We start from the raw sequence: 144,179 nt of genomic DNA, 5'->3' as shown, positions 1-144,179 counted from the left end.
GGTCCATTTATTAGACGGTAGACTAGGTTGCGTTGTGATGGGGGACAACTCGTGACGTCATAGAGTTATATTTCCATGGTCCCGCGTTCATGGCATAAGTACCACGCTTTCAGAATGCCATGCAACGGGGCTCAACGAACTCGGCGCTTCTTGTCATAATGCATACGAGAATAAATGGCGAGGAGTAGTTTCCTCGTTTATATTGGACTCCAGGTCAAGCCATCAACATAATCAATAACTACATGCAAGTAAAACTATCATTGCATTTGATTTATGTGTTGATTCTGGATTGCAGTTAATATATCGGTTTAACCGATCAGTATTTTCCCGTGTGAAAAAAAAGATTCAAACCCAAGACATTCAAGAAAATGTATGTATTTTCATTTATACAAAATAAGAATCTAATGAATAAAATGAGTGTTGTGACTTTTTCTGTACACGTGGTATGTGACATGGAACTTGAGACCACAGATAACTCTGACTGTACAGTCAGCATGGAGTCAGCATGCAGTAAGAATACGTGCAACAAGGTCGGATACTGTACCTTGGCTTGTGATTTAGTAGTCGGGCGGTCGGGTAGCCTAGTGGTTAAAGCCTTCGCTCGTCACGCCGAAGACCCGGGTTCGATTCCCGACATGGGTACAATGTGTGAAGCCCATTTCTGGTGTCCCCCGCCGTGATATTGCTGGAATATTGCTAAAACCGGCGTAAAACCATACTCACTCACTCACTCACTGATTTAGTAGTCGATACATGGGTAAATTACTGACACCGACATCTATAAGGGTTTAGAAGGGAAGACTATCCCCAGTGGTCAGTAGAATAACGCTGAGAAGTACCCTTAAGTAAATGCTGAAGAGAAAGTAGGCATATTCATACGTTATACTAATAACTGGTAATTGAATTACGTGACAATAAATCAATGTCTTTCTCAGCTCAATTCTTCCCGGTGTGAGGCAGCTATTTGATGTTCTATCACCTCAACTGAGTGAGGTAACTATCTTAGAAGTTTCATTACCTTCCCCGTGTGAGATAGCTAAGATGTTCTATTACCCTCCCTGCGTGAGATAACTATTTAGATGTTCTATTACCCTCCCTGCGTGAGGCGTGAGATAACTATTTTAGAAGTTTCATTACCTTCCTCGTGTTGAGATAGCTTAGTAGGTGTTCTATTACCCTCCCCGCGTGAGAGGGGGCACGGGTGGCCCAGTCGCCTAAGGCGTGAGATAACTTTTTAGATGTTCTATTACCCCCCCCCCCCCCTCCCCTCACCCCCCACCCCTCCGAGATAACTATTCAGATGTTCTCTTACCCTCCCCGTAGGGGATAACAAATTTAGATGTTCTATTCCCCTCCCTGCGTGTTGTAGCTATTAAGATGTTTCATTACTCTCCCCGCGTGAGATAGCTTTTTTGATGGTCTATTGCCCTCCCCGTGTGAGATAACTAATTAGGTTATCTCTTATAAATTACCATCCCCGTTTGAGATAGCTGTTTAGACGTTCTATAACACTCCCCACGTGAGATAGCTATTTAGATGTTCCATTATCCTCCCCGCGTGAGATAGCTATTTAGATGTTCTATTACCCTCCCTGCGTGAGGCGTGAGATAACTATTTTAGAAGTTTCATTACCTTCCCCGTGTGAGATAGCTAAGATGTTCTATTACCCTCCCTGCGTGAGATAACTATTTAGATGTTCTATTACCCTCCCTGCGTGAGGCGTGAGATAACTATTTTAGAAGTTTCATTACCTTCCTCGTGTTGAGATAGCTTAGTAGGTGTTCTATTACCCTCCCCGCGTGAGAGGGGGCACGGGTGGCCCAGTCGCCTAAGGCGTGAGATAACTTTTTAGATGTTCTATTACCCCCCCCCCCCCCCCCCCCTCCCCTCACCCCCCACCCCTCCGAGATAACTATTCAGATGTTCTCTTACCCTCCCCGTAGGGGATAACAAATTTAGATGTTCTATTCCCCTCCCTGCGTGTTGTAGCTATTAAGATGTTTCATTACTCTCCCCGCGTGAGATAGCTTTTTTGATGGTCTATTGCCCTCCCCGTGTGAGATAACTAATTAGGTTATCTCTTATAAATTACCATCCCCGTTTGAGATAGCTGTTTAGACGTTCTATAACACTCCCCACGTGAGATAGCTATTTAGATGTTCCATTATCCTCCCCGCGTGAGATAGCTATTCAGATGTTCTATTACCCTCCCCACGTGAGATAGCTATTTAGATATGCTAAAAATACGTTAAAAATAGAAAAGCCCAAACCGTTCCACATATCTCGCATAGGTGAGGTCAGAAATACTGCATTGTTGATTTTTTTAATATAATACTATTGTTGAGCAAGATTCAACGTATTACGAGAAATCTCCAACATATTTGTGATAGATAGATTTCTCCTTCACGTCCATATAGAGCTGCTTCTCCCTACCTAAGACATAGCTCAGCCAAACGGGTCTTTCGACACGTGACACGTCTCATTGAGGTATAAATACATTTGATAAATACATTTGATGGAGAGTCTGCGATATACGATATATATCACTGGTGTCGTCTGATATTCGATACAAATCGATGCTGTTTTCAATATACAGCATATATCGCTCTGTCTTCTGATATACCGCATATATCACTGGTGTCTTCGGATATAGGACATATATCACTGGTGTCTTCTATATACGACATATATCACTGGTGTCTTCAGATATAGGACATACATCACTGGTCTTCTATATAAGACATATATCACGAGTGTCATCCATTAACGATATATCACTGGTGTCTCCTAATATATGACATATATCGCTGGTGTCTTCTGCTATATCGGGCTTTACTCCCACATTAAGCTGACACGCCGCGATATAACTGAAATACTGTTAAAAGCGGCGTTAAACCAAACCCACTCACTCACTCACTCTTCTGCTATATGACATATATGACAGCGGTCTTCTGACATATGCAACATTTAATTCAGGGTTTCCGATAAGCGACACATATCCCAGAAATATTCTGATGAATGACACATTTGACAGAGGTTGTACGAGTGACGATTTACATCCAAGGTATCTTCTGATATACAACATATATCATCCAAAACTGGCTCCCACAGGAGATATCGCTTGGATGAGATCAAGCGATATCTACACTGTAGATATCGCTGCAATGAAATTACATCACAATGCTTTGCAGACTATTGTGACGTCACTGGTTACCATGACGTCACAATCAAATGACATCACTAATGGCTCTGCTACTGAAGCTGTTTTCAGTACTTTTTACACTGAAGACACTGCTAATTACTGTCTACAAATTGAAAAAGCCTCGGATTTTTTCCACTTTTATCAACTCGTGTTGATATATTTGATATCAAAAGACACTCGGGTGAGATTCTCCATATATCACATCTGACTGAGGTCTCCTGACACATGATGGATGAGGTATACACAGGACTGGAATCCACTGTTGTGAGACAAATTCGGCTAAAGTCGTTGTGCGACAAATCTAAAGACCCCCAGGCTGCGAATGTGATCTAAAGTTGACTGTCTACATCCAAGTTGTATTTTCGTCTCGCACGCTCGAAAATATCATCGTCATCATCATCATCGTCTAGTTCCAAAGAGTCGAGCGATGGCCGACGTCTGCCGAGATGTGTCGAGCGGCTAATTGGAGTTGTCAGTCTAGATTCGTTCAGCGATAGGTCGTAATCTGCAAAGAAAGACATTGTGCTTTATTGGGGAGTAGGGGCAGCCGAGTTGTTCAATCGTTAGCTCGTCGCGACGAAGACCCGAGTTCGATTCCCAACATGGGTACAATGTATGAACCCTGTTTTTGATGGCCCTGGCCATGATATTTCTGAGCATACTCACTCATTCTCTGTGCTTTATGAAATATAAAACATATACACGCTTTGGTGTGATCGCGTGGAACTATTTGGTGGAAATGAAGACCGGTTTGTTTACAAACCTTAAAATATTAAAAAAAATAATTGTATCAAGATGGATTTGTAAGTTCCATCTTTCAGTTATATACTAAATTGTTTTTTTGTTTTTTTTAACGCTGCCTTCAGCAAAATTCCAGTTATAGGACGATGACAAATTTAACACAAAATATATATTATGGATAACAAATTCTCTATTTAACTGTAATTGCGAAGTTTCGGTATATATCCTTATTTGTTAAGCAAGACAGTCTTGCTTCAAACACTTTATATGACAGTCACCTGTACATAATCGAGTCTGGACTAGACAATTAAGTGATTGACACCATGAGCATCGATGTACGTAACTTGGGTACGATGACGCCTGTTACAATAAGCATCCTCCTTATATTTTAAAATTATATTTCCTATTTCTGAGAACCCTAATGCTCACATAATCATACACAACAGTTGAGAGTCGTCAGATAATTGGCAAAACGTGTTTGAACATAGTAAGTGTCTTTTGGTTTTGAAAGTTTTCAGTTTTGTTACAACGTGAGATCGGTTGGTCCAGTCGCCTTGCCTCCGCATTTCGTTGTGCAGAGTTGCGTCCCTTAGGCAGGCCAGGATTCGAATTCCGATTTACCCAGATTATGCTTCTTGGTTGGCGAACATCATACCCTTGCTCGTGGGTTTCACCAAAGTGATGAACGTCTTAGATCTGCATCCCTTACATTTACCTGATATAACTTAAAAAACGTACAAAGCGGTGATAACCAGAGTCGTTACATTTAATATTTTGGCGAAAACAAGGCGCATGTCGCTGGCAAACTAAGGCTCGTAACCAGGGTAAATCTGAGATTTGATCCACCATCAGCGGATCCTTCTCTTTACTGGGACAGTCACAATCTAAATATGACGATACTCAAGAAACAGTACATACAATCGCACCTCAGCTGCATCAATATTGGAATAATTGACTAGTAGAAGAAGCGACCATAAAATAACTTCACCTTGACACTTATCGCGAATACAATTTCCACCGTGTTGAGAGACCTTACCTTGACTCGGTGCCTGTAATAACTTCTTGGCGTCCCTCACAATGTCCTTGACATCTGTCTTCCTCTCCTTGACTTTCCCTGCAACATCATGTACAATCTAACAGAGGCTCGACATATCCACTATTGTAAATGGTCATGTCTAACACACACTGCCCCTACCTCGAGTTGCCTGACATATCCCCACCCTGAGTTGTATGTCACATGTCACTGGCAGGAGTAGTCTAACATATCCCCACCCTGAGTTGTATGTCACATGTCACTGGCAGGAGCAGTCTGACATATCCCCAATCTGAGTTGTCTGTCACGTGTCACTGGCAGGAGTAGTCTGACATATCCCCACCCTGAGTTGTCTGTCACGTGTCACTGGCAGGAGTAGTCTGACATATCCCCACCCTGAGATGTCTGTCACATGTCACTGGCAGGAGTTGCCTGACATATCCCCACCCTGAGTTGTCTGTCCTATGTCACTGGCAGGAGTTGTCTTACATATCCCCACCCTGAGTTGTCTGTCATATGTCACTGGCAGGAGTAGTCTGACATATCCCCACCCTCAGATATCTGTCACATGTCACCGGCAGGAGCAGTCTGACATATCCCCACCCTGAGTTGTCTGTCACATGTCACTGGCAGGAGTAGTCTGACATATCCCCACCCTGAGTTATCTGTCACATGTCACTGGCAGGAGTAGTCTGACATATCCCCACCCTGAGTTGTCTGTCACATGTCACTGGCAGGAGTAGTCTGACATATCCCCACCCTCAGATATCTGTCACATGTCACTGGCAGGAGTAGTCTGACATATCCCCAATCTGAGTTGTCTGTCACATGTCATTGGCAGGAGCAGTCTGACATATCTCCACCCTGAGTTGTCTGTCACATGTCACCGGCAGGAGTAGTCTGACATATCCCCACTCTGAGTTGTCTGTCACATGTCACTGGCAGGAGTAGTCTGACATATCCCCACCCTGAGTTGTCTGTCACATGTCAATGGCAGGAGCAGTCTGACATATCCCCACCCTGAGTTGTATGTCACTTGTCACTGGCAGGAGTTGCCTGACATATCCCCAATCTGAGTTGTTTGTCACATGTCACTGACAGGAGTTGTCTGACATATCCCCAATCTGAGTTGTCTGTCACATGTCACTGGCAGGAGCAGTCTGACATATCCCCACCCTCAGATGTCTGTCACATGCAGGAGCAGGAGCAGTCTAAAATACCCCCTTCCTGAGTTGACCGACTGATATCCCTCCTTAGTGGTTAAAGCGTTCGCTTGTCACGCCAAATGTCTAGGTTCTATACCTCACATACAATGTTTGAAGCCCATTTCTGGTGTCCCCCGCGCGATTGTGTTGGAATATTGATAAAGCGGCGTCAAACCCAACTCACCCACTCACCCACTGAGTTTTTCCTACTTCATAATGTTCCCACCCTCAAGCATCACGCCACTACCCTGAGTTGTCTTACATGTCTTGTAGGTCGGGTAGCCTAGTGGTTAAAGCGTTCGCTCGTCACGCCGAAGACCCGGGTTCGATTCCCGACATGGGTACAATGTGTGAGGCCCCTTACATGGCATACCCTGTTAATCCATAACAGCGAAGGTTGTTACAGCCCCAGATTTAGAACACAGTCTCCGAGGGCATTACTTACCATCCTTTCCCTTGACCTCCACCGCAACTATGTCGACTCCCTCCATCTTGGGCGTGGTCGCCCGAGGATCCCATGACGGACCCACACTGATGTCGAACATGTTCTTGTACTTCCTCTCATATGCTTTCCTCTTCTTCTTCTTGTCGTACGATGTAATCAGCTCGTCCTTCTTCCTCCTGCTCTTCACGCTCTCTTCGGAATTATCCTCAGGCACATTCAGATCCTCCTCTTCTTCGTCCTTGTCTGGCGCATTCTCCTCCGGAAGTCCGTACAACTTCCGGTTCATCTTCTCGTGCTCTAACACTCGACTCGTGACGTACTGAGACCGGAAGCGACGGCACTGCTGGTCTTTGAACCTTCTCCTCAGATGATGAAGTTGCTTTTGCTGCCGACGTTTAGATTCGACCTTTTTGCGTTCTCTTTCACGAACACTCTGATTATGTATCTTAATCTGGTCCACTTCTACAGTCATTAATTTTTGCAAGAGGTAGGATTTTCTCTTTTTCCTAAACGAATCACTGCCGTAGACAGAGTTAATCTTTTTATATGCATCAGCTTCCCTGAGAGTGAGTACATACTCTTTCTTGTTTCGTGGGGAGATGGTGATTGTGGCTTGGTAAACCTCACCGTACTGGGAGCCGATGCGGCTGATGGTGTCATCACACCTCCTCAACTCCCGCTTCGTGCGTCCGGTGTAGGCTTTGTAGAGTTCATTGGCGTCAGTAAGGGCAGGCTGGTGGGTGTCATCATCCCGTCGTCTACTGGCCACAGGTTTCGGAACTACATAGCTAGGGTTCCAGTCTCTTCTCTCCAGATCAACCCGTCTCTCCCTTGCCTTCATGTCAAGGTAGGGCGACTCTCTTTGTTTCACGGGACAAGTGTTCTCCTTGTCCGAGGCGTGGAACATGTGGTTCAGTGTTTGCTCATTCTTTCTTACGATCTTTTCTCGTTCCTTCGGGACCACTTCAGCAATTACTGGAGGCTGCTTTCTCTCGCTTTTCGCATGGAAGGGGTCAGACTTCTTGTCTGGGGCTTCGCGTTTCTCATTAGGAGAACTTCTGTCATCGCTGGAATAAGAGCAGCGAATTAGAGACGAATACATAACGAACACGCTTATAACGAATTGACGGATATAACGAACTATTTTTTTGGTCCCGCCCATTTGCTGTGTATATTCCGTACATTTGCTTATAACGAACACGCTTATAACGAATTGACGGATATAACGAACTATTTTTTGGTCCCGCCCATTTGCTTTGTATATTCCGTACATTTGCTTATAACGAACACGCTTATAACGAATTGACGGATATAACAAACTATTTTTTGGGTTCCGCCCATTTGCTGTGTTTATTCCGTACATTTGCTTATAACGAACTACGGTTATATCGAATTAAAATTAGTGGTCCCTTTGAGTTCGTTATAACCGTAGTTTACTGTAGTAGTATACCATGCCATGCATGATCAATGACAAACGACAGTGATGAGTCATTGGTCAGGCCTCATTGGATATGTTAAGCTACCTTAAAATGTATGCCAAATTTTATGTTTGGACACAAATACATTCTCGTTGAGACTCAATATCAGGATACATTCAAGGAAGGTATTTAATTAAAATCGTGTTAATTCAGTTACTTGCATGTCACCGGTCGATTGTATAAAGTGTCAACAGCCGAGCCATGAAGATATATCTCAAAATCTTCTAAAATAATACTTGTAGGAAAAGTGATCTTATAGCCAATATAAATACAAATGTCGGCGTCTCGGCGAAGCTGGCAGTGGTGTGGAAGCTATGGATGGCTGCGGTCAGCAATATCACAGCGGTCTGAATCAAATCTGAACCAGGCAAAACAGTGCAAAGTCATCCGCGATCGTTGACACGTGATCAGCCAGATCACTGTGTTAAAACATTATATGATGGTTCACATGACAAACAAGGGATACTGTGGACCTGTTCTTCCTGGAGTGAGTGAGTATGGTTTTACCCCGCTTTTAGCAATATTCCAGCAATATCACGGCGGGGGACACCAGAAATGGGCTTCACACATTGTACCAATGTCGGGAATCGAACCCGGGTCTTCGGCGTGACGAGCGAACGCTTTAACCACTAGGCTACCCGACCGCCCTTCTTCCTGGACCCTCCGGGGGGGCGAGTGAGTGAGTATGGTTTTACGCCGCTTTTTTAGCAATATCCCAGCAATATCACGGCGGGGGACACCAGGATTTGGCTTCACACATTGTACCAATGTCGGGAATCGAACCCGGGTCTTTGGCGTGACGAGCGAACGCTTTAACCACTAAGCTACCCGATCGCCCTTCTTTCTGGACCCTCTACAGGGTAAGGTGAGTGAGTATGGTTTTACGCCGCTTTTTTTAGCAATATCCCAGAAATATCACGGCGGGGGACGCCAGGATTTGGCTTCACACATTGTACCCATGTCGGGAATCGAACCCGGGTCTTCGGCGTGACGAGCGAACGCTTTAACCACTAGGCTACCCGACCGCCCCCAACAGGGTCGAGGGAGGGACAAGGAAAGCAGCGTACCTTCTGAGTTTGGGCTGTTCCGCTCTGGCATTGGCCCATGAGGTAGCAAACTTCTGAGATCTGAAATAGAAACAGGTTATGATCAGCAGATTAAAACGAAACTATCAATTCCTCCGATAAGAAGAATGGCGTAACTGTTGTTGGTAGGAGACACATGTTTTATGAAAGAACAGGCAAGGTTAACACTTACTTCTGAGATTCATGCGCCTTTGTGGAGATCCCGGCATGGTCTGTGTGAACAGATATAAGATTAATTATCACACACCCATGGTCCGTGTCAACATCAAAACGTGTAAATATAACACAAATTAGATTTTAGCAACAGAATCACCACACAATCTACAATACTACACAATCCGGCAAAAATATGGAAATATCACAGGCCCATTGTACCGGTGTTACAGGTGAGACTACACGACCATTGTACCGGTGTTAGAGGTGAGGTTACACGACCACTACCCGGTGTTACAGGTGAGATTACATTACCACTATTCGGTGTTAGAGGTGAGATTACACGACCATTATCCGGTGTTAAGAGGTTAGATTACACGACCCTTATCCGATGTTAGAGGTGAGGTAATACGACTATTATCTGGTGTTAGAGGTCGAAGTTACACGACCATTATCCGGTGTTAGAGGTTACACCTCCACTATCTTGTGTTAGAGGTGAAGTTACACGATCACTATCCGGTGTTAGAGGTGAGGTTACACCACCATTATCTGGTATTAGAGGTGATTGTTACACGATCACTATTCGGTGTTAGAGGTGAGGTTACACGACCATTATCTGGTGTTAAAGGTGAGGTTACACGACCATTTTCCCGTGTTAGTGGTGAGGTTACACCACCATTATCCGGTGTTAGAGGTTACACTACCATTATCCGGTGTTAGAGGTTACACTACCATTATCCGGTGTTAGAGGTTACACTACCATTATCCGGTGTTAGAGGTTACACCTCCACTATCCGGTGTTAGAGGTGAGGTTACGCCACCACCATCCGGTGTTAGAGGTGAGGTTACACCTCCACTATCCGGTGTCAAAGGTGTTAGGGGTTACGCTACCATTAGGTCGGTGTTTGCCGTATGTCTGCTCCCGCTCGGATGTCTTCAGCTTGGCCATCAGGTTGTTGAGTTTAGGGAGAGGAGCCACCGCCTTCTGTCCCTTCCGGGAGGGGGCGGAGTTGGCCAGCCTGGGGGAGTCATCGTCGGCTGTGGGGTAGGAGGGCACGAACATGCAGGGAGTGAAGCTAGGCGTGGCGAGGCAGTCAGTGAACGAGATATCACGCCGTGTAAGTTTTAGTAAAGCCTAAAGTAGACATACTACTTTGGTGTGAGTGAATGAGTATATTTGTACGCAACTTTGGCAATAGTGCAGCAATATCACGGCGGGGATCTCAAATGGGCTTCACACATTGTACCCATGTGGGGAATCGAACCCAGGCCTTCGGCATGACGAGTGAACGCTTTAACCACAAGGCTACCCCACCGGCGTTACGGCTTTAGAAATAAACGCTCAACAGGAATGAGGTGCTGACGAGCCATGTATAACAGTCATGGCGAATCTAGGGTCTGCAGATACTGGCAGCTAAAGGACGTAACTCTGCACACCTTAGACAACCCGGCCGAACACGCAGCAGGGGAAGGAAGTAAGTAGGATACGAGTACACTGCCGGGCAAAAGAAAGTATCCACCATTGTTTCATGGAGGCTAAAAGTGAAACAAGCCAGAAATTGTTATTCGATGGTGATGTATTTGATACAGGTATCGTAGTTGTGTTTCGACAATTATTTTCTGCCTATTAACGTTTTGATAAAGTTTGTAATTTTTTTGTCCAAATACGATTTTGAGGTGAATACTTTCTTGCGCACAGCGGTTTATGTGAGAAACATGGGGGTATTATTTTGGGTAACTGGGTTATCACTACAACAATACAGTACTACACTATGTACAGGTATGTAAGAACGATATTTCATTTACACTCCTTCTAGGACGTATTGTGTACCTTTCGGCTTCCTCGGGGGCAAAGACTGTAGCCGTCTGTTGTGTTTCCTGGGGGCATTCTCGGCCCTCACACGTGACCCGCCTACGCTATGGTAGAACGTCAGTCGGGGTGCAGGCGGAGTTCCCTCCCCTGATAACAGGTGGCCATTTTGTTTCGGTGTCGGGAAGGACTCTGTCGTGACTGGTGCCCGACCTGCTCCATGACCACCACCAGCGATCCTGAAACACAGAGTCTGGATGGTAACTATCAAAAGATGAAATCACGCTAATAAGTGAGGTGAAATGGGTTTTAACGTCGCGTCCAAGAGTATTACACTTATATAGCGACGTGCATGTACGTGTGTGTGTTTGTGTGTCTGCTTGTACTAGTCCGGACTGATGCCGATTTATAGTGCTAGCTCACTGAGATACCATGCCACAGTTTAACATGAATACCCCACCCAGACACAGTATACTGACTCCGAGCCGACCAGTCCTTGTTTTAGCCCCTTAATGCCGAGCGCCAGACAGGGTAACAACAAGTACCATCTTTTAACGTCTTTTGGTATGACGCGGCCGGGGATCGAACCCAGGACCTTCCGCTCTCCGGGCGGACGCTCTACCACTAGACCACGGAGGCGGTCCACACTAATAGAGTTGATGTGACATCGTGTTTAACGTGTATGGCACTCTATGCAGCTACGTACGTGTATGTTTTGTTTGTTTGTTGTTTAACGCCTGACTCAGCAATATTCAAGCTATATGACGACAATCCAGAGATTGACATCATCCGCATCGATCCACGCAATTGGGATACGATGACACGCATCAACCAAGTCAGCGAGGCTGACCACCCAATCCCGTTAGGCGCCTCTTACGACAAGCATAGTCTCCTTTTATGGTAAGCATGGGTTGCTGAAGACCTATTCTACACCGGATCTTCACGGGTCTACATGTATGTGTGTGTGGTGCTAGCCAAACTACATACCACGCCCCAGTTGCCCCAGTTTTAATATGGATACCCCACTCAGACACTGTGTCGTAACTCCGAGCAAACCAGTCCTTGTTTTGTCTCCTTAATGCCGAGCGCCAGGCAGGGTAACAACAAGTACCATCTTTCAAATTATTTTGGAATGACGCGGGCTGGAATCTCATCACCGACGCTCTGTCTGCTAGACCACAAATTCGATACAAACGCTTTGAACGTTTGCATGTGGCATATATTCAAACCTCTATTAACCAGAGCATCTTTCTCATCAAGGACCACAACGCTGTTCGAAGGAGGTGAAATACTGACTTTCAGGAAATCGGGCTAATATTCGAAAATGATGGCAGTCATTTGTACAGACACAATATTTAGTCCAAGATCACCCATCTACCTGTAGAAATGCCATACGTTTAATATTCCTCAACCACACCGTGACCAGAAACGTCATTGTATTTCTGAATCACATTATCAAGTCGCCTAATTAACAAACGGTTGACTTTTGTATTGTGGCGCTGGGAGTAGGCTGCCCTGACTCATGTATTGTCAAGTCATATTACCTTTAGAAACTGAGTCCTGGTAACACAGGCATAAACACATTCCACTCGGGCAAACACATCTCACAGGTAAACACATAGGTGCACACAAGGTCACAAATCATCACATCCTAATCCATCACCACCCTTCAAATTGCTATACAGCAACACTGTTATTGAAAAACATAGCCTTGCTAAACCAACAGTGTTGAGTGAGTGAGTGCGTGAGTGAGTGAGTGAGTGAGTGGGTGATTGGGTGAGTGAGTGAGTGAGTGAGTGAGTGAGTGAGTGAGGGTTAACGTCGCTATTAGCAGTATTCCAGTTATATCACGGCGTGTCAGCTTAATGTGGGAGGAAAGCCAGGAGTGATTCGGGTCTTAGATGTTTACCACTTTGGTGAAATCCAAGAGCACGGGTATGGTGCTGACAAACCTAGATAGGTAATCAGGGCGAACCGGGATTCGAACCCACGATCATAGGTTTCTACCTAGTCCAAGGGACGCAACGCTTCACAGGGAATTGTGGCGCATTAGACGGCTGGGCCACCCGTGCCCCCCACAAGTGTTGAAGTAACACGATATCGACGTGTGTCAACACACATCCACAGTAGGAATTGTTGAAGTCGGAGTGTCCACAGTATAGCGTTAGTATGAGACGCGTGTAATGATACCCCGGTATACAGTCACAGCACGCCTCCTATGTGTAAACCCAGTATTGGAGTCTCATACGTTAATACAGTAGTAGACGTCATGTCTTTGTCCCAGTGTATATAGGGCTACTATTGCGTGTTGGAGACGCCGTGAAGCTCAACTGGTCCGTGGTGAACTAAGCTGTTACACTTAACTTCCAGAAATAATTAAAGTTAAACAACCCCCAGCATAACTCACATTGCGATGTCAGTGGATTCGTTATACCGGGTGCAACGGGATAAATCCCCTTAGAAACAACCGTTACGTTACGTGGGAATCAACGCATGTTTCATGATCATAAGTGTAGAATCCCCACGCTATGAACTCAAATGCTGTTTATACTAAAAAAGTGTATATACCTGTGTCAAGTTCTATCATTCTATATGCATAAAGTTATCCAGTCACTATGTATGATTAGGTAGCATACTTGATAAAGCGTTTGCTCCTTACGCTGCAACGGGTTTGATTCCCTACATTGATACAATGGGTACTGTCAAGTTTTGTATGTGGTTTACCGGACAATATTGCTTTGTGGAATAACATCCTTTCGGCAATTGGAACTCACATATTTCCCTTTAGATACATAACGTTAGCTAGCCATGGTTATGAAGTTATACAACCCTAAGTATTTACATATATAAAGGCACCCGTGAAGATCCGGGTTTGAATAGGTCTTCAGCAATCCGTGCTATTTGTGAGAGGCGACTAACGGGATGGGGCGGTCAGGCTCGCTGACTTGGTTGCTGCATTTCGTCGTATCTCATTTGCGTAGATCGATGCTCATGAGATTAATCACTGGACTGACGATAATTTACAGACCGCCGTCATATAGCTGGACTATTGGTGTGTGCAGCGTTGAACAACAAACATACAAAGAAACAAAACTCATATAAAAATATATTCTGTACCCATTATGTGAAACATAGTCATGGTTTTATGTTTTCGTGTTTGAATGATATAGCCGTCTTCTTAGTGTCGAGCAGAAACTATACTAACCTAATGCGTGCGTGTGTGTGTGCGTGTGTGTGTGCGTGTGTGTGTGTGTGTGTTTATTTGTGTAACACCACACTCAGCAATATTGAAGCCATATAACGGCGGTCTGTAAATACTGAAATCACGAGAAAGTGAGTGAGTGAGTGAGTGAGTGAGGTTTTACGCCGCTTTTAGCAATATTCCAGCAATATCACGGCGGGGGACACCAGAAATGGGCTTCACACATTGTACCCATGTCGGGAATCGAATCCGTGTCTACGGTGTGACGAGTTAACGCTTAAACCACTAGGCTACCCGACCGCCCTAGTCACGAAAGACAATCCAGTGATTGATACTGTAATCAACGATCCGCGCCGCCAGGATACGATGACACACTATCGACCAAGTCACCGATCCAGACCACCCGATCCCTTAATCGCCCCTCACGACCAGAATAGTGTGCTGGGGACCTATTTCAAACAAGAATCTCCACAATGACTATATGAGATGAAGGGAACGTGTAGCCAGAAGAACCGTACACATATATACACACCTGTATTAACTTGTAGGAAGTGACACTGTACAACGTGTGAAACATAATTGACCATCTGTATGTACAAAGTAGGCACAATTTGTGGATAAGAGTGAGTATGGTTTTACGCCGCTTTTAGCAATATTCAAGCAATATCACGGCGGGGGACACCAGAAATGGGCTTCACACATTGTACCCATGTCGGGATTCGAACCCGGGTCTTCGGCGTGACGAGCGAACGCTTTAACCACTAGGCTACCCGACCGCCCCTGTGGATAAGAACTTCTTTATACATGACAACGGATCTACACCGAAACGTTGCCTTTACAGCCTATAAAGAAGTTGTTATCCATACATTGTGTCTACTTTGTCATCCGTCAACTTCGAAGTAATGAATATTCAACAATTGATCTGTATGTATGTTAAATATTGTATAAGGCCATACCATACACACTCACTGTTAAAATACATCAGTCTTGTCTCCTGAGTATTCATTATCTTGAATCTCAGCAAACATAATACCAACATGTTTTTAATACAAGTTGCCTTAAATGAAATCGAGAGTTTTATTGACAAATAAAACAGCCCCTGGCCATGGCAATAATGTAAATACTCCCTCCACTGTCACCGCACAAAACAAACACTACAGGAGGTGCGCGGCGAGTTTACACGCCTGCAGTGACTAGCTGCGATTATTGCACATCTTGTTATAGCGTGTGTTGACAACGCTCTCGTGACGTACAACAGAGAAACACGATATATACAGCTATTCGGAGGCATGTCAAAAGTGAGATTGACGCGCCCAGCTACACTATGGACTGATTCAACTGTATTTGCCCGTTAAACTAATTCCGTGACACACACGAATAAGGTTACTGTGTTGTCTACAATGAAACAATGATCTCAGATCATGCAAATAAGTAGCAACTGTTATATGATCAGAGCAAGTATATCATTCCTCATTAGAACATCAAACCTAGAAAAATCTACATATAGAACATGGCTGAGAAGTGTGTTATCTTTCACTGGTGTATCAGCACATAAAATAATCTGCATATAGAACATGGCTGAGAAGTATGTTATCTTTCACTGGTGTATCAGCACATAGAATAATCTACATATAGAACATGGCTGAGAAGTGTGTTATCTTTCACTGGTGTATCAGCACATAGAATAATCTACATATAGAACATGGCTGAGAAGTGTGTTATCTTTCACTGGTGTATCAGCACATAGAATAATCTACATATAGAACATGGCTGAGAAGTGTGTTATCTCTCACTGGTGTATTAGCACATAGAATAATCTGCATATAGAACATGGCTGAGTAGTATGTTATCTTTCACTGGTGTATCAGCACATAGAATAATCTACATATAGAACATGGCTGAGAAGTATGTTATCTTTAACTAGTGAGTGAGTGAGTGAAGTGTCAACGTCGTATCGGCATTGTTACAGCCCTATAGGTGTATCAGGAAATGGATTATTCTACACATATAACATGAATGAGGAATTTATCATTTGTCGCTAGAGTTTCAGACCATTGATTAACTACACATAGAATATGAGGAGTAGACCATTCTTGACTGGATCGTCAGCACATTGAGAAAGCTATATAACGAACATGAGTCCAAGGTGAATCATTCATCGAGAGCGACCCATGGGGTGAGAGGGGATCCCAGTAAACTGTGCTGGGGGTACGGGGCGACAGGGATGACAAGCACCGTGGCTTGGTTGGTAGTTTGTCATCGTACCCCGACGTCGTGAATCGTTGTTCACAATATCAATCACTGAATTGTCTGCTCCAGACTAGATTATGTAGATTATATTACAATACTTTTCTCTCTTATTACACACTACTTTTTTTCCTGTGTTTTTATTCCTGATTTCATATGAATTTCATATTATGTTAGACTAACATATCGTATATGATTTGTTTACACAATTCTTTTCTCTCCTCATGCATACATACATACATACATACATACATACATACATACATACATACATACATACATACATACATACATACATACATACATACATACATACATACATACATACATACATACATACATACATACATACATACATACATACATACATACATACATACATACATTATAGTTTGACAGTGCTGACAGTCACAGAGCTTGACAGACTGAACTGACAATGAATATAGAGTAAGTGCACACTAGTATCCTTGTAAAACACGTTGTTACGTCGAATTTATGTATGACAGACTATAGACAGACTACAGACGACAGACAGACAGACGACAGACAGACGACAGACATGGGTGACTATCAGACGTGTACAGGTAGCTGAGGTTATCTGTTTAGGAGATTTGAGTGAGAGGGTTCTTGCCACTGGCAAAATAAACGTCGCTGTCGATTTTAAGAATAAGATAAAAGATTCCTTCATGTTAACATCATCACTTAAATAACATACATCGTTGAATCTAGGTACTCAAATGCAGAACATGAAAAGTCCTAGACGAGAAACAGTTACAATATTTTGTATATCAATTCTGATTGGCTATTTAGAGATAGATGGCTCACGTGCTTGCTGTCCGTGCTCTCCGGACAGCGTCCCTGGACTGACCCTCAGAACTGAGATATGTGGACACACTGGACATAGCGACTCACCGACATAAACCAACAGACTCTGTCGCGCCGAGTCGAGCCGACCGAGAAAGTCAATCTGCCAGAGGCAACTTTTTATTCAATATGCATAATCCGCCTCTAAAAACGATCATTGTATTCCATTAGCTGTGCTTATGAGTAAGGAGTTACTGGTGAGTGTTTGTGTAGGAGATTATACCGCTCCATAATGCCTGAAATAACGTCTTAAGGAAGTGGTGGTCACTCCAACCTGATCAGGCCCTGAGAATGCACACACATTCAGTTTTGTTTTGTTTAAAACCAAATCTCACCTCTCACTTTCCAATTTCGTGCTACAATACAGCCATGATCGATATTCATTAAGTATTGTCCGATCTGTTTGCAAGGAATGTGACCAGTGATTGCCTATATTGCAATAATCAACCTAGCTTACACTTTGTATGGTGAGATGGGAAACAGCGCAGAGATATGTATTTGATAAGGTGCGTCATACTCCTATTATATTGCTCCATATTATTAATATAGCTTTCTTATATCTGATGCGATAATGATATATCCTGCCCTAGCATCTCATCCAATCCTGCCTGGCATATTGCTATCAATGACAATATATGCTTTATATAGTTTGACGGTACTGGTAGTGAATATATTGTTTGACAGAACTAGAAGTAAATATTTTGTTTGACAGAACTGGTAGTAAATATATTGTTTGACAGAACTGGTAGTAAATATATTGTTTGACAGTGCTGACAGTGGATATAGTTCGACAGCGCTGACAGTGAATATAGTTTGACAATACTGAAAATGAATATAGTTTGACAATGCTGACAGTGAATAAAGTTTGACAATACTGACAATGAATATAGTTTGACAGTGTTGACAGTGAATATAGTTTGACAGTGTTGACATTGAATATAGCTTGATAATGAATATAGTTTGACAGTGCTGACAGTGAATATAGTTAGACAGTTCTGATAGTGAATATAGTCTGACAATACTGACAGTGAATATAGTTTAACAGTGCTGACAGTGAATATAGTTTGACAGTGCTGACAGTGAATATAGTTTGACAATACTGACAGTGAATATAGTTTGACAATACTGACAGTGAATATAGTTTGACAATGCTGACAGTGAATATAGTTAGACAGTGCTGATAGTGAATATAGTTTGACAGTGCTGATAGTGAATATAGTATGACAGCGCTGACAGTGAATATAGTTTGACAGTGCTGACAGTGAATTTAGGTTGACAATACTGACAGTAAATATAGTTTGACAATGCTGACAGTGAATATAGTTGACAGCGCTGACAGTAAATATAGTTTGACAGTGCTGATAGTGAATATAGTATGACAGCGCTGACAGTGAATACAGTTTGATAATGTTGACAGTAAATATAGTTTGACAGTACTGGCAGTGAATATTGTATGACAATGTTGACAGTGAAAATGTCTTGGTAGCACTAAAAGGGCATTTCGTTTGGTTAATTTACTGTCCGAAAATATATACAGACGTGTTGAAAAGAAAAATATCTTCACGCTGTAAACAGTGAACAACATTGTATTATATTACCCGTACAATGCGTTACATTCTCTGCTTTTGGCAGAGATTTCTTATGAATATGGAAAGTGCTTTATCGCTTTTATATATATACATGTACTGTTTAATTTATAAGAAAATAATAACTATTCTTTTTCTGTTCTTTTCATTGTATTTGTTTTCGGCATCCCACTTAACCCACATCACACTGATCACTCCATTACCAAAATCTGCACAAAAAATAACACGGAAATGTACTTAAAGTGTCGGACTATTCACTCTTGAAGTCAAGAAGGATGGCTAATGACTAAATAGCTCAGTATATGATCTTACATTATACATGGTGGATATCCTAATAACAAACAGTAAATTAATAATCATTTCGAAACAAATGTCTAGTGAGTGAATGAGAAAGGGAGACAACTGCTGACAGGGGATTGCACGATTTTCGTTGTACCCCATGGTGCCCCCATTGTATAAAACCAAATCTCACCTCTCACTTTCCTATTTCGTGCTACAATACAGCCATGATCGACACTCAGTACGTATTGTCCGATCTGTTTGCAAGGAATGTGACCAGTGATTGCCTATATTGCAATAATCAACCTAGCTTACAGTTTGTATGGTGAGATCGGAAATAGCGCTGAGTGATGTATTTGATAAGTTGAGTCATACTCCTATTATATTACTCAATATTATTGATAGAACTTTCTTTTATCTGATATCACCGCGATAATGATATATCCTGCGCTGGCATCTCATCCAATATCATTGATAATATGTGCTTCATATAGTTTGATAGTACTGGTAGTGAAAATATAGTTTGATAGTACTGGTTGTAAATATATTGTTTGATAGTACTGGTAGTAAATATATTGTTTGACAGAACTGGTAGTAAATATATTGTTTGACGGAACTTGTTTGAACTGTTGTTACTTACTCCCTAGGGAGGGGGGAGGTGGGGTGGGGTGGGTAAGGGGGGGGCACGGGTGGCCCAGTCGTCTAAGGCGCCGCGATTCGCTGTGCAGAGTTGCGTCCCTTTGGCACGCCAGAAACCTATGATCCTGGGTTCGAATCCCGGTTCGCTCCGATTATGTTTCTAGGTTTGTCAGCACCATACCCGTTCTCGTGGGTTTCACCGAAGTGGTAAACGTCTGAGACCTGCATCACTTCGGGCTTTCCTCCCACATTAAGCTGACGAGCCGCGTTATAACTGGAATACTGTTAAAAGCGGCGTCAAACCCAACTCACTCACTCACTTACTCCCGTGAAAATTAGTTTAAAGACTTGATCTTGTTTAAATACTAGAAAATATATTTTTGAACGAGTTGAAAGCAGTCTTTGACACATGCTGGCCCGATTTCGTACAGTCTGCCGCAAAAGGCCCTAAGCAGGCGAATGCCCCAAAGAACTCCAGTCTAATTCTCATTCATGTTAACACAACTAATAAGGATAACTTCAATCATGCTCTCTGAATGTGTTTTTCCTTTCGCGTCTCGTAGGTACAAAGGTTTCCCTGTCTCACCTCGCCTTTTGTGTTTCAGCTGTGCAGTCACATGTACAATGGAATAAACAACACATAGAAACACAATAACCAATAAACAAGCGCGGTGGAACTCTAGCTGTACGGTGCTATAACGTGTGTGTACATGATCACAGAGACCCTACTGATAGCCTCAGACTGAGACGTATAAAATACAGACCGTTTCGTTTGTATTTGCTTGTCAAATAACACGTTTACCTTATTGAATCACCTGACAAAGACGTTTTTTCATGAGTAAGATAAACATGTTACTTGGTAAGAAGAGACAGGTAACGACGTCAATCTTTATAACGCGGAAAATTGTTATGAAGTGTAACCACAATTTTTCTATTCATAATATATTTACTTAATTATCTTCATAATCTTATTCTGAAAACAATACTAACGAAATAACATGACATAATATATAAACAGTGTCTGATTAAATGAATACACAAACAGTAAAGACATTTCAACTGCTCGTAAGTGAGTTAGTTTTAAAAGTATTGCAGTTATATCACGGCGTGTCATCTTAATGTGGGAGGAAAGCCCGAAGTGATGCAGGTCTCAGACGTTTACCACTTCGGTGAAACCCACGAGCATGGGTATGGTGCTGACAAACCTAGAAACATAATCGTGGCGAACCGGGAATCGAATCCAGGATCATAAGTTTCTGGCGTGCCCAAGGGACGCAATTCTGCACAGCGAGTCACGGCGCCTTAGACGACTGGGCCACCCGTGGCCCCCAACTGCTTGTAAGAATAGTATACAAGTGATGAAGGAATAATTACAAAAGGGTGGAAGATATATGGTAACATTATCTAGAGTAACTGGGTAAAACATCATCATGGTATATATCCCATAGTATACGCCACTACATTAAATATACCATACCGTACACCACCACATAACATATACCATACCGTACACCACCAAGTTAAGTATACCATACTGGACACCACCATGTTAAATGTTCCCGCACCAGCATGTAAAGTATACCATACTCTCCAGCAACCCATGCTTGCCGTTAAAGGCGACTTTGCTTGTAAGAGGCGACTTATGGGATCGGGAGATCAGGCTCGCTGACTTGGTTGATGCATGTCATCGTATCCCAATTGTGTAGATCGATGTTCATGTTGTCAATCACTGGATTGTCTGGTCCAGACTCAATTATTTACAGACCGCCGTCATATAGCTGGAATATTGCTGACTGTGGCGTTAAACAAAAAAACCCCCACCTCTATGTTAAATGTCCCATACTGTACACCACCATGTTGAATGTCCCATACTGTACACCACCATGTTAAATGCCCCATGCTGTACACCACCATGTTAAATGTCCAATACTGTACACCACCATGTTAAATGTCCCATACTGTACACCACCATGTTAAATATGTCCCATACTGGAAACCGCCATTTTAAATATCCCATACTGTACACCGCCATTTTAAATGTCCCATGCTGTACACCGCCATGTTAAATGTCCAATACTGTACACCATCATGTTAAATGCCCCATACTGTACACCGCCATTTTAAATGTCCCATGCTGTACACCACCATGTTGAATGTCCCATACTTTACACCACCATGTTAAATGCCCCATACTGTACACCACCATGTTAAATGTCCCATACTGTACACCACCATGTTAAATGTCCCATACTGTACACCACCATGTTAAATGTCCAATAATGTACACCACCATGTTAAATGTCCAATACTGTACACCACCATGTTAAATGTCCCATACTGTACACCGCCATGTTAAATGTCCCATACTGTACACCGCCATTTTAAATGTCCCATACTGTACACCGCCATGTTAAATGCCCCATACTCTACGACGCCATGTTAAATGTCCCATACTCTACACCACCATGTTAAATGTCCCATACTGTACACCACCATTTTAAATGCCCCATACTCTACACCACCATGTTAAATGTCCCATACTGTACACCACCATATTAAATGTCCCATACTGTACACCACCATTTTAAATGTCCCATACTGTACACCACCATTTTAAATGTCCCATACTGTACACCGCCATGTTAAATGTCCCATACTATAACCACCATGTTAAATGTCCCATACTGTACACCACCATGTTAAATGCCCCATGCTGTACACCAGTATGTTAAAAGTCCATACTCTACACCACCATGTTAAATGTCCCATACTGTACACCACCATTTTAAATGTCCCATACTGTACACCACCATTTTAAATGTCCCATACTGTACACCACCATTTTAAATGTCCCATACTGTACACCGCCATGTTAAATGTCCCATACTATAACCACCATGTTAAATGTCCCATACTGTACACCACCATGTTAAATGCCCCATGCTGTACACCAGTATGTTAAAAGTCGATACTCTACACCACCATGTTAAATGTCCCATACTGTACACCACCATTTTAAATGTCCCATACTGTACACCACCATGTTAAATGTCCCATACTGTACACCATCATGTTAAATGTCCCATACTGTACACCACCATGTTAAATGTCCCATACTGTACACCGCCATTTTAAATGTCCCATACTGTACACCGCCATGTTAAATGTCCCATACTGTACACCGCCATTTTAAATGTCCCATACTGTACACCACCATTTTAAATGTCCCATACTGTACACCGCCATGTTAAATGTCCCATACTGTAAACACCATGTTAAATTCCCATGCTGTACACCACCATGTTAAATGTCCCATACTGTAAACACCATGTTAAATGTCCCATACTGTACACCGCCATGTTAAATGTCCCATACTGTAAACACCATGTTAAATGTCCCATACTGTACACCGCCATGTTAAATGTCCCATACTGTAAACACCATGTTAAATGTCCCATACTGTAAACACCATGTTAAATGCCCCATGCTGTACACCAGTATGTTAAAAGTCCATACTCTACACCACCATGTTAAATGTCCCACACTGTACACCGCCATTTTAAATGCCACTCACTCAGCACCAAAATGGTTTATCCCTTTTCGCCATCATGCCACATATACCTCACTATACATCACCGTGTTAGACTTCCCATGCTGTACACCGCCATGCTTTTTACCAGACACTGGTATCCAAACATGCAGTATAAACCACACAGTACCCCACCACGCTCTATAAATCCCTGTGCACCACCACGCTTTATAAATCACTGTACACCACCACGCTTTATAAATCACTGTACACCACCACGCTTTATAAATCACTGTACACCACCATGCATTATAAATCACTGTACACCATCGTGCCATATAAACCATAGCGTACACCACCATGCTTTATAAATCACTGTACACCACCACGCTCTATAAATCACTGTACACCACCACGCTTTATAAATCACTGTACACCACCACGCTCTATAAATCACTGTACACCACCACGCTTTCTAAATCACTGTACACCACTACGCTTTCTAAATCACTGTACACCGCCACGCGTTATAAATCACTGTACACAACCACGCTTTATAAATCCCTGTACACCACCACGCTTTATAAATCCCTGTACACCACCACGCTTTATAAATCACTGTACACCACCACGCTTTATAAATCACTGTACACCACCGTTCCCCATACCGTACACTGTGCACGCAAACTTTACACCACCATGTCATATTCCTCATAATGCACACCACCACGTTGAATCAAGCACACTGTACACCACCATGTGTCCCACACTGTACACCACGATATGCCCCACACTGTACACCACCATATGTCCCACACTGTACACCACCATATGTCCCACACTGTACACCACCATATGTCCCACACTGTACACCACCATATGTCCCACACTGTACACCACCATATGTCCCACACTGTACACCACCATATGTCCCACACTGTACCCTACCTGCTGAGCAGATCCCAGGAGACACAACCTCCGTGGTGGTCCAGTAGAGACACATTAGCTTGAACTCTGGTGTCATAATGTAAACATAGTCAGTGATAATATTATATACTGGGCATGGAAGCTGACAACCTTCACCCACGGCGCGTATACTCAGCAATATTCCATATATATGACGGCGGTCTGTAAATAATCGCGTCTGGACCAGACAATCCAGTGATTGATATCATGAGCATCGATCCACGCAATTGGGATCGATGACATGCATCATCCAAGTCAGCAAGTCTGACCACCCGATCCCGTAAGTCCCTCTTACGACAAGCATAGTCGCTTTTTTACGGCAAGCATGGGTTGCTGAAGATAACTATTCTACCCCGGATCTCCACGCATTTGGGATACGATGACATGTATCAACCAAGTCAGCGAGCCTGTCAGTCAGGAGTACGTTACCGAAATTTCTGTAATGTTCTATGTTACGAGAGCACTGTCTTGAACTTTCCAGTGGCTGGGTAGGTTACATATGAGGGGACTGTGGATTGTGTTAGCGTATCTCTCACACATTTGGTCTCTCACGCATTTTCATGACATCGGAACCAGCTTTTCTGTGAGGATCACTCATCATCCCTGATTCCCTGCCTAACCCATCTCGGAAGCTTGACCGCTTGGTGAATATATATCAGTATCACTGACTTTTGCCATCATCACTGTATTTTTGTATTTGATACTGACCACTGCCATCATATTATATATTGTCGGTGGATATTTTACTATCGCCCTTTTGTTTACTGCCATTGTAATTGCTGTGCAGTAATTTCTGTTGATGTGAAAACTTAGTTAATTTTGTAAGACATTTCTTGATTGTATACCACTTGTTGGTTGTTTGTTGGTTTCACACTTAATTCTTCTACGTACAGATTTCTGGGTTAACATATTGTTTCAGTTTGAGAATCGACACGTACATGTAACATAATGATACCGGTTACTTGTGCGTAATCCTTAGTATAATTACTAGTGGACATTGTGGAGTTTTTCAAAGCCAAACAAACGCTAAGAAAAGAAAGATCTAGAGACTAAACACTACAAGTGATGAGGACGTTAAGTAAAAAAGCATCGAATCCGAGAACCGTATTGTCTCTCTACCATCTGAGAACTCACCTTGACCTTCTCTGACCAACCAGATAGGTACCGGAAGTGGGGCCACCATTATCTGTCCCCCTAGGGGGAACTATGTAGGGAAGTGTCAGTGGTTGCGTCATCAGTCTACAACCGTGTTTCAGCTGTCCCGTGTATGATAATTACTATATCGTCATGGACGTATATATAAATGTATCCTCAACCACCCTGCTCGTATGCTCCTCTGGAATGGTACCTGCGATCACGGATGAAGTGAATTCATCATAAGTTCATCACTATATTCATCATAAGAATGCGTGTAAGTATGCGTAAAGTTTATTCCTCCAAAGACCCACAGTCTCATGTCCTGACTGAAATCCTCACACGCTGGCTTGAAAGTTGAACGTCAACGTAAGTTTCTGGCCAAGATACATCCACGATCTATAACTCTACCGCTCCTCAGGTGTGGTACATTCTTGAAGTAACATATCCACCAGGCGGTAACACTAGACAACTTCTTACCCCCAGCTCGCGTGTCCCCACCCCCGGGCGGTCCTCTGACATCCACCAACTGTATGATCCTGGTTGATTGGTAGATAGTATTGAGTTGTGCACGCTCGCTTTTATGCCACACTAAACAGGGTCTTCTTCGTGTTAACGTTCACTTTCACCTGTCTGAACTAGCTGCGTTAATGTACAGGTAAACATGCTACAAAACCCTCGGCCATTATTAGGGGGAACACACCATAGATCTCATGCCAAACTCCCATCAAGACTACGGACAAAACCTCGTGTCACCACTCCGCCTTGAACGCTGTTAAATCCACAATTATTCCATTTCAATGACGTATTCTAAAGAACGTATTTACAATTACATCACAAAAAACGTCGGTCTAACAACATGTCATTTGAAACACTAAAAGCTGTTTATCCTTCAAGGGAAATGTTGGCTTTGCTGTTCGAGGACACGGGTGCTTGTATTGAACCTGTATAGTCTCTAACCCCTGAATCAGCTCAGTGTCCCGTAGCGTTCGCTTGGCAACACCTTGTGAAATGGCTTTAGATCAGTGGTGACACAAAAGACGCTCTAATAATTTGATATGAGCCTAGGTTCGTGAATAGTGATGAAGTGAACCGAATTGTGCAGTGACAATTGCGAGGGTGTTTAATTATGTCGGTGAACACAAGGAACGTGGATCTACCAGTCCATGTGTACAATGACAAGGCGTGATGGACCTCACACATCTTAAGCTGCGTTCACTGGTTGGGGTCTCCAGAATACTGCATACACGTATACTCCACCTGGAGACATGATACTGTGGTAATAACATGGCGTGAAAAGGTCAGGGTTCCATAGATACAATGCGAAATGGTCCACGTTTATTAGATGGAGGTGTTTTACGACCGCCTTGTGGCCCAAGGACATTGTACGGCGATAGAGGGACCTCCGCTGGCACATGAACAGTGATTGGCAAAACTCCTGTCCAGATTAATGTGGACACAATAAGGTACATGCGACATGGTGGGCAGGTTTCTATTTACTAGGAGAGGAATGTGTTTACGATGTTGGAATGTCAGTCTGTACGCGTCAGTCAAACACCTCATTGTTACAGTTAATCATTTTCGGCGAGTCAATCTAACATCACACTGCATGGTTGAGCTAAACATCAAACCGCCTGAGTCAATATAACACCAAACTGCATGAATCAATCAAACATAATTCTGCATTGGTGAGCTACACATAATTCTACATTGGTGAGCTACACATTCTGCATTGGTGAGTTACATTGGTGAGTTACGCATCATTCTGCATTGGTGGGCTGCATTGGTGAGTGACACATTCTGCACTGGTGAGTTACATAAGTGAGTTACGCATCATTCTGCATTGGTGAGTTACACATTCTGCACTGGTGAGTTACATTAGTGAGTTACACATCATTCTGCATTGGTGAGTTACACATTCTGCACTGGTGAGTTACATTAGTGAGTTACACATCATTCTGCATTGGTGAGTTACGCATCATTCTGCATTGGTGAGTTACTCATTCTGCATTGGTGAGTTACATTGGTGAGTTACGCATCATTCTGCATTGGTGAGCCACACATCAAACGTCGTGAGTCAATTCAACATCACAAAATGTGCGGTTGATTATCATAGCCTGAGTGAACCGAAACCAGACGAAATTTCTATCCACCAGCTTTGATTAGAGTCAAACTGTGTTAGATTGAGAGCAGTGAAATAACAACATTGGACATAATGCAACGTCAGAAGGAACAGAAAGCCTGCTTGAGAATGTTGCCCTTGTGCTTGTCTGTATAAACAGAGTAGAGACAGATGCGATGCATTTACTAAAATAAACGTGTTCCTTTAGAGTGAGTGAGTGAGTGAGTATGGTTTTACGCCGCTTTTAGCAATATTCCAGCAATATCACGGCGGGGGACATCAGAAATGGGTTTCACACATTGTACCCATGTCGGGAATCGAACCCGGCTCTTCGGCGTGACGAGCGAACGCTTTAACCACTAGCTAGGCTGTTCCTTTTGAAGTACAAACAATGATATCTGGTATAAATGTATATTTGAATACAGGTAGAATTGTTAAATACAACAAATGGAAGGTACTGAAACACAGAGGTGAGACACTGAGTTGAGGTATTTCAGTTACCATATTTGCATCACACTGCGAGAGTCAATCAAACATGCAAAAAAGTTCGTAAGCTAAACATTAAAGATCAAACAAGGTGAGTCAAACATCACTCTTCTGTCGTGAGCTAAACATCAAACCTCAAAATGAGTCAATCAATCAAACATCACACGACATTGGTTAGCTAAACAAATAACTGCACCCGTCAATCAAAGATGAATCTGCGACAAGATAGAAGACCAATTGGAGATGCACAACCATGATCAAAGATTCATTATTGATGTACGTTATGGTAGATTGACATTCGATATCTAAGTATCCTGGTTCATATCAGAATACCTGTCAGTAGTGAATTAAATTGTTTGGACAAGTTATGTCATACCTTGGCAACACTGATTTTCCAAGCGAACGCGAGAACTGTCTGAATCAATCGAACATCGCCAAGAGTCTGGAGACAATGCAGGTGTGTAGCAAACGTACGCCAGTTATATCACAGCAGGACGTGGTGCTCGTCGTAGACGTTTATAACAATCTCATTAATTTCGGATCTTTACTTCGACGCAATACCTCACTGCGTCCAAATCTGAGACACAGAGGGTCACGTCAGGTGAACTCTGAGCGACCTTTGACTGCCCAGTAAATATATATGAAGGATGTGTGCGTTCTTGGGCAAATCAGATGTCAGCTTTCTAAAACGATTCGACATCATGTGTTTGCCGCCTCGTGTCGGAAATGTCCATGTGTACACCTCACACCTCACACAAAACACATGAACACATATATTCCTACGAAGGAACTCCATTTTTTTTTTATATATATATTTTTTTGGGGGTGTGTGGGTGTGTGTGTGTGTGTGTGGGGGGGGGGGGGGGGGGGGGGGGGGGGCGGCGGTAGTTGTCATGGCGCTCAGAAACGACCTGATATAGTAACTATCCACACCAATATCATGGCGCCGCCTTTTTTTTTCTGATATAGGAACCTGTCGTTTTAGTTCGTTTTCTAGATACAGAAATCATACATGATCAGTTTTAACGAAAATTGAGAAGCCTCGTCAGTGAGTGGCTCATAAAAAAGTTACCTGAAAAGATCATCTACGGAGGTGTCCTCAGACCTTCACGCAATGACATATCGTATGTCGGAGTAAAAGATAATAATAAGATTGAGTTTATAACCACTTCGGGGAACCCTACGGGCACCAGCACGAATGTTGTGCTGACAAACCGAGAAACCTAGGTAACCGGGATTCGAACCAACTCCGCACAGCGAATAGCGGCGCCTTAGTCGACTGGGCCACCCGTGCGACCGCCAGGACGTGACGACATAGAGGAATGTTTGACTCACTACACAAGTAAAATCTAGGAGGTTATGTTAGTCTGACATGACTAGTTTGCCTACACTTGTATTTCAGAGCAGCAACAGCCCAACCGGCAGATTAACCATCCATCAAGTGATTGTTACAACGTTAATAAAATGACACGTAGATTAGACAAATTCTGTGGCTTGGAAATAATGACCCATTTCAGGACCAACGCATGGTGAATGATAATAACACCACCCCTCCCGGCTCCCACCCCCCACCCCACCCAACCCCACCCCCACAGCAACCATTGTAAAAGAGACACTGAACTAGATCATGTTACAACAAGCAGCTTATAAGTAAGGCGGAGACGGTGCCAGCGGAACGACTGTGCGAGTAAGGACTTAACTGCCAATAAAACTCTAAGTGCACCGCTGTAATTTCATACGCGGCACCCTGAGGGTTGGGTAAGTGCAGGGGGGGGGGCAATACCCATCCCACCCAACAGCGTTGACGCGTAAATAAGACATAACTAAATCAATTGGTCATTTTTTCTCAGCACAAAATAATTAATTGACTAAATGTGGATGTTGATGAGTAACAAAATATTTAAATAAATCATTTGGTGATTTTTTGTCAACAAAAATAACAACTGACTGACTGTTTTGCTTCAGGTGAAATTTGTTTCCCGAATGTGAAGCATTTTTATATTTTAAGAAGACCTTTTTTCCCTAAAAAAATTTTCAGCACCTTTTCCACGGAGCTGCATCCCGCTTGAATGTGGAGTCAATATATAAACTACATACATTGGTTCAGTAGTTACACAACGCAGTATGTACATGTACCCCCCCCCCCCCCCCCCCCCCCCGGATACGCATCCCTCCCCTTCCCCTCTCCCCCAGTATCGTCATTGTAAGGGTGTATTGTGTCTGGGGACTGGGTAGGGTGATCTATTATGGATTTACGCCACGGTAGTCACGGCCCCGGGGACATCACACGGAACACCTTTACAACACAATCACAGCACAGCGACGGATCCTAGAAACCTGCTTGTTTTGTTTCATAAACACGTCAACTCTCGCTTCGCCGCGCGAGATTGTTTGAGGTTCCAAGTTGTCCAGAGACAGATAATTTTTCTTATACCTAGGAAAGGTGACTTTCTTTTGAATTCGTATGACATGACATATATAAATATATGTATGTAATGTAAAAATAAACTGCCTGGTAAAAGAATGTTTACACCCATGGTAGGTGAAAATGAAACAAATAAGAAATTGCTAACGGGATCGGGTCGTCAGGCTCGCTGACTTGGTTGATATTCAATTACTGGATTGTCTGGTCCAGACTCGATCATTTACAGACCTATATAGCTGGAATATTGCTGAGTGCGGCGTTAGACAACAAACAAACACCTAGCTACAGCTACCGTCACCGTGACCTTGGGTTGTGTACTCAACTCAACTCAACTATACACTTACTGACTTACGCATCCAACCGAACGCACCACAACTCAACGCCAATCAATTCGAATTTGCAATTTTACTTAGTACTGGTCGGCTCGGAGTCAGTATACTGTGTCTGGGGGTTCATATTCAACCGCGGCATGGTATCTCAGTGGGTTAGCACTATTAAATCGGCATTAGTCCGGACTAGTAAAAGCAGCCAACACACACAAGCACGCACGCACGCACGCAGGCGCGCACACACACACACGCATGCATGCACGTCGCTGTATGAGAGCAATAATCTTGAACGCGACGTTAAACCACATTTCATCTGATCTGACCTGACCTGACCTGAACTGACCTGACCTGAACTGACCGGACCGGACCGGACAATGTGCACTGTACTAACATTGAGGTGTAAATATCATTGTCCTCCACTTGATGGCCTACCTCTTGTCTTGACACCCGGTGTTAAAGCTGCATCGATTCATCCGTTCTCGTCCCCTGTTACTGGTGTTCACAGACCACACCACCTTGTCCGGACACCTACCTACACTAACCGTGTACACAACTAACTTATACTGTCTTGCGTACTGTTTTCCTTACCTTGAAGCCAACCACAAGCTTACCTTCACAACCTTTCACGCAAAACACCAAGAACAAATAAACCAGACGTTTTAATGCCTCATAATGCTTTTTAGCATGCGTTGTGACCACGTATGTCTTTTCACACGATGCTTTGATCGGGAACACTTTGTGTAGAGCTCAGGACAATACTTTGGTGATTAGCTTTGCTCTATGTCGCCATGACACTGGACAGTTCCCGATGGACACTTCAGTTCAAAGACATCATGTACATTTGTTAATGAGTGAGTAGGTTTAACGCCGCTTTTAACAGTATTCCAGTTATATCACGGCGTGTCAGCTTAATGTGGGAGGAAAGTCTGAAGTGATGCAGGTCTTAGACGTTTACCACTTTGGTGAAACCCACGAGCACGGGTATGATTCTGACAAACCTAGAAACATAATCGGGGCGGACCGGGATTCGAACCCACTATCATAGGTTTCTGCCCAAATCGCGCAAGTCTGCCAGCGAACTGCGGAGCCATCCGTGCCCCCATATTTGTTACTGAACTTCCCTATCAGGCCTAGACGATGATCGACACTAACAACCTCTGCTGAACAGTAGTGAGCGAGTATTGTTTAAACATCTCTGAAGCAATATTTCTGCATTATCACAAAGGGGAATATCGACCGCCTCCGTGGTCTAATGGTAGAGCGTCCGCCCAGAGAGCGGAAGGTCCGAGGTTCGATCCCCAGCCGCGTCATACCAAAAGACGTTAAAAGATGATACTCTGTTACCCTGTCTGACGCTCGACATAAAGGGGCTAAAACAAGGAATGGTCAGTCTATCCGTGGTCCTATATACTCCACAACGTACTGATGGAGCTGCTCAACACTTGTGAGTGGATATTGTTTGGCATGGCTCTAAGCACTATTTCCGCATTATCACGGTTGGGAACACTTAGAACCCATGTGGAGAAATGAACATGGAACTTCGGTGTGAAGAACGAGCTCTCTGAAACATGCTCGTCCATCGCCCCTAGCAAAATACACGTATTGTGTTCTACTGATACTACTGGGGTAGGTCAATGTCATTAAAACCAGATCTTAGTTCTCGCTCCCGCTAAATAAAGATCTGAGGACACCCCATAAATAAAGAAGATGTTATCCATAAGTTGTGTCTACTTTGTCATCCATCAACTTCTGAGACATGCCTATCAAACTAAGTATATATTCATTAGGTCTTTGAAATGCATTTCGAGTGCTACACATAAGGAAGAGAATGTATGGATGTTAACTTCTTTATTATGAAGAACACAACGTTTCGGAGTTCATGCTTAATCCTTCATCAGGTGAATGAATGCCATGACTTACTTACTTACTTACTTTGGAGATTTAACGTGCGCTTTCCGACTGATGCGTATTTCGCACACGGGCCCGGCCAGGCCATTTAATGTGTTTCCGAAAGGGGCGAGAGTGGTCTGTGCAACCCAAGAGGGTGCTTTAGGGGCTGCTTATAGAGAATTTGGGAATTTTGAGATTTGGAATAGATGCCGATGGGGTTGGGGAGGAGAACTAAGGGAGCTGGGTATGGTGGATGATTGTTTGTTTATGTGATTTTCATTTGGTAGGTTATTATGGTTTTAGATGCGTTTTATTAGTTCCGTTTTGATTAAGAATACGCCTAAGGCCTTGAAGTTTTCTAGTTTATTTTGTGGGTTTAGTATTGCTTCTAGAGTGAGAGCCTTGTTTAGATTGAGGGTGGTTTGTAATGCGGTTCGATGTGTTAGGTAGTGTGTGCAGTGGATGAGTGCGTGTTCTGGGGTTTCTGGTTGTTTACAGTGTGGGCAGTTACCTGTAGTGTGTTTTTTAAAATTTTTTTAGGTGGTTATTTAGGTTGGTGTGTCCTGTTTGGAGTTAAGTGATTACTCTGTCGATTTTTTTTGATGGATGGAGATGGATGGAGAATTCTTTTGATTTGGCTATTTGAGTTTAGATATAGGTTATGCCATTTTTTGTGATTTTTTGTTTGTTTACACTTTTAATTTCTGATTTTGAGATGGGTAAGTTTAAGCGTATTTCTGGGATTTTGAGGGATAGTTAAGCTGCTGAATGCCATGAGGCAGAGAGGATATATATGTACATGTATGACAACAAAATTAATAAGATAACAAAAGGTGGAAACTAACAAGGGAAGCCAACAGATGATTGGCGCTGAGAGGTGATTAGCAATAGACAATGGAAGCCAACACTTTACAGTAATTTGCGCTGATGGTATGGAAGCCATTCCATTGCCTGTTACCCTGTCTATAATACCTTAGTACTGCCTTCCATGCCATCAGCGCAAATTACTGTAAAGTGTTGCCTTCCATTGTCTATTGCTAATCACCTATCAGCGCCAATCATCCATTGGCTTCCCTTGCCTCTCTGCCTCATGGCATCATTCACCTGATGAAGGAGTAAGCATGTACTCCGAAACCTTGTGTTGCTCATAATAAAGAAGTTGACATCCATAAATTCTCTTCTTATAAATATTCATTATTCAGATATAACAAAATACACATTTAGTTCTGACCAACACAGTACTTACTTGGGACTGTCCTGCATAAACGGCAGATACTTGTCAATGTCCAGATGCAATAAATCTCCCATCATTCCTCTCACCTGCACGAATACCCAGTATATAGTATACACAATATAAATATGTACGTCCCCCCAACGTGGCCATGTGTTATCACGGGTCACTGGCTTTACGCTTTGTTGACACTACATGTTTATATACGTTAATATTTTCTTTGACTCGAAGGATAAATAGTTGTATACCTGTGTCTTTTGTTACGAAGTGGGATAAAGCTGGGAAACCTAACGAAGGGGTATTAATGGAACGCTAACATCTTGAGCAGCGAGGCGCTTAGTTGTCTCAACAAAGACTACTGGGGGTATGGTTTAAAAATATCTGGTTTGAAAACAAAGCTCTTAGAATGTGAGTCTTTAGATCTAAATCTGATGATATTCATTTACACACATTTCTTGAAGTCGATACGTATGATTTATAGGCGAATGAAAATATCTTTGAAAGTTCATGTTTTGGGAAAACAATGTATCCTTATAACTTGCCGGTTAAAGCAGTTGTTTCTTAATCAGGTTAATGTATCCAAGTCAGAATGAATCACTAAAGGTTAATCATGATCATAGCTTAAACCTAACGTCAAATCAACTCAGTCCATATTAACCCGTGTCAAAACGACTCATGTTAACCCCCGTCAGAGCGAGTCAGGGCATTCTAACCCCCGTCAGAGCACGTCAGGGCATTCTAACCCCCGTCAGAGCAAGTCAGTCCATGTTAACCCCCATCAGAGCGAGTCAGGGCATTCTAACCCCCGTCAGAGCATGTCAGTCCATGCTAACCCCCATCAGAGCAAGTCAGGGCATTCTAACCCCCGTCAGAGCAAGTCAGTCCATTTTAACCCCCATCAGAGCAAGTCAGGGCATTCTAACCCCCGTCAGAGCAAGTCAGTCCAGGTTAACCCCCGTCAGAGCAAGTCAGTCCATGTAAACCCCCGTTAGAGCAAGTCAGTACATGTTAACCCCCGTCTGAGCAAGTCAGTCCATTTTAACCCCCATGAGAGCAAGATAGTCCATGTTAACTCCCGTCAGAGCAAGTCAGTCCATTATAACCCCCGTCAGAGCAAGTCAGTCCATGTTATCCCCCGTCAGAGCAAGTCGGTCCATTGTAACCCCCGTCAGTGCAAGTCAGTCCATGTTAACCCCCGTCAGAGCAAGTCAGTCCATGTTAACCCCCGTCAGAGCAAGTCAGGGCATTCTAACCCCCGTCAGAGCAAGTTAGTGCATGTTAACCCCCGTCAGAGCAAGATAGTCCATTGTAACTCCCGTCAGAGCAAGTCAGTCCATTTTAAACCCCGTCAGAGCAAGTCAGTCCATATTATCCCCCGTCAGAGCAAGTCGGTCCATTGTAACCCCCGTCAGTGCAAATCAGTCCATGTTAACTCCCGTCAGAGCAAGTCAGTCCATGTTAACCCCCGTCAGAGCAAGTCAGTCCATGTTAACCCCCGTCAGTGCAAGGCAGTCCATGTTAACCCCGTCAGAGCAAGTCAGTTCATTTTAACCCCCGTCAGAGCAAGTTAGTCCATGTTAACCGCCGTTATAGCAAGTCCGTCCATGTTAACCCCCGTCAGTGCAAGTCACTCCATGTTATTCCCCGTCAGAGCAAGTCAGTCCATGTTAACTCACGTCAGAGCAAGTCAGTCCAGGTTAACCCCCGTCAGAGCACGTCAGTCCATGTTAACCCCCGTCAGAGAAAGTTAGTCCATGTTAACCAATGTCAGTCCATGTTAATCCATGTTATCCTATGTCATGTTAGTGAAGTCATTCAGTGTTAACCCATACCAGAGCAAGCGATTTAGCCATCGTCAGTTTAAATAGGTAAGGTTTAACTCATATCAAGCCAACTGAAACTCGTACAGAATTAAAGCATTGATTAAACAGGAAATGCCACTTCGATGTCATGGTAAAACGCTTCATGCGGTCGAATATCCGAATGATTGTGATTGAACTATGCTTTAAACTATCCGTCGTCGTTTGTGTTTCAACATTGACAATTAGAAGCAACCGTCGAACCGTGTGGGGTGAAGTTAATGGAAAGACGAATGAATATCTGATTTAAATTTTAATACTATATATCTATTTCAGGATACACCGTTTGTTACTAAACTATATATCGACTTAATCGCTATTTTAGTTGAACGTTCTATTATGTATTACATACTTGGAGTTGATTATACTTGTGTTTTCTCCATTGGAAGATGTATTAAATGTAAGAACTACTGATATTTGACCGCCTCCGCGGTGTACTGACCAGAGTCTGTGTGGGGAGCGGAAGGTCGGTGGTTCGATCCCCAGATCGCGTCAAACCAAAAGACGTTAAACGATGGTACTTGTTGTTACTTTGCCTTGCACTATTTCTAAAACTGGCCTCGGTCCTTTCTGGTACAAGCAGCTTTTTTGTTTGAAATAAAAATTAAAGCACCAGAGAGGATTTGGATTTACTTTTGATTACATAATTAATATAGCCTATAATTGTTTAACTGTATACATTTGTAAATTTATCTTTATTAAGTTCGGAAATGGTTATCCCTTACTCTGAAATACACGATGTAACATACGCCATGCTTAACCTAAACACAGGGATGTCTGATCCCAAATGTGGCCTTTACTATATATTTCCTGAGCTTTTTTGGACTAGCATTTGACCCGCCTTTGCATGTGTTTGTGATGGGTGCCACCGATGGGTCAGGATATGTTCATAATATTATGATGTATAACATAAAATATACGCCACGAAGGATATACCATGTAAATACGACATGCAACATATGGTATTTGATACTTGTAGCACACGGCAGTTCACCAACAGTTCGGCGATTCGAGTGGGTAGCTTAAGAAATGTGCTTCACATGTTAGCAGGGTACATTGAAAATAACAGAATGGGTCTCAGCCTATCAGAATTTGAATTCACGTGTAAGGTAGTATGAGTATGTCTATTGCAGCTCACAGCAACTCAAGGAAGCACCTGCTTACAAAGCCCATTATCATATATTTTTTTAATAAAATGACAGGTTGGGATTTTACCCATAAACTGAAATATTTAACCCCGTTATAACAAACAACAAAGCCTTAGCAACCTGTTAATTGCCCGTAATACGCGCTGCTATCTCTACCATCACAATATGACCACGCAGAAGAATACCCACAGGCACTAGCAGTTACACTACACGCGAGTAGTAACACTACACGCGCGCATAGGGCAGTAACTATATGTTTGGAACAGCCCCAAGCTGTGGGGTGTAGCCGTTCAGTGTTATCGGCCGTCAGTCAAGGCGACAGTTCTTTGCTTGTTCATGGTTGAGGAGTGCATATTTCATTGAGCAGTTTCGCTTTCTTATAATTGTTTGATCGACACGATAAAGGTAGAATTAGGACTGCAGTGCAGCCATGGCAACGACTGTTTGTTTGCGTCGCGGACACGTGACTTGTAGAAATGACTAGCGGCTTATGTATTTTACATTTATTGAGTTAGTATATTGTGTCAACAAGCCTGTTGACTTCCTAATGTATGTTCTATTACAGTGGATCTTGCTGTAAAACTATCACGCAGTCTGTATTTGATGTCGACGGTTCCCATGAAATGTAAACATTGGAGCGATGTCGGGTTAAGGGAGCTGGGTTCTGTTCAGGCCCCGGCCGCGTCATACTAAAAGACGTTAAAAGATGGTAGGTGTTGCTACCCTGCCTGGCGCTCAGCATTAAGGGGATAAAGCAAGAGCTGGTTGGCGCTGGGGTAATACAACTTGTCTGTGTGGGGTACCCATGTCAAACTGCGGCATGGTATCTCGGTGGGCTAGCACACGCACACACACGCACGCTCGCACGCACACATTTCAGTCAGTGGGTCAATATGATTTTCACTGTTATACAACATTCTAGCCAAATCACGGTGGAAAAATTCAAAATGTTCTTCCAACAAAGTGGAGATTCGAACCCTGGTCATCAGGCGTTACGAGCGAACTCGTAAGCCCCACCCAATCGCTCGAAACAATTGGGTGCAGCCACATGTCATGATGCTGACGATATCGAAGTCGACGTTGTTCCCCCGATTATGATGATGTTTAAGTACAAGAACCACTGATGCTGCTAGATGTCCTCGCTACAGCAGTATTATCTGTCCCCATTAGAACTGCTTTGACCGCCTCCTTGGTCTAGTGGATAGAGCGTTTGCCCGAATATCAGGTCAGTGGTTCGATCCCCTGGCCGTGTCATACCATATGATGTCAAAAGATGTGATTATACAACGAATTTCATTTTAACTCCTTTCATTCAAAATGTCCCGGAGAGCGGAAGGGCTTGATCCCCGGCCGCGTCATACCAAAAGACGTTAAAAGATGGTACTTGTTGTTACCCTGTCTGGCGCTCGGCATTAAGGGCTAAAACAATGACTGGTCGGGCTCGTCGTCAGTATACTGTGTCTGAGTGGGGTGTCCATGTTAAACTGCGGCATGGAACCATAAATATGGCTTATAAGTGCAATAATCTTGAGAGCGACGTTAAACCCCATTTTAACTATGACGACTGATATAGCAACGGTTACAATTTACACTAAGACGTTGACAACGACGAAGACGAAGGCTACCACAACGACTCACCTGTTGTTGATGAGGATGTTAGGGAGTTTAAAGTCCTCCTGATGATAGGTAGTCTTTTGGCTGAACTTGACGTGCCGGGTCATCTTAACCTCACATCCTTCACAACGCCGGTAACGTCTACAGCACCGACAACATGTGCATCATCGGTAATATCAAATATCCGTCAATAAAATACGTTGTAGCATAGCACAGCTTGTACTCTCTCTATATGTACTGTAACTAATTCAGATGCCTGGATTGTTAGAAAAAAACAAATTCAGCATACAGGATTATATTCACACTGTCTTGGGCACGGCCAGTGACATGCTTCAAAATAGACGCGTTAATGGGAAACTTTGCTTATCAGCCGAGTCAATGATCCATGTTATATAAAGAGTTTTAGATCTGTGGCTGCAGCTGTCATTCAGATCTGGTCTCCGATACCACGCTAGCTGGTTAATACAGCGAAACGTATACTGGCCGTAAGAATGTTTTATGTGAGGGCCTTGTCAATAGCCTAGTGTGCTGTTCTTGTTTTGAAACCTGAACAGCGATCCATGGACACATTGAGTGTCTACTGGCCAGAAATAGGTACAGCGTCTTTAACTACATCATTATACAGGATGGTGGTCTACATGTGCCCCGGAACAGCCCGATATGTGTCCTGTCGGTGTCCAAGAAGTGCTCGTAGAAATTGATACGATTCAGAGGTATCAACATATTCAGATCACAAAGTTGTAGCAGTTGTGTTTTATGTTGCTCTGTAATCCATGCTTAGTCATACACAACACGTATGACGATCTGCTGCGTGGGTTATACTTGGTCTCCTTCCGCTGAAACCAGGTGTAGAAATATCACAACGTTTCAAATACACGTATATCTTCATCAATATTCTCATCCCCAGGGGATGCTTAAACTCAGAACTTCATCAGTTCACAGAATCCTCAAACACCAGGTGTAGTCTATACAGCTAGTAGGACGCGAGTGATCCAGCTAAGGTCGTACAAAGATTCAATGTCAACGTAGCGTCTGTTTCTGCCAAACAGTATGTCAATCCAGAGTTTCATGACCCCTGTCTATATAAGACCTCATGTCCTCACTGTCATGACAAAGGGGACGCTGGGTAATCCCTACTTTATAGAAGTAGAAAGGACAATACTCCTTCTGATCCTTCTAGACGCTGGCAGCTCGGTAAACTAAGAGAAATCTATCACTTCTACTTTTATCATTCTGTTTCATCAAGGTTCCCCACGCGGAGTGTTGTAGTCAGACACGCCATTGCCATTGTGGTGACTTAATTAGGGAATGCAATACCGCGATTCTGCTTGTCATCGATACATACAAAAATGTTAGTAGATAACAATCACAAATCACTTTGTGATCAATAGAATGTATTGAGCTGTCCCAAGAGGTACCCAATAAGCATGTCTGTTATCACATCAATATCAGTGAATCACAATGGTTTACACATTGATGAATGGGGAGAAGTTGGGAGGGTAATAACAGAGCATGAAGAAGACACAGGGGAGCTTTTTGTACAATGCGTGTTTCAGTCTATTACAGAATGTCATAACAAGTGCGCCGAAACTTGCAGACTGGTCAACTCATTTGCTCAATGTTTTAAGGAACATCTTCAGCATGTTCATGTTCAATTTTCCACCAAGCCATCTCAGTGCTAAGGTTATCGTTACATACTCTAGCATTGTTTGTTTGTTGTTTAACGACGCACCCAGCAATATTCCAGTTTTATGACGGCGGTCTGTAAATAATCGAGTCTGGACCAGAAAATCCAGTGATTTCTATCATGAGCATCGATCTACGCAATTGCGATAAGATGGCATGCATCAACCAAGTCCGCGAGCCTGTGTTGCTGAAGACCAACTGTCACATTGACCTTCGACAATTGTGGCGCTGAGGTAGTTTGGTAGAACATGACCAAGTCCAGTTGATGCGCTTCTACTTGCATTTTGTGTTTCTCATGCGTTGATGAGTTAAGATAGTCAATGCTAGCACAATAACGCAATCTGTCTGGTATAATAATGAATTAAAAATTGACGGTAAGTCTATTTATTTTCCAATGGCATCAAGAGGGTAAAGCATATATAAATTACTTCATTCGTGACACAGGGAAATTATATGATTTTGATGAATTTGTACAAAAATACAGTTTGAAGACAGACTTTTTTACCTATCAAGAAGTAAAATTAGCAATAGTCTGGTATTTACAGAATAATAATATAAAACATTGTGTTAAAGTTTGCCAAAGGCCTAAGCTGCCATATAATGCGTAAAAAACAATACAAAAGGAAGCGAAGTAGTTTATGAAGCCCTAATAAATCATACATTTATAAAACATAAGTTTAAACATCAGTAAATGGGAAGATTTTCTTGAAAAACACTATGCAGATGCAGAGTGGAAAAACTTTAACCTAATGACAAAAAGATGTACACAAAGTTCTGAATTAAGATGGTTTCAGTTGAAAGTTATACATATTATTTTTAAGTACTAACAGTTATTTATTTTTAGTATTGAATATGTTGAAGCGTCAGTTTGTTCATTGTGTAATGAACAATTTGAAACAATTTCTCATGTATTATGTAATTGTCACTATGCTGCTGATATATGGACGAAACTCTCAGATTGGCTTGGAAACTATATAGAAGGCAGAGTACATTTTAGTAATGAACACATACTGTTTGGATTTAAAGAGAAGAATAACAATTCACTCAATGCAGTAATTATAGTAACAAATGTATGCCGTACACATTTAATATAAAAAAAACCAAACCATTTTTTTTTCTTATTTAAGAAATACTTCGATATTATGAAATTACAAAATGTATTGCATATTCAAATTGTAATTATGCAAGTTTCCATGCCTTCTGGTCTTCTCTTCATGTGTTATTTAGAAACTCTGTATAACTATCATATGATATCTGATCTGTCCATGCTACAAACATGCCAATAATGTCACAATAAATCCATGAACACTCTATGTATGATATTGAAATGTAAAAGATGATGGAAAATTGAATAAATGTAAAACAAAACCATGCATCAACTAAGTTAGTGAGTCTGACCATGCAATTCCGTTAGTCGCCTCTTACGACAAGCATGGGTTGCTGATCATGAAGATCTATTCTAACCCGGACCACAATTGTTCAGCTCACAGTGGAGATTGTATTTGGTGTTTCCTCCGTGATATTTGTAAATCTTATTCTATTGATCATCCAATCGTGGGTGTTTATTCCATATAAGCAGCAGATAAGTGTTGTTTTGCTGATCCCTGGATGTATTGTTGATCCCTGGATGTTTTGTTGATCTCTCTGTATCCCTGAATGTTTTGTTGATCCCTGGATGTTTTATTGATCTCTCAGTATCCCTGAATGTTTTGTTGATCCCTGAATGTTTTGTTGATCCCTGGATGTTTTGTTGATCTCTATGTAACCCTGAATGTTTTGCTGATCCCTGAATGTTTTGCTGATCCCTGAATGTTTTGCTGATCCCTGAATGTTTTGTTGACCCCTGGATGTTTTGTTGATCTCTATAGGTACCTGAATGTTTTGTTGATCTCTAAGGATCCCTGAATGTTTTGCTGATCCCTGAATGTTTTGTTGATCCCTGAATGTTTTGCTGATCTCTCTGTATCCCTGAATATTTTGTTGATATCTATAGATAGCTGAATGTTTTGTTGATCGCTCAGTGTCCCTGAATGTTTTGCTGATCCCTGAGTGTTTTGTTGATCTCTCTGTATCCCTGAATGTTTTGCTGATCTCTCTGTCTCCCTGAATGTTTTGTTGATCTCTATAGATCCCTTGGTGTTTTGTTGATCCCTGAATGTTTTGATGATCCCTGGATGTTTTGTTGATTACTGAATATTTTGCTGATCTCTTTAGGTCATTGGGTGTTTTGTTGATCCCTGAATGTTTCGTTGATCTCTCTGTTTCCCTGAATATTTTGTTGATATCTATAGATACCTGAATGTTTTGTTGATCGCTCAGTGTCCCTGAATGTTTTGCTGATCCCTGAGTGTTTTGTTGATCTCTCTGTATCCCTGAATGTTTTGTTGATCCCTAAATGTTTTGTTGATCTCTCTGTATCCCTGAATGATTTGTTGATCTCTCAGTACCCTGAATTTTTTGCTGATCCCTGGATGTTGTGTTGTGTTGATCTCTCTGTATCCCTGAATATTTTGTTGATATCTATAGAAAACTGAATGTTTTGTTGATCGCTCAGTGTCCCTGAATGTTTTGCTGATCCCTGAGTGTTTCGTTGATCTCTCTGTATCCCTGAATGTTTTGCTGATCCATGAATGTTTTGCTGATTCCTGGATGTTTTGCTGATCTCTGAATGTTTTGTTGATCCCTGGATGTTTTGTTGATCTCTCTGTATCCCTGAATGTTTTGCTGATCTCTCTGTATCCCTGAATGTTTTGCTGATCTCTCCGTCTCCCTGAATGTTTTGTTGATCTCTATAGATACCTGAATGTTTTGTTGATATCTCAGTATCCCTGAATGTTTTGCTGATCCCTGAATGTTTTGCTGATCCCTGAGTGTTTTGTTGATCTCTCTGTATCCCTGAATGTTTTGCTGATCTCTCCGTCTCCCTGAATGTTTTGTTGATCTCTATAGATACCTGAATGTTTTGTTGATCTCTCAGTATCCCTGAATGTTTTTGCTGATCCCTGAATGTTTTGCTGATTCCTGGATGTTTTGCTGATCCCTGAATGTTTTGTTGATCCCTAAATGTTTTGTTGATTTCTCTGTATCCATGAATGATTTGTTGATCTCTCAGTATCCCTGAATGTTTTGCTGATCCCTGAATGTTTTGTTGATCCCCGGGTGTTTTGTTGATCACTCTGTATTTCTGAATGTTTTGTTGATCTCTCTGTATCCCTGGATGTTTTGCTGATTCCTGAATGTTTTGCTGATCCCTAAATGTTTTGCTGATCCCTGAATGTTTTGTTGATCCCTGGGTGTTTTGTTGGTCTCTCTGTATCCCTGAATGTTTTGTTGATTTCTATATATCCCTGAATGGTTTGTTGATCTCTCTAGATCCCTGGATGTTTTGTTGATCTCTCTGCATAAGATAATATGTAATGCTATTCAATGACATTATAGTTTATTGCACAATATCACAAAAAATATTTGACAGATAAATAAAATAAACAAATCTTGTTTTACACTGGCAAACTTAACTATCCTCCCTTCTTCATTGAGTACACATTAAATCCATAATATTGTCAAAAAAAACACAAAACATTAACAAAGTTACAATGCCAATATTTACCCAGCTCTCAGGATCATCTCCTTGTCGTCTCATAATGGGGAGCGTGACACTGACTAAGTTGGAAGTGAGCAATGTCATCAGGGCTAGGCGCCAAAACTAAATGATATACATTCTCTCTGAGTGCGGCGTTAAACAACAAACGAGCTGTATGACGGCGGTCTGCAAATAATCGAGGTTGGACAAGAAAATCCCGTGATTGACATCATGAGAATCGATCCACGCAAGTGGGATCGATGACATGCATTATCAAAGTCAGAGAACCTGACCACCCGATCCCCTTTGTGCATTATTCTAAAAAAGGGAGCTCAAAAGCTCATACGGATTTTTCTAAACTCGTGTAAGAATTCATGCATAACGCTCTCCCTCGGGGAGATACAAAAATTCTGATACTCATTTTGTAAAATCAGTGTGACACACATGCTCGCATAATAATCTCTATTTTCTTGTCGGGGGTTGTCTGATCACACTCGGTTCCAGAGTGCGGTTAATCGGGTCTACTAAAACTAACCGACCAATAGTTTGACTACCTTATTTGGTTATTAATTTACAAAAAATATAAGATGTTTAATGCCAAACGTGCATTACCAAATAACCAAATCACCAATGTATTAGGATTAGTATTGTTTCCGTATAGGCACTGAATACATGTAGACTTACAGTATATTTTTAGGGGTCGGCGGGGTAGCCTGGTGGTTAAAGCATTTGCTCGTCATAGCGATGGCCCGGGTTCGATTCCACATGGGTACGATGTGTGAGACCCATTTCTGGTGTCACCCGCCGTGATATTGTTGGAATATTGCTAAAAGCGGCGTACACCCATACTCACTTAATCGTTCCCTCACTATAGTAAAAGGCCTGATAATAACACTAGTTAAAACATATTTTATTCACATGAAAAGGATTGCGCACAAGTTATCACAACTTAGATCGCCCTCTCTCATAGCGTTACTTGTATGACATATTTAGACATATTGTATCAAATGAAAAAAAAAAAGAAATAGAAAAAAAGAACGATTAGCCAATAGTATGACTGATCAAATAGCCAATAGTATAACTACTCATATAGCCAATTGTATAACTAGTCAAATAGCCAATAGTATAACTACTCAAATAGCCAATAGTATAACTACTCAAATAGCCAATAGTATAACTACTCAAATACCCAATAGTATAACTACTCAAATAGCCAATAGTATAACTACTCAAATAGCCAATAGTATAACTAGTCAAATAGCCAATAGTATAACTACTCTAATAGCCAATAGTATAACTACTCAAATAGCCAATAGTATAACTAGTCAAATAGCCAATAGTATAACTACTCTAATAGCCAATAGTATAACTAGTCAAATAGCCAATAGTATAACTACTCTAATAGCCAATAGTATAACTAGTCAAATAGCCAATAGTATAACTACTCAAATAGCCAATAGTATAACTACTCAAATAGCCAATAGTATAACTACTCAAATAGCCAATAGTATAACTACTCAAATAGCCAAAAGTATAACTAGTCAAATAGCCAATAGTATAACTACTCAAATAGCCAATAGTATAACTAGTCAAATAGCCAATAGTATAACTACTCAAATAGCCAATAGTATAACTACTCAAATAGCCAATAGTATAACTAGTCCAATAGCCAATAGTATAACTAGTCAAATAGCCAATAGTATAACTAGTCAAATAGCCAATAGTATAACTACTCTAATAGCCAATAGTATAACTAGTCAAATAGCCAATAGTATAACTACTCTAATAGCCAATAGTATAACTAGTCAAATAGCCAATAGTATAACTAGTCAAATAGCCAATAGTATAACTAGTCAAATAGCCAATAGTATAACTACTCTAATAGCCAATAGTATAACTAGTCAAATAGCCAATAGTATAACTACTCTAATAGCCAATAGTATAACTAGTCAAATAGCCAATAGTATAACTACTCAAATAGCCAATAGTATAACTACTCAAATAGCCAATAGTATAACTACTCAAGTAGCCAATAGTATAACTACTCAAATAGCCAATAGTATAACTACTCAAATAGCCAATAGTATAACTACTCAAACAGCCAATAGTATAACTACTCAAATAGCCAATAGTATAACTACTCAAATAGCCAATAGTATAACTACTCAAATAGCCAATTCCCTCCCACTGATTTCCCACTTGAACAAGAAGAGAAATCCCCAGTGAAACCGCTTCTTGTGTTTAATATTCAGGTCCATGCACACACCAAATATCCACACGACAATGGCAAAAGGGATGACTATAAATTTCCAATAGTCAACTTTCTATTTAAGTCGAGCAATGTTCAAGCAGGTAAAGGAATGCAACATCACCTGTTTCATATGATGTGGTACTGAAGGATCAGAATCTGTTGTTTCTACTTTCGGAATCACCACATTCGAGTGATTTCTCTGACTTAAACTACGTAGTGGTTGATACATAATTTCTCAATAATGTTGCATAATGACCTATATTTGCGCAAGTTTTATTCGTATAGCGTTAACGTTCAGCATTGCCAACGAATTCTTGGCCAAGAAACAACTGCAAGAACAATAGCGTGAGTTATCACAAGGTTTCTTTTTATAATAACACACATTCGTCGATGGTTCGAAACTGGCGTTGACCCAAGTCTTCTCCTGGTTTTGTTATGCTGATATTTGCTGGTACATGCCGAGTAGGCACATTCGTGTCCTAAACAAATACGTGAAGTATTGGAACAAAGACATCCACCTAAAAACATCGTCTTCTTAATAAGAGCCCTTATTTATAATTCATGCCCCACTTTGCAATTCGGACTTTGTGCGTTCATCTGATTCATTTGTCCTTGGGTCGCGGATGGTCTAGGCGGTTATAGTTCTAAGAGTTCGGCTTGTTTATTTGTTTTTTTACACGGCAATCAGCAATATTCCAGTTATATGATGGCGGTCTGTAAATAATCGAGTCTGGACAATCCAGTGATTGACACCATGTTCATCGATCCATGCAATTGGGATCAATGACATGTTTCAACCAAGTCAGCGAGCCTGACCACCCGATCCTGTTAGTCGCCTCTTACGACAAGCATATTCGCCTTTTACGGCAAGCATGGGTTGCTGAAGACCTGTCTACCTGGGATCTTCACGGGTCTAGTTCGGAAATTGTTTCTCATGGGTTCGAATGCCAGATTCGCTCAGAGCATATACTTTGGTCTGTTAGCATCATGGTCGTGTATATATACAAATGATCTGACATGGTATAACTGTAATACTGTTCAAAACAACATTAAACATCAAGCACTAACTCACTAACTTCCTTATAACGATATAATATTACACTGAAAATAAATGATTGATTTTTTCAACATAAAATATTTTATTTTACTTTACCTTACTTTACCTTACCTTACAAAGTTAATGGTCAATGACGTTTTGATGAAATTCCATTTTCCCCGCTACAGAGGTGAACTGGAATATATATACCTCGCTGTCATGGCAACAGGAAATTTGCCGATCTCTGCATTCTATGCAATTAAAGCTTCTTACAGCGAAACGCGAGGAATAGGTCTTCAGCAACCCACGCTTGCCGTAAAAGTGGCGACTAACGGGATCGGGTGGTCAGGCTTGCTGACTTGGTTGATGCATGTCATCGATCCCAATTGCGTGGATCGATGATCATGTTGTCAGTCACTTAATTGTCTGGTCCAGACTCGATTATTTAGCGACCGCCGTCATACAGCTGGAATATTGCTGAGAGTGGCTTTAAACATCACACAAACAAGCAAAAGAGCGAAACGGCGTCGTGTTATGTGTCAATTTACGGTAGATAGACGTGAGCATTATCATCTGGCATTATGGCGAGAGATTTCGCATGGTTTCGCACCTTAGTCTCCGCCTGTTTTCAAATTGTTTTAAACCACAAAACAGGATACATTCGTTTGACGTACCTCCTGTGTGGCAGTGTATCCTGAGCCGACAGGATTGGCCACGTAGAAGGTATACCAGTGAGTGAGTGAGTGAGTTGGGTTGAACGCCGCTTTTAACATTATTCCAGTTATATCGGACGTTTACCGCTTCGGTGAAACAAACGAGCACGGGTATGGTGCTGACAAACCTAGAAACGTAATTGGGGCGAACCGGGATTCGAACCCACAATCATAGGTTTCTGGCGTGCCCAAGAGACGCAACTCTGCACAGCGAATCGTGGCGCCTTAGACGACTGGACCACCCGTGCCCCCTAGAGGGTATTTCCAAAATATGTATTTATAAATTGTCAATGCATGAGGATAACCAGTCTAGATTATCCAACGAAACAGAATCTATTTAGCTGAAAGGGCAAAATAGCTGTGGAAATTGTGTGAATGAAAATCAGTGATGACACAAGTGTTCGCGAAAAGGGTAAGCATGTCCTGCCCCAACTCTTCCACCCGCCACTCACACAATTTGCATAAAAAGTAAGTATTTTTTACCTGACGCAAGCAGTACTCCTGCCATGCGACGGCAGCCTGTAAACAAACCAGACAATCAAGTGATTGATGAACCAGAACATTCGGTGACATGATAATGCATTAACGGATTTATTTGAAACTACATTGCAGAGTGAGGTGCTAGATCTTTAAGGTATGAAGGTGTCGGGACAAACGTAACATACAACCTCACAGTCTGCCTCTATTACGTATCTCAATCCTCGTTTAGGGGCGACGGATGGCCCAGTCGTCTAAGGCGCCGCGATTCGCTGCCCAGAGTTGCGTCCCTTGGGCACGCCAGAACCTATGATTGTGGGTTCGAATCCCGAGTGAGTGAGTGAGTATGGTTTTACGCCGCTTTTAGCAATATTCCAGCAATATTACGACTGGGGACACCAGATTGGCTTCACACATTGTACCCATGTCGGGATTCGAACCCGTGTCTTCGGCGTGACGAGTGAACGCTTTAACAACTTGGCTACCCGACCGCCCCCAGTCAAAATTACTTATGTAATTATGAGTTACGTCTGCTGTGTACAAGCGCAGAAATTCTGCTGCTTATAAGTAAAGACATTTTTATTTGTTTTGGGATTGGGGAGTTGGGGTGTGTGGGGTGTGGGGGTTGGGGATTGAGGAGTTGGGGTGGGCAGTTCGAATGTCTCGGGCCGTGACATTCACAGTATTCCCTCCGTGATAAGCCCGCATGGACAGCTTATGGTATACGTTTTGCAAAAATTGTTCAGTATCTATGGACTGTCCAACACATTTCAATGGCGCTTCAGTCAATCTGCGCTATGCCAACACACAAGGATTACGTGGCAGTTGCCTGGGAAACGTGTTTCCCGCCATGGCAAGCCTGCTGTCGGATTCCATGCAAAGAATAAAACGTACACAATTTGTTCATGGAAACAGCGTAGTGTTTCGTCGGAAATACATTCGAAAAAGAAACCCTGTACAAACAAACATCAAGGTAAACCAGATCCGAGCTAGAATTTGTTTTCAGGAACCCATGAACAACAAACAAACAAACAAACAAACAAACAAACATATCTTATCGTCCGATCGGCAGCTCCTACTTCAGTAGCCTGATGAAAGTGTACAGCAATTTGGTGCGCCGTTTGAGCTCAATTTCGTAGAGCCTGGTTCAGGATCAATAGATTCTGTACGCTTGTCGTTGACCAGGAACGCCCTGAGCGAGGCCTGTCGTCAACATTTTGAGTTTCGTGATACCTGTTCCATAGTCTGATAATATCAGTTGTGAAACATTGAAGGCCTTGGCCACTGCACGCTGACTTCTGCCAGTTTCCAGCATGCCGTTAGCCCGTAGACGCTCCGCCAGTTGCAGCCGCCGCTTCACTGGTTCGTACACAAACAACGAATGAAATCAAGTACATCACAACTGTATCACAACTGTATCACAACTGTACAATAAGCAGAATGAAGACGATTGACAGAAATAATGGTCCACGTAATAAAATTGACCTTCCTGGAAGTGTCAAAATCAAGAATGACACTCTACACACGAGCGTGGTGGCTCTGCTTGCGGACGTGCAAACTATGTGTTTAGATGGCATGTTTAAAAGACATAAATGTTCTTGCATAGGATGTTTTTTCGTTAACACTTATCTTTGTTCTTATACTTAGTACTAACCCTTATGTTCCCGATCCCCTACTTTTTGTGAAGAGTATAGACATCAGGCTCTGTTGTATGGAGCCAAAGTTGTAAATAATAGTTAACATTGTGTGCAAAGCGTCTGTGATGTGTTCGAACGGCCTGTGACCTCTTATGTGTTTGAATGAAGATTAATTGAGGAGATCAAACAGGATGGTTATCATCTGATCAAATCAAATGTTTTCAGGATGACAAGCCCCTGCTTGTCAGTCTTTGAACTGATGAAGTAGAAACTTTCACCTCGAAATATAACAAAATGCATGGATACAAAAACGTACGTGCATTTTATCGCAGCAACATTTGATCCTACGGTTAAGGCGACCATATTTTACAAGATCCACTTTGAGAAGAAAATGTTCAAATTAGTGCAGCACTCTGGTGAACGGAAAGCAACATTGCATCAATTTGTCTCTATGCCAACATATACAATTTATTGCGCTGTAAATATTTTGAAAGACAACGCCCATCCAGCACCAGAAAACTGATGCTGAGGAATGGAAACTGAATGATCAATAGTTGGGATCTGAAATGTCTTTGCAGCATACGTGGAATTATATCGTCAATCACATGATGAGTGATGGGACTTAATGTGTCCACAGTGAGTCTGGGATGAAGTGTTGAATGTGATTGTTAGCCATGTTGATAATAAGCGGCATTATATTGATGCAGTGCTGAGAGTATGCGGAGACTAGGGTGTAGCTGTGTTTTGCTTCTTTTATCTCGTAATTGTATTGTCTTGGGGCTGTACATTGGACTGACGCTGAACGGTGTTGTGCTTGAGACGAGGCAGGTGGCAGCAAGACAGTGCAGTTTGTTCTGAACGTTTGGAAAAAATCCCAGTTTAGGACAAGATGCCGAGAACTGCAATAACGTGCGTTGTCTTCATCTGTCTCCTCCCAGGGATGACACATGTTTCAGGTAGGACTCTTTTACTCCTTTGATTTTGCACTTGAACATAAACCGGTTATGTTTGTTTGTTGTTTAACACCGCACTTAGCGATATTCCAGCTATATGACGGCGGTCTGTAAATGATCGTGTCTGGACCAGACAATCCAGTCATTGACACCATGAGTATCGATCCATGCAATTACGATTTACGACAAGCACGGTCGCCTGTCACGGCGAACATGGCTTGATGACCTATTCTTTAAGTTTAAAAGGTTAAAAAGGCATTCGCATTATAAGAGTGCTGATGGGTATCTTAGACATCTTTTCTTTAAAAATAAATAAAGTTGCAATTTTCGGTTCAAATTTACAATATTTCAAACATAGTAGTGGTCATGTGGCTGAAAATTCTTTTTGTCCCCCAGTCTTCATTGAACCAGTTATGGTTTTTTTCACAAAAGTACCCAGGGACAGATTACTTTGTACAAACTGTTGAAGGAATGAGTGATAGTTAAATAGACAAAATCACAGTTCTCTCAATTTTCAATTACATAATAAAACGTCGGTATGCTTTTCTTTGCGTCCCTTGGGCACGCCAGAATCCCGGTTCGCCCCGATTATGTTTCTAGGTTTGTCAGCACCATACCCGTGCTCGACGGTTTGACCGAAGCGGTAAACTGCATCACTTCGGGATTTCCTCCCACATTAAGCGTGTTGCACGTGCACACAGAAGACAAAGTGTGTGCCCTATAGGGGAACTCACAATCACTGATGCATTTCTCGACTGTGGGACAAGTGTCGTCAAACGGGCTGGGTTGCAATGAGACCCGGGCGTGGCAGGCCTAAGAACACGCCTTCTAGACAAGATCGTCTCACTATATCATTAACAAACCCGTGAAGATCCGGGGTAGAATAGGTCTTCAGCAACCCATGCTTGCTGTAAAAGGTGACTATGCTTGTCGTAAAAGGCGACTAACGGTGTCGGGTAGTCAGGCTTGCTAACTTGGTTGATGCATGCCATCGATCCCAATTGCGTGGATCGAAACTCATGATATCAATCACTGGATTGTCTGGTCAAAACTCGATTATGTACAGACCGCCGTCATATAGCTGGAATATTGCTGAGTGCGGCGTAAAACAACAAACCAACCAACCAACATCATTAACATAACGCTGTACATAATGAAAGTCGGTGGTTCGATCCCTTCGCCGCGTTATACCAACAGACGTTGAAGGATGGTATGTGTTACCGTGATCAATCGATCCTGTTCTCTTTCCCTTGTCTTGGGCCGCCCTGAACGGGGTCTATCGTCAACATTTGGGGTTTTTTAGTACCCGAACAGTCTGCTCATCCCGGACTTTGAAACTTTGAAGGAACTGACCACTGAACGCGGACTTCTGCCAATTTCCAACATGCCATTAGCCCGTAGATCGCAAGTTCATACACAAACAACGAATGAAATCAAGTAAATCACAACTGTTTGATAAGCAGAATGAATAAGATTGACAGAAATAATGTTCCACAGAAATAAAATCGACCTTCCTTGAAAGCGTAAAAATCAGGAATGACACTCAACACACGAGCATGGTGCTACTGCGTGCGGAACTATCGGATGTGTTTAGATGTCATGTTTTAAAGTAAAAAAGGTTCTCGTATAGGATGTTTTTTCGTTAACACTTATCTTTGTTCTAATACTTAGTACTAACACTTATGTTCATGATCCCCAACGGTTTGTGAAGAGTATACATCAGGCATTGTTGGATGGAGCCAAGCTTTGAAAAATAATAGTTAACAATGTGTGCAACACGTCTGTGATATGTTCGAACGGCATGTGACCTCTTAAGTGCTTGAATCAATATTGATTCATATCAGACAGGATGGTTAATGGCAAACCCCTGCTTGTCAGTCTGTACAACTGATGAAGTAGAAGCTTTCACTTTTTAATTTAACAAATATGCATGGATACAACAAGGTATATATATGTTATCGATCGCATCCGCGGTGTAGTGGTAGAGTATCCCCCGGGATAGCAGAAGGTTTGATCCTCGCAGCGTCATACCAAAAGACGTTAAAAGATGGTACTTGTTGTTCCTCTGCCTGGCGTTCGGCATTAAGGGGCTAAAACAAGGATCGGTTGGCTCGGCGTCAGTATTCTGTGTCTGAGTGGGATTTTCATGTCAGACTGGGGCATGGTATCTCAGTTGGCTAACACCATCAAATAGGCATTAGTCTGGACTTTTACAAGCTGCCATACACACACGTGCATGCACGTCCCTATATAAGTGCAATAATCTTGGACGCGACATTAAAACCCACCTCACCTCATCGCACATGCATGTTATCACAACAACGTTTGTTCTTAAGGTTAAGGTGAACATAGTTTTCAAGATCCGCTTTGATAAGAAAATGATGAAATTGCTGCAGCACACTGCACTCGTGAACGGAAAACAACAGAGCATCAATAATTTGTCTCTGTGGGGTTCTCACGCGAGGGTGTTTAGGGATGGTAGATATCCTGTATTAGAAATAAACATTGTATTTAGCGAGCCTTGGTGAGAAGGTAAGTGATGTTTCAGTCGTTATGGGACTGTAACCAAAATAGTTCCACCTGAAACCTGTTTCTTATAGTGGCATAACTACATAGAAGCCAAACAACAACTGCCACCACAAATTGTTTAAATTTCTCCTTGCCTGTCGCGGCAATCCATCGGTCTTACCGCTAGAGTAACTGCCCGTTATCAAAGGGAAGCTACCTAACCCTAGTCTACGAGACGTCACGACCGTTGTTGACAGTCGGCCTGTCCTGTCATAACTTTACGAAGTGCACTCTGATGTACACACGACGACAAAACGAAACAAGGTAACAATTCGGACATATTTCAGACAAATCCAACTGTTATAAATAGTGGAAAAGGTTCCAAGCCGCAGAGGTCTACAAGCACAGATATGGCAACTGATCCCACCTGCTAAGGCCTTTGCAAAATTGTTTTCGCAATTTATATCTCTAAAGTGGCCAAAACTTGAAAAATACCTTAGCTACGTCAGAGTAAGACACTGATATTAGACAATATATTAGACTTGATTTGATAATGATAGCAATCATCCCAGTAGTTTGTCCAGATTCCCGACGGTTAATTCTGACTCGATCGCCAAATGGCATGGGCGACGCCATATCTGTTTATAAACACTGAAAGTAGTCCCGACTTGACCTTTGATATTTGCATCTCTAGCCCCTAGAACCCCAACGGATATCAGTATTATCGGTTGTCTTTATCCTGCCGAGAAACCTCCCCATTTTATGATAAAACAATGTAATGCGGTGTACTTTGAAAGACAACGCCCATTCAGCACCACAAAACTGAGTGATCAATAATTGTGATCTTCAGTGTCTTTGCAGCATACATGGAATTATATCGTCAATCACATGATGGCTGATGGGACTTAATGTGTCCACAGTGAGTCTGGGATGAAGTGTTGAATGTGATTGTTAGCCATGTTGATAATAAGCGGCATTATATTGATGCAGTGTTGAGAGTATGCGGAGACTAGGGTGTAGCTATAGCTGTGTTTCCGTTCAATTATCTCGTTAATTGTATTGTCTTGGGGCTTTGCATTCGACTCCAAGCCGAACTGACGCTGAACGGTGTTGTGCTTGAGACGAGGCAGGTAGGAGCAAGACAGTGCAGTTTGTTCTGAACGTTTGGAACTATTCCCAGTTTAGGACAAGATGTCTAGAAGTGCAATAACGTGCGTTGTCTTCATCTGTTTCCTCCCGGGGATGACACATGTTTCAGGTAGGACTCTTTTACTCCTTTGATTTTGCACTTGAACATAAACTAGTTATGACATTAATACTGTACATGTATATTGTTAAAATCCATCTTTGTACTGTCCTTATGGTTCAAGATAACCGAGTTACCCTACATTCACACCAAACACACGTTTTACTCTGATGAACCCATGACTGGTGATCACCATGTTATACACGCGGTGTTTTTCCTGAAACCAAATATCCAACAAATAATGAAAACTGTGTGAGTGACGGGTGCTACCCAAAGGAAAAGAAACTATACCTCTCAGTTGATTCTATCATACGTTTGATTATCAGCTAAAAATATCTTAAGTTAACGATATTGTATAAAAACATGAACTGTACTGGCCCTTTGTCAGCAGTCAAAGAATACATAATTTGATTTAAAACTTTTAAAAGTGAAATGAAAACCATTCGCATAACACAAATGCTGATGGGTATCTTATTTGAGAAAATAAATGATTTTTTCGGTTCAAATAAACAATATTTCAAACATGGTAGGCGTCATGTGCTTGCAAATTTATTTCTTACCCCAGTTTTTTTAACCAATATATTTAGATTCAAAATTCTCAAGCCACAGATTACTTTCCTTTTTTTCAAACTGTAAGAAAAAGAACAATGTTTACTTTTTTTCAAACTGTGAAAAATGAACAATGTTTTATTAGGCCTAATCAAATCTAACAACAGTCAACATTCATTTTCATTTGCATAGAAAAACAAGCCCGCTTGTCGTTTAAAACCGCACTCAGTAATATCCTGGCTATACGACGGCGGCCTTTGAATAATCAAGCCTGGACCAGACAATGCAGTGATTGATATTGTGAGCAACAATTTTTGTCGTTCGGGGTATTATGACATACGATTTACCGAGTCGACATAAATTACCGACAAACAATAAAAAAACGACACCTAGACAAGATCGTCTAATTAAATTAGTTGCACTACAAAATAGAATCGAATCTGCTCCTGTTATCAATAGAGAATTCCTTATAATAACAGGAAGGTGAATTGCAACATCTGCCTATAAAACCGGATCTATGCAGCCCGCCTGAAAGCAAGGCTTCCTGTGAGGAGTGCGACCCCAACAACTTAACATATGCGGCAAAACATGGGGTGAGCTAGGCAACACCACGGCCAGGCTCAGTACCAGTGGCGTTATGCTATGTTTATAGGCAAATCAAGGTTTGTCACCGATTCACAGATGGCAGAAAATGTTTTTGGCGACGTAGCGGCGGTATGCCTGGGCAACAATTCTTGACATTGATCGGTATGGTGGCGGTAGTGTCATGGTGTGGGGCGGTATCACACATGATATGCGAACTGGTTTGGTTATGTGGAATGGGCATATCACTGGACAACGATATGCGAATTTTGCGTACCTTCGTTGTTCCATTTGGCAGAAATTGTGAACTGCAAGATGACAATGCTAGACCACACCAGAGTCAGGTCGTCACCTATAATTTCCGACGAGAACGCATACGGACATTTGACTGGCCCGCTAAGTCCCCTGACATGTCCCCAATATTGGTTGGTTGGTTTGTTGTTTAACGCCGCACTCAGCAATATTCCAGCTATATGCATATGGCGGCGGTCTGTAATTAATCGAGTCTGGACCAGACAACCCAGTGATTAATACCATGAGCATCGACCCACGTAACTGGGATCGATGACATGCATCAACCAAGTCAGCAAGCCTGACCACCCGATCCCGTTAGTCGCCTTTTACGACAAGCATAGTCACCTTTTACGGCAAGCATGGGTTGCTGAAGACCTATTCTACCCCGGAATCTTCACGGGTCACATGTCTCCAATAGAGCGTCCTCGTGTGAAGAGTGTACCCCATAGACCCACACCTTCCAACGTGGCCCGGCTTGAGGCAGATCTTCAGGTGTAATTGTGGAGCAATACCAAGGGCAACCAATTAATCAACAATGTCATCAAGGTGTCGTGCATGTATACCCCAACACGGTGGACACACAGGTATTAATCTACACGCCCGAAATTAATTTTACGTTTATCGTCATCATACCCTCGCCTTCATTTCACCAGTTCCCTTTTGTCGGCGGTGTTGTTAGCCGCCTGGTAAAAGAAACATAGCTAGGGACGAATTCTAAGCTAGAATCCCCTGGGAGGATTGTCTAATCAGTAATTCACTTCACCTTGTGTGAGTGTCAGTATCCATTAGTGCTGCAATTCCCGTAATACTATGTGCAACATAATGGATCCTGAATGTCCGTCCAATGGACACAATAGTTATGTACTTGGAGAATCTAGAGAACATATTTACATCATAAATATGACATATGTCATTTTGTTCACTTGTTTCATCCTTTATGTGAATTTTAGAAGCTGACTTCATGTACACATTATAACATAAAACATGTTAACACAAGGAATAAAACATTGGTTTGAGTTGTAAATATAAACACGAGGGGTGGGGAAAAGCACACGGATCGAAGTCCCAATGGCTATTCCAGACCCTGATGGCTTGCATTTTGTGTTTACAATTGAGAAGTGTTTTATCCAGGTTAAATGTTTTCGAGATGCAAGCCATCTGATTAAGATAGACCAACCCATCGGGATACCTTGTAGTGAGACAATGGAGTAGTCGCGACGTATAACGAAATCGATGACAGGAGTCGAGAGAAATACCACTTAAAGCGTGCAGACAACTGAAGTCAGTGTCATATAATAATAATTTCATACTTCGAAGTTTAGACTGTTTCTCTCATGCTGATTGGCTGAATGGGTAGTAACGTGATCTGATCTTTAGAGTTCACACACCTGTGAACGGACAAAAAAAGTTCACACGATGTGAACAATTTTTTGTGAAATTAATCGTGTGAACTTTTGCCGGAACTAGTTTCCGAGGTTTCCCCGAATTCTCGATCGGTGTTTACGATCAACTCGTTTTTCTGTGTTCTTTTTAATCCCCGCATTTATCAGCAATATAAATAATTTAGTATTTTTGCCTGGTCTTGTAACATTTCATCTGACTTATAAATAAATAAATGCTCTGGTTCTGGTGTTTGATGTCGTCTAGCTGCTACATGAAACAAAATGGATTGTCCTTACGGTGATTTGGATATGGAATGGCTATCTTTTAATACTAATAATGCAAGTAAAGAAAATAAATTCTGTGAAATTACTGAGGTGAACGAAATTGATTTATTGAGCGAAATTGACTTTGATGCCTTGTTTTCGGAAGTGACAGGAATCTAGCAACAATGAAAACAATGTCGTACCCTGCTCAGATTTGGCCGCTGACACAGAGCAAACGCGACTGCTCCTGATCAATTCCAAACTAAAACATGATTCACTATCGCATCGGGAAAATAAATCTAAGATTTGGAGAAACCATAAAACATAAATTAAAAAAAATAAATACTAGTCTGTTTTACCGATTGATCATCGGAGACGAGAAAATATCCGTAGGCGGAATTAGAAATCTACTATTCAGGTTTCTGAGTTGGCCGACCTTCTCCGTGCATTTATCAGGAATATAATTAATTTAGTATTTGTGCCTTTCTCTTGTAATTTCTTCTGACTTAAAAATAAATAAATGCTTTGGTTCTGATGTTTAATGTCGTCTAGCTGCTAGGCCTACAAAATGGATTGTCCTCACGGTGATTTGGATATGGAATGGCGAACTTTCAATACTAATAACGAAAATGAATTCTGTAAAATTACTGAGGTGAACGAAATTGATTTATTAAATGAGCGATATTGACTTTGATGCCTTGTTTTCGGAAATGACAGGAATCTAGCACCAATGAAAACAATGTCGTACCCTGCTCAGATGTGTCCGCTGAAAGCGACTGCTCCTGATCAATCCCAAACTAAAACCCGATTCACTATCGTATCGGGAAAAAAATCCAAGACTTTGAGAAACCATAAAACATATAAAGGTAAGGAAAGAAACTGAATTTAAAAAAAACTCGTGCCTACTTGTTTTACCTAGTGGTCATCGGAGACAATATTCGTAGACGGAATTACCATGTTCCGGTTTCTGAGTTGGCCGACCTTCTCCGTGCATTTTAGGCCGAGAAGCGGCGCACATGAGGAATGACGGGGCACAGAAATGGAGCCAGTTGGCCCATCTCAGGTGACAAGAGACACCAGTTAAGCAAAGTATTACAGCACACACGACAAATCCCAAACTCAAAATACAGCACATCCTGACGTTGAAAATTAATACAAAACACACAAGTATAAGAGCACTCCGTTCAATCCCCTCCAGTACATTCCGCATCGTCCGAATTGGTTTGCGATTATCCAAACACAAGCAACACATTCATAAATCGGGGATATTCCCAATTTGCTAGTGCCATGAGAGGGTTCACGCGTCGGGGTGTTTTCCATAACTGCTCCATAAACATCATTTTCAACAGCACTAAGTATAAATTTCATATTCATGCTCCCGTTCGACTCGAAATGCACCTCTTTACAAACTTATGTGATATAAATCCGCACTTGAAGGTTGACCTCGCCTCGGTGCATCGAGGCCATATTTATATTTTCCTTGTTCACCTTGCTGTGACCTGATTTATCCCAAATATTGTTTGTAAATTTGTTCAGAGAATGAAATTATGTTGACATATTTTTATATTATGTTGTATATACTCAGAGAACTATTTTTCTTTGCGGAACTGGATATAAGTGGGGCGCCTAAGTGGGGAAATGTGACCGAGAGCCGGCAAATACCGACAAAATAACATTGTTGCAATGTTCTTCGGCGAAACAAGAGGACTTCAAATTTTTATGCAAACATTGTTACGATATTATTCGGCGAAACCAGTAAACTACAAAGTATGAAATTATAAGAATTGAACGTCAGTTTGGATGGGTTCATTGAAGTGTGAACGATTTAAAAGCGCTGGTTAAACTGTGTGAACCTCCGAGCTTGCTTACTACAAAGTATGAAATTAGAAGAATTGAACGTCAGTTTGTATGGGTTCATTGAGGTGTGATCGATTTAAAAGCGCTGGTTAAACTTTCGTGTGAATCTCCTCGCAAGATCGGAGGTTCACACCGTTTAACAAGTGACAAATTGTTTATTGTTGTCTCATCGGAGATACAGGCTGTAGGTATAAACATTATTATAAAGGTACACTATAAAGTATCTCTGCCACCCACGATGTGGGTTATAAGAGACCATACATAATGCATAGTAAAACAAATTAAGTTAAGACATATAAAAAGCAGTTACTGTATAAATATATATGGTGTTATAGGTAGTGAGATTTTCTTCGAACAGACCTTTTGTAGCACATACTACCTAGTGTTGAAATAATATTATAATCATTTAGAATATATACAAGCTCAATATTATTATTTAAGTTGCCATTTGTGGGGTTAAATACTTGTGGAAGGTTGGTAACACGAATATCATCATAAAGTGAGCAGTGGAGAAGAAAGTGAGTTTCATCTTCTACACATCCAGGGCAATATTTACAAAAACGTTGGTTAACTGGCACAGGAGGATTAGAATAACGTCCCAATTTAATCTCGAGCTTCATTGAACCGCATGTTAAAGATGATAAAACCGACCTTTTATAACGGGGAAGGAGGACATAAGGCTCTGTATAAATAGCTGTTTTAAATGTTCTGTAGGTTCTCATTTTCGGTTTAGTTTCCAAGGATTGAAGCCAGGTGTCATTATCGTTGGACTTGAATGAAAGTTCTATACGAGATAAAACCCATCTTGGGCTCTTTTCGATACATCTTAAAATATCTAAAAGTCCATTTTTATCAAAAATTCGTTGAACTCTTTTATCCCATGAATTACCACACTGCATGGACCATTTGTGTATCTTATATGTAAGACTCTGTACGGGAAGACGTTCAAGCCTGAACCACAGACGAGCTGTTTCTAAGTAAAGTTTCAACTGTGGGTCAGTCCATCCCATGTCGCCCTGCACAGCGAGATTACATGTATTACGTTGTACTCCAAGGAACATACGACATGCTCTATGTTGCACACTATATACCTGTGGATATTTACATATCCCCCATAATCCAGAACAATACATCAAGACTGGTTGAAAAATGTTGTCGTACAGCTTAGTAAATACGTCATAGTCCATATCTCCGCACGAGAAGTACTTGTGGCTTAAATATCAAAGGACATGTGATCCATGACGCAGACTTCACGAGTTCTCTAACAGCATGCCGCATATCACAATGCACGTGCAACCAGAGCACGTGCTAACGGTAGCTGTCGGCGTAATCTAGGTCATTGTCACCACAATGAAAACTTCCGTTGTGCTGAGACGTATTCCGAGGTCAGAAATGTAAAACGTTTGTCTTCTTAATATTTACCCGCAGTTTCCACTTCTGCGTCCATCTATGGAGGATATCTAGGAGATTTTGCAGGCTCTTAGCGTCAGGACTTAAGAGGACGATATCGTCGGCATAAAGCAGTAGAGCTACATTTGAATCATCTATCTTTATTCCACAGTTACTTTCTTTAAGTTCATTAGCAAGGTCATTTATGTAAATAGCAAAAAAGAGTTGGTGATAATACACATCCCTGTTTTACTCCACTCTTCACAGGAGAGGCATTTGATTCATACTGATTAACTTGAACTGTACATGTGACGTCGTTATAAAGGGAGCGTATGGCTTGCAATATATTTCCTGATATACCATAGTCCATGAGCTTAAACCACAACAAATCTCTATTAACGGTATCAAACGCCTTTTGGAAGTCAATAAAACATGTAAATGTTTCTTTTTTCTTATTTTTTCTGTTGTTTACAATACTAAAAACATCATACACATGATCCAAACAGGAGCGTCCTTTTCTAAACCCATTACGTTCATCCACTAACATATCACAGTTTTCTAGGTACTTACACAGTCGTTGGCTATGACGTCAGCATATATCTTAGATGGTATAGACAATAGTGTGAGAGGTCTGTAGCTCAAAGGGTCACGTGGGTCGGTATCCTTTGATGGTTTTGTTATAGTTTGTATTTTTCCTTTATTCCAGATACCAAGCACTTCTCCGTTATCAAAACAGTAGGTAATGATTCTGAATATAAGTTCTATGCATACTTCGTTCTTCAATACAGAGGCAGGTATATTATCTAATCCCATTGCTTCTCCAACTTTAGCACGGTTAACGGCGTTAACTACTTCTTCGCGTGTTATCAGAGAGTTCAGTACAGGTGCAGGTGAACTTACTTCGGGTGTTGATAATCTGCTGGGTACACTATTTGTAAAAGGTTCTTCCTGAGTCGGGTTGTATAACTGCTTATATTCGCTCTCCCAAGTGTTTACCACAGTCTCCACATCTCCGGCTACTGAACCATCCTGTTGTAGGACTTCCATCGGTATAAACGTTTTTCTTTCATTACCACTTCCTATTTTACCCAGTTCTCTCCAGAAATCTCCATCACTCTCTTCTTACAACCGATTGAGGTTATCATTTCTCTTCTGTTGATAGTTGCGTTTTGCTTTCTTTAGGTTCTTGTCAAAATGTCTACGGTGAATGCAGAATTCTTCTTTAAGTTTTACTCGCTCCTGCTTACTGCCTTTACATTTAAGTCACAGTCTTTCCTTCACACACAACTGTTGAAATAAAGTCTGAAGATTATCATTCCAGAATGGTTTATTTTAACCAGCGCTTTTAAATCGTTCACACTTCAATGAACCCATCAATACTGACGTTCAATTCTTAATTGAACACCCTTCCATTCCATGCCCCTTGATCAGTGGGAGAACAGGGAAACAGCTACTTCACACTGTCAGATGTAATTCTCAATCTAGTTCCTGAAGTGAGGAACAGTATTAAGTATGTTGATAGAACCGCGGGGATTTCGGGTTAGAACAAATCTCCAGTCCCTTGCAATGTTCCCCAGTCCCCAGCAATATCCCCTAGTCCCACAGCAATACCCCCAATCCCTCAGCAATATCCCCCAGTCCCCGACAATATTCCCAGTCCCCGGCAATATCCCCAGTCCCCAGCAATACATCCCCAGTTCCTCAGTAATATCCCCAGTCCCTCAGCAATGTCCCCAGTCCCTCAGCAATATCGCTCAGTCCCCAGCAATACATCCCCAGTCTCCGGCAATATCCCCTAATCCCCTAACAAAATCCCCAGGGCCTCGGCAATATCCCCAGTCCCTCAGCAATATCCCCAGTTCCTCAGCAATATCCCCCGTTCCTCAGCAATATCCCCCGTCCCTCAGCAATATCCCCAGTCCCTCAGCAATATCCCCAGTCCCCAGCAATATTCCCAAGTCCCTCAGCAATATCCCCAAGTCATCAGCAATATGTCCCCAGCCCCCAGCAATATTTCACTGGGTCTAGATTTTTGAAACGATCTTTGCTAAGATTAATCTTAACAACTTACGTTCAAAGATAAGATATCTGAAGTTTAAGATTAGATACATTTACGAAAGTATCTTAAATATGTCACAGATCGTAAGTTCAGATACCTATATAACAGAGAACTAATTTGTGTTAGAGACTGAAAAAACGGGGTGTTTCCCAATGACTTCACGGGAATTTCCCAGCCGATGAAAATAAGAACAACATGGAGAAGTGACACTGGTCACATTGCCAGGTAGCATTGTCCAACACGCATCTGTTTCAGTGACTTTCCGTACAATCCTACAAATGTCCTACATGTAGACGTTTTGTTCTTATGAAAAATAATGCCATGACTACGAGAACACAAATAAGCATTCGTGTGCCATGCAAAGACATTTTTCAAACCAAACAAATGTTATAATCAATGATAGTGGTCTTACCACAATAGCTACTAGAATTGAAACAATGTGCCAAAAGATACTTCACTATCATCCCTTCAAATGGTCCACTTGCGAGCGCGCAGAACTTTGTGCGAACACATTTCCAACAGTTGAGGAGGGAAGTAGGCGATGCTATTCCAAATAACAATGACGATACCTTTGATCGAACAGCAGGCGTTCAGCACTTAAAATGCTAGTTCAAATATGACGTTACGTGATCTATATAGTTTGACAAGTTAATAGTGAAAACACAAACGTTATACCTGGAAACACACAAACCATATTTTGTTCAGGAAGCTGGGCACCCATGAGGGTGATTTAATGACAACGTGAGCTTGTTACTTGTTTGTTTGATTTTGTTTAACGCCGCACTCAGCAATTTTCCAGCAAAATGAGGACGATCTGTAAATAATTGAGTCTGGGCCAAACAATCCAGTGACTGACACCAAGACCATTCGATGACATGCATCAATCAAATCAGGGAGCTGACCACCCGATCTCGTTAGTCACCACTTACGACAAGCATGGGTTACTGAAAACCTATTCTTACCCGGATTTTCACGGGACTGTAAGCTTCTTAAATTTGTTTTGTTATTTATATAATTTATCCAATATGTTTCAGGAATAAACAAAGGGCTCAAATACAATATGAAGTCATTTGTATTTCATGATTTTTGTTTGTGATCTATCTAGATCCATAATTCTTTCCAAATTTGAAAGTGACATTAACTTTTGTTCACAAAGGGAAATAATTTAGGAATTGTTACGTCCATGTATGTTGTCTCATAGAAGGGGAGGTGAAATTGGGTTTAACGTCGTGTCCAAGATTATTGCACTTATATAGCGACGTGCATGCACGTGTGTGTGTGGCTGCTTGTACTAGTCCGGACTGTTGCCGATTTATAGCGCTAGCCCACTGAGATACCAAGCCGCAGTTTAGCACGAATACCCCACTCAAACACAGTATACTGACTCCGAGCCGACCAGTCCTTGTTTTAGCCCCTTAATGCCGAACGCTAGACAGGGTAACAACAAGTACCATTTTTTAACGTTCGTTAGAACATTTATTCCTATACGTTATTGTATGGGATCTAATTATATACATTATATTTCCTTAGTAAATTATAATATTTTAAAATGAAACATCACTGCTCTTTCGTACACTGTAAAATGAAAAAAGCTGTTTGTAAACCAAATAGTGTGGATAAGGATCGTATCCGTTCGTTAGAACATTTATTCCAATAAGTTATTGTATGGGATCTGATTAAATACATTATATTTCCTTAGTAAATAATAATATATTAAAATGAAACATCACTGCTCTTTCGTACACTGTAAAATGAAAAAAGCTGTTTGTAAACTCAATAGTGTGGATAAGGATCGTATCCGTTCGTTAGAACATTTATTCCAATACGTTATTGTATGGGATCTGATTAAATACATTACATATCCTTAGTAAATAATAATATATTAAAATGAAACATCACTGCTCTTTCGTACACTGTAAAATGAAAAAAGCTGTTTGTAAACTCAATAGTGTGGATAAGGATCGTATCCGTTCGTTAGAACATTTATTCCAATACGTTATTGTATGGGATCTGATTAAATACATTACATATCCTTAGTAAATAATAATATATTAAAATGAAACATCACTGCTCTTTCGTACACTGTAAAATGAAAAAAGCTGTTTGTAAACTCAATAGTGTGGATAAGGATCGTATCAGTTCGTTAGAACATTTATTCAAAAAAAGTTATTGTATGGGATCTGATTATATACATTACATATCCTTAGTAAACAATAATATTTTAAAATGAAACATTACTGCTCTTTCTAGTATGTTATGATATTAGTTATATTATGACGCTCGCTCAGCAATATCCAGCAACGACGGCTTGAAAATAACCCAACCAGTGCTAGTGATAGATGAGCATCGATCCTTACCATCGGAGTAATGTTGACAAGCTTTCAACCAAGTCAACGAGTCTGGCTACCCGATCCATTAAGTCGTCTCGCACGACAAGTAGAAAGTGCTCGGGATGAATAATTCTACCCCGGAATATGCACAAGGTAGCGTGTACAACAACGATCGTATTATGACACTGGAACTCGGATTTATAATACACTATTATAAGTTGACCACCGGTCTCGAGATGGACATAGATTGATGTACCCTTTATCTTAGTTCATACGGAAGCCTTTTAGGGACTTTTGTTTTATTCATTTTTTTATTGAAATTTCAAGATACTAACTTGACATTTCAAGATAAGTTCAAATTTTAACATACATACTAAGTTTACATTTTAAGATAATGATCTTAAAATTTCAAGATAATAAGTTGAAATTTTAACGTAATAACTTGAAATTTCAACTTAGTATCGTGAAATTTCAAGAAACTAAATTAAAAAATTCAATATAATCAGTTGAAATTTTAAGATTATAACTTGAAATTTCAACTTTTATAAAATTTCAAGATACTAAGTTGAAATTTCAAGATAATAACTTATTATGATGAAATTTCAAGATCATTATGTGAAATTTAAACTTAGTACCTTGATATTTCTAGTTAAAAATTTGAAATTTCATCTAAGTATCTTGAAGTTTGGAGAGAAAAAATAAATAAAAAATGGCCCTAAAAGGCTTCCGTAAGTTCATGATATCTCGATCATGGGGCTCGGGAAACATAAAATAACAAAGAGTGTACATCAGCCCTTGTCACCAGAGACACCGGTGGACAACCCACTTATCTCACTGCACACCCAGTTATATTGCTGGCATGCTGTGGTCGGAATCGGCAAGAATACCAAAATTTCCTTGGATCCACTAAGACGTCAAAAACAAACTCATTTCCCAAAGTATTCCCCGTAGATCTGTTTCATTCAGAAAATATCGTAAATATCCCCAGAATCGCGTGTTACATCCTTAATTCGAGATACACAAATGCGGTCTGTATGTTGCAAATGTGATGCCAACAGTTCGGCAATTCGAGCGGGTCCATACGAAATGTACCTTACATGTTAGCGTGATACACAGATAATAACAGCATGGGTCTCAGCCAAACCGAATCCAAAATTCATGTATACGGCAAGATAAATTGTATTTGTCTCTTCTTTCACTAGGCTGTAATTCAACGTTGACGGGGTATTTCGGCTTCTTCACCTCACCCAACTACCCGGGAATCTACCCCTCCAACGTCGACTGTTACTACACCATCGACGCCGGCAACAAACCCATCCGTCTCTTGTTTCTGGACATCGGAGTAGAAGTAGGCTATGACATTGTGAAGGTGGGTGAGTGTTGGTTTGGGAGGGTGGTTGAGTGAGTGGTTGCGTGAATGAGTGAATGAATCACGAGTGAATTGATTCGAATGGGGACCAGTTACACGAGTGGCTAAATCACTTCCTGAGTGAGTAGAATGTATCGCATGTGGGACTCATGGATGGGAAATCCAGTGTAAAATTTTAAAGCATACACCTTTGGGTCACGTCAATCAGCAGCGGCACAAATCCTATTGACTTCCCTAGAATTTACACGAAGTTGGATAATTCTTTTTTGTACCTTTTTTATCTGGTTAAGATATATTGCCACATTATTCGATAGACAGTATCCCAAATTTGGTGTTCAGTCCCATCCGGGATTCGAACCCACGCTGCCAGAGTGAGGCACCTAATCACCAGCACACAAAGTCAGCGATCTTTCATACTCAGTCACAGAGGCTTTCACAAAAATGAAAGTCCGACAATTGGTAGTCTAGATCACGTACTTTGTGTACCCCTCTGATAAGTGTAAGTTAGCATGGTTCCCCTGGCCGATAGCTATGAACACACAATGCCATTTAGAAAGTGGTCAAATGTAATAAATGTTATACCAGATATAACATTTGTTACATGTGAACACTTTCTAACAGGCAATCGTGTGTTCAGTATCCTAAATTGTTTAACCCCTATTTCTTGTCACAGGCGTTTATATATGTGATTCAGTTGCCCCACACAAAAGAAGAAGTTGCACAGGAATTCTACGGAAACCTTTTAGGGCCATTCGGTTTTTTTGGTTTTCTTTTTGAAATTTCAAGATACCAACTTGAGATTTCAAAACACATAAGTTGAAATTTCAAGATACAAGTTATAATCTTAACATTTCAACTTATTATCTTGAAATTTCACGATCCTTATCTTAAATTACAACTTAGTATGTATCTTAAAATTACAACTTAGTATCTTGAAATTTCACGAAAAAAAAATATACCTACCATACCTACATCTACGTAGACCCTACCTACATCTACGTAGACCATACCTTCATCTACATAGGTCATACCTACATCTACGTAGACCATACCTTCATCTACATAGGTCATACCTACATCTACGTAGACCATACCTTCATCTACATAGGTCATACCTACATCTACGTAGACCATACCTACATCTACGTAGATCATTCCTTCATCTATATAGGTCATACCTACAGCTACGTAGACCATACCTTCATCTACGTAGATCATACCTACATCTATATAGGTCATACCTACAGCTACGTAGACCATACCTTCATCTACGTAGACCATACCTACATCTACGTAGACCATACCTGCATTTACGTGTATGATATTACACGACGCTGTTCAAAAGTAGATGATACCTACATCTAGATAGGCCATACCTGCATTAACGTGCATGATATTACACGATGCTGTTCAAAAGTAGATGATACCCAAGCTGGACTAGTGCTGGTAAAACATTGCTAGTGCAGGTAACTCTTCTTGCCAGGTTGCACCAGTGCAGGTAACATTTTCCACCACATGTACAGCAGTTGATAAAATTGATTTGATAAAAGTGGAACACTGAACTCATTTAGAACTGGCTGCAAATCTTTTTTGAATCCAGGAAACCACAGTTTATGAAATTAGTGAAATACACGGGGGGCTGAATGAAGTGAACTTTTAGAACTAATGCTTTACAATCAGTTAATTATGACAAGAACAGTCACTCATGAGGTTATTATCACATCAAACAGACACTTTGAAACTTCTTTTTGAGGTTGTTTACTGGATATCGTGATGTGAAAAGCAATATTAAGATTTACCAAAAATATAATACTGGCCCGCAGTCTCATGCTTAAGTTCTCTTGGAATATATTTAATATTCAAAATAACTGAAAATACAGTGTTTCCGTTTATGATAAACTGGAGCAGCCAGTAGTTTGTTTGAGCAACCTGATTAATTTACTTGGTTGCACCTGGTGCAGGTGGTAAAACATAATGAAATCGTACCCTGTAATACCTACTTCTACACAGATTATGAAGCCATACACGTAGATGAAAATATCATCTTCGTAGATGTGAGTAGTATCATCTACGAAGATGTAAGTATCATCTATGTAGATATAAGTACAATCTACGTAGATAAAAATATTATCTACGCTGATTATTTAATTGTTTAGAGGAGCGGTCGGGTAGCCTGGTGGTAAAGACGTTCGCTCGTCACGCCAAAAGACCCGGGTTCGGGTTGGTGGCCCCTGCCGTGATATTGCTGGAATATTGCTAAACTCGGCGTAAAACCATACTCACTCACTTACTATTTGTTTAGAATGTGTCCCTTATAAGCTTCCATACCGATATAATGAAACGATGATTGATTTAACTGTAGGGTAGCCGTGAACAAAAGACACTACACTTTAGGTCCGATGCCAATAGTGCAAGACGCTTTACAAATGCCAATGAATGTTGTGTAGGCCTATTGGGAATCATAAATGCTGACGTTGTTTTCTTCTCAATCATTACTTAGTGGCAATTCCACACATTGTATACATTATGCATGTTGTATAATACATTCAGCAAAGTCTTGCCTACTCATGTATATTGTGTTAACTTAAGTTTGTCATTTTAAAAAAAACCCGCCGAGTCACTTGGAGTACTTCTCACTAAGAAGATTGTTTTTTTACTAATGGCCACGTGGTAATGATGTTGAGTTTCTAAATTAATAATTGCAATAGTAGCGTCGTTTCAGCGATGGTGGATGACATTGTTGTAACCAGTGTAACTGCGTCATCGTTGAGTGTTATCTGTCAATAATATATTGTTATAGTTTAAGTTAGACATAAACTGACGAGCAAAAGAAACGTGACGAAACTGAAATTTTCACACTTTGGGTTCAAATACCGAATAGTGTCACACAAATGGCTGAGTAAGAATTTCCTGAGTAATGTCAGTGCTCCAGAATCCATATCACTAGAAACCCGTGAAGATCCGGGGTAGAATAGGTCTTCAGCAACCCATGGTTGCCATAAAAGGCGACTATCCTTCTCGTAAGAGGCGACTAACGGGATCGGGTGGTCAGGCTCGCTGACTTGGTTGATGCATGTCGCAATTGTTCATGATATAAATCACTGGATTGTCTGGTCCAGACTCGATTATATACAGACCGCCGTCATATAACTGGAACATTGCTGAGTGTGGCGTTAAACAACAAACAAACAAACAAACATGTCACTGGAAACTGAGATTGAAGTAAAAGTTGCTGCTCGTGCAGCATGCAAACCAACAAAGTTACGGGTATGAAAATGAAAGAAAATGTGCATGGTTCAGTCACACACAAACTGTTGGACAGTGACAAATAACATGCCGCGATTAACGCTGCAGCACAGAGAAAAAGCCGGTGGTATGATACATCAAGGCACAAAGCATGACACTGTCGCGAGGAGTTTGGACTGCAGTCGAATATTCATGGCCCGTTACAGGCAGACAAGTACGACACTGGAACAGCGAACTTCCCCTGTGTGCCTTCATCTCACAGGCAGTATGCTGCAATGCCTTCTCCTTCTGACCGCCTCCGTGGTCTAGTGGTAGAGCGTCCGCCTGGAGAGCGGAAGGTCCGGGGTTCGATCCCAGGCCGCGTCATACCAAAAGACGTTAAAAGATGGTACTTGTTGTTACCCTTTTGGCGCTCGGCATTAAGGGGCTAAAACAAGGACTGGTCGGCTCGGAGTCAGTATACTGTGTCTGAGTGGGGTATTCGTGTTAAACTGCGGCATTGTATCTCAGTGGGCTAGCACTATAAATCGGCATCAGCGGGACTAGTACAAGCAGCCACACAAACACATACACGTACATGCACGTCGCTATATAAGTGCCATTATCTTGGACGCGACGTTAAACCCCATTTCACCTCACCTCACCTTCTCCTTCTAGGAGGTCCGCCGTGATATTACTGGAATATTGCTACAAGCGGCGTAAAACCATACTCACTCACTCACCCTAGGATGCTTTGCATTGTATGCCTCATATTCTTGCCGGTATTCTGATATCCCGGCTATGACCTTATCTTCTAGCAGGTGTGTTGCTACCCAAGGTATGTCACCATCGTTTTGCTGGTATGCTGCTATATCGAGTATTCCTCCATCTTCTAGCAGGTATGCTCCCATTCCCGGCGTGCCATCAATTCCAACTGCCTTCCCATGTCAACAGGTATGTTGCTGTTTCAGGTATACAATGGCTCAAACACTCTGCTGAGTTTGCTGGACGGTAGTAGGGGCATGTATGTTATTGAACCAGCCACCCATTACACAGTTCACTTTAAATCTGATGACCTCTACAATTACAGGGGATTCAATGCAACATGGACAAGTAAGTATTGCAAGTATACAGAAGTCTGTTTTAATTATAGCACTCCCTTGTTACGAATCCACCTAAATCTGTGTAGTAATCCTAACACACACTGTATTGGTTAAGACGACACAACCTTATGTCGTGAATGCTCAAAGATATTGGTGACCGCCTCCGTGGTCTAGTGGTAGAGCGTCCGCCCGGAGAGCGGAAAGTCCGGGGTTGGATCCCCGGCCGCGTCATACCAAAAGACGTTAAAAGATGGTACTTGTTGTTACCCTGTGTGGCGCTCGGCATTAAGGGGCTAAAACAAGGACTGGTCGGCTCGGAGTCAGTATACTGTGTCTGAGTGGGATATTCATGTTAAACTGCGGCATGGTATCTCAGTGGGCTAGCACTATAAATCGGCATCAGTCCGGACTAGTTCAAGCAGCCACACATACACGTGCAAGCACGTAGCTATATAAGTGCAATAATCTTGGACACGACGTTAAAACCCCATTTCACCTCACCTCAAAGAAATTGGAGGGCACAGGTCTAAGGCGCCGCGATTAGTTGTGCAGAGTTGCGTCCCTTGGGCACACCAGAAACCTATGATTGTGGGTTCGAACCCCAGTTCGCCCCGATTATGTTTCAAGGTTTGTCAGCACCATACCCGTGCTCATTGGTTTCACCGAAGCAGTAAACGTCTGAGACCTGCATCACTTCGGGCTTTCCTCCAACATTAGGCTGACACGCCGCGATATAACCGGAATACTGTTAAAAGTGGCGTTAAACCCAACTCACTCACTCACTGAACGATATTGAAAATGTTCTTTACGCTTTTCTTTTACAGTCTCCGCCACCGCACTAGCTTCTGACGTACCCGCTCTCGTGCACGGGCGCTGTAGCTACCAGGAGGACGTGGTGCGCCAGTCTTCATCCGGGTTCTCTCTGAGTTACCTTGAACTGCTGAGCACAGTGACGATCTTCGACTGTTTGTTTGTTTGTAGGGAAGACAGCTTATGCACAGCCTTTCATTACTTGAACCAAGGGTGTACCTTGTATTTCAATTTTGTCTGCAATGATACCCTCCCAGCTTTGCTGTATGTGGGAATGTGACGTGATGCATCATTGTGGAGACATTGAAATAAAGCGACAAAACCCTTTCCATACCCAACAAAAATATCTGCATGAAGCAGAGTCGATTGTACGATTCATTAGAATATGTTAAAAACTTTATGAATCACTATCAAATAGTAATAATACCAGGTGTTCGCGAAAAGGTGAGCGTATCCTGCCTCACTAGTGACACTTGTCACAAACACATGCAAAGGCAAGTCAACTGTTCATCTGACACAGCACGGGAACATATGGTACAAGCCAAAATAGGAACTGCTGCGGACATCCTTTTTGTATCTGATACGTCAAATTTGGAATTGTTCTCTTCATGTCTACTACACCGTAGTGAACATTGAAACAAATTTTGAATGAGAAATGAATATTTCGTCTTATTGGATTTTCTGTGGGAAATTGGAATTCGACTTTGTCTGATTTATGTTAAATATTACGAAGAATATACTAGTTATTATTTTGTTAAAAGAATAAGAGGAACTGAACCTTATCGTTTACATCTGGTATATTTGATGACAGTTATGAATAGGGTATTGTTTCTAAACGATAAGAAAATCATGTCTTAATATCAGTGAATTGCTGGTAGAGTTTCGAAGGTTAACGGGCCGCTATTTGTTATGGATATTGTTGGTGGCGGGTGCTACCCGCAGAGAGGGCTAAGCTCACCCTTTGATCGATTCATATCATTTTCACCACAATTTTGCCTTTTACGTCCAGTGGAATTTGTTTCGGCAGATAATTGTGACTGATTATTCTCTGGCGTTGGGGTTTTATATTTAAAAGAATCAACCACGTGTTGAATCGAGAGTGTTAATGTACTGGAGCTCACCTGGTTTAGGAACCAATGGACAAGTTGTTGTCAGAATTGATATTAAAATATCTCCCACAGTAATGATTGACAAATAAAAAACACAGAACTGAATCCAAACAGGGCCTCTTGATTTTCAGCAACGAATGTCATGTAAAGGCGTTAGTCATTGATGTTCAACGTAACATCGTTTCCTTTAAAATTCCAATTATTTCCATATTACGTACAAGTTTCAGAATGTTTCTCTCGGGTGTGTCTTTTGAAAGGTTTCAGTAAGTGCTTCTTTTAAGGTTCAGATACTACAAAATCTGAGGATCAATATCAATAGAAGCGTGAATAAGCATCTGCCAATAATACAAAAATCACTTTAATAAATACCGATGACCCTGACCTTTGATAGTCATGCTACCGTCTTTTCATATGGTTGGACTTTGTTAGATACCCGCACAAATTACGTTCCACGCCTTTATAGGTATCATGCTTGCCTAAGAAACTGACACTGATATAATATATATTTTGGTGTCCGGGATCTTTGGCTGATGATAGCCAAAGTATTTCAGCATCCCCATCCGTGAGAAATTCTACAATACGGTTGGTGTCAAACATTCATATATTTCGAAAAAGTGTAAACGTGCTGTGGTATCTTTTATCTCGTTCGCTTGACCTTGACCTTGACCTATGTGACGTTACGCTACGTAATATCCTTCCTTGGCCAATGTGACGTTACACTATCCTTAAGAGTAACTTTATAAATTTACAAAAGTAGGGCTCCACAGGGTTGCGTAATCTCTCCCTTGCTTTTCATCCTGTACACACACGATTGTGTTAGCCATGTTTCGGATTGCCTGAATGTCAGTGTCCTGATGACACGACATTGGTTGGCCTCATTAGAGACAATGAACAGCACCACAGAAAGGTGTTCAGGTTATTTGCAAAGTGCGATGACATTTACAAGAAGCTTGTGTTAAAAGTGAAATACCAAGGAATTACTAATAGATTCAGACTTAAAATCTACCACCTTCTGATCACGAGCCTGTGGAAGTTGTCGCGGAATACAAGATATCTGGGTACATATGTACATAATAACTTAAACTGGAATATAAACACTGATGCTGTTTTAAAGATATCTCCACAGAAATTGCATGTTTTGTGTAAATTAAGATCTTTTAATGTCAACAAGAGTGTATTGTTTCTTTTTTATCTTTGTTTTGTTGAAAGAGTTTGAATGTTTTTCCGTTCAGGCCTGGTACGGAGTTTTTTCTGTTTTAGTAGATAAGATAGTTGGTGTCCCATTTGACATCTTGTCTAAACTAATGTCCCAAAGAAACAACACCAACTATTTTGAAACTATATTTGTTATAAGTGATTTATTTGATATGAAAACATACTTAGACATATCCTACGTACCAAGCTAAACGTAATCGGGTAATAAACGTACACTTTTAAAAACGATGTCAGGTGCCGTAGCACGAAATGCGCGTGCATGTCTACTGTAAAAAACTGCTGACCCGACACGTTAGGAACATAACACCAAAACGCACACCAACGAAATGGCACGTTTAACTGCGATAGAGAGGGAAAGAGCCGTTGGAATGGCCCAACAGGGAGCGACGCACGCCGTCATTGCCAGAACGTTTGGATGCGCCCGTATAACCGTTACCAAGTTGATGCAACAGTTACGTCAGACAGACCGGACAACAGACAGGCCGAAAAGCGGAAGACCAAGGGTGACCACGCCCATTCATGACCGCTACAACCGGACAATTCACCTCCGAAACCGCTTCATCACTGCGACGTCAACGGCAGTGACGACACCGCGACACAGGATCAGTCGACAAACCGTATACAGGAGATTACGAGCCCATGGTATCAGAGCACATCGACCCCAACGAGGAGTGTTGGTGACACCTCAACATCGCCTCGACAGACTGAATAGGGCCATGAGACATCGACGTTGGCAGCTGCACGACTAGGCACGTGTTAAGTTCTCCATTGAGAGCAGATTCTGTCTCTTCTGGAACGATGGTCGGCAACGTGTTTGTAGAAGAGCCGAATTGCTTTCATCAAATCCGGGCATTTGGAGGGGGGAGGTTGTATTGGACGGGTGGGTGGGGGTGGGGGGCATGTACCCCATTGAACATTTTATGGTACCACCTCGTCCAGTACCTCCGGTCAACCGCCAGCAATTGGATCAATGCCCCCTTGCAGAATGGCAACGCATTTCCCCAACGTCATCCGACGTTAGACGTCATCGGCCCGTCGACGTTTTTTGGCATGCATCATTCCTCAAGGTTGACATAACCGATATTAACGTGACATTAGGAAGGATATTCTGACATTTTACACACTTGCCGCGTCCTGTGTTATGACTGTGACTTTCTTTGTTGACCCCACGCGTCTTTATGCGCGTGTCAGTCTGGAGGTTAAAGTGTGATTGAAATGAATGTTTGTACACATTATGTTAAAAGATTGATTTAGTGAAATATACCAATATGAATTTTCTATACGTTTTTCATTTTCTTCCATAACCTCTCAAACATTTGGTATCGTTTCTTTTTGACACTACTTTATTTTATACGAAAGGCGTGTTTTGTAATTATCACTGTAGCTGATCATTATTTAAACAAAAAGGATTATTGTCTACCTTCTGCCCGTATAGCCACGTTTTAAAACAAAGCTCTTATGGCTGTAATCCCATCAAGTATACGTCTCTTAAATGATTTCTACGTTCTATACTGTTTTAGTATGATCTATAATTGTCATGTCATTTTATATACACAATCTGTTAGCACTTGCATATGTACAAATAATTTCCTTGTGGTAATAAAGTATTGTCACTGTCATTATTATGATACACAATTTTGTTTATGTTTTTGAGAAAAAGTAGAACTACATTTTTGCTCTGTCAGTTCATCAGTTCAGTAGTTTCAGTGGACACGATATAACCCCAAAACGGATATGAGAAAATTTAAGGGCATGGTCAAAGTACAAATGGCAAATCAAGGGTAATTTTCAAAATATATATTTAAAAAAAAAAAAAAAAAAAAAAAATAATAATAATAAAAAACAACAAAAAACAAAAACAAAAAAACACAAAAAAACACCGACAACAAAAAGAACAACAAACAAACAAACAACAACAACAAAAAACAACATAAACAAATCGGAATGTAAATCTTGAGTACAACTACGGTTATACAACATTATGATAACTTGGAACAATTACCCAGTAATGGCCCAAAATAATGTCTCTCAAAGCTACCATACTGAAAATAAGAATGAAACCAATTGAACCAATTCAGGTGCATCTCTGGTAGGAACAAGCATGCCAAGTTGCATCCTCATCGATCCAGTGTTTTCTTAGAGGATGTCGGCTTCACACAATATACCCATGTGGGGAATCGAAGCTGGGTCTTCGGTGTGAGGGGCGGTCGGGTAGCCTAGTGGTTAAAGCGTTCGCTCGTCACGCCGAATACCCGGGTTCGATTCCCGACATGGGTACAATATGTGAAGCCCATTTGTGGTGTCCCCCGCCGTGATATTGCTGGAATATTGCTAAAAGCGGCGTCAAACCTCACACTCACACTGAAGGTGAAGTGATTTCATGTCATGGTGTCCTTGTTTAACATGCTCGACGGCGTCCGTAAAACCTCACTCACTCACTCTTCGGTGTGATGAGCGAACGCTTTAACCACTAGGCTACCCACCGTCCAACTTCAGTGGGATGACGTACAGTCATCCAGTGTTGTATCAGTATCAGTATCAGTACACCGGTTAGTTGTACTGTACATTTCTAAACCTGTGGCCAGAATATTTGTTGTGTTTATAATAATATTTTATCAGCCCAATCTGGCATGGACGTTATGCTGCAAAGAACATACATTTTGGTTTTCGGGATCGGGTAATCAGGCTCTCTGTTTTGGCTGATGGATGTCTTCGTATCCAAATTGATCGATGCTCATGATATCAATCACTGGATTGTGTGGTCCAGACTCGATTATTTAAGTACCGTCGACATATAGCTGAAATAGTGTTGAGTGCCGCCTTAAACAACAAACAAACAAGCACACACAGAAACATTGCGTTTTTTCACATGCATTTGTCAGTTATTGGTTTCTATGCATTTATATAAAAAATGTTATCATTCTGTGTTTAATATAGTGCACAAGGCATTTAATAATGTGTAGTTATAACAACTTTTTTGTGTGTAAAATATATAACCAGATATGACAAAAGAGGAACTCGAATGCATGGATTATGGATTTCTTGGAGGATTCTACGCTGAAGCATATGACTTCAAGCATTTACATTGTATTATGTGTAAGAACATGTATACCCGATAGCTATCTTTATCCGTTCTTGTGATGTCTAATGGTTTGAACTTTCCGGCGTGTATAGTGTTGCCATGGTGATTTGAAAACAATAGTTTCAGTTACACTAAACATCTTTGTTGACTGTATTCACTAAAAAATAAATTTGATCGAAGATTTCAAACAAGCAGGATGTAGCTCACCTGGAGATGTATGTAGAAAACTATAGCTTACATGACACAAGAGTGTACGTTGCCGAGCATACACACACCGTTATTGTATGGATTCAGTTTTATGAAAGACGGTATCAAAATAACGTCAAAAATATTTCAAATTGAGTCGATCAAACAGGTAATGAATATTCTACTTACTGCTCTGAGGGAGATAACTCCTTGATGGGTGCAACCATCATGTTGATTCTGTGACGGCGTAAACTTACTTGTTTGCCATTTTGTAAATAAATAACAAAAAAACCCAAGACCAACAAGTCAGTGGTCGAAATTAAAATTGAAATTTAATTTAAAATTATGGTAGCGTGTTATAAATATTGTTTGTCTTACTTTATAATGAATGTACATAAAAGAACACGTGCCTGTGAATTTACTTCATTTTTGACAGATTTAAGGAGGGAGGTTGAGTTCTTAATCTTATTTCGCATTTGTAAAATTGTGGAATCACAAACTAAATATATCTATATGCAGACGAATCAGAAAGGGAAAAACTCTTTATCCCACACATGTTTTTTACAGACCTATGAAGGCAATCTGACCGGGGGCATTGTCGTTTGGATGGAGTTCAATTTTATAGGGCGGTTAAACTCGGAATGGTTTACAAATTGCAGCGCCATCTGACGTTCTTTATTGTCAACATTGTCCATTAGCAGTAGTGTCCTTTTTATGCACTGACGTTCTTTAGTACATTTTTCTTTCTCACGTATGAAGTCTTTTGTTTGCGTGTTGTTCATTGGTATTTTGAATTCATTATTCGTATGTAAATAATGACCTCTTTATTCGTAACATTTTGCTATAATTAGGTACTTTTGTCCTGTATTTTAACATTGTATTTTTCGACCGAATGAAGTAACTGAAAATATATTTTGTTTGTAACATACATTCCAGTGTCTCAGATTCGGATGTTTATGTGCAAAATACCCGGTCAAGACAAACAACAAACAATGTTTTATTGTTAGATGTGCTTTAATCATCCATATCATTCACATGAATGGAAAATAGTGATTATGTGTTTTCAAGCAGTCGCTGAGCAGCTCAGTACACTCACCGCCCAGGGGGACCAATCTGAGCGTTGACCCCTACGAAGGCACACGTCTGGTAGCCGGTCACTGCATTGAACGTATGACCAGCCACCATGTTTGTTGCCGCGCTGTATCCATTGTACTCGCCGTAGTTGTCGCCAGTCTTTGCAGTGAAGCAGTTCATGTAGCCGATGTTCCCGCCTACCAAGTCGACCATGCCAAGAATGTCACCGGCGTTTACATGTATCTGTTCCTGTGCCGGGATGCACCACGTCATTGCACGATCGTCACGACAACGGACGTTGTTATGGCCGACGACGGTGTAGCTGTAGATAGACAATGGCACTGATGCAGTAGATGACGTCAACTGAAGCTTAATGCCTACCTACGAGCATATCTATTATGAATTATTTTTATTATTGAACTAATTTGTTGTGTTTGAAATATGTATTTGTCGACTGACTGGCGAACAACACTTCAGAAATCTTTATTGCTATAGACCTATAAAGGATGATATTATCAGGCCATAGAAGGTAAATGAATACTTAGTTTTAAACAGGTAAATGTAGAATAGCGTAGACATACAAATGAAGACAAAAAAAAAGACATGAAGCAATATACGTATGATAGCAGAAGAATAGACAGAAGAGTATGAAACTATATACTAAAGGCAGAAGAATATGAAGCTATATACTTTTTAAGACAGGAGATTAAAAACTTCAAAACGAATAAAGATAGAAAGGTAGTTATCGAACTATAAAGGTAAACGAATATAAATACATTAATATATGATATATCAAGATACAATACACAAAGAGATAAAAGTATTAAGTATAATGGCAGATGTAAGTATTCAAAGACATAACTGCACAAAGACAGGAGTGGACACGTGTGGACAGGTGTGGTCAGGTGTGGACAGGTGTGTTCAGCTGTGTTCATGTGTGGACAGGTGTGTTCAGCTGTGTTCATGTGTGGACAGGTGTGTTCATGTGTGGACATGCGTGGACAGGTGTGGTTAGGTGTGGACAGGTGTGTTCATGTGTTGACATATGTGGACAGGTGTGTTCAGGAGTGGACAGGTGTGGACAGGTGTGGACATGTGTGTTCATGTGCGGACAGGTGTGGTCAGGTGTGGACAGGTGTGTTCAGCTGTGTTCATGTTTCGACAGGTGTGTTCATGTGTGGACATGTGTGGACAGGTGTGTTCAGGAGTGGACAGGTGTGGTTAGGTGTGGACAGGTGTGTTCATGTGTTGACATATGTGGACAAGTGTGTTCAGGAGTGGACAGGTGTGGACAGGTGTGGACATGTGTGTTCATGTGCGGACAGGTGTGGTTAGGTGTGGACAGGTGTGGTCAGGTGTGGACAGGTGTGGACAGAATGCACAACCCCACACAATACCTGTGTGCAGGGAACGTTCCAGCCCGTCTGAGCACCACTAATCTGATGTCCCCCGACTTGAGGCAGTAGGTTCTCCAACACTTGACGGCTCCAGACTGCTGGATCGTGGAGTATTCAGACGCTCCAAAGAAGACGAATGGGATGTTGGGAGTCTGTCGTGATAACGGTATGGTCGGCATGGTGTTCACCCACGATGTTGTTGCTGACTTGTCTGAAACGTGGCCAGAAACGGCATGAATGTTTGGTAAACACTTCGTGTTCTTGAAAAGGTTGACAGAATGTCCCAGTGGCAGAAACCAGCGCAGCTAAACCTAAAGGGATTAAACCACTAACTGATATAATATTTATAAATGTGCATTCAAAAACATTTTGTTGATACCTTGCAAAATATTCAAGACTGAAATACAAATGTGTCGGTTTCTGTGGAGGGCTTGTTTGTTAAATAGCCACCTTGACTTTAATGTATTTTATACACATGCATGACTTTCTCTTCACAGAGGGAGGCGTGGATTGATGATGATTGATTAATAAAATGTTTTACAGGTGTTCGGGCAACTAGGCCCATTTACACCTTGCCCATGATAAAGGTTTGCTAAGTACCTTGATATTTTATAAAGTATCAAAACTGTCACACGCTTTGATATAAGCGTGGATGACATTCTGAACATCATGGTGAACAATATTCCGCAAACATAAAATACCAGACAATGAGAAGTCAATATTGAGAACTGTTAGAGACTCCAACATTGCCTTATGCTGATTAACATACTTTTGGCAATGCAATAGAAAATGAGCTACACTATCAAGCTAATTACACACTGTACAATGTGCAGAAATGTCTTTATTAATAACATTTAGATAAGCACCAAGACCACAATGCCGAAGACGAAGTCTGGTTAAGAGAACCTCCTTTCTCCGATTATTTCTAGATATGTGGAATTTAGTGATAAAAGGATCGATGCCATAGAGATGACGTCCTTTTAAGGATGATGCCCCTCTCTGCTGCCATTTTGTGTTAGCATGGGTCATACTGACGGTGCCTAACTCTGCAGGAGAAGGTAAAATTGTTTCATCTCGTTCTGATTCATCAAATTCTAATGCAGCTTTTGCCAATTTATCAGCTTTCTCATTTCCAAGTAATCCAACATGAGCAGGGATCCATGAAAATTCAACATCCAACAGATCTTTACTTAAGTCATTATAAAGGACGATAATAATGTTGATCAAGTCCTGCCTCGCTGAGGAAGCACCTACCCAAATTGCTTGTAATGCACTGACAGAGTCACTGAAAATTACCGCTGAAACAGGCCTTAAAAGACTAATCCAACGCAATGCTTCAATGATTTCTCCTAGTTCAGCAGAAAATACTGATAAGTGATCAGCCAATTGGATAGAAAGTTCTCTCTTTTAATTAACGATGAATATGCCAGCACCAACACGACCAGACACTGGGCACTTAGAGCCATCAGTGTAAATCTGCATGGGATTTAACCACTGTAAACTTCGGATATGTTCCTCAGCTATAGCTTTAACTCGAGGTGCTGGCTCACATTTATTTACCTGTTCCAGGACATCAAGATAAACTGATGGCAGTTAAGTGGTTCAGTCGTATAAAGCGCCGCAATTCGTTGTGCAGAGTTGCGTCTCCTTGGCATGCATAAAAACGTTGTGCGAGTCCCAGGTTTCCCAGACTAAGTTTGTCAGAATAGGACTCTGGTTGCTGGTTTTCACCAACATGGTAAAAGTTTAAGAGCAGACTTCAGCCATTTCCCCAATTCGAGATGACACGCAGTCATATAATTAAAATACTTGTCAATGCAGTGTAAAACAAAACTGGCTTATTCACCTAGAGGTGATTCGTTGATTAAAGACATGTATTCGTGGCTAAACATTAAATATTGTGGGGCTGACACTCATGATGTTATGGCTGGTAAATGCTTATGTATCTTAATCAATCCAGATGAAAAACAAATCATCGCCGTTCCTCCTTTTCTGTCTTACTCTTGAAAAAAGGATTATAGAGGATGTTTTGCTGTCGTTTCATCAAGCACACAATAGCTTTAAGACAGGAACATGTTCTTTAGGCAGATGTAAAAGGCATTTTTGTTTGTTTGTTGTTTAACGCCGCACGCGGCACTAATCCGGCTATATGACGGCGGTCTGTGAATAATCAAGCTGGATCGGACAACCCATTGCCATCATGACATCATGAGTCTCGATCCACTCAATTGGAATACGATGATATGCATCAACTTAGTCAGCGAGCCTGACCATACGATCCCGTCAGTAGCCACTCACGACAAGCATTCTGAAGACCTATTCTACCCCTGGTCTTCATGGGCATACTCAATAGTAAGTAGAATGTTGAACCTGTTGGAAGAGGCTCGTGTCGCAGAAGAAGTTTACTGATTATTCAAAGTTACTTCCATAGATAAATACTCGCTCAAGATTGCTGAGAAGATCAAACAGTATTGTCGTGTATGATTAGACGGGATACACAAACCTGAAAACGGGCAATTTAATAGATATATGTAGCTCACCTGAACAGCTAGGTTGGCTCCCCGTCAGCGTCCCGTCCAGCCGACACGCCCTGTTGAGGTTGCCGGACACCAGGTAGTTGTTGACGTCGCACCTGTACACGGCTACCTGACCAGGGGACATCTCCGTGGTAGTGTTCAAAAGGACAGCGTTGTCACCTGAGCTGGGGGTGGGCACCGGGCAGGTTATGTCTGCAGTGACGGACAACGGGGTCAGATGCGTGCGTTACAGGAGCATGTGACCAGAGATTATATATGTACATAATTTGTATACAGTATGTGTGTTTGATCCCGATCATTAGCATCCTAGAGGACCCACCATCACCATCACCTTCTCGAAGTTCCACCCTTGCCGAACTTGGCTGGAATTTATGGGTTCGATCGCAGCGCCTCCACTGGCTGTTACGAGTAATGTCACTTCTATGTCCCTCCTAGTGACAAATCAGATTCCACCTACCTTATCACTTGCAGTTGCTTCAAACAAAATGGCGGCGCCCAGTAAAGACGATCTGATGTATTACCAAGATCTATATTGTTCTAAAACGGGTCTTACCTCGCAAAGTGAATCATTGATGGTACCTTGATTAAAAACATGAAAAGATTTGAAAAATATCCTTCGACGTCCAGTTGACGGTACATATGTTTTTCAGATAATGCAGTCGACCATAATCAGCACGTTGAAATCCATGTTGTTTGCAAACCGGATGTCAATTTCGTCAGGCGAGTTTGTTTCGGCTGTGCATAGATTTGTTAGTCCAACCGAACCGTAACTCCTCTGGAATTCCAACCAAGTTCGGAAAGGTGGAAACTGGACTATTACACTGTAAATGCGTCGTTTCGGTACAAAATGCTTGAACTAGCATCTTATCCATAAGAACATTTTGTCTGCTTAAAAATTGCATGGTTCAATTCTTGAAAATATACAGTAACTGTTTTTTTCTTTAAAAGGAAAAGGTTTTGTTTTTTGTTTTTCCAAATAAAAAGCAACAAAAATCATTTCCCTCATCGTAATAAATGTCCACTAAAGTCAATTGTACGATGCCGATTATATCATAAGCATATGTGTAAGAATTACTATTAAATGCTGATCATACAATATGGATATGTCCTCCACATAATTACCATAAAATCTGTTGAAAGAAGCTGTGTTTGAAACACATATTTTTCAGGATTTTCAGCATGTTGCGTTTGGTAAACGAATTCAGTGAGGGGAGGTACATGAAGCCTAGTGGTTAAGGATTCGCTTGTCACGACGAAGACCCGGGTTTGATTCCCCACATGGGTACTCTCAGTTCAGTGGATCAGTGTTCAACTAATTCAATAATAATGCATGTATGCGTCCATTCAAGGGGCCGTTCCACAAAGTGGAATCAGCGCTAAGACCGTCGTGACTCCCATACTTTTAACATAATCTACATTTATGATGCCTATGAGGAATGCCAGGGCCCACTTTCACAAAGCAATCTCTGCGCTAAGGTCATTTAAGCCTGTGTTGAAGCAAGGGAGTAAATATGGTCTTAGTCCTAAGATCACGTTGTGCATGTGGATCCCGATCTCCATGCTTATGACGTAATGCACTTAATGTGTCACGTTTAGTTCATGTAGTTGGTCACATGGAAATATTCCGACGGCAACAGGTGTTGTTCTGTGTCATTACGAGTGACCTTTACTGACCATTGTAGTCGCAGTTGCCACACGTAGCCGGACAGTCTCTGCTGTAGTTGATGAAGACACTGCACATGTCGGGTACAGCATTCAGGACAGGGCTGCAATCATCCCGTCGATCCTCGCACACTCTTATCCCTGTACACAAACAGAACCCCCCTCATTTGAAGCATGCATAGATATGTGTCTCATATCCATTTATCGACGGCACCGGGTGGTACATTATATGGATTAACAATATCAGTCGCCAGTGACCAGGTGGTACAGTATCAGGTATAATTTATGTAAGTAGCAAGTTTTTGTCTCGAGGCAGAAGTAGTAGCAGGCTGCATACATTATACTCACGAACACACTGTGGCTCCTGTCCAGAAAGGCCGCCACCTATCTGGCATTCCCTGACAAGATTTCCGCTTTGCAGCGTATATCCCAGGTCGCAGCGATACACGGCATCCCTAGCCATGGGAACCTGGGTCCCGGACACCACCTGGGCATGCTGGTCAGTCGATGGAGAGGGCACACTACAGACTCCGCCTGGGCAAAAATAGATCAACCTATGGCAATTCCTCAAGTAAAAACACTGGTCTTCCTCTCAAGTTCCACAAACACAAAATCAGAGTGATACTTAGCAGTGCATATGTTAACGTATGTCAGAGTAACTCGTGTGCAGTATATATATATTGAAACATACACATATTGAAACATTTAAATGATAAAATTCCTATACCTTTTATATCAGTATTATACAATGTTGTTAATTTGTCACGAACAATATTGCTTTACAAAGTAGGTTATAGGTTGTAGTTCAACTTCGAGTTTTACGATAGCAAATATCGCAAAGGAGAGGTCGACTTTTCTGAAGATTCGAAAATCTTTGGTGGTGTTCTCAGTTTTCGTCTTCTGGATCCTTCCTCATATTAAATAAAAAACATTTCAAAATATTGCTTCTTTTACCCTGTCATGTGGGAAAAGAGCAGAAAACCATTGCATGGCAGTCGGATGAAAATAGATTCATAAACAATATTCCGTTTTTTACAGAACAGTTAGGGATCATGAATATTTTTGGGAATATTTGTTTGTAGTGAATCCCACAATTTCATAAAAATATTCCCCAAAATATTCATGATGCTGAATTTGTTTTGTTCCATATATGTTGCCATGGTGGCAATAGTACAATGACATGTTACACGGGAATGTTTTGATAGAGCGCCATCTGGTTACGGTTTTTGAATTGATACAGATCTACTTTTTCTTGCTGAAGACTGAGCACACAATTTCATAAAAAAACACAAGAAATGTTTATGATCCTTAAGTTCAGTATATGAAAAACTGGCAGAAAAAACTACCCAAACACTTCGGAAGGTATCCACCCAGATTGCCGTCGGACTGACACTCGATCCTCAGCTGACCAGACACTACGTGCCCTTCTGTACACTCATACACAGCATATGATCCAATTGAGACTTCTGCTGCGGACACACGCTGAGTGTTGTCTGCCTCTAAAGGCTGGGGTACGACACACTTTGTCTCTGTTGGAAGAAATCATTGGAAAATAATATGCTGATCATTTCAAAACCTTAACTATAAATAATTTTAGGGTAAGCATATTTCTTGAGAACATTATTATTAGTTGTAGTTGTAGTAATTGTTTTAGTAGAAGCAGAGATAGTAGTAGTAATGGTTGTAGCAGTAGTAGCAGTCATGGTGCTAACAACTTCAATAGGTTTCTTTAAAACTTTATTTTTCCCAAACATCTAATTGTTTCAAAATGTTTCCAAAGTACACCGAAATTCTATTCCCTTTGTGTATTTAATATATACAGCAAACTTTCCCTTAATCCCTTAATCGCTTAATCCTCATGTTGCCAGATCTTATGTTTGTACCTATACGTGGGTCACTGGCCTTATCCAACGTTATACATCTGCACACAAAACCTGATTGACATGGTTAAACAGACAGAATGACCAAGGAGCGGAAGGATTGTACAGCAAGCTGTGCATTATCAAATCTGTCGTAATTGGTGGAGAATCATTGAAGCTTGAGTTTGCCATGACTCATTCACGACCTCCCTACACTAACTCGCAGCAAGCAAATGTTAGTTCAGAGATGATGGGAGACAAAAGCAGCTTCACGTCGGCTGTCATCTTGGTGAAGAAGGAAGAAGATGACAAGCAGAACCCAAGCTGACCCAATCATCAGCAAGATGACAATGGTCTATACAAAGTAATCGTACCCCTGAGCACTCCAACCAGACCCAGCAACATTTTTAATGTAACTACACCAATCTTCCGACTGGTCAAGATTCAGGGTTAGAATTGGTCTTCAACAACACATCCTTAGAGGCAACTAATGGGATCAGGTGGTAAGGGTCGCTGCCTTGGGTTGACACATTGTTTAATGCCACACTCAGCAATATTTCAGCTATAATGTCAGTGGTCTGAAAATAATCCGAGTCTGGACCAGACAATCCAGTGATTGACATCATGCACATCGATCTACGCAATTGAGGTTCAATGCCATGCATCAACCAAGTCAGCGAGGCTGACCACCCATTGGTCATCTCTTATGACAAGCATAGTTGTCTATATTCGTCTCTGGGTATGTAAACACTGTACTTATATGTACTCAGTGTGAAAATGATAATAACAATCAACCTGTTAATCGTATGGTAGGATATGATACCTGAAAGTTATCTGGCCTTATTGGTGGGCGTATTTACTGAGCATATTTAGTAGATACTTACATATATACTGTATCCTACTTCCTTGTGTTGACGTGATTTTGTGCTTGAATATGATACCAGCGAAAATGAACTATCTTTGATCGATCACCCGTCAACACTCCCTGGCACACATACAATTTGTTTAAATATTTCCGAGCCACTTTCACTTGATTGTATTTTTCATTCCATTCCAGTAGAGACGTTTGAAATTGGTAAGGTTTTTCTTCAAACTCATTATTCTTTTGCACAGTCAAGGTTCAAAATATAAGACTCGCAATTTAAAATATTTTACTGTTACCATGAAAATATTACATTCATATGCAAACGACCAAAACATTATGTGCCTGTCTCTGCATCATCAGTATACTTTACTTGTTACAGTGTTTGTTTTATGTTTCAATGTATTACCCATGACACAAAAATATTTCCACCAGTCTGGAATTCCGACTGAACCAAAGACAGCGAGTAGATTTTGTCGCTTGTTTTAAACATCAAGTGTTTTAACTTCTTTGAGTGGCATTTAGAAGTTGGTGTGATGAAGTAAGACGAGTTCTATGGATGAACAACTTCTTTATTACAATTAGTGCGACGTTTCGGTGTAGATCCTAACACCTTTATCAAGCAAGTGATGATAAAGGTGTTAGGATCTACACCGAAACGTCGCACTAATTGTAATAAAGAAGTTGTTCATCCATATAACTCGTCTTACTTCATCAAGTGTTTTGTGTGTACGAGCCAGCACTTCTGCTGACCTGCGTTTTGAGTGTACAAGCTGGAACATCTGCTCAGCTTGTTAATGTTATGTATTGTTTGACAGATGTTGACAATTCTGTTATTCATTTATGTATTTGTACCTCTTTACATCTCTTACCTAATGCCAGTTCAATCACCCGATTCATTATCATTGCCTCCAGCAAATCCGTGTCAAGCTCTTGATTGAATATGCAATTTCACTGAGCACTTGGGCTGTCAATATTGTCACTATTTCTTAGCGCTTTTGAGGACAAAAGCTCCAAAATGTTCAAGGGTATTGTCATAGTGCAAACCCCTTGAATAAGTTTGTTGAAGACTTTATGTATCCAAATTACCTTATAGACTTAACATGTTTCTAAAGATCGCTAAATTCTAACTCCTTTGTTTGTTTAATATATAGAGCAAACATTCGGCATATGCTCTCTAATAATAAGCCCCTAAGGGCATGACCCTTAATCCCCAGCTCTATCCATAAATGTTACGTCCTGACGTCGCCGGATGTTACGTATGTACCTGTACGTGGTGATTAACCTTGCCCAACGTTATGTTATACACAGAGAGAAAGAAAGACCAGCACAGATCATCGATGGGAGCGGACGGATTGTAAAACTAGTAGTCGTGGCGTCGGCTACGGCCGCTGCCTTACCAAAGACTATGTCAATGATGAAGAATCGCCGTCCGAAGTATGTAAGTAACCAGGCGAGTTTAGCAGTGGTAGTGGTAGTGGTAGTGGTAGTGGTAGTGGTAGTGGAAGTTTTATTATAAAAACGCTAGGCGCCAGGGTACATAAAAGTTCATACGTACAAATAACAAATGCTTAACCAGTATACTCAGTGTCGACGTTATAAAGTAATAGTATAGGAAAGATATTCTATCAAGGGCCATTTTACCACATATAAATATACACTAACGTGCCGTGGAAAATATCTAAAATATAATTTTTGAATAACAATAATTTCATCAGGAATAATATTCAAATCAATTAACCTTTAGTCAAACAAGTACAGATATGTATGGGAGTATACACCCATGTTTGATGGTTGATATAAATAAACCAAACAAGAAATGGTTATTCGATGGTGATGTATTTGATACGGGTATCAAAGCTGTTTATTAGACCTTGAGTTTGCAGTCTTTCGTTGATTGTTTTCCGCCAAGTAACGTTTTGATAATGTTTGTATTTTGTGGGTCAAATCCATGTCATGTTATTTAATTTAATTAAAAATTACTACAGATACCATTATGAGGTTGTGTTTCACTAGAACAATACTGCATAAATACCTGTACAAATAGGAGGATTGCCCAACAATGAACCATCAGAGCTGCACATCCTTTCCAAGTCTCCGTTGGTGAGGGTGAACCCTTCTAAGCAGCTGTAGTAGGCCTGTGTGCCCCCCTCCACCAGCGAAGGGGACACGCGGACAACGTTGCTGACGGGTGAGGGCAGAGGGACATTGCACCGGATTTCTGGAGAATAAAGGCCAAACTACAAATTACATTCGCACGCAAATACATAAAAAATGTTAATCTGAATGCTAACATTACTAATTTCGGCCCGATTAACAGAATTCCTTACATACTGATAACCGGTATAACACAATGCCCATATATGCAGGTTGCAAACAAGATTATCCAGTCGATTCCAGTTTCCGGTTAGGACTCATGACATTATAAGCAGATCATCTTTATCAAGGATTAGTGTCAATACATGACATTAAAGAAAATATTAAACAAACACAAAAAACAACAACATTACTTTAAAAAAAACAGTGTTAATATTTTATAAAAATCCTTGTTATTCTATTCTGTGACATAAAAGATGTCATGTTGCAGCTGCACATTTTCTAAGAGTGAATGAGTTGGGTGTACGTGTCAACATTCGAGTCTACTTGTTTGACAATAAATTATATTAGAACCTCGGATGTGTCGAAGCTCCGGTTGTGTCGAACTCTGACTATTTTAACCTAGATGTGTCGAACTGGATGGATGGAATTCTAGGTATCTCGAACAAGTAATTTAAAACTTTCCCTCATAAGTCGAAATATGTATCAGGTATAATGATCAATGATTATAGGTGATCCGCACCTTATGCTGATGAGGATGGTAACGGAGTGTAGCTGATTACATGGCATTGAATCGGGTGGTCAGGTTATGACTTTGTCGTATAATAGTGAGTACTTTGGTTAAAAGTCGTTTGAATCATGACGTAAGTTAGTTCAGGTCGTGTCACCTGAATTTGGTAAAAGAACTCAACATGACACAGGTCGTTCGGGGAAACAGGGTAATGCTGACAAGTCCAGAGTCCTAACGAGGCAAATCTAAGATCGATCAACGATCAACGGTTCCTAACTCGACAAAAGGACGTAATCCCTGCTCCCTTTGGTACGTATATGTTACAGTCAATATGTAAAATGAGACTCATTTTGGCACTTTACAAAATGCGTAAATATATCATATCAGTCATATTAGAAGTTAACTGAAACATATTAACATGTTGAAAAGGGCTTAAAACATCACAATGGACCAATTAGAAGCCTAGAACCCCCACCCCGCCTCCCACCGCCTAAAAGAACTCCCAAAACCCAACAAATACCCCCCACCCCCATCCCCGCTATAAAATAACAACAAACCCAACACATTTTACACATAATGACTGATTTTACAAATTGACTGTAGCATATATAATATAATGTTGGTGAAATGTTGTTGTTTTTGCAATCACCCAGAATGAGAGTGATGGCACCCTTTTTTGGTATTTATTATCACAAATCAATAAAATTATTGACCCTCAGCTTACGATCACGCATGGTCATGCAGTCCCCGTCGTCTAAATTATTTATACATGCTGGGTCCAAGGATATGGCTGGATATGGAGGTTGGGGCTCGTGAATACATACGTTAGCTTTGCGGTACAGTCGCAAGTCTTAACTAGCACGTCAACAATTAGTCCAGTTCCAGCTGGAGGGAAAACCTGCAGTGTTTAGACCAATGAGAACATATCTCGTTCCAAATACTTCAATATTAAAAAAAGTGGGATCGCACAAACTTTATGCACGGAGAAGGGCTCTTTTGACTTCCGTGAGTTACACACGGCTTCATTTCAATAACTGACTAAAAATAGACACGTGATGAGAAAATACTGGCATGTTTCACAACCAAGATATACTACAATGATTTTTTATATCAAAAGCTCAGCAACAGAGGCTATACGAAACCGTACAAAGGTGTAATATTGGAATAGATGACATGCACACTGATAATCATTTCTTCATGTAAGTTCACAAGGTCTATTCAATCTTACTTTCAATATGTTCAACTCAATCCATCCTTGTGAACAAAACGGACTCACAAATATCAAATCGATCTCAAGACTTGTAGCCATGAGACACACAGGTTAATGTCAATGGAATCAATAGTAGGTCCAGTTGTATAAGCCTTTTCATATCATCAATTAATCCATCAATAAATGTAACAAAAAACTAAACGCAACCTTAAGGCACTCAAGTCTTTAAGATGTACAAGTTAAGTAACTTCCTCTTAAAGCAACATTTTTCCGCAACTAATGCGGCACTAACGAGGTATTATCGCTCCGCTTTATAGGCATTAGCGCGAAACTATTGCGCCGCTTTCAATACACGTCCCCGCTATTTGTTACAAGATCGGGGCACATTCGCGGCACGTTCGCGGCATGTTCGCGGCACTATTCCGCCGCTATAGTCATGCTGTCTTGCCACGGTTGTGACATATTTGCAGTACAATATACTATGTTACTGTAATCATTCGTAGATTGAGCATTCTTCAGTTATCAGTGAGTGAGTATGGTTTTACGCCGCTTTTAGCAATTTTCCAGCAATATCACAGCGGGGGACACAAGAAATGGGCTTCACACATTCAGTTATCATATATGTAGTTATATAAATTTATCAATACCACTGAAAACACATCATTTCTGACCATGTGGTGGTGGAGAAGGGGTAGGGTGGGTACGGTTGGCTAAGACGTCTGAGGCGCCATGATTCGTAATGCAGAGTTGCGTCCCTTATACGTGGGTTCGAACCCTGATTTACCCTGATTGATTATAGTTATTATATATATTATAATTATTGTGATACCCATGCTCGTGGGTTTCACCAAAATCGTGGATACAAGTTTATAACTCCTTGGTTTTGAACTTGGATCGATATCTGCTATCAAAGGACACTCTATAGATCACAAGCATAAGATGTAGACTTACCCTCGGGATACACATCAACACAAACGCTACGTCAAACCGCTGTCGTATTTCCCAAGGCAAAAACCAAGAGTCCGGCATTTTGTCTTTTCAATGTGGTACTGCTTCGGAGACATTGTAAAGTGTGTGCTCAGCTCAATTGTATCAGTGATTGTGAGTTTCCCTCTAGGTACACACACTTTGGCGTCTGTGTGCACATGCAACACGTGCTGTTCATGCATGATGTGAAATGTCCTTGTTATCATATGCGTTCAGATGCATTGCCATGGTATTGTAATGTACACATCAACGATAGCTACATTCAAATCATTAAAGTATTGTCGGAAATGCTAGAAAACTGCTTTTCTGGGTTCATTTAATAAATACGAGGCACGGGACTATAAAAAGAGTATAAATCAAAATAACGCATATTGCCCTAATCTAGCCTGTCCTGACTGACATTGTAATTGCCCTTAAAATGTACTTTTACAGGTAAAATGATGATCAACTTATAATTCGTGTGTATATATTCGTGTGACAATATTCGTGTGTGGTCATGCATGTATGAAATGGCCCATAGCCTGAGGTATTTACCTCACACCGTCCCGTGCATTCTCATAGGTGCAGATGTCACCGAGTTGGGGGTGGTCTCAACATATTGCTGTTATTGTACTTAACTGACATGTGCATTATTTGCTTGGAAACATAATGTAATAGTTCAGAGCTATGAAACGGGATGAGTATTGGAAGGTTGCGGTTTTGGAATCCAGAAGTATGTGTTGTTCTAGTGGTGATTTCTTGAGGTAGCATTTATCTCCGTTGATGACGTACATGAATCTGGACTTTTTAATGTTGTGTCATGTCTTGCCACGAACCCTTTACACTTAGCCAAGATGGTCACAACAGGGTTGAGCTCACAATGTCTGACTGGCGTACGTAAGACAACGTGATCGTGTTGTGCCGCCAGCACTCCATGAGTTGAACTTTCGTTTCATATTGTCCGAAGTCGACAATGTAATTCCTGCATGGTCGCCTTCAGACTACTCATGGTTTGGGTAACAGTATCTGATTCCCGGACGTTATATCAACTGGCGTTATCCATGACAATGACACTGATATTGTTTTAAATGGGCAATAGCTGAAGTTCCAACCAGTCTTTGTACACATCACCTCTATTATTTCCTGATGAAAATCACCAGTTTTCCTTTTCGCCTCGAAAACTAGCACACATCCTTCAAACAGCCCCATATCATGGGTTGCAGCTTGCAAAACAATGACACGATTACCTTTACCTGATAGTACCATGGGTGATTTGGTCAATCTGTCGATGGCCACATGTAGTCAGTGGAATGATTCATCAAGGTAATTTATCTGCCCCCCCCCTGACTGTGATAGTTATGAATGGTTCGGCGATAATGTGATATCATAGACAGGATGGAATATTTTCCCCTGAAAAGTGCTCAGTCATCGCCCCGCGCAGTGTATCGAAGTACCATCTTCTTGAGAGCAATAGATAGTGCAGTTAACATGTATTGTATCTTTAATTCCTCCCAAATTCTACCACAGGTCAGGGTTACCTTCCACACATAAAGCGTGTACACTATACGCCTAATCACCCTGTGTCAAAGCTGTCTAATATCCTTTTACGTCACAGTTTTGTTTTTGAGACCGTGGGCACGGGTGGTCCAGTCGTCTAAGGCGCCGCGATTCGCTGTGCAGATTTGCGTCCCTTGGGCACGCCAGAAACCTATGATCGTGGGTTCGAATCCCGGTTCGCCCCGATTATGTTTCTAGGTTTGTCAGCACCATACCTGTGCTCGTGGGTTTCACCGAAGTGGTTAACGTCCGAGACCTCACTTCGGGCTTTCCTCCCACATTAAGCTGACACGCCGTGATATAACTGGAATGCTGTTAAAAGCGGCCCAACTCACTCCCTCACTCACTGTTTTTGAGACCACCCCTATACCTGTTTTGTTCTATTGATCACATTGTAGACTTGATGGTATGAATTGAAAACCCAATAGCTTGGGCAGTTCGGTAATTCATCCTATCTAAATTAATAAATGATTTCCCTCTATCTCTCTAAAGTGTAAAGAACTTGTAAAGAACCAGTACAGACTCCATATCATGTACCATGGTTATGGCTATGCAAGTGTAATGTAACATGCATCATGCATATGGGAGAAATGTTAACAAAACAAACGCAGCGTCATGTTGTCATTTTATATTAAAAGATGCACATCTAGAGTTTTCGCAAAATGATTTTTGTGTGTGCATTAGATGTTTTATGAAGACTACATTGTTATCATTATAACGGAGTCACGTACATTTCTATAGTTCGTTTCAGACTGCCATCAAAGGACTTAGAATTAATGTAAACTTGTCGATAGGATTAATTGTGACTGAAAAACTTCAAACCACAGGTAGGTCGATCGGTAGTTACTTGATATTTCAATAACAACAGTCTGTGAAATATTGTATCCTTTCTTAACAGGCAAAAAGCAGTTTTCTAGCAATTCCGACAGTATTCTAGTTAGGTTGTTTTTGTCGGTGGAAATATTTTTTATTTATAAACGGTTGTTCTGACATTGAACGTACATGTATTCTATTGTATTGGGTTATCAGCATCGATGATGATATATACATCGATATGAAGGCTGTCGATAGATCGATGTTTTCGTACGCGCGTTTTGTCTGTGAAAAGCTTAATTAAAAGAGGTATAATAGGAAAACATATCTCTCTTTAACCAGTCGGAATCAATCATTCTTCGCATTTCAGGGTAGAATGCGTGTATAAACTCCCCTTCTCAAGTTTTTCAATACTGTTTGCATACTCAAACTTTACTTCTCCTCTGGGACCCGTGAAAACCCGTGCTTGCCGTAAAAGGCGACTCTGCTTATCGTAAGAGACGACTAACGGGATTGGGTGGTCAGGCTCGCTGACTTGGTTGTCATGTCATCGATCCCAGTTGCATGGATCGATGCTCATGATGTCAATTACTTGATTGTCTGGTCCAGACCCGATTACTTACAGAACGTGGTCATATTGCTGGACTATTGCTGAGTTTAACAACAAACAAACAAATAAACAAACTTTCCCCTCTGGTCGTTCATTCTTAAATTGTTACAAATACATTAAGAACAGCATGCTTATTTTGTTCACGGTGCCATAACGAAGCCCCTGCATTCGCTGGATTTTATGTTAAACTTGAGAGCAAAAGAAACTCTACCTCTCAGTTGATTTAATCATATGTTTGATTTTCAATTATAAATTCTGCAATTAGCGATATTATATCCAAAATGGGAACTGTACTGGTGCCTAGTCAGGACTCAAAGAAAACGTCTACATGGTTTATGTTTAATATATAACTAATTATTTCAATTTGTTTTACAACTTTAATTTGTTTTTCAAACTTAAAAATAAATTCAAATCCGCATAATACACAACAGATGATGGGATTTTTAAAAATCGTGTCTTTGAAAATGAATTCATGTGCATTTTACGGCACATATTTACAACATTCCAAACATGGTTGGGGTGTGTGGTTGCAAATTCATTTCTTGACCCAGCCTTCAATGAACCTATATATTTTTATACAAAATTACCCAACCACCGATTACTTTTTACAAACTTCTGCAGGAGTGAGTGATGGTTAAATAGACATAGTCAAGTTTTACAATCGTTTCAAATGTTTAACTACATTAACAACAAGCTCGATATACTTTCTTCGAATTCTACCCCTCACATAAGTATCACCATCGATTTCTCTCCATTGCAAATGGTACATTTGATGCTGATAACAGCAACAGCGAAGAGACGCCATGTCCATGTAGCTGGTAACATTTTATATTACTGTAAGGAGATGGTGAACATATCTGGACAATTCAAGCACATTTATTCGTGGCTCGGTCCGTTAACAGGAAAATAATCAATTGGCTTATATAACACACACGCACATTATCGTATTTGGAAGTTGACATTTTTTATCTCGTAATATAAACACACCTATAACTGATCATTAATATGCGCAATGTGTAATCCCCCCCCCCCCTCCCCTACCCTCAATAACCCCCGGAAAAAAACCAAACAAAAACAAACAAACCTTTACAAAAAACAACACCCCAAAACAACAATGAGGTAGCAAACGCTAGGTTTGATGAAAAGCCGGTAATGATGTTTTTGTTAAAGAGTTTAACCATAAATTGTTTGTTTACTTGACAATAAATAGATCGGTATCACACGAAGCTTATTATTAATTTGCATGCTTGTTGTGGATATTGCGTGTATGACATAATTAATTGTTAAGGGGTGTTGAAACAACAGTCAGACTCTAGTCAGTTGATGCAACATCGGAGACACCAGCTCGTAATTGGGCTTCATCCAAAGACAAGAACGATGAAAGTCAAGGAAACGGGGGATGATGTAGCCACATACATGTTTAAAATAATATTTGTTTCCAAAACAAAGAAAACTATGCTACATCAATGTAAAAAATTACATTGACGATTTGAAACATATATTGTTAGTTGAACCGTACAGTTGACGACCTTAAATTTCAAAACACAGCAGGTGTATTTTCATTCTTTCATGACGAGAACGGTTTAAAAGTGCACTCTTTTGGAAATCGTAATTACACATGGATCACAGGTTAAAGGGTTAAAGGGTTAAAGGGTCAAAGATGAGGGAAACATAACAAATATTGCTGTAATTTAAGGATAATAACTCATAGTCATGACTGGTTCTAAATAAGGTCTACATAATCCACGATAAAACAGAAGTGATCAAAGATAATTTTCGGTATTGAATTTCATTGCAACATGTTGCATAGTTTACGCTGCATGGGCTCAAGTCGTTTCTTGAACCACCAGCATGACATCTCTCATTGATATGTTGTAAACATAATCACAAAACAACACTGAACTAATATATTTCTCATTGACCTCTTAAAAGTTATTTTGAAATCGAACAAATGGACCTGTTGGCTTGATTTTGTTTGGTTGTAGTTTCACGCCGCTCCCAGCAATAGTCCAGCTGTATAACGGCGGTCTGGAATTTATCGAGTCCGGACTAGACAATCCAGTGATTGATATTATGAGCATCGATCTACACAACTGGGATACGATGACATGCATCAGGCAAGTCAGCGAGCCTGACCACCCGATCCCGTTAGTCGCCTTTTACGAAAAGCATAGTCACCTTTTACAGCAAGCATGGGTTGCTGATGACCTATTCTACTCCGGAATCTTCACGGGTGCTCCCGTCTTAATAATCGCCCTTATTTATAATCCATGCTTCACTTTGCAATTCGGAGTTTTTGCGTTCATCTTATTCGTTTGGCTTTGGGTCACGGGTGGTCAAGGCGGTTATAGTCCTCAGAGTTCGGTTTGTTTGTTTGTTTGTTGTTTTACACCGCAATCAGCAATATTCCAGCTTTATGAAGGCGGATTCTGGGTAGGGATTCTGGGTAGGGTCATCAATGAGTTGCTGATGAGTGAGCACTGGAATAAATTTCCCCAGCGGCGGGAAAATGGAGATTAGAAAATATCTTTTATTTGATGTCGGAAGCTGACACGCCGTGAAGGCCTATTCTCTCCCCGGATCTTCACGGTAACAGAATAACTTTCTACAACAAACATTTACGTTATTGATTAACAGGAGTTTAGGTATTTTGAAGTTGTGCTGGTGCAGCTGCTGGTTTGAACTATCTCCCAACAGCAATACACATTACGAAGATTCCGGGGTGGAATAGGTCTTCAGGAACCCATGCTTGCCGTAAAAGGCGACTATGCTTGTCGTAAAAGGCGACTAACGGAATCGGGTGGTCAGACTCGCTGACTTGGTTGATGCATGTCATCGATCCCAATTGTGTGGATCGAATCTCATGATATTAATCACTGAAATGTCTGGTCCAGACTCGATTATTTACAGACCGCCGTCATATAGCTGGAATATTGCTGAGTGCGGCGTTAAACAACAACAACAACTATTACAACAACAACAACTATTAAGACGGGGGACTCAAGAAATGTGGGGAATTGGAATATTGCTGAGTGCGGCGTTAAACAACAAACCAACAACAACAACATTACGAATCTCTATCTCGACCTGGATTAACTGACCTACATTTGGAACTCTTCACAATCCAAGGCTGCAAGGAGTAAATGGCCAGGATGACAGTGCTGTTTACAAATTGTATAAACCCAGAGCAAAACCCCAGGCACAACTTGTGATGCTGACAAAGTGGTTTAGTGTATGTTTTACTGAATTTCGCGTGTTCTCAAATTGATAGTTTTGTAAGGTGTTGTTCTGATATCGAACACAAACACAACACTTATATGGATGATCGGCAGCCATTGTTATATGCATCGGCAGATAGACTATAGATATATAGATATATAGATATACTCATACGCACTATTTTTGTGTGAAAGGCGTGTTCATGAAACGTCCTTTTACAATTCAGAATCAAGCATTCTGCAATGTCATGATAGAATCAATTGTGCAATTATGTACACTAATTCAAATGTATATTGGTTATCGAGATGCGGGGTCAAATACATCCAGTGGAACTCTCAACGGATTACAGGGCAATACTACCAAGCTGACCCAGAAGAGAAATAACAGTGTTACATCGTAGACTTAAGGGATGTGACAGAAAGTATTTTGTTTGTTTGTTGTTTAACGTCCCACTCTACAATACACCAGCTATATGACGGCGGTCTGTAAATAATCGAATCTGGACCAGATAATCCAGTGATTGATATCATGAGCATCGATCTACACATTTGGGATTCAGTGACATGCATCAACCAAGTCAGCGAACCTGAGCACCCGATCCCATTACTCGCCTCTCACGACAAGCAGTAGCCACTGAAGACCTATTCTAACCTGGATCTTCACGAGTCCGTGATAGAAAGTGAAGAGATGTAGATTTATCACTGCATTGATCATTATTCCATACGACCACATGGTACACACAAAAAAAAGAAAAAAGAAACATAGTGTAGATTTAAAGATGTTGCTGTGGTGTGTAATGATCAGTATGAACCCATGTGGTGTCTCCTTGGGCAAGTGACTTTGTTCGAAATGTGGCTCTGTTCACCCAGCATTGAGTGGGTACCTGGTAGTATGAGATTGTAATGTGGCTGTTAACCTTCTAGCGCCTCACAGGCAGCTTGGGTTGTATACTCCCCAGGGAGCTGAGAATGAAAATCGGGTGCTCACTGATCCATTGACGGGGTAATTATAGTGTAGTGCTATGAGCATCCACTCGGTGAATGGATTTTGACGCATTATAAATGCACTTATTATTATTATTATTATTATTATTATTATTATTATTATTATTATTTGTAAACTATCGGGCAAAGGAAAGTATGCACCTGAGAATTGGATTTGACCCCAAAATTTCAAACCTTATTCAACGTTACAAGGCTGAAACACTACAAACTTAACTCCATAACACAACTACGTGTATGATCAAACATAGGTGTATACTTTCGTTTGCCCGGTAGTTTGCATATGGCAAACCTAACGACAGAAGAAGGAGAAGGACGTTGAACAACAACATTTAAATCTAGTAAAAAACTAAATTCTATTTTGTTATGGGGGAGCATATAAATACACATTTAAACCGAAAAGGAAACGCACATCTCACTGTCGATAATACTAATTAAACTAAACACTGAACACTTTTTAAAAACCCGGTACAACAACGTTCAACTGTGTCAATAAAGAAAATCAATAAACGTAGTTTATGAAAGCAAGTTTCTGTATTGTTAATATGTTTCGCATATTATATTTTTACAAATCGATTTCCGAGAAATCATACGCACGTTTGGTTTTGACAATTTAAAAATCTCAAAGAAATTCGAATAAATGTTGGCTGATCAATACCGTTTTGCACAAAAAAGCCAATTGTACTTAGTGCTGCCAGAGAGACGAAGAGCGGTGAGGTAGCCTAGTTGTTTAAGCATTTGCTACCCACGCCAGATGCTCGGGTTCAATTCCCCACATTTCTTGTGTCCCCCGTCTTAATAGTTGTTGTTGTTGTAATAGTTGTTGTTGTTGTTTAACGCCGCACTCAGCAATATTCCAGCTATATGACGGCGGACTGTAAATAATCGAGTCTGGACAAGACAATCCAGTGACTGATATCATAAGCATCGATCCACGCAATTGGGATCGATGACATGCATCAACCAAGTCAGCGAGCCTGACCACCCGATCCCGTTAGTCGCCTTTTACGACAAGCATAGTCACCTTTTACGGCAAGCATGGGTTGCTGAAGACCTATTCTACTCCGGAATCTTCACGGGTGCTCCCGTCTTGATAAGCGCCCTTATTTATAATTCATGCTTCACTTTGCACTTCGGAGTTTTTGCGTTCATCTTATTCGTTTGGCTTTGGGTCACGGGTGGTCAAGGCGGTTATAGTCCTAAGAGTTCGGTTTGTTTGTTTGTTTGTTTGTTTGTTGTTTTACACCGCAATCAGCAATATTCCAGCTTTATGAAGGCGGTCTGAAAATAATCGAGTCTGGACCAGACAATCCAGTGATTGACATCATGAGCATCGATCTATGATATCGGGATACGATGATATGCATCAATCAAGTCCGCGAGCCTGACCACCCGATCTCGTTAGTCGCCTCTCACGAAAAGCATAGTCGCCTTTTATGTCATGTATACTCGCCTTTTACGGCAAACATGAGTTACTGAAGACCTATTCTAACCCGGATCTTCACGGGTAGTTATACCACGGCCGGGCTGCTTGCTTGGGGAGGAAAGCCCGAAGTGATGCAGGTCGCAGAGGTTTATCAGTTTGGAGAAAACCGCGAGCACGGTTATCGTGCTTGCAAACCTAGAAACATACTTTGGGCGAACCGGGATTCGAACACACGATCATAGGATACTAGGGCGCCTAAGGGATGCAACTCTGCACAGCGAATTGAGGCGCCTTAGACGACTGTGGAATTGCCGATTGCGGCATTAACGAAAAAAGTAAAAGTAAAGTAAAAAAGTAAAAAAAACTTACTCTCACACCGGGGAGCTGTTCCTGTGAGCACCGCCTCATCGGTACACAGCCGGGATAGATCCCCAACCAGGAGGGCGTGGCCAGGAAGGCACGTGTAGGTCACCTCGACGTTATAGGCGACCTGTGACCCCGACTGCTTCTCAACGTTGTCACAAGACGAGGGTACAGGAACGTCACATTGGATAGCTGTATTCAGACGAAAGTGACAAAAGTGAAGTCATGTTTATATCTGTGACGTAATTTACATGACGTCACGGTAACATGATTTTGTTAATTATTACGTTATTGTTATCGTGCCTTTACTGCATTATATGGCTTTTTATGTATTCAGTATGATAAAGATGGGCTTATTATTCAAGTATAATATTGTTTAATTTAATAAAACAACATGTATTTGTCGTGGTGTATATATTTTAAAATACAATAGTTTTCGTTAATGGAGGTAGAGACGTAAAAAACAGTCGTCACCTTGTGGGCGTTGCCTAACGTTAAGCTTTATGGAGTGAGTGAGTGAGTATGGTTTTACGCCGCTTTTAGCAATATTCCAGCAATATCACGGCGCGGGACCCCAGAAATGGGCTTCACACATTGCATTTGAACCCATGGCGGGGATCGAACCCGGGTCGTCAGCGTGACGAGCGAACGCTTTAACCACTAGGCTCCCCGACCGCCCCTAAGCTTTATTGAACCTTGACGCAAAAATGCATGGTTTGGCAGTCAAATGCCATTTGAATTATTTCAAATTTAATCAAACATAACCACAAACGCAGTTACGGGGAACAATTGATATATATTAATTAAAAGACTAATCTAAAGGTAACATCTTACCTACAATCATACAACGTTTTACTTCGATAGTTTGGATATTTTACGTCCGCTTTGAAGAGAGATAATTGCTTCCCTCTGGTCTGTTTTCAGAGTATTTAACGAAGCGAGTCAAGAATTGATGTTAATCTTTTTTAAATTTGTAAAAAAAACGACGCGCATACCGTGTAAATTCGCACTGGAATTACGTAAACTCACGTGCACACATAGGCGGATGTCCGAGGAGGCTGCCCCCCTCAGAGCACAGTCTCATCACGTTGCCCGACTGTAGGGTGTGGCCCTCCTTGCACGTGTACAGGACGCCGGTGTTGACTGGAATCTCAGTCGGGGAAGAGTGAACAACGTTGTCTTCGGGAGCAGGGACGGGAACGACACATGACACCTCAGTCCGAAGCGTACCATCTAAAGAATATCAGCGTACAGCCATTATTATTAAAGGGGTGTTTAGTGAGATATGTGGGTGAGATCGGTAACATCGTGTTCTTGTTTGCTTTATTGTCAAGTTTACGAATGTGCGATTACTTATGAAGGTTTTCCCGGATTCTTGTGGAATTTAACACAGTTACAGTACTGCATGCATGTTACATAGTACTACATGCATGTTACATAGTAATAACTGCACGTTACATAGTATCTGCATGCATGTTACACAGTACTGCATGCATGTTATATAGCACAGCATGCTTGTTACACAGTACTGCATGCATATTACACAGTACTGTATGCATGTTACATAGTACTGTATGCATGTTAGATGGTACTGCATGCATGTTACATAGTACTGTATGCATTTTACACAGTACTGCATGCATGTTACACAGTACTGCATGCATATTACTGCATGCATGTTACATATTACTGCATGCATGTTACATAGTACTGCATGCACGTTACATAGTACATAGTACTACATACACGTTACATAGTACTGCATGCACGAAACATGGTACTGCATGCACGTTACATAGTACTGCATCCACGTTATATAGTACTGCATGCACGTTACATAGTACTTCATGCACGAAACTTGGTACTCCATGCATGTTACATAGTACTTCATGCACGTTACATAATACTGCATGCATGTTACATAGTACTGCATGCACGTTACATAGTACTTCATGCACGTTACATAATACTGCATGCACGAAACATGGTACTGCATGCAGGTTACATAGTACCGCATGCATGTTATATAGTACTGCATGCATGTTATATAGTACTGTATGCACGTTACATAGTACTGCATGCACGGTACATAGTACTGCATGCACGTTACATAGTACTTCATGCACGTTACATAGTACTGCATGCACGTTACATAGTACATCATGCACGTTACATAGTACATCATGCACGTTACATAGTACTGCATGCATGATACATTGTACTGCATGCATGTTACATAGTACTGCATGCATGTTACATAGTACTGCATGCATGTTACATATTTCTGCATGCATGTTACATAGTACTGTATGCATGTTACATAGTACTGTATGTATGTTACATTGTTATGCATGCATGTTACATAGTACTGCATGCAAGTTACATAATGCTGCATGCATGTTATTTAGTACTGCATGCATGTTGCACAGTACTGCATGCATGTTACATAGTACTGCATGCATATAACATATTACTGCATGCATGTTACATAGTACTGCATGCACGTTACATAGTACTGCATGCACGTTACATAGTACTTCATGCACGAAACATAGTACTGCATGCATGTTTCATAGTATTGTCTGCATGTTACATAATACTGCATGTATGTTACATAGTACTGCATGCTTGTTACACAGTACTGCATGCATGTTACATAGTACTGCAAGCATATAACATATTACTGCATTCATGTTACATAGTACTGTATGCACGTTACATAGTACTACATGCACGTAAAATAGTACTGTATGCATGTTACATAGTACTGCATGCTAGTTACATAGTACTGTATGCACGTTACATAGTGCAACATGCACGTTACATAGTACTGCATGCTAGTGGTGTATGCAGTTTACACAGTACTATCTGCACGTTACACAGTTCTGCATTCATGCTACGTAGTACTATATGTACGTTATATAGTACTGCATGCATGTTACATAGTACTACATGCATGTTAAATAGTACTGCATGCATATTACATAGTACTACATGCACGTTACATATTACTGCATGCATCTTACATGATAACCGTTTATTGTGCGAGGAAAGACCAAAGTGACGCTGGTCGTTGGCGTCTTTGTACAAACAAAGATAATCCGCCGGCAAATCAAACTGCCGGGCAAAAGAAAGTATACTCTTAAAAATTGGATTTGACCATAAAGTTACAAATGTTATTAAAACGTCAATAATCTGAAATCACTGCAAACTTAAGGTCCAAAACACAAACAAAACTATGATACACGTATCAAATAATAATCGTCGAATAACCATGTCTTGTTTGTGCGGATTTTAGCTACCATCCAATTGCTGTATACTTTCTTCAGCGTCAGTTGATCATATTCGGGGAGAACATGAAGTTTAAAGACCTGATCAGTAGTGTATGTTTGTTGTTGCAGAGTCAGCAATACCCAAGCTACAACACGACGGCTTGGAAATATCCTGAATATTGCAAACCAGTGATTGATATTATGAACAACATCCCACACCGTCGTGGTGCGCTGACACGCAATTCCCCGAGCCTGAGCCGATCTATTTAGTCGCCTCTCACGACAAACATAGGAGGCTGGGGACCTATTCTTACAGGCATCTACCAATAAAACAGATGTCTGGCTCCGTACACACCTGAGCGTTCCACGGTCGTCTACAAATATGTTAGAAGTGCATGAATGCTCTGTGTTCTAAGCCGCTCCCGGAAAGCAAGACCTCTTAAAATGGAACTTGTTGTTACCCTGTCTTGTGCCCGGCATAAATGCGCTAAGACGAGGACTGGTCCGCTCGGAGTCAGTATACTGTATCTGAGTGGGGTATTCATGTCGCTAGTGGTTAAAGCGTTCGCTCGTCACGCCGAAGATATCGGGTTCGATTCCCGACATGGGTACAATGTGTGAAGCCCATTTCTGGTGTCCCCTGCCGTGATATTGCTGGAATGTTGCTAAAGGTGGCGTAAAACCATACTCACTCACACACTATTCGTGTAACAACAGCATGGTATCGTACTGGGCGAGCACTATAAAACCGGCGTTAGTCAGGTCTATAGCTAGTACAAGCAGCCACACACACGTGCATGCACGTCGGCGTATAAGTGAAAGTAATGTTGCAATTGACGTTAAACCTCATTTCACCACATTGCAATGTTATGTAGGTACCTCCACAATGGAGCATGGTCCCGGAGAGCGTGCCATCACTGTTACAGACCCTTCTGGTGTCCCCGGACAGGACAACATAGTCATCAGAACATCGGAACACGGCTGTCCCGCCAACTGTCAAGCCGCTTTGACCAGTCAATACTTCAACGTTGTTTTCTGACGGTGGGGTTGGCACCGCACATGTCGTTGCTGGAAGCATAACATTGACCGCTGTATGCACTACTTGAGACATAAGACATGCGCAAATATCATATGATGGATAGTGTTCTCGATGCAATATCTGTTTGGATTGTTTGTTGTTTAACGCCGCACTCAGCATTATTCCAGCTGTATGACAGCGGTCTGTTTATAATCGAGTCTGGACAAGACACTCTGTAATTGCCCCCACCTCCATGCAGAAAAGCTACTACCTATGTTCGACCAGGTCAGTCAAAAATATAATAAAAAATACATTTGTTAGACTAGGTCAGTTAAAATATAATAAAAAAAACATTTATTTTAAAATTGAATGGGAAGGGATAGATGCTGATATTATTCAGTTTCAAATCATTTCCCTTGTGAGATACAAATCTGCCAAACTAATCTTGATTCGTGTGTGCCACGTCACCCTGTTCGGCCACGCCGCTGGCGTCAAGAGACGGACCCGAGCCTAGGATGATAGTTGCTGTGTTATCCTACACATCTGACACACTTGAAATCCAATAGCGTGTGCAATCCGATGACGACACTAAATTTTACTTGAATACGTGCTTAAAATACGAGACATACTACTCAAAAGAAGTTAAGGACCATCCCATTCTTTCATAAGTGCTTAACAATATCTCAAGAAAACATCCTGGGGATGGGTATTAAGAAACAAGATATACTACTTAAAAGAAGTTTAGGGCCACACCATTCTGTCATATTACAATAGCTAATCAGCCTTGCCAACGATATTAATACAAAGAATCGGGTAGTCCTTAACCTCTTTTGAGGAGTATATTAATGTTATCAAGCCTATATGAGACACTTGAAATAAAAGACTGTCTTTCAAGTATTTAATTCGAGATTATGAAAGGGACACGGTTTAAACGCTAATTCAAAACTACTCCTGCTAAGTCTGAATTGAAACCAAAGAATATGCCAGAATGTGGATATCAGTTGATTATTCTGGGATAGCATTGCGAGACTTTTGATGACGTACAACCATCTTGGCCTGCTGATGTAGTCAGTTAGACACACCTAGATGGCAGGTAAGGCCACAGTTCCTCTGTCCATCTTCTGTCTGACAGTAGGTCGTTCCCGTGGAGAGACTTACACAGTCAGGGTTACTGTCCTCCAACCGTCCTGGAACAGATACTTAGCATAAGCAGGGGGTGGAATACTTAGTATAATCTAGGAACAGAGACTTAGCATAAGCAGGGGTGGAATACTTAGTGTAATCTAGGAACAGAGACTTAGCATAAGCAGTGGTGGAATACTTAGTGTAATCTAGGAACAGAGCACTCAGCATAAGCAAGGGTGGAATACATAGTATAATCTAGGAACAGAGCACTCAGCGTATAAGCCGCAGATCGAATACTTTGTATAATGAAAAAACAGAGGACTTAGCATATAAGCAGGAAGGTTGAATATTTTGTATAATCAAGGAACAGAGGACTTAGCATATAAGCAGGAGGTGGAATACTTTGTATAATCAAGGAACAGAGGACTAAGCATATAAGAAAAAGGTGGAATACTTTGTATAATCAAGTAACAGAGACTTAGCGTATAAGCAGGAGATCGAATACTTTGTATAATCAAGGAACAGAGACTTAGCGTATAAGCAGGAGATCGAATACTTTGTATAATCAAGGAACAGAGGGCTTAGCATATAAGCAGGAGGTGGAATACTTTGTATAATCAAGGAACAGAGACTTACATGTAGCATAATCAGGAGGTGGAATACTTTGTATAATCAAAGAACAGAGACTTAGGGTATAAGCAGGAGGTCGAATACTTTGTATAATCAAGGAACAGAGACTTAGCATAAGCAGGAGGTGGAATACTTTGTATAATCTAGGAACAGAGGACTTAGCATATAAGCAGGAGATCGAATACTTTGTATAATCAAGGAACAGAGGACTTAGCGTATAAGCAATAGATCGAATACTTTGTATAATCAAGGAACAGAGGACTTAACATATAAGCAAGAGATCGAATACGTTGTATAATCAAGGAACAGAGCACTCAGCGTATACACAGGAGATCGAATACTTTGTATAATCAAGGAACAGAGACTTAGCGTATAAGCAGGAGGTGGAATACTTTGTATAATGAAGTAACAGAGACTTAGCGTATAAGCAGGAGGTGGAATACTTTGTATAATCAAGTAACAGAGACTTAGCGTATAAGCAGGAGGTGGAATACTTTGTATAATCAAGGAACAGAGACTTAGCATAAGCAGGGGTGGAATACTTTGTATAATCAAGGAACAGAGACTTAGCATAAGCAGGAGGTGGAATACTTTGTATAATCAAGGAACAGAGACTTAGCATAAGCAGGGGTGGAATACTTTGTATAATCAAGGAACAGAGACTTAGCATAAGCAGGGGTGGAATACTTAGTATAATCAAGGAACAGAGACTTAGCATAAGCAGGGGTGGAATACTTTGTATAATCAAGGAACAGAGACTTAGCATAAGCAGGGGTGGAATACTTTGTATAGTAGGGAACAGAATACACCGTATTTGTCGGGAGCAGAACACAATGTGTTAGTAGGAAACAGAACACAATGTATTAGTAGGAATTAGTAGGGAACAGAACACAATGTTTTAGTAGGAAACAGAACACAATGCAGTAGTGTGCAGAACACAATGTATTAGTAGGGAACAGAACAAAATGTTTTTTTAGGGAACAGAACACAATGTATTTGTAGGAAACATAACACAATGTATTAGTAGGGAACAGAACAAAATGTGTTATTAGGGAACAGAAAACAATGTTTTTGTAGGGAACAGAACACCTAGCATAAAAATAGGAACAGGTAACAAAAAGATAGAATTCTCTTCAGCACATGAACCTTAAGTACATGCAAAAGAATACCAAGAAGAATTCAAGTAAAAAAGAAAGTTCTTCCTAATAAATTCCCGCCTTACCACTACAGACTGTGTTCAGGGCCGACCACTGGCCTGTGGAGAGGCAGTATCGGGGCCTGGTGTAGCTGTTGCTGTCACACTTGTAGGTCACTTTACTTCCGATCTCGTAGGAGCTGGCGAGATCTTCAATTATACTACTTCCGGCGATGGGGTTCGGCGGTTTACAAGAAGCTGAAGAAAAGAGATGGACGATGGTTTGTTACATTTTGACTCGAACGTTCGAACCTGATTAATGATGTGGTTCAGATCTTCCTAGTGCCCGGGTGAAGGATTTGTGATATGGTTCAGACCTTTGAAGTGCTGGTGATTGATGGATCATATACATGTAGGTCAGATCAGTGTTTGGGACAACAATGGTTCAGATCTGACGTTACACTGAGGTATGATGTGGCACTGGTCTTACAAGCGACAGTTAATGTGATGAGTGCTTTGTTCAGATCTTAGTAGCCCTTGTGAACACGATGTGAGCTGTGGTTCAGATCTTATCGGTGCTAGTGATTGCGATAGATAATATGGTTCAGGTACCAGCGATTGTGAAGGTGATGCACCTACCACATTGGTTCAGATTTTATCGGTTCAAGTGACGGTGATGGATAGTATGGTTCAGATATTACCATAGCTTGCTTCAGTGATGATCGTACTGATTCACAGCAAAAAAAGTGTATATTTCAGTCCTCCGGAAACCTTCCGGAAACCTTCCAGATACCTTCAGCAACCTTCAAGTTTCTTGGTATTTTTCAGATAATGTTTTTATGTGTTTCACACTTAAATGAACAAAATGCACCCCCCATATTTTGACATTTTCTTTGGAAGGCTTCCGCAAGGTTTCCGGAAGGTATCCGGGCCGGATCCAAAATGGGAAGGTTTCCGGAAGGTATCCGGGCCGGATCCAAAATGGGAAGGTATCCGGAAGGTTTCCGGAAGACGGAAACCTACACTTTTTTTTGCTGTGATTGGTTCACATTTTACATGCACTAATGACTAAAACAGTGATAGATAATATGGTCTCACCGGCACTTGTGACTGTAATGGGTGGTATATTACAGGTCAGGCGACATCCATGCTGACCCTCAGGTGTGGAACAGTATTCAGGATTTGCAGCCAAAAGATCGGAACAGTCGTCAAAGGTGTCGAAGACCCGCCCTGGAGAGATAATGTGCTATGTATTGGGAACAAACATATCAGGGTTCAAACAACTTGGTGAGGTGAGGTGAACGTCGCGTCCAAATTTGTGTACTGTTATAGCTACGTGCATGCACGTGTGTGTGTGTGTGTGTGTGTGTGTGTGTGTGTGTGTGTGTGTATGTGTGGCTTCTTGTACCAATCAGGACAAATGCCGATTTCATAGAGCTAGCCAACTGAGATACCATGCCGCAGTTCAACATGAATACCTCACTCAGACACAGTAAAGTGACTCTGAGCCGATCATTCCTTGTATTAACATCCTTAAGGCCGAGCACCAGACAGGGTAACAACAAGTACCGTCTTTTAACGTATTTTGGTATGACGCCGCCGGGCATCGAACCCCGGATATTCCGCTCTCCGGACGGACGCTCTTCCACTAGACCACGGAGGCGGTTACAACATACTTTGAGTTTTTTCGACATATACACGATACAAAACAGAACTCAGAACAACGAGTTTTGCCGGACGTACCGAAGCTGCATGCGTCACAGTATTTGATGTCACAGCCGGTCAAGCTTCTACCAGTGTAGCACCAGGGACGGGCATGGGTTCTCCCAGGGTTTCGGCAGGCGTTCCCCGAGTAATCAGCTGGGAGAACACTGTCAAAGAAAAAGCAGCAAATGTTCCCTTGTATGCTTCTACTATCCCAGGTTAAATGAAAGACATTTTTCAGTGACTGTCCTAAACGATCCCTGATCATGAGTCAAGATCTGAGGACACCTCACCTCGCGGAAGGTGAACGCTGAGCAAACTCTGTATGTACAATCTCAGAGAAGGAAGTGTGGATTTTTTAGCCAATCAGCTGTTAGTTTTCTGAAACGATTCGACTTCATTGTTTTACCACCTCGATTCGGAAATTTCGATTTGGAAATGGTTAATAAAATGTGACGTTCATACACATGTAACCGGCCTCTCGTCCAACAGACAAACTATATCATGTATACTTCACAAAAATTAATTTTACTGTTAGATTGATATGTAAGTCAGGAGCAAGGCACAGCTTCAACAACTTGAAACGAACGTGCTGTACTGCCTGTTTCAGAGTCTATTCCGACGTTACCAGACCGTAAAGACACGGGCTAGAAATGGCCTTCAGCAACCCATGCTTGTCGTAAGAGACGACATCGGGTCGTCACGGCCAATGACTTGGTTCATGCATGTCGTCGTATTACAATTGCGTAGATCGATGCTCATTATATCAATCACTGGATTGTCTGGTCCAGGGTAGATTATTTATAGACCGCAGTCATATAGCTGGAATATTGAGTGTGGCATTAACAACAGCAACGAAACTTCAAAAGACTACTACAAGTATCATATACTACTGAAAAGAAGTTAAGGATCACCCGATTCTTTCATATTGGTAATGTTAATCTGTCATGGCATGAGAGATTATCTATTGTAATATGAAAGAATCAGGTGATCCTTAACTTCTTTTGAGTAGTATATTACATTATAGGCACTTGGGAAGAGTCTTATGCATCCCTTTTATTACCTCCTCTCAAAGGGACTGAAGTCACACCCAATGGCATCCGTCCACTTTAGACAAGCAGAGTTATCGTCCGCTCTGTTCACCTCTCCGTTGTAGGTCTCGCCTTTGTCTTTAACACTATAGCAGTATTTCTCCGCTAAAAGAAAAACATTTCGAGCATTATTCAATGTCTTCGTTATTAAAAATAATTAACTATGCATTATCACATTATGATACATTTGTAACAGAACGGTTTTTTTTAACTTCGTGGACATAGAGTGACTGACCGTTTCGTATTCGAGAGTAGGGGGTTGGGTGGGGGGTAACTAGGTGACTTGGTGACTTGGTGACTGGGTGACAAGGGAGTATTCTCTGAAAGGTGGAGCCGAACAATGAAATTTCTACCCACAACACTTTTGTTTTCAGAACATCTAGCATAACCACGGTGAATTTATTTAAATACCGTTTTTCGGGTTTCACAGCCGCCGTCAGTAACGTCAGTGTTATGTTAGTGTAATACTTGGATATTATATTGTGTCGTATCCTTGCCAAAGCATTATCAAATCTGTGAAATATGCATTGTTTTAGCGTCGGACAAGAAACGTGTAATCCCGTTGCCAACTTTGCTTAACTTCACCGTATTTGCATGTATGCGCCGGGCTGCCTATCGTCCCAATCCATTCTTTCCTTATCCCAAGAATGTGTCATGATGAAGCTGCACGGTACCAGTATAATATTTTATGATCCTCTTTGCAATCATATGGGCGGTGGGGTAGCCTAGGGGTTAAAGCGTTCGCTCGTCACCCCCTAGACCGGGGCTCGATTCCCTACATGGGTACAGTGTGAATCCTAGCTTCTGGTGCCCCCGTAATATTGCTGGAATATTGCTAAAAGCGGCGCAAAACCATACTCACTCATCCCATCTTCCCGAGGCAAGAGAGTTAACTATAAAAGTCTGGTATTATGGAGTTAGATTTTGGCTGGTCTAACGAGTCTATGCATAGTCCAATCACAATCGCGCACCGAAATCGAAATCCGGTTGGTAAACTGTCATGCAGAGTTCGGTCGATTGCAGGATTTGCACAGCATCTGCGCCGCCAGGTCCTTGTCAACAGATATTTTCAAAATCTTTTCAAGTTTTTAATCAAGGTGCTCATGTGATCTGATGCACTTTGCGATGTAAGACCCGTTTATCGCAATATAAATCTTGATTGTCGATCAGATCGTCTTGACTGGGCGCTGCCATTTTGCTTGAAGCAAATGCAAGTGATACGAGAGGTGGAATCTGATTGGAGAGACATAGAAGGGACATAACTCGCAACAGCCCCCGGGATGCGCTACGATCGAGCCCAGGAATTCCAGCCTTGTTCAGCAAGGGTGGTAACTGGACTTTTATAGTCAGTTAACTCTCTTGCCTCGGGAGGATGACAACGTCCGCGTTAGAACGTGGTATGACTATATTGCCATACAGGTTATATTAACACCTTCTGTACAAACGTTGACCAGCCGTGTGAATCTATCACTGACGAGAAATATATACATCTTCTTAGGACAATTCCTAATATGGAACTGTCTCAGACCTTTATAAACCAAAGATCGACCATTGGATATTCGGTGGATGGGTCTGAGGGAAGAGAGGCAATGTCACATGAGGGGTGTTTCAGATATCGACAGAGGTAAGTGTGAATCAGTTTAACTAAAATTAAATAGGTCATCTGAGTGAGTGAGTGAGCGAGTTGGGTTTAACGCCGCCTTTATTATTATTCCAGTTATATCACGGCGTGTCAGCTTAATGTGGGAGGAAAGCCCGAAGTGATGCAGGTGAAACAAACGAGCACAGATATGGTGTTGACAAACCTAGAAACATAATCGGGGCAAACCGGGATTCGAAACCACAATCATAGAATTCTGGCGTGCCCAAGGGACGCAACTCTGCACAGCGAACGCGGCACCTTAGACGACTGGGCCTCCCGTGCCCCCATAGGTCATCAGGGACCTAACACACTACACTTCTGTGTTGAGCAAGCAAAAGCAGTTACACAATGAAATTACAAGCTCGCAACGTTAAGTACAGAACACAGTGTGATGGCTTTATTCCTGCTTAACAACGTACCCTGTAGAAGTCTGACCGTCGCCTGGAGCTTGTCCGACGCTGAATTGGCAGTCAAGGTCAAGATAATAGAGTTGATCTCCGATATTACGGTTTTCTCATATCCATAGCCGCATAATCTGAAAGTATATACGTCCATAAAATATATACACCTTCATACTTCGTGACAAGATCACAATATGGTCAAGAAACAGTTAAATATAAATATATATATAAGTGTGATATATATATAAACACACACACACACACACACACACACACACACACACACACACACACACACACACACACACACACACACACACACACACACACACATATATATATATATATATATATATATATATATATATATATATATATATAAAATACAAAGGTCCAAAGATGAGCTGTATAATTTACTCAACCGGTTTCACACATGTGATTTTCAAGAGTACAGTTATATATATTCTTTGCGTAAAGTGTCGGGGGTATTTGGAGAGTGCTGAACAAAATGGCTGAGGAAAGTAAAAAAAATGTGATGACGTAATCTCGTGGAATGCCAGCAATTCTTGTAAAACAAATCCACTCTTAGTCATTGTTGTCTATGAGCACAAGGATCTGCTGACTTATTGCAATCCAATATTCTCCCAAATTTCGAAGGCTGGTTTGTCAATACCATGCCCATGCTCGTAAGTTTCACCAGAGGGGTCAAGGTCAACGTTGATTTTCAACCCACAGTAAACGGGAATGTAGTGGGATAACTGAAAGAATTTAGGCGTTAAACCGTCTCCTTGTGGATCTGACCATGACATTGAATTGCCAACGTCACATACCATCACATCCATTGGAATTGGATTGGCAATGTTAAACAACATCACATACAAGGTAGACACAATTTATGAATAACAACTTTATTTACTGTAAAAGCGACGTTCCGGCTTGACAACGGTATGAGGATGTCAACCGAAACGTGTCCTTTGCAGTAAATAAAGAAGTTGTAATCCACAAATGTTTACTTTGTCATCCATCAACTTCTAAGTAATGCCTCTCAAACAAACTACCACTGACTTTGAAACTGGAGCAGCAATGCTAAACACGGTCACACAAATTATAAGTGGATCGAAAATGTTAAACACGATCACACACATTGAAACTGGAGCAGCAATGATAAACATGGTCACACACATTATAAGTGGATCAGCAATGTTAAACACGGTCACACACATTATAAGTGGATCAGCAATGTTAAACACGGTCACACACAATATAAATGGATCAGCAATGTTAAACACGTTCACACTTATTGAAAGTGGATCAGCAATGTTAAACACGGTCACACACATTATATGTGGATCAGCAATGTTAAACACGGTCACACACAATATAAATGGATCAGCAATGTTAAACACGTTCACACTTATTGAAAGTGGATCATCAATGTAAAAGACGGTCACACACATTATAAGTGGATCAGCAATGTTAAACACGGTCACACACATTATAAGTGGATCAGCAATGTTAAACACGGTCACACACAATATAAATGGATCAGCAATGTTAAACACGTTCACACGTATTGAAAGTGGATCAGCAATGTGAAAGACGGTCACACACATTATAAGTGGATCAGCAATGTTAAACATAGTCTGACACATCATCAACAACCCCTCAACCACCCTCCTCTCTCCTCTCTCCTCTCTCCGCTCACTCAGGTGAAACTTACACTTTTCCAGTGACTGTGGGATGGCCGGGGTTGAGGGTGAGAGTGGATGTGCAGGCTTTGCGGCTCCCCGCCACCTCCAGCTGCAGGAAGTCCAGAGCAATCGTGGAACCGGGCGGGCTCTGTGGAGGTTCAACATCCACTACAGGTTGTGCAACGTGTACATATATTGCTGTGTGCCCTTGTGGTCTGCTAATATAACACACGCTTATTTAATCCTGTGAGTCACATATACTTACTCCTGTGACTCATATATACTTACTCCTGTGAATCACATATACTTACTCATGTGAATCACATATACTTACTCCTGTGACTCGCATATACTTACTCCTGTGAATCACATATTCTTACTCCTGGGAATCACATATACTTACTCCTGCGAATCACATATACTTACCCCTGTGAATCACATATACTTACTCCTGTGAATCACATATACTTACTCAGGTGAATCACATATACTTACTCATGTGAATCACATATACTTACTCCTGTGAATCACATATTCTTACTCATGGGAATCACATATACTTACCCCTCGAATCACATATACTTACTCCTGTGAATCACATATACTTACTCCTGCGAATCACATATACTTACTCCTGCGAATCACATATACTTACTCCTGCGAATCACATATACTTACTCCTGTGAATCACATATACTTACTCCTGTGAATCACATATACTTACTCCTGGGAATCATATACTTACTCCTGTGAATCACACATACTTACTCCTGTGAATCACATATACTTACTCCTGCGAATCACATATACTAACTCCTGTGAATCACATATACTTACTCCTGTGAATTACATATACTTACTCCTGTGACTCGCATATACTTACTCCTGTGACTCTCATATACTTACTCATGTGACATGTGCACAACATAGCATAGTGACACTGTTCAATTTAAGCCACATGCACTTTGCACAACATAACATAGTGATACTGTTCAACTTAACCTATATACACTTTGCACAACAAAGCCTACTGACACTGTTCAATTTAAACTACATGCACTTTACACAGCGACTTCGGGGTGGTGGGTGGGTGTGTGTGTGTGTGTGTGTGGGGGGGGGGGGGGGGGGGGGGGGAGGGGGTGAATATGACGTACCCTGACAATCCACTGATACGTTGAGCCAAGTTGCGGGTTGGTGAGTTCGAAGGCGGCTGTCTGAGTCTCCAGGGTCAAGTCTACGAAGACGCCGTGTACTGTGGGGACGGAAAGAATAACATGGATATTTGGCGAAACACAGTGACACGTATTTTATTGGGTATCCTTCTGTGTCACTGTAAAGCATCGTCGTGCATGTACTATAGCATTATGCTGTATTTAGATAGCATTATATGGCGAAGTCGTATTGTATAACAACCATAAACTATGTCAACACCCCCTACAAGTATTGAACCTGAACTTACCCTCCAGACACTGTGTTCTACATAGCCTACATACACTGTGTCCTATATAGCCTACATTCACTGTATTCTACAAAGTCTACACGCACTGAGTCCTACATAGCCTACAGACACTGTATTCTACAAAGTCTACACGCACTGAGTCCTACATAGCCTACAGACACTGTATTCTACATAGCCTACAGACACTGTATTCTACAAAGTCTACACGCACTGTGTCCTACATAGCATACAGACACTGTATTCTACAAAGTCTACACGCACTGAGTCCTACATAGCCTACAGACACTGTATTCTACAAAGTCTACACGCACTGAGTCCTACATAGCCTACAGACACTGTATTCTACATAGCCTACAGACACTGTATTCTACAAAGTCTACACGCACTGTGTCCTACATAGCTTACAGACACTGTATTCTACATAGCCTACACACACTGTATTCTACATAGCCTAAAGACACTGTATTCTACATAGCCTACACACACTGTATTCTACATAGCCTACAGACACTTTGTCCTACATAGCCTACAGACACTGTATTCTACATAGCCTACAGACACTGTATTCTACAAAGTCTACACGCACTGTGTCCTACATAGCCTAAAGACACTGTATTCTACATAGCCTACACACACTGTATTCTACATAGCCTACACACACTGTGTCCTACATAGCCTACAGACACTGTATTCTACAAAGCCTACACACACTGTGTCCTACATAGCCTACAGACACTGTATTCTACATAGCCTACACACACTGTATTCTACAAAGCCTAAAGACACTGTATTCTACATAGCCTACAGACACTGTATTCTACAAAGCCTACACACACTGTGTCCTACATAGCCTACAGACACTGTATTCTACAAAGCCTACACACACTGTGTCCTACATAGCCTACAGACACTGTATTCTACATAGCCTACACACACTGTATTCTACAAAGCCTAAAGACACTGTATTCTACATAGCCTACAGACACTGTATTCTACAAAGCCTACACACACTGTGTCCTACATAGCCTACAGACACTGTATTCTACAAAGCCTACACACACTGTATTCTACATAGCCTACAGACACAGTATTCTACATAGCCTACACACACTGTATTCTACATAGCGTACAGACACTGTATTCTACAAAGCCTACACACACTGTGTCCTACATAGCCTACAGACACTGTATTCTACAAAGCCTACACACACTGTGTCCTACATAGCCTACAGACACTGTATTCTACAAAGCCTACACACACTGTATTCTACATAGCCTACAGACACTGTATTCTACATATCCTACAGACACTGTGTCCTACATAGCCTACAGACACTGTATTCTACAAAGCCTACAGACACTGTATTCTACAAAGCTAACACACACTGTGTCCTACATAGCCTACAGACACTGTGTTCTACATAGCCAACAGACTCTGTGTCCTATAAAGCCTACATACACTGTATTCTACAAAGCCTACAGACACTGCATTCTACAAAGCCTACAGACACTGTGTCCTACATAATGCAAACGACATGTGTTCAGCCTACCGGAGCTTAAGAAGTCTTCACACTGTGTCTCGGGGTCCAGTCCATCGATGCAGTGGCACACGCAGTTGGTGTCGCGCACGATGGGGAATCCGTCGTTGTGGCACGAAAGGTCACAGCTGGCTAGAGATGAAGTTATTAAGGTTTTTTATTTTTCCGACAACTACAGAAATGTGGGAAGATGAACTTTGAACTTATTTAGACCTTTGTTTCTGAATATTTATGATTGTCGACCTAACTGCTCTGCACTTTATTTGAATTTATATGTTTCAGTAATGTTTGTTTCAGTGCCAGTACTTTTTAACAACAGTAGAGCTTTCTCTAACAGGTTAGAGGCGCAATTCCACCTGTCGAATTGGTACATTGCTCCATAGCACCATATTGTGTCTTCGTAAGTTGAATACGGTGTTCATTACGTTTATATTTCCTGACCGATATCAAAACTGTCGATTGATTCAAACATGTATTTGGCTTCTAATATAAATACGTGTCAATGTATTGAAAGTTTTGCCTATGTTTCAGATGATGTATATGCCTCATCAATATGATGCGTAGATATTGGCAGAGTTGATTTGATGATATTGGAAGTGTTGAATGGTAGATATTGACAGAGTTGATGAGTAGATATTGGCAGTGTTGGAGTGTTGACATGTAGATATTTGCAGTGTTGAATGGTAGATTTTGGCAGTGTTTTAGTGTTGATTGTGGGACATTGGCAGTGTTGACTGGTAGCTATTGACAGAGTTGAGGAATGTATATTGGCAGAGTTGATAGATATTGATAGATATATACGGGCAGTGTTGGAGTGTTGATGAGTAGATGTGGCAGTGTTGGAGTGTTGACATGTAGATGTTGGCAATGTTGGAGAGTTGATATGTAGATATTGGCAATGTTAATGTGTTGATATGTAGATATTGGCAGTGTTGGAGTGTTGATAAGTAGACATTGGTAGTTTTGGAGGGTAGATATTGGCAATGTTGGAGGGTAGATATTGGCAGTTTTGGTTGGTGGGTGGGGTGGGGGTGTGTGGGGTGTGTGTGTGGGGGGGGGTGTATGTGGCGTGGATGGGTTGTGATATGCAGATATTGGCAATGTTGAATGGTAGATATTGGCAATGTTGGAGGGTAGATATGTAGATATTGGCAGTGTTGGAGTGTTGATATGTAGATATTGGCAATGTTGATGTGTTGGTATGTAGATATTGGCAATGTTAATGTTGATATGTATATATTGGCAGTGTTGGAGTGTTGATATGTAGATATTGGCAGTGTTTGAGTGTTGATATGTAGATATTGGCAATGTTAATGTGTTGATATGCAGATGTTGGCAGTGTTGGATTGTTGATATGTAGATATTGGCAGTGCTGGAGTGTTGATATGTAGATGTTTGCAATGTTGATGTGTTGATATGTAGATATTGGCAATGTTGAATGGTAGATATTAGCAATGTTGGATTGTTGATATGTAGATGTTGGCAATGTTGATGTGTTGATATGTAGATGTTGGCAATGTTGATGAGTTGATATGTAGATATTGGCAGTGTTGAATGGTAGATATTGGCAGTGTTGGATTGTTGATATGTAAATGTTGGCAATGTTGATGTGTTGATATGTAGATGTTGGCAATCTTGATGTGTTGATATGAAGATGTTGGCAGTGTTGGATTGTTGATATGTAGATATTGGCAGTGTTGGAGTGTTGATATGTAGATATTGGCAGTGTTGGAGTGTTGATATGTAGATATTGGCAGTGTTGGAGTGTTGATATGTAGAGGTTGGCAATGTTGATGGGTTGATATGTAGATATTGGCAATGTTGGAGGGTAGATATTGGCAGTGTTGGGGGTTGATATGTAGATATTGGCAATGTTGATGTGTTGATATGTAGATATTGGCAATGTTGAATGGTAGATATTAGCAATGTTGGAGGGTAGATATTGGCAGTGTTGGGAGGGGGGGAGGGGTTTTATGCAGATGTTGGCAGTGTTGGAGTGTTGAATTGTAGATATTGGCAATGTTGGAGGGTAGATATTGGCAGTCTTAAATAAATCTAGAAATCTACCTGTACAATTGTAGAGTGTGTTCACTTCTCTCAGGCTGTTCCAGTACTTATCGCTGTCCCCGAACGACAGGTAATCCACGATAGGGACAATGGTTCGGAAGCCATTTGACGAGGCGCTCTGAGAACAGAATGTGACGTGACAAAAATAACAAAACCGTTCCTGCGAGTTCCCTGACACAAGAACAGCGTTAATTCTTTCATACCATCTGACGGTTAACTAAATGTCATTTAACATTCCTAAGTTATTTTGGCCTTCAGTTTCTTTCTGTGAAAGGAGCTCGAGGTGACAAATAACCTGTTTGGATCGACATATCGCGTAAATTTAGAAAAGCCAATGGACATTTTTCGTTGTCAAACCTAAGGCAAAAGTTACAGTATTTTCCGGAAAAAATTGCCAACAAAAGCAAATTCCTCAGACTCACTCTATAGCTCACTCTCGAGTGTACACAATTACTGTCTCTCAATTCCTCACTGGCGCTTTTATACACTCTTGTATCTACACTTACAACATCAGCGCACTTCCACCAGCGCTCAATCACTCACTCACTCACTCACTTACTCACACGCCAGTTTTATTCACTCACTCACTCACTCACTCACTCACTCATTGACTCGAGAACATACACAAATGCAATCACGCACGCACTCAGGGACGTACATGCGACTCGTAGTGCATGATGGAGTCAGCTGAATATGTTCCTTGAAGTGTGTCGGATCCAGTCATCTTTTCAAAGTTCCGCTCCTTCCCTGTCAAAAACAAAACAATAGAATTTAGCCACCTCGAATGTCCTCTCCAGTGCATTCAAAGATTCAACTTATACAAAATTGTTGAAATGAAAAATACCTTAACAATGATACAATGTATTAACATTCTGTTTTCAACCTATTCCAGCGAAAGTTGCAACAATGTGTTTGGCTGCAAAGCTGAATTAAAACCTTGATAGCGTGAAACCAGTATGTATGTATGTATGTATGTATGTATGTATGTATGTATGTATGTATTTATGTATTTATGTATGTATGTATGTATGTATGTATGTATGTACGTATGTATGTAATGTATTTTTTATTATTTGTGTGTGTGTATCTATCAATATATTTATTTATTTGACAGATCGCGTGACGCACAATTCTATACACGAGAGTTATCAGTGCACCATTTCCACATATTGCTCTACCCATTTGTCAACTGCATACACTACCAATCTACCTAAGGGGCGGTCGGGTAGCCTGGTGGTTAAAGCGTTCGCTCGTCACCCCGAGGACCCGGGTTCGATTCCCGACATGGGTACAATGTGTGAAGCCCATTTCTGGTGTCCCCCGCCGTGATATTGCTGGAATATTGCTAAAAGCGGCGTAAAACCAAACTCACTCACTCACTCACTCCCAATCTACCTAATTACCTTTTATGATGTTCCCGTACTTGACGTGAATGAAGTTGTCTCGGTCACGGTGACTCTGCTCGTGATACACACCCAACGCGTGGAGGACTTCATGGAGGGCGGTTTTCTAAAGAGTCATTGAAAGAATTTGGTTTGTTTGTTTGTTTGTTGTTTAACACCGCACTCAGCAATATTCCAGCTTTATGACGGCGGTCTGTAAATAATCGAGTCCGGACCAGAGTTGCATCCCTTGCGCACGCCAGAAACCTAGTTTCGTGAATTCGATTATGTTTCTAGGTCAGTCAGCACCCTACCTGTGCTCGTGGGTTTCAATAAAAGTGGTTGTTCATGACGTCAATCACTGGATTGTCTGGTCAAGAGTCGAATATTTAAAGACCGCCGTCATATAGCTTGAACATTGCTGAATGCGGCCTTAAATAACAAATAAACACACCAACACACAATAAGTGGTAAACGTCTAAGGCTTGCATACCTTCAGGTTTTCCTCCCATATCAAGCTGTCACGCCCTGACATAACTGGAATACTGTTCCAAACGGCGTTAAACTCACTCACTCACTCACAGACGCTTTACCTTTTGTTTGCACGCTGAGATGTCCTGTTGCCCTGATTTGGCTCGGCCAATGTACGACCAGCACCTGCATAGAGACCATTGAGGGATCATTTATTTTTTATTTTTGTTGTTGCTTAACGCCGCACTCAGCAATATTCAAGCTATATGACGGCGGTCCGTAAATAATCGAGTCTGGACCAGACAATCCAGTGATTGACATAATGCGTATCGATCCACGCAATTGTGATACGAGGACATGCATCAGCCAAGTCAGCGAGCCTGACCACCCGATCCCGTTCGTCACCTCTTTCGACTATGTAGAACACAGTGGGAGAGACAATTTCATATTCTGTTGGCTTGGTTTGATGTGGGTCTGACCCGTGAAGATCCGGGGTAGAATTGGTCTTCGGCAACCCATGCATGCCGTAAAAGGTGACTATGCTTGTCGTAAAAGGCGCTTAACGGGAACGGGTGGTCAGGCTCCCTGACTTGGTTAATGCATGTCATCGTATCCCAATTGTGTGGATCGATGCTCATGATATTATTCACTGGATTGTCTTGTCCAGACTCGATTATTTACAGACCGCCGTCATATAGCTTGAATATTGCTGAGTGCGGCGTTAAACAACCAGCCAACCGACGATGCGGGTCTGCGTGGTGGTGGGGGTTAGGGTGTGGTTATGGGGAAAACCATTTCATACCCTTGGTTTGGGTTCACTGTGGGTCTGGGATGGGGTGGGGTGGGGTACGGGAGGGATGGTGTGGAGGTGATTTGCTGCTGGGAGAGAGAAATTTCATTTTCTGTAGTTAGGTTTCGATGTTTGCGTGTGTGAGGGTAGGGGAGCGGGCGTTTGGAGTTGGGGCATAACTTAAGCATTATGTCACTCATTTACTGATGGGGCCAAAATACGAGGGATGGAGCGGCCACATATGATGGTTGGGAGAGGCTTCAATCTACAATGGAGTAGGGGAGTGACCTGGGAACTGTAGAGGGGGAGACTGGGGACTGCAGAATACAAAGCAACAGTAACGCGTTGACAGAAGAAATCATTAAGGAGGGTTGTTGAGGAGGAACCTCCTAAACAAGAATAGATAGTGATGATAGCTGCACTACACAACAACAAATACCCTGAGTGTAATACATTGAAAGTAGCTGGCAGCTATTGGTTCAAAATAATAGATTGATGACACAGCATTGGTGGTGTGGTGAAGGAGGGATTGAAAGGAAAAGAATCACATGTCTGGATGCAGGGACCGAAATATATTCTCAAACCAAAATACCAGCCAGACAATCAAAAGCGTTGATGTGAAGTCACTCACCCAGAAGATTCGATGAAGTTAAGATACGTTTGATGAGTAACACTGAATTCGGAACTCTGGGTGTTGATGTCGTAAAATTTGATACACGTGTTATCTTCAATCAGCCTCATAGACGACTGAATGACGACCTTGCCCTCTGTTGCTAGGGAACAGATAAACATGGATGGTAATTAGCAATACATTGGTAATAGTAATACCCATCTTACACTGATCTAGAATTCTTGGTCAGGTTTCAAATGTTAATGTAATGTTATTTATTTTTTTATCTTCCCCGATACATGCTTTAATCCCGTTCACTTTAACGATGCCTCTCCTGGTGTAATGGTCCGGATGAACAGTACTATAACGCGCAAAAGTACATGAAAAAAATACAAGACAATAAGATGTACTGTACTATAACGCGCAAATGTAGATGAAGAAAATACAAGACAATTAGATGTGCTGTAATGTAACGCGCAAATGTAGATGAAGAAAATACAAGACAATTAAATGGGCTGTACCCTAATGCTCAAATGTAGATGAAGAGAATACAAGACAATTAGATGTGCTGTACCCTAATGCTCAAATGTAGATGAAGAGAATACAAGACAATTACATGTGCTGTACCCTAATGCTCAAATGTATATGAAGAGGATACAAGACAATTAGATGTGCTGTACCTTAATGCGCAAAAGTAGATGAAGAGAATACAAGCCAATTAGATGTGCTGTACCCTAATGCTCAAATGTAGATGAAGAGAATACAAGACAATTACATGTACTGTACCCTAATGCTCAAATGTAGATGAAGAGAATACAAGACAATTAGATGTGCTGTACTGTTGTGGCCAGAATGCGTCATGAAACAACATCCACTCACTCATCGAGTTACTTACGCACAGATGAAGTTATTGCATAGGGTACTATTCCACCCGTCCAAAAGCTCCACTTGGTCGTCCTGATGACTCGCTTGCGACGTCTGTGCAGTAGGGTAGAGGCGTCCAACACAACTGCCTGCGATGTGAAGGCTAAGCATAAATATCGCATAAGACCATTCCTGATGATGCCCAAAAAACAAGTATGGGTTCTGTCATTTTCGTTGGTAGCATTATTTTAATTCTCCTAAAAAGATTTTGGTTAAACAACGACTTATTAAATACGTAGCCTTGAAATAGCTTCGTCGTTCTGTCACTATCTACTGGTGTGTGCGTGTGTGTGTGTGTGTGTGTGTGTGTGTGTGTTCTTTCTTTATTAGGACTCTATCATATTGTGTGTAATGTTTTCATGACCCCCCCCCCCCCCCCCCCACACACACACACACACCCTCCAATCCCCCCCCACACACACCAGTAGATAGAGTGACAAAACGACGAAGCTAACTTCATTTTATGACCCACACAGCAACCCATCCAGAAGTTTTCTGAGTATGTGAATACTCCCCAACACTGCAGGTCACTGCATTACCCATATTGTCAGAAGGGCTGTATTCATGGCAGCAAACCCGGGTACTCTCCCAATGTCAGTCAACAGATTGGGAGGTAACAAATTTGAGGCACCGTGAACAATGGGGAGTCGGACAATTTGGTGCTTGGGATGCAAGCGCGATATTTCGTAAACGAGGTCCGCATATTTGTCATGTTTGTCCAGAATCTTGTCAATCACATTGAGTGTCAAAAGGTTGGTTGGTTTGTTGTTTTACGCCGCACTCAGCAATATCCCATCTATATGACGGCGGTTTGTAAATATACGAGTCTGGACCAGACAATCAAGTGATTGATATCATGAGCATCGATCCACGCAATTGGGATCGATGACATGCTTCAACTAAGTCAGCGAGCCTGACCACCCGATCCCGTTACGTGTCTTTTACCACAAGCATAGTGTCAATAGGGACAGGTGAGGTGAGATGAAATGGGGTTTAACGTAAACGACGTGCATGCACGTGTACGTGTGTGTGTGTGTGTGTGTGTGTGTGTGTGTGTGTGTGTGTGTGTGTGTGTGTGTGTGTGTGTGTGTGTGTGTGTGTGTGTGTACGTGTGTGTATGTGTGTGTGTGTGTGTGTGTGTGTGTGTGTGTGTGTGGCTGCTTGTACTCGTCCGGACTAATGCCGAATTATAGTATAATCTTTTAACGGTTTTTTTGTAAGACGCGACCTTCCGCTCTCTCACGACCACTAGACCACGGAGGCGGTTTCGAAAGGGACAGCTAATTCAATGAAATCAATGATTTCAACGGATTCATAAAAAAGTACAGGGTCAGGTTTATTTGCCTGGACAGGTCTCAGGCTGTGTACAGGCCTTTTACAAAGAATGTTTAATTATCATTTTCCATGATACCCTCTAAATATTCTGGGTCGTACCATGCATTGACCTCTGAGTCAGAACCACAAGCATGACAAAGACGGTAATAAAATGATCGAGGCATGCGATCCTGTCGCAAAAGATACTGTGTTTGTGCCAAAGCTTGGCATCCACTGATAACGTTTTTGGCAGTTTCATTAAATTCATTGTATAATTCTACATTTCATATTTACAATTTTATGCAAAATCACACATTGACGGTTTCGAGTGGGAAGTCACTGGTCCTGAGCAGCAAACAGAAAGCCTCCTGTTTCACCTTGCAAGCCAGCCGACTTTATCCAAGCGAAGGACTCTGCAGGATTGCTGATCTTCTCAACACACTGCCCATAATGTCGATCGAGTGGTCGTTCAGATAACCTGTCCCTGAAAAACTGAGTCTGGGCCAATTTGATATGGCACTTCGCTTGGTTGACACTCGTTTCTATACCGTACAGCAGTACAGAAGCATCAACAAAATCAACACTGCCATTTGGATTTTATCCCACATACTTGGCTCGTTAAAGAAAACCGTGGAATGCCTTGTTTTCGTCATGAGTCTTGACATGCTCCACAAGAGTATCATCAGACAAATTAGTGTGTGCAAAAGTGCACATGACAATTCTATCATAAAGAGCATCAACGTTAATCAAACCACGTCCTCACATTATAATTAGTAAATAAAGCAATTGAGGGAAGGGCGAGGGTGGTGGGATCTATTGTCTGACTTGATTCTTAGTGTGGGGGTGTCAATACCCTGAATTTCCTGTTCGTCCAATAAACAACGCCAAAAGAATATGAAAGGACGGGTACAGCATAAGTCTCTGTGACTTGAAATTTATTGCGAGTCTCCTTTTGAACTCTGCCCGAAGTTCGTCGTTGATATGGGCATTCTGGAGTTTGTCCCTAACCTGCATCCCAAAGTACGTTTTGGTCTGACTTTCCACGAGTAGGTCAATAACTGACTTATCTCCCCTCTTCCACCTTGCCACGTTTCATATGAAGAATATTGCATTTTTTCGAACCCAAAGGACATGCCGATATCATCAGAAAAGGACTCGACCAGGAAAATCTGTTTGTTTGGTGTGGATCCTCCATTGGCAATAAGTTCAAGATCATCCATGTAAAGGGGGTGAGTAAGGGGTGTTGGGGATCTGTACTTAGGAGGTCCCGGTGATAACCTTCCTCTTTGCTGAGCAAAAAGTTTAAAGGATTTAGTGACAAACAGAAAAGCGAAGGGCTAAAAGAATCGCTCGAAATATTCCTCTTCTGATAGAAATGGGTTCCGAAGTCACCACCTGTCCATGCGAATACATCTCAACAATTCATTAAAGACTTGAGTAAAACAAGTAGTCGCTCGCGGACGTCAATACATTCCAGTGACTTCAAAATCAATTCGTGTGGTACAGAATCATGCGCTTTCCTCAAGTCTATCCAACACATTGAGAGGTTACGGTGGTAAGTTTTAGTCTCTTCAAGGATCGTTTTCTGAACGAGCAATTGATCCTTACAACCTCAATATCCCTTTCTGGCTCCTCCCTGCTCCATGTAAATAATGTCATTGGAAGCGCAGTAAGATGACACAAGATCTGTAAGATACACTGTAAATAATTTGTACTGTGTATTCAGACAAGTACTAGGGAGGAAGTCAAATTATTTTTGGGAGAGAAGTATTGTTAGACCTTTGCACAACCAAGGCGGAACATCACCTGTATCCAAGAGATAATTAAACAGTGAAGTAATGGTGTTTGGACACAGGGGAATAGTTTCCAATACCGGTTTCGAATACCATCAAGCCCTGGCGCCGTATTAGATTTGGACTTTTTATTACGTTTGTCAGGCAATCAGATGTAATGAAACACAAATGGTGACCTTATTTTGTCGAGTACTACTATCATGGTATTACTCCACCAATGGTTCCTCGAGGTAACACTTACCGGGTGTAGACCACAAAAGTTCAAATCCTTTCAATGGAAGCCAAGGTCTTTAGTTATTATTATTTACATCTTACTGTCTGATCACTATGAGATATACCATCGTCAGGAAACTAGTGTCTACAATGCCATGTCTGTATACCATACCACGGCCTATGTGTCACTGTTTCTGTATCATATTTATTTGTTCTTCCAATGTACACATTTTTTGCTCTGCGAAATACGAGAGTGTACTTACAACCCATAGTTTAAGAGTAATGTGTGGAAGAAACAGGATTTGAAACAGAAGTGGTTCAGTGTGTGTCAACTCCTCAATGTACATTTTGAAAACAGCCATATGTGGACATAAACACGTGCACATTGACACATACTACCCAGGGTTGGTGTTCTTCATTGTCAATACGTGAGCAACCTACCTCTTGTTCAATCTCGGCCTGCTTGTCTGCCCCTTCTCCATGGAAATCTGTCTCCTGCGTGATAGATTGAAATATAAAATGTTTATAATGTTCATATTTTGGATATTTTAATGACAAGATCTTCATCATCAAGAATATCACAATTAGAATTTATTAATATTGAAAACTGATTTTGTTTTTATATCGATGTATAAAGATTCAGTGTGACAAAAATAGTTCCACAAGACTGCATGACAAGAGGGATGACTTCAAATTTCCAACAACCAACTTTCCCTTTCTGTCGAGCAATATTCCAGCAGCGCCAGCCTTTGGTTTCTACATTTCACAACTTGTGAGATACAATCAAACATGCTCTTTCCATGATGATTTCAAAGAGCGTCATACGACTCTTGTCCAAAATTTGTTTGATCAAGGTTACAACATTTAAGGCCTCAGGAAAACTTTCAAAAGTTTTTTTTTATGGCAGACATGAGGACATTTATAAATTCTACGGAAAACTTTCTTTTTCAGGTGAACTATTACCTTGCCTTTTCATGTGTTTGTGACGGGGGATTGCTAATGATTATGGAATGAATTTTGTCGATTATAATTCAGTAAACTACCACGAAGTTATCAATTATTATTGGATATCCACTGTTTGGGTCTGAAGTAATATTAACATTCCTTCAGTAGATAGGACGATTTCGTGTTGTTTTCATATGCTCTTACCGACAGTGTAAACTTAAATTTGTAAACAGTGTGGACATATTCTTGAGGAATGGAAATATAAATCCAAGTTTGTTTTTTGGTATAGAATTGAAGAAAGAAGAATAAGAAATGATATGTCAATCCCACATTAATTATTTATTATACAAACAATTATGTTCTTTTTGTTAAAAGGTTAATTTAAAAGAGCAAGACAATATAATCTGTTTATATTCCTTGGTGCAATATCACTGTATGAAATCAACATAATTAGCATTTGATTTTAATTATATTACATTCACAGAGAATAACCTATTTTGGTTTAAAAAATATAATACCAAACACACATACTGCATATTGTTTCTGATAATTATTGTGTTCTTATGTGCATTTGTATGCATTATATGTTCACGATTTCAAAAATGGGTATTCTACACCAAAATTTCATTGCTTTTTCCATTGTCCTACAAAACGTAAATGTTTATCTTCATGTTTGTGGGAAGGAGATCACACTAATGTCAATATTGTTACTTTGGCCTGACGCCCACGAGTAGATTAATTGATGGTTTTCTGTAAAGCAATTTACTTTTTTAAAAATCAGTTTGTTTTGATGAAATGTCTTTGTGTGATTCTGTCATTTACAGTTACATCTATTCATGAACAAACAGATATGTGCACGAATTTTCTGTTACATTTTATGTCCCTACTTTTACAAACCATTTCGGGTACTTTTACCGCAGAAAAATATTCATTATAAAATAACGATGTTGAGATAATAAAATTTTATCATTTCAAATGTCTGATGTTTGTTTGTACTTACTTATTTTCCAACATGTTTGTCAGTTTGTTAAATTCGCGTTTCATGCAAGGTTCACAAGACGAAGAATATACACGACGAGTAAACTGATGTTGCTTTTTTCTTTCTTTGAAATCATACACGTTGTGAAATTGACTCGAACATTGTTTATGACACAACATTACTTTCCAACTTTAGACGCCAGGCATTGCTGCCAAATATAAACAGTACGCCTATCTCGAACTACGGATAACTCGACCTGTCCAGGGTAATTTCAGGAAACGAGGTCTCATTATATTTCGTAATACAATTGAACAGAGACGATTGAAGAGAGTTATATGTCTTCTCAGATGAAGATAATTGTCCACGTACTTTTTCTGGAGAGGCGACATCAACCCCTCCCTTCATAAAATGAGGCGCCATATGTGCCAAGCCGTCACCCTTTAACAAACCAAAATGTAATAAAGTGAGAGATATAATAATAAGATGGTGAGTTCAGTAATTATATAGCGTTTCAGTTAAAAGTGGGATGTTGGAGGTTACAAATGAAACGAATTACGATTATTGTTTGACAGTAAGTGAGCAAGTTGGGTATAACACATCTTTGACGAGTATTTGAGTGATACCGCAGCGTGCCATCGTAATAAAGGAGAGAATATGAACAATATTCCAGCAATACCACGACGGGTGACACCACAAATGGTCAAAACAATATACCCACATGCTGGGACGCACACGTGCCTTTGGCATAACGAGTGATCGCTTCAACAACAAGACTACTCGGGACAAAGGTCTTATCTTCGATAATCCAGTGTATTACATCTCCTTTCTTATATGATTTATACTCTGGATCAATTTGACTCCATATCTTCCTTTAGGAAATGACGTCACCTGCTCAATATCTCTGATCATACTAACTTAGCCCATAATTTCCGTCGCCCATGAAATCAACACCCAATCAAATTATTTCTTTGAGCGTGAATTTAGTATGGATATACAATCACAATTGCACCTCGTCGAGTCCCCGAGAAACCGAATCAGTTTGAAAGAAACGTTCTGCTGGAAAAGATGTTCCCTGTGTACTAATGGGTGAGAGAGTTGGGTTTAACGCCGCTATGAACGGTATTCCTGTTATTGTTACTGCATGTCAGCTTAATCTGGGAGGAAATCCCAAAGTAGTGCATGTCTAAGACGTGTACCACTTGGTTGAACAAACTAGGAAGGGTATTGTGCTAACAAACCTAGAAAACATAATCGGGATTTACCAGGATTCCATCCCACAATCATAAGTTGACTCAAGCCTCCACAACGAATTGCGGTCACCCGTGCCCGTAGACATTTACTACTCTGGTGGATGGAGTGTTGGGGGTGGGGGTGGGGTGGTAGCTGGCTAGTGAATCGTGTAAAACATGCAGTGTTAATACAGGGGTGGTACAGGTGGTATCAAGATTGTGTTTACACTTATACATGCCATCACATCCTTTCCCCGCATCGTCACACTTACCAGCATCTCGCCCTTCTCTCTACGTCCCTTAGCTGCAACGTCACATTTACCAGTAGCACAATTCCCGCTCCCCTGCATCATCACACTCATCAATAGCACGCCCTTCCCGTAATCTCCCTTCCTCTCATCACCATACTCACCAATAGCACGCCCTTCCGTTCATCTCCCTTCCTGCATCACTGTACTCACCAGAAACACGCTCGTCACCTTCCTTCCTGCATCATCACACTCACCAACAGCACGCTCTTCCCTTCACCTCCCTTCCTGCATCACCACACTCACCAAAAACACGCTCTTCCCTTTACCTCCCTTCCTGCATCATCATACTCACCAATAGCACGCCCTTTTCTCCCTCTGCCTTCCCTTCATATGCAACGTGACCAGTCAGAAAAAATGGTAGCTGTGCAAAACAAGGAATGTTGTAGAATTATTCAAGAGATATTTTGTGAAATCAGTCGTACCAAATAAGTACATGCTTGCTGTTACACGGTGCACTCAGCGACATCCCATCTTTATGAAGCTGGCCTCTACAATATCGAATCTGGACCAGACAAACCCGTGATCGATATTGTGAGCAAAGTCCCAAGTCATGAATTACAAATTACAGGGCAATGAGAACCTGATCCTCGCCTCTCTTATATATGCATACTTACTTGGTGTGTACATATATAAATAGTGAGTGACTGAGTGAGTGTGGTTTTCGCCGCTTTTAACAACATTCCGACAATATCACGCGGGGGACACTAGAAATGGGCTTCACACATTGTACCCATGTGGGGAACTTTCCACTTGACGAACGAATGCTTTAACCACACGCTACCCTACCGTCCTACTCAGAATACGTCTTCAGCAACCCACGCTTGTCGTAAGAGGCGACTAACGGGAACGGGTAGTTGATGCATGTCAGCCTATCTCAATTGCGTGGATGTCGTGGAGTGCGGCGTTAAACAACAAATAAACAAACAAACAAGATAATAAATAGAAAAATAAAAGTAACTATGATGTAAAAATGCACTTCTTTATATGCGAAGATCATCAGCGCATGACAATTAAGATTTTGTAGTTCAGTTATATGTTTTATATACACAGAATTAAGGATGTGATCTGATCGCAGAAGTCTGACTTACCTGCTTAGAATTGCTGTTTATAACGCAAGCCAACGCTATACAGATGAACAGTAAATATCTGGACATGATCTGAAGCAACCAATAATATGCGTATAGTAAAATCTGTCTACAGGTTACACACAACCAAATGTTTTCCCATAGACTTCTATAGTAACGTTATATCTTTTTAAAAAATAACTAGGCATTCAACAGCCATTACATTTACATATATGCACAGTCTGGCCTTAAAGCTGCAATAAAAACACAAATTTTGGCTAGGTTAGTCAGCTCCTTTTCCGAGTACAGGAAGCTGAACACACCAACCCCAGTTCCGCACCAAATGTCGCCTGCTTGAAAATATCTGTGCTCACATAAAGCACAAGTCATCTTGTTAAAAAAGTCAGCACCAAATATTGAAAAATATGGGCAGTTTTAATTGCTGGATGGATGTACATTTAAAAGACATAAACATTTTACACAACATCATCCAATCACAGCCTGCAGATGTCTCTTGATCTGCACTGAAGGCTCCCTACGAAAACCGCACTGTCACAACCAGTTCTGATTTGGTGTAGTAGAATCTACACGGGACGCAAACGTATGTGAGACCGAAAGTTTAGCCCGGTTTAGACAGTGGTCTAGATCAGAGTGGTTATATATTATGAAATATAAATATAAAATATATATTATATACATGAAAGACCGAAGATAAAATACTCTTACAGCCCTCGTTATTGTTTGAAAGATGTATCCCTCTAACACTTTCAAAAAAGTGATCGAAAATGTACTTATATGTGCAATATTGAGGATTGGAAAAGAGTAAAATGTACTTGATGAACTCCTGAACCATTATTTTTTACTCATGCTGTGTGACACATATAAGCATTAGTTTTTGAGAACGTATTTTTGGTGTACACGGGATCGAACATAAAGGCAACTATGCAATGTAAAGCATAATGAAAGAGTAAAAACTATATGGATAAGAGTAGTATATGACTTGTAGTATATATAAAAACTGTTGATACATAAAGTACATTCACACATAAAAATGTAAGTGGGCATTAACTAATCAGAGGTGTTAGATATACAGAGCGTGAATGGTTTTCAGAAAACCGACATTTAAGAAAATCACAGCGTGGTAGTTTGACGTTGTAGGAAAGTCCGAAGTGATACACGTTGTTTGAAAATGACCATCCCGAACATATATTATAGACAAGCCCAGAAACTAAATCAGGCCGAGTCTTGGACTCGAACCCAAGACAATAGGTATAATAAAATTTCTGGAGTCACCTCGACGACAGTACTAGTTCGATATTACATGTAATTTAGTGATTGTCGGAGATATCAATGAAAATCTTTTGTCTCCGAGAAAACTTCATGTTTTGTTAGACTGAAAAAAATTACGTAATGTGATAAATGAATCTACTCGGATATTTCTAAAACAAGGAGTACTTTACTAGATCCGATAATTGCAAGTGAAGATGTTTCTGTGGATTATTCTGGAGTGATTGATTTTCATAACGAGATTAGTGATCATAGGGGCACGTATATATAAGTGAAAACACATTTATCAACCAAATCATCATTTACTAGAGATATATGGTGTTATGGAAGAGGTGAATATGATAAATTAAATTTTTAACAAATGTAAAGATATAGATGAATCTATTGAATGTTTTTATTCAAAATTTAATAATTATATAAAAATGTGTGTACCGTCTAAAAAGGTTAGGATTCGACCGAATGATAAACCGTGGTTCCATTCCGAATTACGGAAGGCAATAAGGAAAAGAAAGAGGTTACTTAAGATTCCAAGGAAAACAAATAAAGACAAGGGCAGAACATTGTACAGAAAACAAAGAAATAAGGTAAATAATATGAAATACTATGCAAAGGAAATGCTCTACTACAATTTAGACAATTTCGTTTTAGAATTATACTTAGAAAACAAATATTCTTTTTGGAAATTGTTGCGATATTCAGTGAAAAATACAGGTAAAACTTCATCTCTTCCCCCTCTGCGCAGGTATGTCACTGACAAAAGCCCAAATATATACTCTGATTAAGATAAAGCTATTCAGTTAAACATTGTCAAGTAGTTTTCATCCATAGCAGATGTTGATGGATATAAGGCGAGATTGCCAAATGTTGAAAAACGTACAGATAAAACATTTAGCACATTACGAATAAACGTATATGAAATAAGTGATATAATAAAGCTTCGGGCCCAGATCGCACAAGTCATAAAATTCTTAAACATACTGTAGCTACATTGAATGAGAAAGCTTAAGTATATGCTCTGTCGTACTGTGTTGAATAAGATTTATGTAATGTTTATTAGACCACTATTTGAATATGCATGTAAAGTTTGGGACGGTTGTCCCAAAGAGCAGGGTGACAGATAAGAAAAACTCCAACTGGAAGCAGCAAGAATTGTAACGGGTTTACCAACCTATACTTCCGTCAAAAAATATATTTCGAAACTTCCTGGGAGACTATATCATAGCGCAGGAGAAAATTGTGTTTATTCTATAAAATGTATAACAATATGACACCTTCATACCTTAAAGATCTAGTACCTCACTCTGTCGGGACAAACGTAACATACAACCTTAGAACCGCTCACAATACAACTATGCCTCTATTATGTACTAAGTTATCTCAATCCTCGTTTATACCATCCGCTATCAAATTGTGGAATACATTACCTACTCAGCAAAGGAATATTGAAACATTCCCTCGATTTAAATCCATTTTAAGAACAGATAGAACATCATATTTCTCATATGGTTTAACGAAAATTAACATAATACATACAAAATTAAGATATGATGACAGTGAATTATAAAATGACTTATCTAGAAGAGGTTTAAACGAGGATCCAAAATGCCGATGTGGCAGCTCATGTGAAAATTCATATCATTTTTCACTGAAGGTCCTTTATTTACATCAGCAAATTGATGCACTCACTATTGTTAATTGTGAAAGATACTTGTGATGTAAATATTGACCTGTTGCTAGTTGGTAATGCAGTTTTACCTAACCATGTGAACGAAAGCATTTTTAGTAATGTACATACATATATAAGGAAAACAAAAAGGTTTGAGTGAGCAGTGTGAATGTACATACGTTTCTCTATTTCTTTTCTTTCCTTTCTGTCATTTGATTTATTAACTGTAAATAAGCATACATGTAAATCTATTGGAGAGGGCGTTCTAAGTTGTGATAACTTGTGCCCAATCCCTTTCATAAGAATAAAATATGTTTAAACTAAACTGATAGGTTTGTCCACCAAAGAGCCGCAGCTCTGCACAACGAGTGGCTATGTCAATATGATGTATTACAGAAGCAGTTATTGCATATACAGAGCGGCAATCACAATAACATTATTAAGAACTTACTCTATTTACAGCCGAGATCCTGGTCACCTTACAGAAAAGAAAGGTTCCGATTCAGGATGGTATTTGCCCAACTATATCTGTATACTTCCTCTGACTGTCTTTTGAAGAAATATTTGCTCAACATTATGACTCACGGTTTTTTTCAAACGGAAACCATAAAGTAAACGAACCCATAGGGTTTCACCACCGTAGATCTGACAGAACCTCTAACTATATATCTGTGTGGTCTGCTTTCTAGTATTGTCCCGATAATTTATGAAAACTGATTCTATGGCTATTTACATACAGTCACGCAAACATTGTTAGTGTAAGAAAACGAAACATGAGAAGGATTCACTTGCGAAGTCAACCACGCGTGACTGAGCTGTTTATATCTCGTTCCAGCAATTCATTGAAACACGGGATACATATATCTCTACATACTTAACGCGTGTAAAACCATGCATGCAGAAATAACCAGAAACCTACACAAACTCAACGAAATTGGTCCCATGGATGTGAACAACATAAAGCTTATATGTTTATACTTGATTTTTTATTGTTTGAACTTGTTGAAAGCCTTTTCGGTTTGTCATTTCGTTACGTATATTGGATAAACATAAAGCTGTTTTCGACGGTCGGTGGGTACATTTATTGCTATCCAGTTGATTAATACAAAGTATTGTTTTTGATTCAAGCTGTTTTATGAACCCGTAACATTACCTTCTTTAACCTCAATTCATTTATTCAGAATGAACGGGTACTGTTATGGGAACGCTGTTATCTCGAGACGAATAGACAACAAATGCCCGAGTTCATTGCCCGCTCTGTTCTCTACTTTGTTTGTTTCTTTTCGCAAATGAAATTTTGGCAATATAGAAAACGCCGGAAAAAAGGTTTGCAAAGCTTAGGCAAGTTGAAATATATTGAACCACTAGTGCCTGCAATGTACTTTTGTACTTCTATGGTTTATGAGATAAACATGCCGTGTTTTCAATGTAGAATAATGTAGGCTTAACCGCGTTACATTTAATTTGAAACCGAAGGTACAATTGCTTAACAGTTACCCGCGCCGATACTGACGTGTTCATCATCAGTTACAATTGGTATGGTGTAAACAAATCAATCAGTTCAAGTTTGCAGTGTTCAGACTTGTAAGCGTATAATCGAACCACGGAGGCACGATGGTATGGGCCGACCCATTGACATTATGGGATATCTGGGAGAAAAAATGATAATAATAATAACAATATTGATAATAATAATGCTTGTATGATAACGCTAAACTCCATTCACCATCCCATATGTCATACATACATAATGGCGTACCTGTCTCTTACATCAAATCCCTATTTCTCGACAAAAGTGGCCTGCTAAATGAACACTTGCCCATTACTCACAGCCAATGAATATTGTTAAAATGGTTACATGATACATGCTTCCTTCATAATTGGTTAGTCAGGAAATGCATAACAATAATATTCATCTACAACTCCACAACTTTGTTCAACTGTCTAATGTACTTAAAGCAGAGGCCAATGTACTATTCCGACTACAGTAAACTACGGTTGTAACGAACTCACAGGGACTACTAATTTCAGTTCGTTATAACCGTAATTCGTTATAAGCACATATACAGCATAACTACAGCATATAGACGAGACTTAAAAGTTAGTTCGTTATATCCGTTAGTTCGTTATAAGCGTGTTCGTTATAACTGTAGTTTACTGTATGTCATAAGCATCGATCGCGATGATAATGCGCATCAGCATCTGTTGTTAAAATCACTCATACAAAGGCATGTTATTTTCTGACACAATTACCAAGACTACATAGATATAAAATCCTAGCAAAACATTTGTCATATGAATAAAAATGAGTTTTAGGGCCCCGATGCCTTTGTCTGTTTGTGTCTTCCAAGTACTTTCTTATTGGTCGATCATAAGCTTTATCTGACAGGTAGCGATAGGTTAACTACCTGTATTAATTAAGACCGATATATACATCTCATTGCGTCTCTTACGCATTTCCGATTGGTGATCGGCTAGCGCCTTCTTCTGTTGTAGGTTCTACATTACAAAGTGAATGAGTGAGTGAGTGAGTTGGGTTTAACGCCGCTTTTAACATTATTCCAGTTATATCACGGCGTGTCAGCTTAATGTGGAAGGAAAGCCCGAAGTGATGCAGGTCTCAGACGTTTACCACTTCGGTGAAACCCACGAACAAGGGTATGGTGCTGACAACCCTTGAAACATAATCGGGGCGAACTCCCATACGTTAACATAGGCTTACGATTATCTTTACGATTACGCTTTTTGGAGGGGAGCCCTTATACAGAATGATATAATACTCTAAACCACTTTCATAAATGATCATAATCATAATCAATCATTCACGGTCAATATCATTTTCTGAACAGGTGTGTCTGACATGAAACAGTCCAGTGATGCAGAGAATGGATTTGAATCGAAAGAGTGTTCCAGTGTTTACCACCTGCGCAGATAACAAATACGTTTTAAAATACCCCCCACCCCCACCCCCCGAAAAAACACACAAAAAATACCAAACAAAAACGTTCACAGTAGAATCAGTAGCTACATTACGCCCTTTTGTTAGCGTAAAACCAAGAAATTAGTTTTGAGATGACTGACATTTGAAGGTCCTTGGGATTCTCAAGAATATTGATAAAATTCTGATAAAGTAAGGTCATAAAACACTTCGTTTCACTGAAATTACTATTTCATTGACTTAATTGAGAATGTATATGCACTTTTCGATATATAATAATAATTTAATATTTTCAAAAATGACTTTGAATAAGAAAAAAGCAATAAACTTAACAACACTTACTTCGCATGTAGACCGACGTGACTTCGTGTGCAAGCAAGGATGTCCACTTGCCCCCCTTGATTTACCAGTCATTTTATAGAACCATTGCTCGCCCACATGCACGTGCAGAAAGTGTAAGCAATATCTATATTAATGGGCTTATATCCTCCGGATCATATCCGTAATTGCTCAAACTGTTATAAAGGCATTTTGCATGTGATTAACAACACTATACCTCTTTACAAGGAAATGTCCAAACGAGTTAGAAACGGAAAAAACAAAAACGTTATGATAGAAAATGACAATATCCCACAAAACAACAACCTTTTCTTACATTATTGATAGGAATTAAGAGATTGATGAGTCTGTTTCATAATCCAGGTGCATGCTGAATGTTACGTTTCGCGAAGAATGGCTGAACGTCTTTATATTTTCCTCCCTTTCTTTAATGCTGTGGCTGTCCGCCTGTACCACAGAGATTTCACGCACGTTTGTATCCCAAATTAAAGGTACATTGCATTAAGTCGATAACCCTTCCGGTAGTCCATGGTATAATTGTAATATATATCTGTCATAACGATAAAACCGTGTTAATTGCTTTTCGTGATTTTTCAGTATGAAGTTGCTGCATGTACTGTTGTTACCGGTGTCAGATTGTCACGTACATTTATGTCAGTGTAGTCGGAACGAAAGAGTGTGACGTCAGTAACGTCAGAATACCATGTAAATGTATGTCTTTTTGAACAATGTAAAACATAAACCTGCAGACAAAATGCAGAACTATCGTGGGGGTGAGAATGTTCTGTGAACATTTATCCTTGTTGGCAGAATGGGACTAAACGTCATATCAGTGTTGTCATCACGTCGTATACAATCACATCCTTGATGTCATGGATGTTTTATTGTAACTTATTTTTATCATAATGTCAGATAGAAATATACCCTTGTCGTTTAACTTTCATTTTGAATTACAAGACCGCCTCCGTGGTCTAGTGGTAGAGCGTCCGCCCGGAGAGCAGAAGGTCCGAGGTTCAATCCCCGGCCGCGTCATACCAAAAGACGTTAAAGCTGATACTTGTTGTTACCCTGTCTGGCTAACATAAGGACTGGTCAGTATACCGTGTCTGGTTGGGGTGTTCATGTTAAACTGCGGCATGGTATCTCAGTGAGCTAGCACTATAAATCGGCATCAGTTCGGACTAGTACAAGCAGCCACACAAACACACGTGCATGCACGTCGCTATATAAGTGCAATAATGTTGGACGCGTCGTTAAACCCAATATCACCTCACCTCATATTGAAACATTTCCTTGACGTTAAAATATCATATGGAAACACATCTTTGTACAGATTGTTATATGAAAACATATCATTGTCACTATGTCATGTAGAAGCATCGTTGTTGTCGGAATATCACGTCGGAACATATGTTGCCATTAAAATGCATATATATATATATATATATATATATATATATATATATATATATATATATATATATATATATATATATAATTAATTCATTGTATACTTCAGTGTGAAAGACTGAGTTGTCCAAAGTTGAGAAAAGTGATATTTTCATTGCAGTGAACACATATTTACAATAAAATAGATTCCTGTGGAGTTGGAGACAAAGCTAACGGAAACATCCTACAAAGCCTACGACTGTGGTCGTCACGTGCACGAAATAATTTCAAATATGGATTCCTGCCAATGCTGGCCGAGGTATCTTTGGATCAAGTCGAACCGAGCGACATCGAAAGATGTACGTGTGGTCTGGCGGACTAAAATAGGTCAGAGCACGTCGTTGTACCATTCATTTTCAGGTATTAACAACACACGAACAGCTCCCCACTGTGAGAAAAAACATTTAAATTTAACATTTGAAACCTCAAGCAGCGCGTTCGGTTCAAAATTCAAATTAGACGCGGATAGATTTACATCACAGAAATCTCAGCTTAAATCAGAGTCGATTATATGATTCCCACTGTATCATGTGCACGAATTTATGAATCTTATCAGACAGTAATGCTGTTTAAGGGAAACAGAGTATAAATACATTGCATTGTGAACCGCTTCTTTTATTGAGTAGCGCCAAATGAGTTGCGGAATATTTGTTTTCAGAAGCCCTCACACATCGGGAAACCGCTATGGAAACTTATTGGGAATGTCATGCAATAGTCTATCGATCACTTTGGCATCTTATCGGTGTATGGAACCTTAAAAGTAACCCGAGAAGTGTGTGCTATCGTGGTCTGTGTTCCTGATCGATTACTAGATTGTCTGCTTTGTTCACATTCCGTTGTCGCATAGCAGAACACCTATCAAATTGTGTGAATGGCGGTGATATCGTAAGCGAGGACATGCATACCCGTTTCATGACAACTTGGTGCCATCACTCACTTTCAGTGATCTATTCATATTTTTCAACGCTATTTTGCCTTGTGCACTCAAAGGAACCTCTTTCGTCGGACATATCAGATGTTGGTACCATGCTATTCTGATTGGACATTGGCATTTTAACAGTATCCATGGCATGATAAAATTGATATAAAGGCCTGGAGTATATAGACATATAGTTTTGTTGAATGATCTAAAGGGGTAACAGTGAAATTGTAATCTTATCCGTTAACAACACAGTGTTTCCTTGTGAATAGTTTAAGAAGGTTCTTATGCACATCAGCTTTTCTTGAATCACGAATGCTGCAGATCTAATATGAGGCCCATCCAAACATGAGTAACTTTGAGCAAAACTCTTGACAGAATAACTGCTGGTATGGTGTCGTGATCACTGCACAACTCTGAAACGATGTGACTGCATGTCAATCCATCTCGGATATAAATCGTTGCTGCGGAGAATTATTCGCTGTAACAAATAATTATATAACAAGAGTTTGCCACTAACGTGGCTATATCCCCCGCCCCTGTTGCAGAATGTATGACATAATTAAATCTAAACAAACCCTAACCTTTTTTAACCGAGGTGGAACTTGTCATGGAAATTGTAAAGAAAAGTCTATCTTGCTGCCATGGAAACGTAAAAAAATAAACATTTCTAAAATTTCTAAATAGCAAAAAGCACCAGTTCAGAGAGTAGTGTTGTGTTTCACTTTAAGAACATTTTAATTTATAACTTGATGATCAGTTTTGCCACGTTTCATCTCTTTAATATGTCTTAAAGTATGTTTACAGTGTTTGGACAAATAAGGTTTCTCAAATATCTATCCATGATGACGTTTCTTTTGAGGTTCAGTTTAGAGAAAGGCTGAGAAACTCAAGTTGTTTGTTTTCGTCTGCTATTTTTCGATAGTTTTGAAAAATTAACAAATAAATAATCGAATCATTACTTCAAGATGATCCCCAATATATCAAGATTGTGGATAAAATTATGCAAATACTTCCTGATGCAGGTTTGAAATTTAGAAGTGTGTGTTTATGGCTGACGAAATAGATTACCTGGGCCACAAGCTAGATAAAAATGGACTACATCCAGCGCATAGAAAGTTTGAGGACACCAGAATTAATGCCCCTGAATCAAGAACAGTGGCTAAGCTTCGTGCATATCTTGGGATGTTGGACTTTAATCACAGATTCATTCCCGATATGCCTTAAACATTTGATCCACTGTATAGTCTGTTGAAAACAAATGGTGCAAGGCCCTGGAAAAAGGAAGAGAGAAGTGCTTTCCTCATGTCTTGGAACTTCAATCAGATGATGTGTTTATTCGCTTTCATCCTTCTAAATCCATCTTACTACAGTGGGTCGAAAAAAATTCACAAATTTTTGTAGTGTCACAGTTTTGAAATTGTTGCAGACCATAAGCCTCTACTGTTTCACTTTTGTCTAAACAAATCAGTTCCAGATACGGTATCGCCACGCATTCAACGATTGCCTGTATTGTTACAAGAATATGACTATACCGTGATCTACAAAAAACGGTTGTGATCATAGCAATACCGATCCATTGAGTCGTCTTCCCATGGAAGAAACTTCGGTAGACTGTCTGGTGTTTATGTTGAAACAAGTAGAAACAATTACAGCAGAGAACATGGAAAGTGAAACATCCAAAGACCGCACCCTATCCAGAGTGTAAGAGTATGTTGTTGGTTGGCCAAATGTTTCTGCTTTGCCTGATGAGTTGGAACCACATCACAGGTTAGAGAATGAGCTGAGTGTTGTTGGCAAATGTGTTCTGAGAGGTGATCGTGTGATCATTCCAAAGACTTTTCAAAGTGAAATATTGAGAAACTACACGCCATTCATCCTGGTGTTGCTAGAATGAAAGGCCTTGATCGCAGTTATGTGTGGTGGCATAACATGAATAAGGACATTACGGTCGCCCATAAGGGACATGGAGTCTGTTTTTCAATATTTTGATGTTTCACTTACTTTTATCGTAACTTTTTGCAAATTAACACAATACAAATATGTGATAAATTATGTATAAAAACAACCGAAAACATGGAAAATGTACTTTCAAGTAGCTATTGAGTCGCTGAAATGTGAAGAGAAAATGTTAAAAACTAAAATGGAAATGTCAAAAACCAAATCGAAAATGTCAAAAAGAAAAGCGAAAATGTCACAAATTAAAATGAAACCACAGAAAACTATTTGGTGGAAATAGTTTGCTGTATTTTCATTTTAGCTTTTGACATTTTAGTTTTTGTTTTTTGACATTTTCATTTTAGCTTTTGACATTTCCCTTTTGTTTTTGACATTTTCATTTTAGTTTTGGACATTTTAGTTTTTGTTTTTTGACATTTTCATTTTAGTTTTGGACATTTTAGTTTCACTTTTCAGCGATTCAATATCTTCTTTACACGTGATTTATCACATCTTTGTAAGACAAATCGTGTTAATTTGCAAAAGGTAACAATAAAGTAAGTGAAATATCAAAATATGGAAAAACAGACTCCATGTCCCTTATGGGCCACTGTAGGTCATCGAAGCCAAAGTCACGGAGTGTGCACCATGTCAAGAAAACATGAAGAGTCCAGCAGCCGCTCCGATTCATCCTTGGGGATTTCCATCGCAACCCTTGCAAAGACTTTTGCATGTGTGGATTTTGCCGGACAATTCATGGCTATTGACGCATATTCAAATGGATTGAATGTTTTGCTGTGCAGAACTCTACAGCTACTGTGACTCACCTAAGAAGCATTTTCGCTACTCATAGATTACCCGAGATGTTGGTGACCGATAAAGGTACAAACTTTGTAAATGACGAATTTGGAATGTTCATGAAAACATTACCATTGAGCATTTCTCTCTACCATCCCGTCGGAAATGGATTAGCCGAGCAAGCTGTTCAAATCATTAAGACTGGGTTGCGAAGACTGATGGTGAAACTTTGCACATGAAACTTCAAGGTTTTCTCTTCAGCTATCGCCTAACTCCACAACCAACAACAGGCATTTCGGCTTCTCAGATGCACTTGGGAAGTCTACCCAGATCCAAGCTGGATTTGATTTTTCTGAATATTCAAGGTCGTGTGAAGATGAATCAGAGTAAGGTTTTTGAAGATTCTACAAGGAGGATGCGAGCATTTCGGATCAGTGATCCTGTGTGGGCGAGACATTTTAGTTGTCAACAATGGATCCCTGGCGTGATTGACTCTGTTATGGGTCCTGTATCTCACGTCATCCAGCTACAGAGTAGTAATTAAATAAGACGCCATGTAGAACACATTCGTGTTCGTTCTGCTGACATTAGGTTTAATGACAAAACCATCATTCCTGAAAGAACAGGATTACCCATTATGTCACATCCGTCAGTTACAATGACGTTGTGGATATTTGTACCATTTTGTCTCCCCCTAGAACCGATGTGGTTGATTCTATTTCTACAACGTTGCCTCCTCCTGTTTTGACAAATGACTCTCTTCCTCCCGGGTGGTGGTTGAATCAAATGACTGATTTAGTTTATTGCATAAGACAAGATATTGCTTCAACTTGTCAAGAAGAAAAAAAGAACTTATGATGCCTCAAGAAGCATGTGGGTAAATTTTAATTGATAACAATTTTTGTTTAAAATGTTTATTTTAATTGGTTGAGGATGTAATGAATAGAAATAAGTTTTTGTCTAATATATGTTTTCCATGAATGATTACTAGTCCTGTGGAATACACAACTGAATATAACCGCTTACATGTAACGTACAGTTATTCTGTTCCCCGCTCGACTTGCCGAACT

At 40.8% G+C, this 144,179-nt stretch overlaps 3 protein-coding genes and 1 pseudogene across 3 annotated transcripts; 2 read left to right on the top strand and 2 right to left on the bottom strand.

The window, feature by feature from the left end:
- Positions 1-3,531: 3,531 nt before the first annotated feature.
- On the bottom strand, positions 3,532-25,699 carry LOC139453220 (DNA ligase 1-like; annotated as a pseudogene).
- Positions 25,700-34,756: 9,057 nt separating this feature from the next.
- LOC139453057 (protein LIAT1-like) lies at positions 34,757-35,652 on the top strand. Its single transcript, XM_071234679.1, has 2 exons — positions 34,757-35,044; positions 35,164-35,652. The coding sequence occupies exons 1-2, from the start codon at positions 34,757-34,759 to the stop codon at positions 35,650-35,652; spliced, it is 777 nt and encodes a 258-aa protein (XP_071090780.1).
- Positions 35,653-50,971: 15,319 nt separating this feature from the next.
- LOC139452026 (low-density lipoprotein receptor-related protein 12-like) lies at positions 50,972-72,332 on the top strand. The gene is made up of 4 exons (XM_071233308.1): positions 50,972-51,038; positions 66,698-66,864; positions 71,061-71,202; positions 72,017-72,332. Exons 1-4 carry the CDS (start codon positions 50,972-50,974, stop codon positions 72,280-72,282), a joined length of 642 nt encoding a protein of 213 aa, XP_071089409.1. The 3' UTR covers positions 72,283-72,332.
- A 6,270-nt stretch (positions 72,333-78,602) lies between these two features.
- Positions 78,603-138,073, bottom strand: LOC139452971 (uncharacterized). Its single transcript, XM_071234597.1, has 30 exons — positions 138,009-138,073; positions 131,800-131,868; positions 131,004-131,072; positions 129,541-129,609; positions 127,689-127,742; positions 123,899-124,016; positions 123,025-123,166; positions 121,726-121,789; positions 121,154-121,259; positions 120,409-120,497; positions 119,751-119,868; positions 117,696-117,815; positions 115,841-115,938; positions 114,716-114,834; positions 113,014-113,129; positions 110,925-111,057; positions 109,901-110,028; positions 109,256-109,387; positions 108,245-108,415; positions 106,350-106,454; positions 105,129-105,317; positions 102,007-102,210; positions 100,984-101,169; positions 89,021-89,206; positions 85,611-85,793; positions 84,613-84,798; positions 84,277-84,405; positions 82,606-82,794; positions 80,066-80,276; positions 78,603-78,990 (listed from the first exon to the last, which is right to left on the bottom strand). The coding sequence occupies exons 2-30, from the start codon at positions 131,863-131,865 to the stop codon at positions 78,687-78,689; spliced, it is 3,984 nt and encodes a 1,327-aa protein (XP_071090698.1). The 5' UTR covers positions 131,866-131,868; positions 138,009-138,073; the 3' UTR covers positions 78,603-78,686.
- Between the last annotated feature and the right edge of the window lie 6,106 nt (positions 138,074-144,179).

This window comes from Haliotis cracherodii, unplaced genomic scaffold (assembly GCF_022045235.1).
Source record: "Haliotis cracherodii isolate W230 unplaced genomic scaffold, xgHalCrac1.p SCAF_9, whole genome shotgun sequence".
NCBI classification, from domain to species: Eukaryota; Metazoa; Mollusca; class Gastropoda; order Lepetellida; family Haliotidae; genus Haliotis; species Haliotis cracherodii.
Note: the sequence above shows the minus strand (reverse complement) of the source record. Positions and strands in the feature narration are given on the sequence as shown.

Coding starts and splice junctions, on each gene's coding strand:
- LOC139453057 (XM_071234679.1), top strand. CDS start 34,757: ATGTTAACCCCCGTCAGAGCGAGTCAGGGCATTCTAACCCCCGTCAGA. Junction 35,045..35,163: donor CCAGGTTAACCCCCGTCAGA/GCAAGTCAGTCC, acceptor AACTCCCGTCAG/AGCAAGTCAGTCCATTATAA.
- LOC139452026 (XM_071233308.1), top strand. CDS start 50,972: ATGCCGAGAACTGCAATAACGTGCGTTGTCTTCATCTGTCTCCTCCCA. Junction 66,865..71,060: donor TAGGCTATGACATTGTGAAG/GTGGGTGAGTGT, acceptor TTGCTGTTTCAG/GTATACAATGGCTCAAACAC. Junction 71,203..72,016: donor ATTCAATGCAACATGGACAA/GTAAGTATTGCA, acceptor TTTCTTTTACAG/TCTCCGCCACCGCACTAGCT.
- LOC139452971 (XM_071234597.1), bottom strand. CDS start 131,865: ATGTCCAGATATTTACTGTTCATCTGTATAGCGTTGGCTTGCGTTATA. Junction 111,058..113,013: donor GACGGTCAGACTTCTACAGG/GTACGTTGTTAA, acceptor TTTTTCTTTTAG/CGGAGAAATACTGCTATAGT. Junction 108,416..109,255: donor CATTACAGTCACAAGTGCCG/GTGAGACCATAT, acceptor TCTTTTCTTCAG/CTTCTTGTAAACCGCCGAAC.